This window comes from Amblyomma americanum, chromosome 9, assembly GCF_052857255.1.
Source record: "Amblyomma americanum isolate KBUSLIRL-KWMA chromosome 9, ASM5285725v1, whole genome shotgun sequence".
NCBI classification, from domain to species: Eukaryota; Metazoa; Arthropoda; class Arachnida; order Ixodida; family Ixodidae; genus Amblyomma; species Amblyomma americanum.
The window spans coordinates 137,250,842-137,393,152 of NC_135505.1; the positions used below are offsets into that span (position 1 = coordinate 137,250,842).

General features: G+C 45.7%; 8 protein-coding genes across 16 annotated transcripts in view; 3 read left to right on the plus strand and 5 right to left on the minus strand.

Moving 5' to 3' along the window:
• Positions 1-2,540: 2,540 nt before the first annotated feature.
• On the minus strand, positions 2,541-22,782 carry LOC144104527 (venom protease-like). Of its 2 annotated transcripts, none has more exons than XM_077637608.1 (9): positions 22,350-22,782; positions 13,163-13,248; positions 12,155-12,188; positions 9,973-10,046; positions 8,584-8,681; positions 7,091-7,232; positions 5,679-5,793; positions 4,585-4,724; positions 2,541-3,621 (listed from the first exon to the last, which is right to left on the minus strand). In XM_077637608.1, the coding sequence occupies exons 2-9, from the start codon at positions 13,211-13,213 to the stop codon at positions 3,421-3,423; spliced, it is 855 nt and encodes a 284-aa protein (XP_077493734.1). In that variant the 5' UTR covers positions 13,214-13,248; positions 22,350-22,782; the 3' UTR covers positions 2,541-3,420. The 2 variants fall into 2 exon arrangements, with proteins under 2 accessions (XP_077493734.1, XP_077493733.1); XM_077637607.1 differs by having other exon boundaries at positions 21,911-22,782.
• A 4,485-nt stretch (positions 22,783-27,267) lies between these two features.
• Positions 27,268-41,865, plus strand: LOC144103714 (uncharacterized). The gene is made up of 8 exons (XM_077636372.1): positions 27,268-27,281; positions 28,969-29,081; positions 35,324-35,356; positions 35,812-35,865; positions 37,504-37,572; positions 40,303-40,464; positions 41,647-41,739; positions 41,849-41,865. Exons 1-8 carry the CDS (start codon positions 27,268-27,270, stop codon positions 41,863-41,865), a joined length of 555 nt encoding a protein of 184 aa, XP_077492498.1.
• Positions 41,866-50,422: 8,557 nt separating this feature from the next.
• Positions 50,423-71,720, plus strand: LOC144105601 (uncharacterized). Its single transcript, XM_077638722.1, has 16 exons — positions 50,423-50,622; positions 52,246-52,404; positions 54,648-54,719; positions 55,313-55,443; positions 57,808-58,042; positions 59,860-59,958; positions 60,878-60,955; positions 61,586-61,692; positions 62,369-62,430; positions 63,177-63,228; positions 64,146-64,213; positions 65,215-65,345; positions 66,846-66,920; positions 68,730-68,837; positions 69,545-69,618; positions 71,312-71,720. The coding sequence occupies exons 1-16, from the start codon at positions 50,458-50,460 to the stop codon at positions 71,421-71,423; spliced, it is 1,728 nt and encodes a 575-aa protein (XP_077494848.1). The 5' UTR covers positions 50,423-50,457; the 3' UTR covers positions 71,424-71,720.
• A 3,638-nt stretch (positions 71,721-75,358) lies between these two features.
• On the minus strand, positions 75,359-84,261 carry LOC144105602 (uncharacterized). Of its 2 annotated transcripts, none has more exons than XM_077638724.1 (4): positions 84,147-84,261; positions 82,265-82,621; positions 79,634-79,910; positions 75,359-76,069 (listed from the first exon to the last, which is right to left on the minus strand). In XM_077638724.1, the coding sequence occupies exons 1-4, from the start codon at positions 84,177-84,179 to the stop codon at positions 75,576-75,578; spliced, it is 1,161 nt and encodes a 386-aa protein (XP_077494850.1). In that variant the 5' UTR covers positions 84,180-84,261; the 3' UTR covers positions 75,359-75,575. The 2 variants fall into 2 exon arrangements, with proteins under 2 accessions (XP_077494850.1, XP_077494849.1); XM_077638723.1 differs by having other exon boundaries at positions 79,628-79,910.
• A 1,685-nt stretch (positions 84,262-85,946) lies between these two features.
• On the minus strand, positions 85,947-88,807 carry LOC144105603 (uncharacterized). The gene is made up of 2 exons (XM_077638725.1): positions 87,417-88,807; positions 85,947-86,317 (listed from the first exon to the last, which is right to left on the minus strand). Exons 1-2 carry the CDS (start codon positions 88,689-88,691, stop codon positions 86,249-86,251), a joined length of 1,344 nt encoding a protein of 447 aa, XP_077494851.1. The 5' UTR covers positions 88,692-88,807; the 3' UTR covers positions 85,947-86,248.
• Positions 88,808-91,411: 2,604 nt separating this feature from the next.
• On the minus strand, positions 91,412-107,226 carry LOC144103715 (uncharacterized). The gene is made up of 9 exons (XM_077636373.1): positions 106,836-107,226; positions 104,748-105,049; positions 103,082-103,272; positions 101,687-101,939; positions 101,426-101,447; positions 99,212-99,733; positions 96,574-96,848; positions 93,322-93,500; positions 91,412-92,246 (listed from the first exon to the last, which is right to left on the minus strand). Exons 1-9 carry the CDS (start codon positions 107,133-107,135, stop codon positions 91,936-91,938), a joined length of 2,355 nt encoding a protein of 784 aa, XP_077492499.1. The 5' UTR covers positions 107,136-107,226; the 3' UTR covers positions 91,412-91,935.
• Positions 107,227-107,995: 769 nt separating this feature from the next.
• On the plus strand, positions 107,996-114,435 carry LOC144105604 (uncharacterized). Its single transcript, XM_077638726.1, has 4 exons — positions 107,996-108,403; positions 109,313-109,608; positions 111,118-111,290; positions 113,457-114,435. The coding sequence occupies exons 1-4, from the start codon at positions 108,092-108,094 to the stop codon at positions 113,780-113,782; spliced, it is 1,107 nt and encodes a 368-aa protein (XP_077494852.1). The 5' UTR covers positions 107,996-108,091; the 3' UTR covers positions 113,783-114,435.
• Positions 114,436-126,238: 11,803 nt separating this feature from the next.
• The window catches only part of LOC144104545 (uncharacterized), a 35,876-nt gene continuing 19,803 nt past the window's right edge, over positions 126,239-142,311 (minus strand). For 4 of the 7 annotated variants that reach the window (XM_077637630.1, XM_077637632.1, XM_077637629.1 and 1 more), the window contains exons 2-3: positions 132,939-133,225; positions 126,239-131,601 (exon numbers count right to left, since the gene is read on the minus strand). In XM_077637630.1, coding sequence (XP_077493756.1) covers positions 131,119-131,601; positions 132,939-133,184 — 729 coding nt within the window. In that variant the 5' untranslated portion in view covers positions 133,185-133,225 and the 3' untranslated portion in view covers positions 126,239-131,118. The remainder of the gene's footprint in view (positions 131,602-132,938; positions 133,226-142,311) is intronic. The other 3 variants (XR_013308568.1, XR_013308569.1, XR_013308567.1) reach the window with 1 other exon arrangement.

The window sequence follows — 142,311 nt, forward strand, 5'->3', positions numbered from 1 at the left end:
AGGGTAGAAGCTTACGCCAATGAAGTCCCGGACTAAGGACACCACGGTCTTCTTCCCCACCCTCTCTGTACTACAATACATATTTTCATCATCATCTTAACCGAGCTTACCCTAGTTACTCCGACTCTGCAACATGACTAGTGACGGCTTTTTCGCTAGAGGCCCATCTAGTGCTAGCCCAATAAAACTAATTTAGCCGAGGAGATCAGACTTAGGCAGTGTGTGGTAAATCTGTAGAAAGACACTTTCCCTGAAGCATAGGGCATAGAGAAAACAAATTCATCTCAAAGAATCCGCGTAGAAATTAGCAAGAAACGATTGAAAGATTGCTAGCTCAAAAGCAGGGTGGTGACGTAAGGTTACAAATTCAGGATAAAAAATTCAATTAAAAAAAAATGCCCTTCAAAGCGCACTTCTATGTGTAATGAACGTGATGATCACCATCAAGATCTTAACACTGGTAACGGTGGTGACTATGATCATGATGATGATTTTCGTGTACATGCGCTACAGTCAGTGTTCACTAGCCATTTCGTTTACTCAGCGTGTAACTGTTGACAATGGCAACGACATTGTAACCAGTTGTAGTGTTGAGCTAAAAACTTGTAGGTGAGCCATCTGAGCGGCAAGTGTGCCAACCCGCAGTCAGGAACAAACAAAAATCGGCTCCCAACAGAACTAGCTGCAACGTCTTTGTCGTCGTAAACAGTACTGCACCAGAACAGTGTCCTCCTAGTCTTACTACTTTGTACTTACATTGCTGACCAAAGGAACGGTAGAGTAGAGTCAACTTTTATTTACCAGACCTCTTACAGTAGCCTACTGCTTTCAAGTATGTTCTTGGGACTCAACACCTATGATACGTCAGATCATTTTGTTTGCGCAAAAACAAAACGTGGCACAGAGTTTAACGTATATAAACCGGATTGACTTGCGAAAGCAAATGTTCATACATAAATTGGAGGGGACACTTAAGCTCTGCCTTAAGGGTATGGCTTGATAGCTTGAATGGGTTAATGTACTTGACATTCACAGATGGTGTGAGTCCTCATCCCACTACCAGCGCAGTGGTGCAGCGGTTAAGCGATGCGCCACGGCACTGCCATGTGGCTGTTTCTATCACAGCCACCGGTAGGGACTGTGCGACCTATGTTGCTCTTCCCGAACAACATGTCGTGACAAGCCATTAATTTAACTACCACCTACCACCTGTCTCCCACTGGCGACAGTTGGCGGGACTCTCCTCCGAATTTACCCGAGCTTCGTCCCCTCAGTTGGCTGTAGCTGGCGCAACGCCTTCATCCCCTCAGTTTGCTTCAGCTGGCGCAACGCTTCTCTGAACTTAGCCGAGCTAACCCGAGCTACCTCGGGTAAGTTTGAAGCACAGGAGAATACAAGATGACAAGATTCTAGTTCGGGGTTGGTACGTCTCGAGTAGTTCTTTCGCCCTGACAGTTCCCCGCATCGTATGGTGCGGAACTGAACAGATGCTTGAGTAACGGAAGTAACCCTTTCTCACGACTTCCTTATAATAACAGGCTGGTTTGCTTTATTGCTTACTGCGATATTTTTATTCGTGCAAATGAGTTCTCTATGTGAAACATGGCATGCAGAGACATGACCCTAAATCAATCTTCTGGGACTCGATCCCCACCACCTTTAATTCTTCTTCAAGACAGACGGCGACACTCGGCGTAGCAGCAATTGTGGCGCTTATACAGCACCTCCAACCGAACAAAAATTGGTCGCCTGGTCGCAAGACAAAAAAAAAGGCCACTGTACGCGTGGTGGTGTAGATTATTGCGGCTAGCCATAGCGACACAATCAGGTTTCAATCCCATTTATTCATTGTTACAGCACTCATCCAGGCTGCTCTGCACTTCCTCCATGTTCCCCCTCTTCGGTGCATCCGAATTACTCGAAAGCCAGCTCCTAGGGACTGAAGATATCAGGGCGACAGATACTATTCAGGAGAGGTGTCAAACACCTTTTTCCGACGCACCCATCACCCCGCCCTAAAAAGCATCCGTTCAGTCTCCTGTCCACGTGCACTGTTACCCTTTCGGACAACGCAACGCGCTCGACAGAGGGGCCCACTCGTAGCTGCATTTGAAGTCTGGCCTTCGTTGCCGTTTCTTCGCCAACAGCGCCCAAGACTGTATTAGAGCTTTGGTTTGCATTTATTAGCACTTTCTTAGAGTTTTTTTTTTTCCTTCAATCTGTATGTGTGGAGCTTGCATGCAGTTTCTTTATATCTCTTTTTAATCAAACTGGCATGGCAACAAACTACAGGGTCTTTCCCGGATATCTTTTCCCTTGAAAGCTGGTGCTCTCAACATTGTAAATTGTGCGCGAATTACAACCCAAAATTTTCTGATAATGAGTTCATCCAGATACATTATTATTACTGCAAATTCTTACTCGTTCAAATTAGCCCACAAAGGTGTAGTATAAATATTACGTATAGTAGAAATCGCACACCGCTCATAATCGTATTTGCCCCGTCCCTATGAAATTATGCCTCTAGCCACCCCCCCCCCCCCCACACGCACACACACAACTCTACTAGCTAATCTCTTCCCCTGAAAGCTACTGCTAACTGCCGCTGCGACGAACAATAAATATCCATGTTAGAAAACACCTTTCGGTTTTGAACAGCGGCAGGATAAACAACTGCAGCCCGCAGTAAAAATGCGATGAACGCATAAGCAGCTTACCCTTGGCCGTCACAATTGCAAGATACTCCTTTAACCACAGTATGTTTTAGATCTCTAGGACTACGCAATAGACACATTAGTACATATTTCGCAGTGGTTTTGTCATAGCGACCTTGCATAAAAAGAAGTTTGAGGTGGTCACCACGACCACTTTTCAAAACAGATTCCAAGTTTACTCGACAACGCAGTTTTTTTACGCTGTTCGCTTTTGATAGGTTATTCTGTGCTGTGAAACGCTAAACGTTGGAAGCAAACCCCTGCATTGAATGACATCGTAAGAATCGCTGGGCACAAGAATACATTGAAGTTTTTTTAATGTCGGCTGGCTGAATTCAGCTTGTCTCCAAGTTGGTAGACTCAATATCGTTCAAATGTGCCCCATATTATACTACAAAATAGGCTTCCAGCTCCCAGGCACGAACGTTTTCATGTGCTGTCACCTAGCTGGCGTGCTTAACGGGCAGCGGTGTAAGTTGTCACCTAACGAGCTGACACTTCTCTGTTCTTTAGGAGCTCTCATAACAAGTAGTCAACAACACAGCCCCTGTAAAAGGGCTTTCGAAATAATACAAAACAAGAAAATTTCAGCTGTCAGGCGTTGCAGGTGAGATAACGCCCACAAAAGAGAAAAAAAGCCCTGACCAGTTCGTAGCATCCAAAAAGAAACAATTGTTCGTAGTCTGAGCATTCATTATCTTGTGGGTTATGTGGGCTCGCTCATTTTGAGGTCCTTGTAGCTCGCGTACTTGTCGATGTAGCTCATCATCCAGGGCACGAAGGTTTCTAGGCGAGCATACACCCCGGGCATGTCGTCCAGGGCGCATCCGATGCCGTACGAGACGATGCCGACCTGGACGTAGCGGCCGTCGTCCACACGGGTCATCAGAGGTCCTCCCGAATCGCCCTGTCATGTCGAGAAGAGGAGAGGAACAGAAAGTGGTTCACTTGAACGGCGCTCTTGAATTGAAGGAGAAGCGGAGAAAACAAGAACGTAGGTAAAAGAAGGGAAGTTAGCCAGGACGATTCCTACCAATAAGCGGTGAAAAAAAAAAAGCTATGCTGAAAACTGATCCTTCCCGTGTTCGAAGCCGCCGCGGTGGCTCAGTGGTTAGGGCGCTCGGATACTGATCCGGAGTTCCCGGCTTCGAACCCGACCGCGGCGGCTGCATTTTTATGGAGGCAAAACGCTAAGGCGCCCGTGTGCTGTGCGATGTCAGTGCACGTTAAAGATCCCCAGGTGGTCGAAATTATTCCGGAGCCCTCCACTACGGCACCATTTTCTTCCTTTCTTCTTTCACTCCCTCCTTTATCTCTTCCCCTACGGCGCGGTTCAGGTGTCCAACGATATACGGGACAGATACTGCGCCATTTCCTTCCCCAAAAACATATTATAGTATACGGGTAAAAGAAGGGAAGTTAGCCAGGACGATTTCTTCCAATAGGCGGTGAAAAAAAAAAGCTATGCTGAAAACTGATTCTTCCCGGGTTCGATCATTGGTTAGGGCGCTCGACTACTGATCCGGAGTTCCCGGGTTCGAACCCGACCGCGGCGGCTGCGTTTTTATGGTGGCAAAACGCTAAGGCGCCCGTGTGCTGTGCGATATCAGTGCACGTTAAAGATCCCCAGGTGGTCGAAATTATTCCGGAGCCCTCCACTACGGCACCTCTCTCTTCCTTTCTTCTTTCACTCCCTCCTTTATCCCTTCCCTTACGGCGCGGTTCAGGTGTCCAACGATATATGAGACAGATACTGCGCCATTTACTTCCCCCCAATACTAATTATTATTAATATTGCTAGCAGAGTCGATGGGTTAAAATAATAATTAATTGGTACTGCAGTGCGAGACGTAATTCAACGAACACACACCTGGCAGGCGTCGGTGTTGAGCCGATATGCGCAGTACATGAGTTCTGTCTTGTAGCCCGTGTGCTGGAACTTGTCCGCGCACCGAGCATTGGGCACAACTTTGACGACCGTGTACCGGAGGTAGTCCACTGCTTTGCCGTCTGCGAGGGAAAAGGAAACGGCACTCATTGCGACCACAGCGTTCATCTCCCAAAGCAAGAAATAGACAAGATTTCCTCGAAGAAACGGGACGCCTTAGCAGGCTCTTTGATGTACAGCCTGTTTCTAAAAGCAGCTCTGACGGCGGCAAGGCGGAACCTGCTGGCAGCGTAGTTTTAATCGAAAATGTATTTTAGGTTTATCTGCGTACTTGACAGGTTGTCATAGAAGTGTTTTTGAAATTTCTAAAAAAATAAATTTTAGGTTTATTTGCATACCTGACAGGTTGTCTTAGAAATGTTTTTGAAATTTCGGAAAAGGACTGTTCAGTCTATCTCCCGTGGCAGTAGCGAGCAGTTTCGTGATAAGAGCAGGAGTACGTTTTCATTTGTTGGAAATTGCAGTTTTCTTTCATTCTGTGGGAGTGAAGTGTTTGACAGTTTTGCCAAGTAAAATGCAGCAAGTGCATTGTCTAGCTGCTGCGCTAGTTGGTGCAGACGTCCACTGAATACACAATGCTGTAGGGATGGACGACTCAAACGATCGGCTCGGATATGCGTTTGATAATCTCCACGACTCCATGTCTTTAAGTTATCTATCGGACTCTACAAACCCTAATGAACCAATCTTTAATCGCAGTCATTGTCGTTACACTATAGTTGAAGATGGACACCAGCGCAAATGTTGAGATGCCATTCGTTCATGAGCATCCAGCCTTTGGGACGAAACTTTGAAGGGAGTGAATTCACGAATTAAGACTTCTTATTAACGAAATGGAATAAGACCGATGATTCTTCCAGTGGCCTTTCATGCACGTTTACTAAAATGAACTTCTCCACGCCACTACCACGTGGAGTCTGAAGACTATTTCGGCACTGCACTCTAATGCTTCTTTCCGCTCCCTTCGAAACCGAAGACACGTTCGCAAAACGCTGGCGTTAAGAACGGGCCGCTACCTTGCTCGAGAAATCCCCAGCCGGCGACCATGACGTCAGAGTTGAAGATGTTCACCGGTTGCGATGGAAGACATATCGGTCTTGCACTACTGCCGTACTCGAACGGTTTGTCGACCTGCGTAATGTACAGTACCTTGCTTCACACCAAAATGGAGATTGCTGGTTGACATCACACTCATCAAAACGATCGCAAAAGAGGCATGTGCCGCTCATGAAATTTCCACTTTTTTCACAAACTTTCACTCCTTGCCTTTCTGCAACGCAAATATCGCTCCCGATAGCAGCTATTTGTTTCTTTTTAAAATATAATAAATTGGCAGCACATTTATTCATGATAGCACAAGTGTTTGTAGCTGTAGGACCCGAGACATGAATAAACTGAAATATCTCATTTCTTGAACCTACGCGCCCCATATACCAGACGCAGTGCTAACTATTGAGCCTAAGATCCACCAGTTAAGCTAGGCTTGTCTAAATGTGCATCGTCTTAACCCTTTACGGCGCTTTGTGCAAAGCTGTTCATAACGCGAACGCGCAGCTTTGCTCAATATGTGCTCTAGCTATAGCTGAGTTCTTCGTTTAAGGCGAATTTAGCATCCTTTCCTTTGCAAATGAGATGCTTTTTATGCCAACCAGCAAATGCAACAAGAAATATTCAACAAAACAGTGAGTTGCGCAGCACGTCTTCCACTACTTTTTTGCTGACTAATATGCCACCAGTATTAATACCTTTTTTCCCTGAATTTGATGCGTCACGTGCATCTCCAAACAACAGAAAGATTCCACAATCGCTAAGGTGTTGGTTTGAAAAATTATAGGCTTGAAATACCACAGCTGCCTCTTACTTTGACAGTCTGCATGACATTTTCTCTATGCGTATTTCTATATTTTTTATAGGCTTGAAATAGTACAGCTGCCTCTTACTTTGACAGTCTGCATGAAATTTTCTCTATGCGTATTTATATATTTCCTTTCTTCTTTCACTCCCTCCTTCATCCCTTCCCTTACGGCGCGGTTTAGGTGTCCAACGATATATGAGACAGATACTGCGCCATTTCCTTTCCCCCAAAACCAATTATTATTATTATTATTATTATTATTATTATTATTATTATTATTATTATTATTATTATTATTATTATTATTATTATTATTATTATTATTTTCTATATGGGTTTTTGACCCCACCTTGAGCAAACGAGAACACCTTGTGTCATGGCGCTATCTGCCCACAGGTGCCCTTGCGCCATAAAAACCCACTATCATCACCATCTATGCTTGCCTCCGCATGGCATGCTGTAGTGGTGTCAAACAAAGAATGCTTAAAAGCGAAATCGGCTTCACGATGACCGCAGTGCGAATGACATCGAAAAACTGTGAATGTTTATGAGAGCACACATAAGGGCAAATACCAGTAAAAGGGCGATATCATTGTGGAACTTGGCCGGATCAAACTGGGGATGCCGCAGCATCTTCATGACCCTGAGCTTCGTCCCTTTGTTGATGTCATTACTGCCGTAGATGGCGTCTATTGTCACAGCTTCTTCGTCGTTTCTGCAGAGGAACGAAAGAAAGCGAACTATGAGCACGCTTAGATTAGGCTCCTTTGTTTATTTTCTTCACCCCGTACTGGCCTGGTTAAAATACTGCGAAGCACACCTTTACTTACGGACACTTCTTGCGCCTCACCTATTTGAAAATGCAAGTTTAGCCGTCCAAGGTGTGACATTTATTTATTAATGCGATCCACTAGAGGTCCCGCTCATCAAGAAAACTTGCGTTCGTCCGCCTATGTTACGAAAAAGCATATGGCCCAGCTGCCTACTGGGTTGAGGGCAACCCGCCCAACAGGGTCAGTGGCAATGAAATTTATTAACATGAATTCGCTATAATTGCTACCTGTCCACACTGGCACTACGCATCAGCTCATTGGTCGAGAGATAGATATATAACCGAAGGACTATATCTGTTCAAACTTAGAGGAGCTCGGGACGAGCAACCCAGGTCTTACAATCCCCACCGCTGGCTCAGAAGACCCACCGCCAACAGCCTTGGCAGTGGCGCATCGCTTAACGGCTGCGCCACTGCGCCGGGAGGGAAACGAGGACACCCAAAGATCTATGAATCTGTGACGCAAAATAAGTACATGCGCAGGAGGAATCTCTGATGCCACCGCGTTGTAATTTTTGGGGTGGGTTAAGCGTTGTCCAAGTTTGTTTTTTCATTACAATTACAAAGCTTTCATTACGATTCGGCAGCTGCGCTCTTCCTCAGTTAGTCGTCTTTGAACTAGCGATCACAATGTCAAGAAACATTGGCCACGAGGCGCGCATTTGTAGACTTTCCAGTAAGCAACCTGACACCGTATACAGTTGTACAAGCACTCTAAACACAAATACACCTATATGGGAGTAAAAAGAGCGTAAACTGTCCTCTAGCGCACACTCTTTTATAAAAGCGTGTGCGCTAGACGACAGTTTACACCCTTTTTTTACTCCTTTTGTTTGTAGTGAGGGCTGTTGTGCCGATTTGGCATCGATCACTTGACAAAAAAAAGTGGAAAAACAACAACCCAGGTTTAAGCTAAACGGTCGCCTGTTCGCAAAACCTAAAATTAGCTGCACCCATGCTAACATGAGTTTACCTCGTAACATGATGTGGCATCCCGTCTTAGAATGCAGTGCCTTACAATCGTGTTTTATTGCCTGCCTCTGGATTCCACTGTAGTTGCAAAAACTCAGCACAAATGTGCAGCTTTTGTGTAAGAGCTCTACCGTGTGAAAAAAAAAAAGATACACTATACGGCAACACGAACTACGATCCGCAGAGTTCTGATGTGTTTCTGACAGGAACCTTGCGCGTGAGTTTTAATTTCGAGAAAAATTTCGGAGGAAATAAAACTCACAGTAGCGTGCAGTGTCCGGCCGTAAGCACGTGTCGTTTTGTTATGATGCTTCCGCCGCACCGCGTTGCCTGTCCCGGAAAGTGCACCCTGAGGAAAACCTGTTGGTGAGACAGGACGCGGCTGAAAGACGTACAACTCAGGCAGGGGCGTTGTAGAATAAATGAAACAGGGACAAAGAAGGCTAAATGACAATACTCGACACGTTCGCATACCGAACTACTTCTCGAAAGTCTGTTTCTTTCATATTGTGCCGAGGGGCGTACTTAAAATTGGTCGCGGTGTACGGGTGGACATACCCGCTCAATAGTGAAATTTCGAATGGAGAAAGCATCCTGGGCAGCAACTGTTTTTTTTTCTTTTGACATACAAAGCTTTACAAATCCACCTCCCACGTACCACTCTTTCCAAAAGAACCTCATGAAACCACCACTGACTGTGCCTTACAATGTTGGCAATGTGGCAGTGATTGCAACGCCGCTACAATTACGGCCCCATTGAGATTTGAACTAAAGCTGTACGAATAGTTACCTTCGAATATTTGGTGTATGGTCGACGAATGTGGACTACACGTAATGAGTGATTCAATTTTTATGTCTACTCGCTAGAACAATGAGGTCTTTGAAAAATCAGTCCTTGTCTTTTCGCTAATCCCATGGTTCAGTTCAGTGAGATTACAAGTTTAAAGCTACCGAGTGTTACAAGAATACGAATATCTAGAAACAATTGCTAAAGGCCCAAAATGGAAAGCAGGAAAGAAAATAGAGCAATTTTGAGCGCCATAAATTGGTCTCCCGTTACAGAAAACTTTAAACTGCCCGGGGCTGTATGCGGAGTGGAGCTCCCCAAGCTTTGCCTTTATACACGACACTCGTTACCTGCGCGAAAGCGCTGCCGGCAGTCCATTTGTATTGAACATTCCTGCCCTTATGGAATATACAGAATTGAAAGCTCACAGACTCAGTTTTTGAATCAAATAACAATATAACGAGTAAAAACCGCGATTTCAATTCTGAATTAGTGAATAATCGCAAGCAACTTATTTTAACATCTGCTACCTGATTCACTCTGAAGGTGAATTAAAATTTAGAAACCAGTAAAGATAATTCAATATTTCATGCGAGCGCGTAATTTTGTTGAACTTTTTAGCGTTATTTCATTTTTAAAGCACTGTGAATGCACACTACGGTACTCTGTTCCTATGGAGCCTTTAAATTGCTTATATATGCAAATACCTACTGTCTTTTATGTTTGGCTCTCAGCCTGTCTGCAGTGTTAAGTAGGAATAATTATCACATTGAATCTGTATGTCAGTAACATTCTAAGAAAGCATGAAACACGGCATTCTGAAAGGGGACCCACATGAAAGCAAAAGGGACTCTACCATCTTACCATCCATGGAAACTGATCCTCTTGTGCCGCCTTTCCATTGACAATTCTCCTTGAGGGGTCCGATATCCCGCATTCTGTTCGAAAATTAAAAAGAAATAATAGTCGTTATGGAGAGACCTAAGTCTTCTCAAGCGGGCTTAAGTCGACGAAATCACTCGCTCAACTTTCGCGGCTTTCAGCTCACCAAGAATTTAGGGTCTTCGAAGCAGCTCCGAACATTAGGCGCCTTACAAACTCTCACTTTCACAACGTGCACAAAATGCGTTCCTGTTGGACACTTCAACATTCATCCAGAGCTGTTCCTTTTGTGGTCTCATTGGGAGAGAGATAGGGGGTGGGGGCCATTATAAATTTGTCCATGAAACTAGTTGTGCCCTGACCACTCCGGTAATGTGGTCATTAAAACATCATTAAAATATCAAATATTTCAACAAATAGAAGTGATTGTCAAATAGAATTCTGAATCTTAAAGCAAAACGAAAACTACGAAAAGAATGGGGGTAGAAAAAACTCCAACGTGTGTATGAAGAAGAAAGCTCACGCTACTAAAAGTATCCGGAAAGTTTGAAGTCCAGGTGCGCGGATGGCAAAATTGAGGCTGTGCTACCGTGCGTTGTACCTACCACTGTGCACCATCATTATTTTCTGCTTCGTTCCGGACATTATCCAGGACAGGTCGTGCAAAGTGCGCTTGTATTCCCTTGATCTGGAAAGCTACCGTTTCGGGGCATCCTTTTCAAGTAGTTGTAAGTGAAGTGTTTCGAACAGCATTGTGATGTCGCGCTAGAACATCAATGTATGTAATAGCCGGTGGGCGGCGCCACTTGTGTGCTAGCTGCCCTTTTACGGCAGCCTTTTCAAGTAGCAGTAGTAGCGCCAGACCATGGCGCCAGAACATCAGTGTATCAAACAGCCGCTGGGCAGCGCCACTTGTCTGTTGTGTCTCGCGATAGCATCTTTTATGGCGCCACTGTTTGAACACGCTAACGGCACGTGCCTATTCCCTACAAAAATCAGGCATCTATTAAGGGCTGCGAATTGCACTGGTGAAAAGCAAATTTTTCTGCTAGCTGTACTGGTTACCACTATTGCGTTTCAAAGAAATCATAAGTTCCTTTTGCAGCTATGATAGTCCTAAACGAACGCTTTCGTTAAGGAACCGCAGTTTAGGCGGGTTAACACTAAAGCCTGAGCATCCAGCAAAGCTTCTGCGCTCCAGTAGTCACATGATGCCATCATTTGACAAACGGTTAACGTCGCAGTCTTTGTCGTTGTTTATGGATCGCATAAAAAGTCACTAACAGCAACCAAGTATCAGTTCCTTATCGCCTAATGATTCAGTACTACGCTGCGTTTCTCCTTTCGTGCACCTCTTGTAGCTTATGGTGTTCGGCAGACTCGTGTAGCCTTCAAATCAGTTGATGATTTGGAACGTAAAACTTCCGGGGCATTTCTTATGAGCTCGGAAATGCGCGCGAGGCATATATAGTTGAGTATATCAACGCCCGTCGCTACTGGCATGCCCGATTCTGTTCTGAATGAATCAATAGAAATCCGTATGTCAAAATATCCGCTATTTCGTGTTATCGCATTCTACAAAAGCATCAAAATACTTCATCGCGAACGTCTGAATAAATACTGCATGTTTTGGAGAAATGCAGCTCTAATATGTGCGCTAGATGGCTTAGTGCATAATAAACTAAGGTGCGCAGCGTAGAAATACATATACGCAGTGAATTTTTCCTCAAAGGCCCTAACTGCCTTCATTGCATTCACGAAATGGTCGAATCTTAACTGTGCGGCCCGTTATAATTGCAAATAAATTTTTTAATGCTTGCTGGCTCCCGAATTCTCCATTTTCGACCATTTTATTTTGTCCTACACGAACATTTAAAGCAACTTTCGTCGTCACAAAATTGGGAATATGGTACAAGTTACCGAGCGCGTTATTGAAACAACTGGTCTGTGCTGCGTGTAACCACGGACCATACAGTTAAGAGCTAGCCATTTTCTTTTTTTTTCTTTTATTTTTATTATTCTCACTTAACAACCCTTTCTCTTATAGATTCGCTTTTCTTTGTCATTTCCACGGTTTCTCCTATAAGCTATCGTACATTATCCTTCTGCAATACGGCATAATAATCATTGTCAAATCCAATAAAATCTGTAAAGGAATACTTACCTGGGCCATTGAGAAATAAGTCCTCCGCGGACAGCTGAAAAATTCGGTTTCTTAGTTATTTTGCTCCTGTCGGTACTTAAGCGCACTCATGGCACCATGGCTAATGGAAAGGCCGCCTTGCCAGGCACCTAGTTCCGTTCCAGGCTAACTTTCAGTACAAGCAAAAAAGCAAAAGAGAAAAGTACGGTACAAAAAGAGGTGAGTGTAGTTCACGAAAGAAGGAATCAGTAAAGATAAAATGGTAGTGCATTCCCACAATACCATCCCAGTTGAAATAAAACAGGGACTACTGTAACCTGTTGTAGCTGTGCATATTGTTGTCTATAAACCTAAACTGATCCCGTCAGTGACACACTAGGAACCATCTGGGATATCACTCCTAATGCTGGTGGCTTTCGCAGTAGTCACATGTTAACTAGACATATCATATGAAAACTCGTATTTTATAGTCGTTTATAGTGTATTTATAGTAGTGTATAGTCATTTATAGTATGGTTCGTGGTATTTTATAGTCAGTCTCATAACGACGAAGTTTGTTGACAAAGGCATCGTCCCTGCCTTTCTGTTTTCTTATTGCATTTTGGCATTTAAATCCTGCTACATACCATGACATGTAGAATTTAACTAAGCGTACGACCACATAACTGCAATTTCACAGAAGCTACTCAGTGTGTTTAGCCAAAGCCCCTAAAAATGATAAAATTCATTTGCTGGGCTCTCTCTGTTCACAAATTTTTAATAAATACTCATTTGGATGCCATTGTAGGACTTTGTTAGCAACTTTTTTATTACTTTTGCATCATCATATTTGTGTATTACACCCTCACTATCCACACAGCCTTTTTCAAATATATAAGACGTCGAGCAAGGTGGTCACTAGGATGAGGCCATTTGATCAAGCAATCTCAGTCTTGCGTTGAAGCCGGAACAGATTAATAATAACTACAATTCTCGTGTACAACCTAGCATCACATTAAGTGGTTAAACCTATTAACTTTTTCAACTCACCGAATGGAAAGTCAAAAACAGCAGGCTGACTCCAAAGACGACATGAATCATGATGTACTGCGAGGATTCCTCGCCAGCCTGGACACCTGCAGAAGAGTGGACAGTCGACAATCATGAAAAGTCTGGAAATATTTTCGATACTACCGGAGACACTCCATGTCATCATGCCTCTCTCAGGAGACATTTAGTAGTGGCCGCAATGTTTCGAAGCTAGCTAATGCAGTTAGACAGCAGGGCTGAACGCAGTTGCATCGTAGCTTGTTCTCTTTAGGCTGAAAATCTTTTGCTCAGCAATGCTGACGACTGGGCAATGGGTACTATTCCATTTTGAACCAGCCAAAAGACACGACACAGAAAAAGGAAGAAAACTGTCCTATCTTCTTCTTTTCCCTACATTGTATCTTTTGGCTTGATCAAGATGAATCTTTTACTCGATGACTGTTCTTCCGTACACTCTCCGTTGTGGAATTAACATGGACAGGTATGCATCCTCACTTTGCCAACTTTTCGGTGCTAAATGAAAAATGCCCAGGCCCCGTAGAGGAAAAGTGTTTCGCACATGAACCATTATTTGCTTTTAACTTTGTGAGAAAAGCGTGTCAATAAGTGACACATGGACTTTCTTTTTTGTTTTTAAGCTTTTCACCATGCTGTTTGATTTCGCCGGTCAACCAATACGTGAATATTCAACGCAGTGACCGAAAATTTTGTTACGTCATATTACATGCAGTAATGCAAGGAATATGAATCACACTTTGCGAATGTCACTGACGAGCGCACTGTTGAAAGGAACGATGGTATCTGTAGTGCTAACAATCATCATATAATACAATGTGCATTTCAATGAAAGCAGTGGCGTATTCAAGATTGTTGAATGGCTTAAGTCATTAATCAATTCCAGGCCACTGCACAACACGATCGTTTCGTGATGGTCAAGACAATTACATCTTAAAGTCCTACGAATTCTCTCATTACATTTTCCCAAAGACGTATACCATCCTCCCCATCTTTGCAACCTAATATATATCTTATGCGGTTACACTGACCCTGTGCTCACTTCAACAGTCCCTTCTTGACCATTCGGGTTGTATTAACGCACAAAAATTCACTGGCAAAATTTGATAACGTTCAGGATCATTTCAGTGACGTCGTGTCCCGTTATCAGAAACGTCGTTATTGCTCATCCGTTTGTTCTCTATTCTGAACCGCTGCTTAGGAGCCGCGTAATTTTCTGGCAGTTAAAAGCGCCACTCGGCTGCAGCTATACTTTCGTAATGAGCGAGACGCATAGCTTTGTGTATGAGCAAAGGCGGATGTCACGCCGAGACGTTAAGAACAGATCTCAGAAGTTTACCGGGCGGTTAACCCTGTTGAAACACGAATCACGGCGAAAGGTGAAGTGGGGAAAAAGGCTGATGGCGGTCGTAGTGTTCAGCATTTCGGAGTAGGGTTGTAGATTGCAGGTGTGGAGTAGGGGTATACAAGCTGCTAGTGTCAGGTACGGCACTGCGTCTGCCTGCCGATGTGGGTAGCGCGCTGGCGCGCCCCAGCTAATTCATCTACATTAGGCGGACGTGCGGCGTGACAGGCGCAATGAGGTAAACGGGCGAGAACCAATCAGCGCGACGTAGCGCACCTCTTTTCTTTCTTTCTCTCTCCCCTTTCCTCCTCGGACTCCTTCGTCTTACGAGGACGCCGACGACAACGGCGCGTAAAGCTGGGAGACACGGCGCTAACAGCTGTCGCTGTAAAATATAAAGTATCCTGCTTAAATGCTCCCCAAATGATGTGGCTTATTTGGATCAGCTTTTGTGGGCGCAAGCGTAGCTTGTCAAGTATGAAATTCTGCGTCTGTTATTTACTGTACCACTCATTCCACCAAAAGTACGCCTAACATGCTAAAAAATCGCCAACTCCCTAATGTTTATGGTGACCGTCCATTTTCGCCAAGGTGTTTCAATAAAAGAAACGGTATATAGCGATCTAGTACGCTTGTTTCAAGGGCTCTTTCCGCGAAATGAATACTGAATATCATATGATCTCCCGCCAAGCCGTTGCTTGTTCCCATTCATTACGTTCGTAGTGCACGAGCAACCAAATCTTGCAAAATCAATCTTCTTCTACTACAAGAATGGTTGTTGCAAATATTACATACAACCGCGTGCGGAAGTCCCGTAGTCCCTTAGATGCGTGGACTTTCTTATTTAGTATATACTGCACCTTATATCGTCACAGTCCGTGTGCGAGTCAAAATCACCATTAACATAACAAAACTACCTCCTTCGCCTGTAAATCAGCCAGTCTGCTTGCCTCAATTCGGGTATCTAAGTGCCGTCTTTACTGGATTGTGCAAGCCTTTCTAATCACACATTGTGTTCTACTAGCAGCGAATACGTTTTTATTTTCGCTTCTCACTCGTCATATTTGAATTTCATAATAAGCATACGCTTTTCTACGATGTTATCTGCACGAATGCACTTGTGGCACTGCGGGAACTGGTACAAAAAAAATAAATAGCCAAGCTAATTCTCAATATTCAATATTAGCTGCCACTTGTTTTAGGAGTGGACCTACCTCTGCGTTACAAATAAGCCCAGAGGGCAGGTAAGAGCTTCTCTTCGAGCTTTGTGTTTGTACACATGCGTATGCTGTACAAAGAGTCAGGGACTGTTATGACAATGCAGAAAAATAAATTCAAACAAAAGACCGAAACTAAACAAAACTTTAAACAAAAGCGTTTCCGTGTAAGGTATGTCGATAAAGAAGAACAAACAATAAACTACCAATCAAGGATTATGCCTTTGCCGACTGTGTGCAAATTTTATTCCGGCATCTTCAGTTTCCCGGATTTTCTCATGTTTTCCATGCGTCTAGAAGGCTCAAAAAGTATACCAAACAAGCCCATTTCACGCAAAACAGTTTTGCGGACTAGCAACATGTATAAGAAATCCCGACTCTAGGAGCAACCGAAAGATGAAAATGTATCAGTTACCTGCTGTCCTTAAAAGGGCCGATGAATATCGAGCCTTGTGAGGGAAACGTCCGTCATCTGCTTGCTCTTTGCGCACACGACACATAACACTCAGTGGCCAAGGCACCCAGACGCTACACAGTCTCAGATTGTCACCAGCTGTGTGAGTCGGAGGACTCTGGGTTCTGGGCAAAGCTATAAAATATGTCAACAAGGTCAGCACGGGTGGTCTAAGTTCCCTCCGCTGCCTAGCATACTAACAATCATGCCCAGAGGGTCAAGCTTTTCTCCTTTCTCACTAGTATTTTCAGCGTCCTGCAGCTCACGACGTCTACTATTCAGCCAGAAGATGTGAAAGTGGTCTTGTCACCCTGATTGTCCCTGATGCATGCCGCATACACTACGTGGGCCGACAACCCTAGGCCTGTGTACCGCTTCCAAGCTGTACGTTCGAAGCCGGAATTTCGCCATGGTTCTGTTCTGGACTTTCATAGCACTGTTTAAACCTACCCTGTCTTCCCGACTGACCGCTGAGAACATCTAGGGACTTCTGTCTAATCATGTACCCAAGCTACCACGCACTGCTTCTGTGGCTTACAAAGATGAAACAAATGGTGTGATTAGTAGAGCTAAACGCTTCGCTTCTGGCACGTACTCATGTTCACTGCTATCAGCGCTGGATTTCAAACAAGTTCAGGGTTCGCAACAGCTGAAGCATAAAACGGGTGGTCGTGAAGCTCTCGCTAATAAGAAATAAACTATAATAGGAGTACTATTCACGAACTGATAAGTCCCCTTCGCTAATTATTCGTGCTTTATAACAAAGCAACGAACATCACACAAAAGCATTTCAACGTCCCCAGCTGCGTTTTTCTTTCAATGTCGTGCTTCCAGAGGTGCACTTACGACATCTTTTTCAGTATTCCTGCACTTTTAAACGTATATCTGTAAAGAGCGAGCTTTTTATTGCTTTCATCTTGAAAGATGAGCTTAACTGCTGCACACATGATCTTTTACGTTGCTCTTTATCTTACCTTCACGGCCTATTGGTTCAAGTGGCCCAAGGCATCCTGTTTTAGATAACACTGCATCGGCCCAATGCTGGTCTTTTTGTTTCGCCAGTGTACAACATCAATTAAGCCAAAAGTTCGCTGAAAACTTCCTCAACTTCACTGTTTCTTGATCACATTTCTCTTTCGTTGGTAAGACTCGAACGGCACTCGTACAATCTTATAGTCAGTACTTTGCCACAAGACGCTCGCATGAGCCGCCACACCAGACAGTGGATCGAAAGCACCCCTCAGGGCGCTCCCCGTGTCCACCCTTGTCTCTCCAAGAACCTATAATAGCTTTGTGTTAAGTCTGTCAAAAGGCGACATTTGTTCTAGACCATCTGCAAAAACATATTTCCGTGTATGCAATCCTCTGAGAGGTCAACAGCCGATAGAATTCGTGTGCCTAATTTTTGTAATAAATGAACGGCCTTAAGTAGACGTCCATTTACAGGTAATGCGACCTTAACGAGAGCTTCATCAGTGCGGCAGCCGCCCAGTAACTTAATCAAGCGACACTCTGTAGATTTGCCCTAATTTGGCACTTTGTTACGGCAGGAACAATTGAGGCCTGAGCACCGACCAAATTTGGGTTGCTAGCAATAATGTGAGTGCCCTGGATTTAATTCTAGCGGTACTAGACAAAGCAACGTATTTCTAGGAAGCGGAGTCAACCAACAATATCTCTATACGTATTACCAGCTTATGCGAAGCCGCATATCCCAATTCATTAAGGGTGATTGGTTCAGAGATCCACGTTCCTCTTCCCGCGTTGTTCCAAGCGGAAAGGGTAAAAGATGTGATTGTTCCTACAGGACCGAAACAGACTAGCATAAATTTTCTTTGCATGATTGTCGTGCGACGTCACAAAGCTCGTTAACGAAAATGCCAAGCCGGCAGCCTGGAGCTGTTTGTCGAGCAGAAAGATTGGGTATAGCATTACGGGTAGGCCCATCAACATATCAGAACCCTATCCGTTCTTGTCCACAACGGGGACTGCGCCGCAGAAATTGGGCGTAGATGAATGAAGTACGGGCCTCCGAAAGGATGGAGCTCGTTTTTCTGCGTTTTGTTATTCTAAAACGATTCATCCGCGTAAGGAGTTCAGTGTTTTGGAGGGACTTATAAATGGTCGCTCACTTGTCCTATTCAAAGGCAGAAATCAATGCAGGCCTCTCTGATAGAAGCGAAAATGCATTGAAGAAGAAAGGGCAGCTTTGTAAAACGCTCGTTAATAAAATTCAGGAACTTGTTGCTTGATGCCACAACTATATTGATCAGTTATTATTTGAAAATGAAGCCGAATGGTATTCCGCGCTATCAGGAAAGCTCCCATCTGAATTTCGCTGTTGTCCTTGCCTTTTTTTCACAACCCGTCAAGCGAGTTGACCACGGCGGCAGAATTTTGTAATGATTCTAATTTATTTACTCATTTATTCATATGGGTTCACTCTTCTGTTTAATATTGGTCGCTGTCTTTTCCACCGTCAGTGCTGACAACTTGTATACAATGTTATCAACTGCCTCTGGCATCACAGACGAGGCTGCCCAATGGAGGAGGAGGAGCAGAAAACATTTAAGCGTAATCTGCTTGTCTTCCTGAGTGGAGCCCTCAGTCCACGGCTCCATGGGCCACCGTGATCCTGCATGCCCACCAGAGCAGCTGTCGCTGGCATTGCGGGTGGAGTCTGGTCAAAGCGGTCTCAAGAAGGGCTCTGAGTCCATGCGTTGGCCACCGCTATCTTCTCGGTACGCTCGATGAGCCGGCGCTGGTCGGTCGGGCCCGTGCTTGACAGGGCATCTTCCCAAGAGGAAGGGGTCTGAAGGGTTGTGAGTAAGACGCCGTCGGGTGATTTTGTGCAGTCCCAAACGGAATGGTAGAGGGTAGGTCGGTGCTCTTGGCACCTCGTGCATTTGTTCGGGTTCAGGGTGGGGAGAAGAAGTGCTCTTAATATATATGTTTGGATACATGTGAGTCTCAAGGTGACGCCATGCCACACCTTCGGCATTGCTCAGTGTTGGCTGCAGTGGTGGCATTGTTCTTCTTTGTGCATGGTAATATTCTGTGATGTGAGTGCAAGTGTGCAGAGCCACGCAGGCGCTATCTGTGTCTGCTTCCTCCTCCTCTTCTTCCATCGACAGCACCCGAAAGGTTGCTGCTCTGGCGAGTGTATGCGTGCTCTCGTTGCCAGGAATGGAGGCGTGACCAGGGGTCTAAACATTGCGAACGGTGGGTAATGTGTCGGGATTGATTGTTTAGAGCGCGCGCAGCCCGCAAAGATAAAGTACCCTTGACGAAGGGGCGGCACGCAGCCTGTGAGTCCGTAAGTATTGCATATATCGAACTGGCGTGGCGTTCCTCATGTGTGGCCTTGTGATGTATGAAGCCGAGTGGTACCGCTATGGCGGTCTCCTCAGCCGTTGTGCTCGAGTTCATGCCCCAAACGGAGCCCATAATCTGAATTGAGCCAGTGGCGTTTGTTACTGCTGGTCCCATAGCGTGAGTGCCGGACGGGTACTTCGCCGCGTCGACATATATATAGACGTTTTGGTTAGAGCAGTATTGGTACAGGAGTGCCTTGCTCTGGCTGTCCTACGGCCGGCGTGGAGCTCGGGGTGCATATTCTTCGGGACTGGCGGTACTCTGATCTTAGCTGCGACTGGGGCGGGAGGGCGTGGTACCTCTGCTGCAACGCAGTGGTTGGCTCCAGGTAGCCTAGTTGGAGCAGAACGATCCGGCCTATTCTCGTGCCTCGAAGACGCGCGAGCTGGCCCCTCCTTTGTACTTCCACCAACTCTTCTGGCGTGTTGTGTAGGCCCAGCTGGAGCAGCCAGTGTCCCAACTTCATCAACCAACTTCAATCACTTTAAAACCTCCATTCAAGATCATCGGCATACATGTTGATACCTCCTTGTTTGGCCACCCCTCATGGAATGTCTCTTGTTGACCTTTGAGGAATAAATGAATAAATAAATAAACAAGGCAAGCACGGCACGGACCTGGATCTTGCCGGAATGATCGATCACTTCCTGTTTCAGTTAAAGGTGCACGTCTTTTGTCAACGGATGCGGCCGGAACCCCAACATGGTGTCTGTGTAGGAGATGGCAGTTTCTAAGTGTGGTTAGAGCCGATTGAGCACCACGCATTCGACCTGTCTTCCAATGCAAGATGTCAGTGATAAAAGTGTTGCATGGAAGGACATTCGCCGGTGTTTTTCACTTTGCATTAAACACACCAAACACAGAGGCAAATTGTAAACGATAGCAACTTTCTGTCTGAAAATGTCAAGGCCTACGAATAAACCAATTGGGAAAATGGAAAGATGACGATGATTTACCCTAAATTATCTCATAAAAAAAGTACTTCTGGATTCTTATGGCCAAAGCTTTTATGCGAACTACAATTCTCATTGGCAACATAGATACTGTTTGTTTGGTTCTGCCACCTTGCTTGTAAATAAGAATGTGAGTGGTGTTTCTTTAAGAAACACGCCATTTTCTCGCTGGTTATCCAAAAAAAGGGCCTCTTTCTGCCGCGAACATGTTTTCGAAGTAAATTTACCTGTAGGATCATTGTTTGTAAAGCGTCGAATGCAGTAGGAACATTTAAAACGTACATAACGGCCCACAAAACATATTTTTGCACAACATCGAGGTGATATATAACGAGTAACGAAAGTCGCCATAAAGTCTCAGTGACAATGGCTTACTAATCACTCGCCGCACTGGTACACGAAAAAAAAAATCGGTTCCTTGAGGAACTTTTAAATTTGAGTATCGTTATTCTTGCGATCAATACAATATCACCGTTTCCAGCTCGTATAACATTGTGACCGTGAATGGACGTCATTGGTGGCGTAAAGTACTTTGGAAACGCCTGGAATAGACATTTACATTATATATTTCTGTCTCCAATGTTAGAAATGAACTGTTGCATTCAGGTAGGAATCCATGCATAACTTAAAACTGTCGATGTCACATTCTACAACGTGTGAAATCGATATAAGTCCGGGTTTCAAACAGCACACAAGCTGACTCGTAACTCTTTATCTACTATTCGATATAGCGAAACTCGTTTTGTCATTAACTTAAGATTAAGACTTTTTTGTTAAATATAGGCTCCTTGCGCTTTTTGTGTCCTCTCAATCCTTCTAGACAACGCCCTATTTCCAATCTAACAGGGCTGATTTGTTTCATAGCATCTGAGCAGACTCCATTTGACACTTTCAGTCGTTAAATATTTTATTCATTCAACCGAAAATGTCATTACACGCTGAAGCTTTCAAAGCCGAATAACAGCTTTAAAGCATACCGCACGACGTTTTACGCACACGGAAACTTTTCTGGAAAAGTTTGCACGAAAATTTCAAGAATGATGCGCGCTTATCCCGAATAGCAGTTCGTAAACAATGTCGGTAGCTTGTGTTATCCACAACTTAAGCTACACCAAGCAACACATTGAACTACATATTGCCCTTATTGCCTTGATGTGGACATGAGGTGCAAGTTGTTTTCGACTGAAAACAACACTATATTTTTAAACACAGTTTGTTTATGTTCCGTTGATTTTAAGCACAATCTCTTTATCAGCGCAAAAATTTAAAGACGTTGGCCCTAATGTGCGTAGTGCGTCCAATCTGCCTACGATCTACATATGAAAAGTACGAGAAAGAGAAACACAAACGCACATTCCTTAGAATAGGTTGGACGCCAACGTTCCTCACCTGCGAAGAACAATCCGTCTCCTTTGCTTGAGTAGATCAGTCTTTCCTGAAGACGCAAGCACTCTGTGAATTCTTTTCAGCCGAATATTCCCAGAGGTCTCCGCAAACACTCCGACAAAAGGAAAACACCAGTGGAAGAAGACATAGATGTCACCAATGCAACCGTCTTCTTCGAAAGCCCGATGTCGCTGTCAGCCGAGCGACTGCTGCTCGGAAGATACTTCGCCAAGACGTGATCTCGTCCAAGAACCACTCGCGGCCTTCCTCAAGTTCCCGTAAACCCCGGGCAAGACGGCAGCGAATCCGTCGAGGGACTCTTTGTACGCTGCCGCAACACTTTGCGGCTACCTAAGACCCCCACACACAAATCACGGTATTGAAAAAGCCTTTCCCTAACTGCGGCGTGAAGGTTGTTGCGTAAACGACAAAAGTACGCCACCGTTTGCAGAGGGAGGGTGGGCAGGTTGTAGCACTACCCGAGACGCTTCTCCCACACAACAGCAGCGTGACGTCCCCCCGAGATCCGCAACGCAAGGAGACGATCGGCCGTAGAAAGAAAGACCCGTGCTTGAAATTTACGACGGCGTCGCGTCCCGCAGCAACAGGTGCCGAACGACTCGTGGTCTGCTCATGACTCGCCGCTCTACCAAGGCAAACTGCGTGTGGAGTTGAGGGGGCCGGTGTCGCTGTGGAGATCCAGGACTGTCTTGCCAGTCCTCCGCTACTAGAGGCTGAGGGTAAAGGAAGGGCAGAACACACGGTGCGGAGAGCCAGTCTCGCCAGACAATGGAAATAAAGCGTACAGAGATATTAAGACAAGGCACTCGACAAGGGATCTGGCCGAAGCTGTCTATCCTCCTTGCTACACACTTCCCCCCTTCCCCCACCCTGCGAGGCGATAAACAGAGACACACACTCTCAACGGATGCCGTGGGAATGAACAGAAAGCTCCAGGCGAAGCTGGAGAGAGCGCGATAGCTCTGAATGGGCCAATCAAGGTAGGTGCTCCCCCACACCCTCGCCCCCGCTCTTCAGTCGAAGCCGAGGACCATGATTTACGCGAAGGGGCGTTAGTGCGGTTGTTTTTCTGACTCACGCGTCGCTCTTCTATTGGCCCCCCCTTTCTTGCTCCTCTTCCCCCACCCGTGGCGCTTTTGAAACGACGCGCGCACGTGTCAATAGAAGCTGAGGTGACGTCGGCGGATCAATCGAGCGCGCTTAACCTGCTCACGCGGAACTGTGGCTGGGGGCGCGGAAAATCGAGCGGTCTACGGCACACGTCTCCCTAGAGAACGCGGGCCCGCAAAGCGAGAACCGTACCAGACCGAGTAGACGTGAACGAACCGCTCATTTAGCGCGAAGGAAATTGCTTTCGTCGGCCATCAGTAATGCGTGTGTGTGTGGAAGTGCAGCTGGAACTGAAAGACCCAGCACGCTGCTTCATTCGGCAGCCACAGTAAGGCAGACATGATGGAGATCAATGAAGGTTGTTTTTCTTCATTAAGGGAGTACTGTTTAACGCTGGAAGTTTGCACACATTTTGAACTTTTGTGGCTCGTGGTAGTTCGTGGTCAGATTGTCAACTGCACTGGACTGCGTCGGTTCAAGCGATTAAAGTTACGCGGATGTTGCTTCCGAAATTAAAGTATTCTCACGAACTGCTGCTACGCCATTTCTCAAAGACGACGATTACTTGTAGGTGCTTTTCGGCTTTATGAAACGCACGTTAAGTCTCTGCCGCCGAGGGATGGCAAAATGGCGCTTTCACGCTGTTTTGGTAACGGTTTAGACATGAATGGTTTGAGCTATATTTAGTTAAGATAAACTTTGTCTGCATAGCAACACTGTACTCTAGCTAAAACTATACTCAGGTCGAATTATAGCATTCACATCTGTGACAGCAACCCGACCCTCTGTATGTATGTGCAACTGTGTACGAATATTGCAAGCCCTGCGGAGGCTGAGCCAATGGGGTACCCACGACAGGTTGGAAAAGCCAGGGTACCGACTTGAGTGCACTCTTCGCTAACTGTCACTTCAAAAGACCTTTTGATTAGGCGTTCTGTGTAGGGCTTAATTTGCCGATCCACGAATGCGCTCAAAATGTGGTGAATATCCACATGCAGCTCTGTGGCAGTGGACAAAGAGACAACTAGTTCGATGCAAGCCGCACTTTTGTGCAGAATGTAAGTCTTAATTTCACGTAAAATGGTGAAAGCCGCAGCATATTCCGTCTAAATGACTTTGACGGTAACTAGTAAAACGTGGATCATAATAAGGTAAGAAATTAGTTTATACAGACCACATTTCCAAAGATTTGCAAGGAAGGTACGCTGCCGACGTTCCTGGACTGGCGTGAGAGGAATCCGAAAGAATTCATCAAAATATTCAGTGGAAGTGCCTCGTCTGAGGCAACGATACGTTGCTGATGGACACTTCTCCTAATGGACACTTCTGCTAATGGACTCAGTTCTATCCACTCGCGAGCCGACAGTGGGTGACGCCGGAAGCGAAAAGTGGGAGCGTAATGCACATCATCACGGCCGCGCCAAAACTAGCGCTCATCCTGACTCGCCTGGACTATGCACAGCTGAACACACTGACTGAATTTGTTGAACAGGAAAGTCAGCAAGGCTTCTAAAAAGAAAGTACGTTATGGCCGCCACAACCGTACTTAATGACGTCAGGGCGCAAACATAAAATATAACAGATTCCCCTTCCGTGGATATACCTTACAATGACTACATAAAAGACGTCTACCCTAAGTCGTAGAGAGAAGTCAACACCTCCAGGAGTGGTTGATACACAACACAGTGACAAAGCAAACAAGTTATCTTTAGTTTGTGCAGAAGCGCCGGTCATAGGCAAGAGCAGCAGAGCGGCCAGTATACTTGCCCAACGCTGAGTGAGTTAATAACACATCGGTAACACATCACAGACCATCCCGACCAGCCTGTGATGGACCTCTACGCTGTCCTTCACGCTTTGTAGCTATAAATATATTGGTTTCAGTAGGAAAAGCTCATAGCTAAGCAAACTCCTTGGAGGCCATTAAGCAACTCACTCAAGAAATCCATGCTCTCATTAAGAAAATAAAGAATCGCTTCCTGGTACCCTGGACACAGGGAGGTGCACAGAACGTCGACGTGAGGAAAAAGGCGCACATACACACCTAGCACCAACCACGAATGCCTGCCGCACCAGCATTCCTTTCTTTGCTCTTTCCATTTCGACATCTTCAAGGAGAAGTACCCGTGTCGTGATTCCCACGTGCTTATGCCTCCTCCCTCATAACTAAAGAAAGTGGAGGAGGTGCCGCCTAGGGGGATTGTGGCTAGGGCGGCCAAGCTATACGGATGTCAAGAAAAAACAGTACACAGCACATGCCCTAAATGTTTCAACCCACCACCGATTTGGATGATCGCCACCTGCTATGGACGTGTCCAAAAATAAAGCGTCAAAAACAATACGACTCAGTTGGATTGATGGCTGCTAGGGAGGAACACCTCGCCCTGCAGTTGCCCAACAACGCTAACAGCTGGAGCCGGCTCAAGTTTCTGGATGAAAATACCCTCCACAACATTCCACAGCATAGTGACAGGCCCACCTTAGGCCATTTCATAAGTCCTCGAAATAAAAGGAAATATTGATTTATTGGTTTATTGGGGTTTAACGTCCCAAAGCGATTCGGGCTATGAGGGACGCCGTAGTGGAGGGCTCCGGATAAATTTCGACCACCTGGGGTTCTTTAACGTGCACTGACATCGCACGATACACGGACCTCTAGCATTTCGCCTACATCGAAATTCGACCGCCGCGGCCGAATTTCGATTGACACGAATAAGAGGAAAGAAGTTCAGAGATTGCCGCGTCGCTTGAAGTTGAAGAAGTTGAAGAAACGATGGAGGTGCGAGTGCGGCAGAGGGCAGGCGCTCGGTAAGTCTCAATCTTAAAATTACTCCCACAAACGGCGAAAATACTTTCTGTAATTTGTAGCAGCGTTTCGTTTTGTCTATCACCAAGGTGAAGATGTCCTGCTAGTTACACTTTGCCTGTCGAAAAATCTTGGCATTAATGGGAAGGGTTTCGAGGCTGGCCTAAACTATAGGCGAAGAACAGTTGCAGGTAGCCGTTCTAGGCCCACGCACGAAGAATTTGCTATGCTTGTGCTTCAAGCACATTGTGTGTTTTCTCTATACATGGAACCTTGGTGCATCACTGTAATATGTAGGCTGCTATAGATACGCTTGCGCGTAGGTCTAGAGCTGGTGTATTCGCTGACTCCAAATCGAGTCAAAATAATCTTACGAGCCTGCAAGAGAATTCAAGAGGCTAATTGAGCATAAAATATTAAGGTGTCCAAGGCGGTACACAATTTATTTTTGGTAGCGCCTTTTGAATGACTGAAGTTTCACTCTACAAGGTTTAGCACCGCCGCTATCCTTTTCCTTGGTCTATCACTGCCGCTGAATCCGATGCTCAATTGAATTTCTACTTCCACATACTCCACCCACTCGTGTACAGTTAATATCATCTGCCTTCGGAATTTGTTTTGGCTGCGTCACTTCCGTTTCCTTTAGTCTATAAGTCATCCACGCATATACTACGCACAAAGCTCCTTGTAAGGCCAGTGTAGAAGCCGAAGACGTAAAACTTCATTATTCTGTAAAAATAAATTATAATGCTTTTATTTTTTATCGCGCAAGAGTACCTTGTGCAGCTTGGCCAAACGGTGCAGTTTCACCAAGAGTACTATGGCTAATGCGTTTTTGATGAACACGAGATGGGGTTATACGCATTATCCCAAGCGTGTCACCTCGGATACGCCGAGCCCCAGGCCTGAGAAAGCTAGTGCCGTTTGAAAACCAGGTTGTTGTTGGGATCTAATACTGCACCTCCCGCATACGAGGCAGAGGCTGGAAGCACTAGACCGCTATAGGAGCACCTAGCGCAAAAATACAAAGCACAAGGTGCACAAATATACTGGATTCAGTACGATTGTCTTCTGTAGGCGTACTTTTCTTTTGCCTCCTCCTGCTGCTTAAACTCGTTGTTTTAAGTTGTGAATACCTACGCATGGCTCAATATCGGTTCTAGTGATCAGTTCATTCCACTTGTACGAACAGTGCTACCGCGGCTTCTGCAGATGCAGCACCTGAGGAGTTCTTTGCCTTCCAGTGAACATAACTTGGTTGGTGGTGATGATGATATCTATGTTTATACTGACGCGGCTGAATGAGGGTCATTGTTTGTAAGGTATTGTGAATCTCCGCAAACACATTGAAATAATTTTATGGGAGCTGTGGATATATTTTATGCCACTAACGGATATCGTTTGTGCCACTAAATTCGCAGTCATGCGCATGTCCAGGTGAGTAGGCAGTCAGATCTATACAGTTGTCACTAGTTTTCGTCAACATTCTTTAAAACTATCGAAATCCTTCCTTGCAGGAATCATTACAAAATTATTTGCAAACCATTTATAGCGGATTGCAGTTTCTCCTCAAAGCCACTTTACCCTGACAAAAGTGAGTAGCCGTGGCGTGAAAATCTACAGGATTTTTTAACGGGTTCACGTGTTCAAGTGAACAATGCGGTTGTCACTAGAGTAGGCACTGTTGCAAAGCGCACAAATATTCTGCATTTAAAACGCCATATTAAGGCCATTCGATGCCGTGTGATCGATGTTACATGCCCGGGCGCGAGAGGCTCACATTTGCGGAGGGGACTCTTGGATGACATCATAATTTTAGTTTTATACTGCATGCCTATGCTCCTCCTGTGCACTGTTTACTCTTTTAAGCATACCCACAATGTCACGGGGAATCTGATCATGAAACATCAAATATCCGTCAGAGAGAAGCCCCAAATTCGGCATTCTTATTCTCTCGCTACCAGCGTCATCATCATTATCATCATAAGCCAGCACAGGTTCGCGACAGAACAAACTCTTCTCCAATAGATCTCTAATTCGCCCTGTACTGTACCAGCTACGGCCGTCCTCTGCTCACACATTCGCTAATCTTGCCTTCCCACCTGACTATCTGCCTCCCCTGCTTTGGTTCACTTAGCTTGGGATACATATTAACGCGATAGCGTTAAAGGTACCATTACGCAGAAAATCTGACGTCGGCATTGTAGGCGTCGCGAGCGAAAGATCACGGGCATAGCTCTGGCAGGTGGCCTCCAGAGAGCAACCTAGAAGTCAAGTGGGTACCTAGGTAACGGGACCTTCTGGCGCCATCACAACCTGCCCAACGTGGCAGGTGTCAGGTGAATTATTGACTGGTTGCTCGCAAACAGCAACCCGGGTCCCATAAGGCCAACTGCTGGGAGCACCAGCCATCGCAGGGCAGTGGCGCATCGCTTAACCGCTGCACCACTGCGCCATGAGTGGTATGAGGGCTCCCAAGTATCTATGAATGTAGAGGAGAGTATCATCATCATTAGCCCGACTACACCCGCTGCAGGGCAAAGGCCTTTCCCATGTCTCTCCAATTAACCTTGTCCTTATATGTCATATATGCAGAGTGTAACCCTTGGGAATTAACCCATTACGCTCTCGCGGCATACCCTTAAGCGGAGCTCGAATGTACCCTCCAAATTTTGTTTCCCTAGCAGATAGACGGTCTGTCATCCACGCTCTCCGATCCCAGTTCATCAGTTCATTTCTTCTTGCAGAATTCTGCTCCGATGTCGCTCGAGCTCATTTTTTGCTTTTGTGCACACTTAGTGTGTATTCCGCACAACTCCTTCATAATTGAAGCGGGCGTGTGGTAACGCGCCACGGATTATGGTGTTATTTTTTTTCCCCGAAGCTAAGATGAGTTTGCTTTTATTGTAGCGTTCTGTGACAGCAGTTCTGTGGCTCGTTCCGTTTTTTGTTTTAATATGTGAGCAAGGGACCCGTAATGGTCCCGAAACGTCATTTGTTTTTACCCAATTGTTCTTGCTTTTATCGGCGAATGTTAGGTTTTTCATAATGACACCATTTCCTCGCCAGACGAGTTTTCGTCGAACTCTGGGCTTACTAAGTCTGGCTCTGCATTGTGTTGCAGGGGAAGGCATGCCTGTGCTAAAGCATGCCTCTTTGCCTCTTCGGTGGTCATCGGAATCGTCGGCGTCTGCACTGTACTCCTGATGGCCTACAAGGATTCGAGATTCCTCCTGCGTAAGCTTTACTCCTCACTTTCATGATCTCTACAAATAACAAAGCGCCCTAAGCAGCACCGGTACTTGAACCAATATTGGAAATGCTGGCTTTACTCTGGTCCTTTGTAGGATCAGGATCGGTCTTTGCCAATGCATTTCCAATATTGGGCCTTTGTATGGCCGGCGTTTGCCAATACATTGCCAATATTGCGCTGCCGATTAGCGTGCTGCTGGGGCGGCGTATATCTCTCAAAAGAGCGCACTTTGGTTTAACGAAATTGAGCTACGGGGCTTTCAGAAAAGGTTGTGACAGTGTAACTAGCGCTATCATGAGAAAGGCGAGGCGGAAAGTTCCCTGTACCAAATCATCATTAATACGATATCATTAAAAGCCTCATCAGAAAAAAATGTATCGTGGGTCACAAAGTTTTCTCATTGGCTGGAGTTTTGACGTCACCATACCGAATGATTCCCATTGACTCCTAAGAAATAACATCGCCAAGCTGGATAATTCTCATTGGCTCGATTGAACTGACGTCACTTCTGGCAAGGAAATCAACAGCTTCTAACGCCATCGCATTGCTGACGCATAAGATAATCACCATCATCAGCCTGAGTAGTAATAAGATTTTCTTATCAATTTTCTTCGCCAGAAATAGGCGTTTGTAGTTGGCCAGCCTTGCCTTTTATACCTACAACTGGAAAATAGGATTTTCTGCAAGTTATACTAACAATGACGTTGCAAGTGACAGCCGCTGATGATAAACGCGTAAAACAATGAAGCGGGAATAGAATGTTTCCGAAACACAGCACTGGGATTCTTTTCCAATTGCTGTTCTTACTAGTGCTTTCTGGAGCAGCACTTTATTAGTGATTGCGTTAATTGCATAGCCTCTTATAAAAGATATCCCGAGGATTCTTTATTCTTGTTCGTCGCAAGGCAATAAAATGATTTACAATATCCGATTCCATTCTGCACCGAGAGGCCAATCCCAGTGAGCGCTGAAGCATTCCTTTGCAAGTGTCCATGACGCTGGACAAAAAGAATCTAGAATGCAACTAGAATAGAATCTTTGTCCTGGGTGTCTGCCCAACGTTCCCTTTGGCAAGCATGCCCCATTAACCCGGTCATCGAGGGCGTGTGAGAACGGCTGGTATTGCCTGCTTTTTTGTCGGAAGCATCGCGTAATTTTTTTACTGCTGTATCACAGGTACACCTCATTGCCCTTTCCTTCTCTGTTTAATAGGAAAAATAGAGTACACGATACTCGGTAACATGTACTTGGTATCGTGTACCTACAAAGTACAGCATTTCTGTCGCGCTTTCTGACAACGCAATCTTTTCCTTCGCTGTATAAGGCACCTTCGTTCCATTACCAGCAATATAATTACTCATGTACCTGATTATGAATGTGGCACGCGTGCTTCGGAAACCTCATTAATTTTTCTCTGCGTAATGCCGGCGTACACTCCGTAAAATATCGACAAGAGTACGACGGGAGAACGAATACGAAATTTTTAGCACTGGCAATGAACGAGGTTCTCGCATGCTTGCTTCCATGTCAAACAGTCTTGGGCAAAAATTTTGACTTGGAAAATTGGAAGGTGTTGTTATAGAAACATTTAATGTAATGGCCCATTCTCCCGATGTGTAGCTAAATGTTTCTTTTAAATTTTTTCCATCGTTAGCATCGAACAGTTAAGGCTGCCGTAGAAAACCAATGGGGAACGCTTTTGACCACAGCAAAAACGATAATATAAAAAATGCGAGGCTGTCGACTAGAGATGTGCGGAAATATTGATTATTTCCCGAAGAGACTATATGTATATTTGCCAGTGTCTTTGCTTTGCTGCCGTTGCCCCGTAAAGGGAGGCTGTGGGCCTTTGTCAAGCTGCCGTTTACGAGCAGCTTTTACCCACAACCTCCTCCATCATCCCGATGGAAACAAAGATTATTATTATTATTATTATTATTATTATTATTATTATTATTATTATTATTATTATTATTATTATTATTATTATTATTATTATTATTATTATATTATTATTATTATTATTATTATTATTATTATTATTATTATTATTATTATTATTATTATTATTATTATTATTATTATTATTACATGGAAATCTTACAACATATAAAAAATTGCGCTCATAAATTCTTTCCCGTTTAAAAATAGTCTTGTCCAGATTTTTTAGTATGCATATTTAACTGCGATTAAAGATTGTTTTAAAAAATTGGCAGTGGCTTAGCTTGGCTATGCCAGGATGTACGTAGCCAAAGCTAAGGCATAGCGAGGAGGTGGCTCCGTGGCTGGTCACGTGACCACTCACATGGTGCGCTGCGACCACGGTGGGACTGCGAGCCCCGCCAAACTACCAGTTCGTGGCCAGTGTAGCTTTCGCTACAAAATAAAACTTTACATTGTCCTAACATCTAAAACAAGGTATGCGGCCCCTTTACGCGAATGTTTTCTCCGCGTTATTTCTTGGGTTTTTTTTTTATTTGTTACTCTCCGGGCAGAATATTAAGCATGTCTTTACGTCGCAATCAATTCCTCTCAGCACAAAAGGTAGCGCCACTGCGCTTATGCAAGAGGGTCACGCACAGTCTGCCCTGTTATATTCGTAGTCTATTATAATTCTTTGTACTGCATTTTTCTGGTCCCACGCCTTTGTCGGGGCATGAATAAATAAATAAAAGAAGTACCATTTGGCACATTTTTCTAGCTCAATTTTCATGTGCTTTGTTGGTCGAGCCGTTTTTTTTTTCACACCGCACCTACCCGGCAGGCGCGCCTTCAACTCGCCATTCTACTAAACGATGGGCTATGTAGCGTCTAACAGAAAGGAACCTCCAGAAGAGAACTCAGTATTTGTGATGCAAAGGTAGGTTTATGAAGCCCGCTCACTTAAACACTCGGCAGCTGCCGGTGAGAAATAATTCAGTTCAGTTCAATTCAGATCAGTTTATTTCAACATCAATGCTGTTTAAGACCACTGAAAAAAAGCCTCAAAATGGGCTTGATTGTGTCCGCCACCCCATGTACATGACAAGATGGAGCAAGCATACATAAATTATAGAATATATGATTGCATAGAGTGTCAATACTCATGTTATAAGCTACGCCGTGCTAAGTTCATTAAAGTAAAAATCAAGGTGTGTAATTCAGCAATTGTTTCCCATCATTTCTTCGCATGTGTAGCATTACCCAATGTTCTAAAGGACGAACGTTACATGTGTATATTTGTGGAAAAATAAATTAGCGATATTGTAAAGTGGTTGGTAATGTCCTCGTTATACCGCTCGATTAAAACTTCTTTGGGACTTTCATGGATACGTATTACATTCCATTTTAAATCTAAAGCTTCTGTGTGGCTTTTAGAAGGAACAATCATTATACACGGACAAAAAACGTCTCAAGGAACAGTGTAGTTTTGCAATACCAGATGCCGCTGTATACCTCTTGTTAAGCGTTTGTCCGGTCGAGTACATCACAAAGACAAAAAAGGTGTTTTGCTGGGACTCACTATGAGAAGAAGGCGCTGTATTCCTTCGCAGTACAAACATGGCGGCGACTAAGAAGTCGGCGATGTTTATTTCATATTATTTCCTAGCTTTTAACGTAGTTGTAGACTAATTTTCAGCTATTATTTAACTTAATTCAATATCAACGCACCCGGGTTGGTTCTGCATGTGATTCCGACGCATAATAAGTCTCATACAGATGGCTTAAGCAGGCGCTTTGCATCAACGTGTTCTTTGTGTTAGTTTCGAGCAATCAATTGCATTGTGTGAACAAGATCACTGTCCTCACTCTTTATCCTGTAAGAAAATTCTTCTATTAGCTTTCTCATAGCGTTGAAAGTAGTGTGTATGATTGCATTTATATTTTACACAAATCAGTAATGAAATGTTACTGTTACGCGATTTTCAGCAAATGATTTCAGTTTCATTGGGATGACATGACCTCCAAAGCATGTATCAGCGCCAGTAAGAACATATATATTTATGATCGGAGAAACCAGATGCGATTCATATTAGAGCCCTGATGGCAAAGATAAATTATTTAATATAATCCAACACCACAGGCAAATGCTGCAAAAAGGGTCGTATTATGAGGCAGACTTGCAGCATATTTAATATTGGCACCAGCAATAATTTTGCGATGCCTGCAAACATAGCGCTTCGTATGCAACACGTGCGGGCTGTGAGCTTTTGTTGGGTCCGCGGTTGTCTGAACCAGGCATTCAGGTCATTTCCTATCTGTAGACTTATGATTTGTACGCTTGGTGTCACATAAAGTGCCACCCAATGCTGTTCCAATTTCGTGCTCCTGCTGTGGTGCATGCGGTCATATTAAGAGAAATAAAAAGATGACAAAAGCATCATAGAGTGCCATTAAGACAGGCATCCCCAAAATGCATTGCATATGGACAATATAGCATTTATAGAATTTCCTTGTGCAGTAATATTGCTATAGTGTTTGAAACGTTGCACGCGTCCTCAATAGTTCATCGTGAAATACGATGTAAAATCAATCTTTCAGACCGCCGCCTTGAATAACCGGCGTAGTTAACTACTTTTTTCCTTTTTAATAGTTTTATAACACTCTCCCTCGAGGGGATCTAGCTTTCGGTAATTAAAATTCTCGTTTAATGCCAAGCAGTAAGAATTGTGTACATATCATTGCAAATATATGCGCGAACAAAGAAACCAGTGTACACATTTTATTCGCGAATGCTTCCAGCACTTATTTAACTTGACACTTTTTTTAACATTTTATTAGCTCGCCTAGCAATACTGGCAATTAGGCTGGTGTCGTTATCACATCAAACAGCCGGTCAGACTTATTTTCTGCTTGGCAGCCAGTTTATATAAATGATTACTGTAGGCATCCAGCCATAGACAATGAAGTTTTTCGACGCTATATACAGCCTGACATTCACAGCATAGAGTTGGGGCATTGAAAACCATGAACGTCGCTTCATGGTGTGTCTCGAAGCGATTCGAGGTGAATGGGTTCGGTGTCAGAACATGCTGGAAACCAGCCAAGGCGAAATACCGGTCACAAGCGTTCGTGAAAAGGGAGGCCGCATATATTGAGGGCGAAAGCATCAGATCATGCTTCACTAGTTGCGAAGGGTTCCACGTTAATAGAGACCTTCTCGTACGGCTTGTTCCTTCAGGTTTTTAATTTCCTATTCCGAAGCCCGTGCCAAAATGGGCATACGTTTTCGAGCGTAGAGACAGTACATTAAAGTAGGCAGGTGGTTCCCATCATAGCAAATGCTTTGAAGCAATCATTATGTTTAAACGAACCAGAAACGCAGGACGCGAAGAGTACACAAGTTTATCGAACAATAAGGTTCCTGAGACAAATGTAAGCCCGTACATGAAATTTACGATACGAAGGTACGAAGAAATTCACGTTTAAGAGTTATCACATATACCCATCTAGAACATTCCGAACTCCTTTCTTTCAATGTTACTCGTTCACGCGTGCATATCTTCGTGCGAAGGCTAGGGTTCAGTTTCTTTGTTTTGTTCCTGTTAAAGACCTGGTTCTTAATTGGGTATACATGTGCTAACCAATCCTAATTAACGCATTCTTGAAAAGCTACGAAATAATGGGGCACCCTTTGACGTGGATTTGCCAGGCATTTTCTTTAATGAGGCTAAACAAGTGGTTTTCAGAGAAAATCAAATCAGGCCGTCGCCACTTGACGGGAATTTAGAGCTTTCCTCTTTGCTGCCCTGCTCATAGTGTCACTGCAGCGGTTCGCTAGAAACAGCGCTCGTTGATGTTGCTAGTTACTTGTAAGGGGTAAGAATGAGGTGGTTTTCGGGTTATCAGTCAATAGTTAAAGCCGTCAAAAACTAACGCGCATTTCTTTGTTACAGAACTTTATTTTTTCTACTTAGATATCCACTTAGATATCCACGCTGTCGCACGCTGTGTCCCACTGGGTTGTGCACCTTTTGCTCAAGCTCTTGATGGTCAAGCTCTAATTTATCGTCACAAGCCAATTTCAAATGAACTACAATAACGTAGTATCAGTGAACAGAATCATGCGATTCTGCCAAGCTGGGATTTTCTCACTAAGGGGCGTTATCGGTTTATAAACATTGTTATGGACGAAGGAGCTTCGTTGCGTAACATCGTTATTTCTAATGGTGATAGCGCTGCCGACCGGTCACCCAGCAGGACTTTGTGAACTTTATCTTGACGTCTATGTTGTTTTCTTGTGCAGGACGTCACCAAACGGATGTCCAGATGGAACGCGGTATGTGTTACGTTTGTAAAGTTTGGTGTCTTGTTTATGCAGCACCGTCGGCAGCCCATGCTCTATCAGTGTCCATGGAGAAGTACTTGGTACAGATACATTGTGATCAGCTAGGACTCTGCTGTGGGCCTAGGTATCTGTGGACTGGTATTGTAAGGTTTCATCTTAATTAAATCCGGCCGTAATGTCGGGGTCTACTGTAATGGCCACTCAGGTACCTTGACATGAGTGTTCCTTCATTACCCAAATGTTGAGTGACATGCGTTATAAATAAAGTGACTATCGCTCATTTCGCATAAGCAGGCTTGTTCTTATAGATATTGGTGAACCACACCTGCAAATGTATAGGAAAGCCTTCTGCCATTCGACGAGGCTCGGTGAAACAAAATGCTAACGATTAAAGACTCCTTGTTCCTTCGTGCGTTTTTATACGTGTGCTTGTGCCTGCGTTACAGCTGGAACTACCGTGTACATTCTCAACAATTCGACCGAGGAAAGCATTCTTCAAGGTGCAGTATAAGCTTCCTAACGAGTCACAACGCAATAATTCATGTTGCGTATTATATTTAGGGCCCTTAGTTTCCAGGTGAAACCAGGTTTACCAGATTCTTGCACCCATAACGCAACTTTTATAGGCCTTACGAAATATATTTTCCGCGCTTTCTAGAAAGATTACGCGTTCTCTGCTGTATGCTCAGTGCAGCTGCGTTTGTGTCTAATGTTTATCGGTGCAGGGCCTAACGATGGATTGCTTTTTTATACTATTTGCTCAAGAATGGCTTCAGTTAACCCTTATAGCACTTGACACGCATCTAAACTTCGTAATTTTCATATTTGCCCAAGAATGGCTTCAGGTAACCCTTACAGCACTTGACACGCATCTAATAATTGGTTTGGGGGGAAAGGAAATGGCACAGTATCTGTCTCATATATCGTTGGACACCTGAACTGCGCCGTAAGGGAAGGGATAAAGGAGGGAGCGTACGAAGAAAGGCAGAAAGAGGTGCCTTTGTGGAGGGCTCCGGAATAATTTCGACCTCTTGGAGGTCTTAAACGTGCACTGACATCGCACAGCACACGTACGCCTTAGCGTTTTGCCTCCATAAAAACGCAGCAGCCGCGGCCGGGTTCGAACCCGGGAACTCCGGATGAGTAGCCGAGCGCCCTAACCACTGAGCCACCGCGGCGGGTGACACGCATCTAAACTTCCTATTTTTCATATTTGCTCAAGAATGGCTTCAGTTAACCCTTACAGCACTTGGTACACATCTAATAACAATTGGTTTGGGGGGAAAGGAAATGGCACAGTATCTGTCTCATATATCGTTGGACCCCTGAACTGCGCCGTAAGGGAAGGGATAAAGGAGGGAGTGTACGAAGAAAGGCAGAAAGAGGTGCCGTTGTGGAGGGCTCCGGAATAATTTCGACCTCTTGGAGGTCTTTTACTGACAACGCAGAGCATACGTACGCCTTAGTGTTTTTCCTCCATAAAAACGCAGCAGCCGCGGTCGGGTTCGAACCCGGGAACTCCGGATGAGTAGTCAAGCGCTCTAACCACTGAGCCGCCGCGGCGGGTGACACGCATCTAAACTTCCTATTTTTCATATTTGCTCAAGAATGGCTTCAGTTAAGCCTTACAGCACTTGACACGCATATAAACTTCATCGCAAAAACGGACGCAGTGCTAGCGAGTTGCTAAAGGACTACACCAGGCCTTTTGTAGTTGTTTTTTTCTTGCTGTTGTTGTTGTTGTCGTGGTTGCTGTTGCTGTTGTTCCGAGGCAAGAGGTTTTTCCGGGTTCGTCCATTCTTTCATGAAGGGTCGAGTATTTGAACAGGCCGTCTCAGTGGCAGGGTACGTAGGAAAGATGGCATGCGAAAATTCATCCGTCAGAGCAAGGTTAGCCTTCTGAGTTCTGCCCGCAACTTTGCGTTACGCATGCTTCTCACGAACCACACCCGTCTCACCATGATCGCTTACTCTTTGGAGACTACGACACATCAATCGTTTGATTAGTGGCGCCTTTCATTGCTGTAAATGAATTTTGGCATCCTTTATTCTCTGGAAATACGGAAGAAAATAACCGCAGCAGGTGTGCACGTTGTGATTGCGCCTGCAAACTTCATACATACATTTGACCTTTTCAGAATCGAAAGGCGGCCACGGTGTTAGTATCAACGCGGATAACTGCACCGACCAGCTGTGCCTGCCGGAAGGTCAGTGTCTCATTTGTATTTTTATTTTTCAGCTCACACTTGCCACTGGCAGCCACACTCAGGCCCAAATAACCTAAGATGTGTGCCTTGTGTACCGTATACATTACCTGTTCCTGCGTCCTAGTTTCGAAAGATCTCAGTGCATACAAAAAAGATCACATTCAAAATCGTTCAAACCCCAATAACCGCCATATTTTCCCGTATGTCCGTGCGGCTTGTTCAGGCATGCCAGAATTGTTTTAGACGCGAAAGGCGCTCGTTCAAGCTAAACAAGGTTTCTAACAGGCACCTTGTTCGGAGTTTAGAGTGTAGTTATTCGCAGTCAGAGGGTATGCAAGAAACCTGAATGTCGTTGCCCATCACTCACAAATATTTGTGATCGAGGTGTACGGTCTTACCAACTAAAATTATGGCCAAAGCCATAATGCCATGCGTGGTAATACGATCCTGACGCTCACATAACCTTGTGAGCTATGCTGACCTAATAGGGTATCCTTGAGGTTTAATATTAATGTCACTGGATGGATTACCCTAAAATCAACGTTGTCGCGTCCAAACCCTGCTATAGGTACGCAGACTGCGAGATTCAGATAATTTATCTTCAATACATAGGCTCTATCAGTTTTACCATTGGGGTATCGTGACGTCCACTATAGCCTCGATAGAATATTGTGTCACCCAAGTTCGACTGCGCGACAGTGGCGCGGGATAGATCACTCGTGCTCTGTGACCACCGGCTGTCAAAATCATATCATCGTCATACCCGTGTATCAGAACATGAAATATGAAGGATATCTCCGTGCGATGATGAACATTGCTACCACCGAACGCTATAAAAAATGGACTGCTATGAAGAAAGAGGAGTCGGTAAAAAAAAGGGGAGGGGGGGGGGGGGAGCTCAAGGAATTCAGTCAAGAAAATCACTCTGCGTCCCTGCGTAATAGTAACGCACGGAAGATTCCAACCAGAGCAAGGGGGACCGGATAGATAACTGAAATAATATATATGCCCTTATCTCTGCTTAGAATAGTCGGAAACTTTTCTTTTCTTTATTTTTTTATTATTATTATTTATGAAATACTGCGGACACTAAGTCCAAGCAGGGTGGGCGTACAAGTGAGCGAAATAAGAAAGAAATAACACTGGAAAATAGACAGAAATAGCACTAATTGGTTAGACCGCATGGGGCAATGGTTGGTTTATTTGATTCCAATCTATTATAGTTCGTGGGAAAAATGAAAACTTGTAGGTGTCTGTTTTGGCGAATATAGGGGTTAGAAAACTAGGGTGGTAATGTCGAGTTTGTCTGGCAGATAACGGCTTTAAGTATAATGGGGGGTCCAGACCAAATTTGTTCTCTAATAAAAGCGCAAGAAACTCTAACCTGAACTTTTTTCTTCGGAGTTCAAGTCGTTAAATTTGGTAAATTTCCATCAAAGTGGTGGGGGAGTCAGTCTTTGCATATTTATTAAAGATGAATTTAATAGCCTTTCTCTGTATTCGTTATGGCGACTTCTATAGCGCCCACAATCACATGCCCGTCAATCCTCTGCAAAAGCATTCTTGAATGGGAAGCCATTTATGAACGCAATTTTTTTCATATTTATTTATTTATTTCATAAATACTGCCGACTGCCCTTTGGCGGTCAGGGCAGGAGTGCACAAAGGAAAAAAAATTACAAAGTGGTAACAACAAAATAACAGCGACAAAGGGCGATTACAGTACGAGGACAAAATTCAATAAGACCAACGGGAAGCAACAAAAAAAAGTACAGGCAAATCATCCGACGTCAAACAGTCTAAGTGAACAGAATAAAAACAAGGAAACCGAAATACACTGTGTACTAGACACGCTACTGCGATACATGAGCCGAAACAGCAGACAAGAAGGATTCTGAAGATACCAGGTTGGTGATATCGCTCGGCAGTCGGTTCCATTCGGAAATGGTGCGTGGAAAGAAGGAACAAGAATATGCTTTTGTTCGGCATCGTGGCATCAAGATAGTCCTTTCGTGTTTGTTACGGGTGGGGCGTGTTGTGTTGTATTGCATGTAACTCTGAAAATTCAGTTTTGTTTTATTATGTATGATATTGAACAACATTTTTAGTCGGTGCTGCTTGCGACGGGATTCAAGAGTGGGAAGCCCAGATCTGTTGAGCAAATCAGACACCGAGACCTGCCGACCATAAGCGTGGTAAATAAACCGGAGTGCTTTCCTCTGGACGCCTTCAAGATTTTTTATATCCGTTTTTGTGTGCGGATCCCATACAGTAAGTTTTCACTACAACAATCAATATATCCACAGATCACCCGACGGTAGTCTTGAATTTTTTTATTAACGTTTTTGCTATCGTCAAAAGCATCCCGCATTGGTTTTCTATGCGAGTCTTAACTGTTCGATGCGAGCGATGGAAACAATTTAAACGAAACATATTTCTATACATCACAAGAATGAGCCATTACCTTCAATATTACCGTAAAAGTACCTTACAATTTTCGAATTTTCAAAATTTTTGTGCGAAATTGCTGGGCATGCAAATGAGTGAACCCGATGTACTTGTCATGGTCATCAAGCAAAAACCAGCGAAGAATTATAAAGGGTTGAATGGACACACAGTCATCGCTGCTCTGCCTGCCAGTATCGCTTTTTTGTCCCGTACTGTCTTCGCATTGCGATGTCAATTGCTCTTGAGCGTCGGTCTCAAAGAGGCCCTGCGATGTCACCGCAGCCGCTTACCTCACCTCGAGGCTGAACCTGAGCGTGGGCCAGTGTGACGACTTCTACCGCTTCGTCTGCTCGGACCGCTGGTTCGCACACGAGACGCAGGAGCTGCCCTTCCGCTTCTCCAGCATGCAGTACGTCTACGACACGCTGCAGCGATACACCAAAGGTGACCAACTTTAATATATTATTGGCGAAGTATAATTGCTTTGATAAGCTGCCGTTCAAGCTCACTTTCTCATTAGGTTTTCTTTCCTTCCTTCCTTGTTTTTCACACCCTTCGTCTATTTCTTCACAGCATTATGAGTTGACTAGTTGGAGTCAGATAGTGCCACGCTGTTTCTCATAGCCCATGTGCAGCTTGTTTACTTCAAACCCATACGCCGTACCATAATGTGTCATGCCGCACCATACCTCACTACGGATTTCTATTGTCTATAATCTGTTCCACCCTCTATTAGCGATAATACAAGTTCTTAGACCTTCCGGTATGTTAGTTCAAAGAACTTCACGAATATCCGGTCCTAAATTCGGGTATTTGGTACAAGAAGCCTATAGCTTTAGATAAAACCTTCTGGGGAAATAATAGTGTCCTTTGAAGAAACAAAGACTTATCGGGATTTTTCTGTCAAAGCTAAAAAAAGAATACGTCTTCAGCCACGCAAACATTATATACAGCGGGCGCCATGTGATCAACGGCTTTTAATGGAAGTATTAATTTAGGCTTAGAACTAACCGCAACCAGTAAAGAAGAGCTTTCGCAGGTGAAAGGCGCCAATAAAAATGTAAATGAAAAGGTAAATTTAAGTTTGTGTGAAATAAAACAGGACGAAGCGAAACATGGAATGGTGCCGGAACAATACTCAAAAACTAGAAAATAAGCGAGGCCGGGTGTGGGCGAGTAAAACATGGAAAAGGTCATCTTTAGAGAAATTCGCCCCCCCCCCCCGCCCCCCCCCCCCCCCCTTTATGAAGCTGAGAAGTTGGAGACGGAGCAGCAAAAAACCTTCACAAGGCTTTACCTGAGTCTCTGAGTTTTAATAGCAATGTCCGTTACAAAAAAAAATGGTCCAATAGAATCCCCGCTCTTATTATTCTAGCAACCAGAAGGAACGCGCTAGTGGCCGCATTCACAGCCTGTGTGCTGTAGGTGTCCGTAGAATCAAGCCTCAGGTGTTTCTCACTGTCTGTGCTCTGCACCGCGAACTTTAAACATGTGACCTCATCCTTTTTTATTTCCATTTTGCTTAACTCACATCTTTTTTTTTCTGCTTTCATTGCAGTTTCTCGGTACGCAAGCTGGAAGCTGATAGAACTGGTGCCGCTATTTCCTTTTTGTTTCTCGTTGCAGACGCGCTGCTCAATCTTCTAAATAACGAGAACCTCAACGCCACATCTGCTTTGGCCAAAACACTGGTGTTCGTCGAGAACTGCACCTCGTCGAGTAAGTCCGCCCGGCGCTTAAAGCCGCAGAGAGGGAGAGGGTTGGAGGGAGAGGGCCCGGGTGGTCGTGTTTAAGCTCGATCTTTTTATTTTTTTATCTTTATTTATAGAATACTGCAGATCCTAAGATAGGTCCAAGCAGGAGGGGCAAAATATACATAAAAATAAACGCAGCAAATTACATCGCAGAAAACTAACATATGAGTAATAGGACGTAGTTAAGGACAAGGGAAAACAACGCAGCAGCTATCAATAAGCAATTTCGTCAAGGGCATCGATGCTGTTTACAACCTCAGGCGGGAGTTCATTCCATTGAGTTATTGTGTGAGGAAAAAATGTGTATCTGAAAGCATTGATTCTAGCGCTGTACGATGTTAGTGATTGCTTGTGACGATGTCCTGCTAGTCGCGTTGTGATCGGCTTAATAAATAAATCAGAGTTCATGGAGAGTTTGCGATTTTTGAGTAAAAAAAATAAATTTCAATCTTTCAATTTTTCTTCGTGTTTGCAATGTCTATATGTTGTGTTGTATATGAATGGTTGGAGAGACAGTAGAACGTTATTTGTAAAAAAATGAACAGTACAGATTTTCGCTGGATCATATACAGTGCCTCGATGTTATGTTTTGTGGAAGGGTCCCAGACGGTGCATGCGGACTCAAGTTTCGGTCTGATGATGTTGATTTGTAGGCTAAAAGCTTTACACTAAAAGGGGCACCTTTTAATGGCAGACAGGCTCGGTTTACTTTCTGTGATTCATAACCTCGAGGTTGGACGTCGTTTCTAGCTTTTCACGTGACCCTCTCGCGTGTGGTTAGGCTTTGAATACACGCAAGGCAGTTTCCCTTTTACAGGAACACGCTCACATTTGCATTTAAAATGAATTCAAATGCGTCTTGCAATAAAGTCTTGCCCGCCAGCCCCAAAAAGTATACAGCTTACTATATACCGCAATATACGGTATACATTCCGCATCCATTTTACAGTTCGCCGGGCTTTTTAAGTGAACAATTTTTTTTTTTACTCGACTGTGAGCGCACTATACATAGCCCGCAGGAGCCAGGACTGCAATCAGAACAAAATATGTATGTGCCATACAGCCCCGATATCACAAAACATGGTAAAAAGTTAGTGGAAGGAATTTCGTGCCATATTCGTCGATACCCAAAAAAAAATACTTATAAGTCCACGTCAATACAGTCCTCAAACCGAAAAATTTAAGCTTTCAAAAGCGTAGACCTTGCAGACTATATACCGAAAATTACAGCATTCAAACGCAGCTTACACAGCTTCTTTGTATGCGCAAATACAGCTCAGCGCCTCGCTCGCTGGAAAAGCTTTTTTGCCATAAAACCGCACATATATTTTCATACATTCGGCAGTAACTCGGGTATGTATACAATTCGCAATGTTACTTCTGGTTGAATGAAAAAAATGTCTTTTTTTTTCCTGCTGCGTTATCTGAGAGGAAAGAGTGCACCGAAGTATGGTCAGAAGACCAAATAGCGCCACATTTAACTCGTACAGCTTGCAAGACACAGCTCAGAATAGATTAGTGTATGTGAGGAATAACACCATGTGGGTCAATACCTAGGTACAGCATTTTTTTTCTTTTCTGAGCAAGCTCTGCTCTGTTATACAGTTTTAGTTAAAGTTTCTACCAGACATCGGATGAAAAGCTTCTTGAACGCAAGCACTTCATGTTCGGCTCGCGCTCACAAAAGGTATAGTATCTGCCAGCAGAAGCGCTCTGAGGGTTTTCATAGCAATGACGGCCATTTTAGCAATAAATATCTCTTAACTATGTCAAAAAACAAGCATTTGAAAGGTCAGTCCACCGCGTGATGTGGACCGTTTGCGTTCACATCTAACTTCTAGACTTATTCACCAGAAGTCACGGTTCAAACTTTTCGCGCGGGAATACTACTAAGACCTCCTTGTTCTGAGAACCTTCGCGTTTGTAGCCCTATGCTATGGTACAGTCTTGGTCAAAAGTCTTAAGACCAAAGGCTTTTAGCTTCAGCCGCATAACAGAGTTATTATGGCACTGTTAAAAACCGAATGACCTTGAAATGCTAGCAGAAGTCTTCTTGTAGTAGAGAAGCTTCCTGCTTGACTTCTGTTTTGAATGATCCGCTACACAGAGCATTCTGGGAACATTCATTTTGTTGCAGCTGAACTCTGTGGCCTTAAGACTTTTGAGCAAGACTGTACGTGTAGCGCGTAGCTGCCCTTGCGTGTCGTGAACTTACGTGCATATCAGGTCAGAAGACAGCGTTGCACCGAATTCCTTCACATCTTCCCTGGTAAAAACGCTTGGCTTGGCGCCAGAGTTCAGACTCCAGTGTTCGTCAGCGATACGTCTTGCACCTATTAATTAACCATTATGAACTTCTTGATGCTGCTTCCAACTTTCCTGGTGTCCTGTGGCGTCCTGTCTGTCCAAATATTCTTCCGCTTCAATGAAGCGCGCCGCACCCGCACGTAGTATAAGCAGCTGTGCAGTTCCAGAAGCTCCTTGGGCGTTGCCGGGGCGAAGCGAAAGTGTTGTGAATGCTCCGTGCTCTGCCAGCTCTTCACACGGCACGAAAAGCAAGTTTAGAGCAGCTGTAAAAAACAAAAAAAAACTTGCCTCAAGTGTTTCGCTGGAAAGCAGTTTTGGAGGCAGATGTACCGCCTGCGCGCTTTAACCGGCAAGTTGCCAGAAGGCCGTAGCAAAATTAGGTACAAGTATGGTGCGCAGCGGTGGGTCCTGACCGTTTTTTCTTTTTTGCAACTCAGTACTACGGTAGTAAACATACCACATGTGCTATTCATAAACTTGGGATAGCTTCGCTCCAGACCGCATGTTTTGTGAAGGAACGGTTGTTACAATGTGGCGACTGGAAGCTCCACACCACGGTGACTCATCGTGGATGCGCGCAGTTGATGCCGTATTTACTCGAATGTAAAGCGCTTTTTTTTTCTACCGACAATATAAACCAGTAGTTACCCCTTGCTTTAAATTCGAATAGTACGCAGAGACAATAGCACACACTGCCGCGTTTACTCGCATATTGGTTTTTGCGTCGTGCGGGTCTGCCCCCAACTACCGGACATGAAAAAAAAATTGAGGGTACACTTACGCTGTGCTTTAAGAGTATGACGCGATAGCGTAATGAAATAATTCCCACATATATGCTGAAGCTCATTGTCTACTTTACATTCAAATATTCCTAGCAGATCTCATATGGCGAAGTGGTGCAGCGGTTTAGCGATGCACCACTGCCCTGCGATGGCAGGTGCTCCCAGCGGTGGGCCTTGTGTGACTCAGGAGCGACCTATCATTAATTTAACTGCCACCTGTCATGGTGGCCATTTTGCTCACTATCCGATGGGCTGGTTGTGATGACGCCTCAAGGTCACGTGACCTAGGTGGTCCACCTGCCTCTCTGGGGACCACCTACCGTAGCCATGCTCGTCATTTTTCGCACTAACGGCGACGCCGTCAAAGCTGACACCGGATTTTGAGGACAACGGGGCCTTTGACGTTCTCGAGTTAAAACACACGCCACATTTGTCTACCAACGGAAACTCCTAGCCAAAAATGCCGATCATCTCATGTCAGAGTGGCGGCAAAGAGGCTATAAACTCATCGCTGGAAACGGCGCACTTGCGTAGGAGGCGCCGATTCGACGCTTTGTCCCGTGAAAATAGGATAGAATACGTGCGACTTGAAGGCTGTGCAAAAGACTTCGATTCGTTCTCTGAAAGTTCGACAGACTTGCTCAAAGTTCACGGCGGCGCCGACGACGCATGCTTACACCAAAATCCGCTTCTGGTGCACGAAACGTTTGGCGTTGCTATTGCACGCGGAAAGGATTTCTTGCTACTTTCCTGGGTATCGCTATCTGACGCCCCTTTTCGACGACATCGAACCGGTGCATTATTCCGATGGCTCCGCGCAAGACCCGTTTAAATGTTGCCGAGAACAGCCACTGTCGCTCTATAGGCATGACTCGCCGCTGAGGTGAGCGACTAGAAGTTTTGTTCTTATGAGTAGGCGCCTAAATGGCGAAGTCGACGCGGCGACTGATCGATGGGACTCCGTACCTATCTTCGTGTCAGCCGTGTCTGGTAATTTTTGGTGCTACTCGCTTGAAACACAAAGGGCGTCTGAAAGACAGTTAATAATAATAATAATTGGTTTTTTGGGAAAAGGAAATGGCGCAGTATCTGTCTCATATATCGTTGGACACATGAAAGGGAAGGGATAAAGAAGGGAGTGAAAGAAGAAAGGAAGAAGAGGTGCCATAGTGGAGGGCTCCGGAATAATTTCGGCCACCTGGGGATCTTTAACGTGCACTGACATCGCACAGTACACGGGCGCTTTAGCGTTTTTCCTCCATAAAAACGCAGCCACCGCGGTCGGGTTCGAACCCGGGAACTCCGGATCAGTAGTCGAGCGCCCTAACCACTGAGCCACCGCGGCGGGTCTGAAAGGGAGTTGTTGAGGTACTTTTGATGGTAAACGTCTACTCATCCTTCCCATTACGGCGGAATCGTTCCTCACGTTACATTCCTTTTCTTTCATTTTTTTTCCCCTTCACGTGCACACAAAGCCAACCCTCGCGTTAAAATCGTGATAATTTTTCTCCGTTTTGTGTCCGCAAAGCCGATCCTTGCGTTAAAATCGTGGTCGCGTTACATTCGAATAAAAACCGTTAATCAGAGCTTTTCATGGCGAGTGGGAAACAGTATGGGTGTAAACTTATCCGCCACGCTCTTTCTTATCTTGCCTTGTACCTATTCGTAGCATTCGGCTTTTTTCTTTAGCTTTGCTCTTACTACATCACTGATGCGGAACTCAGAGAAGGTTATCACGACACAAGCTTATCGCTTCCAGCAATTTTATGTTTATGCTGCCTTTGTAACTCAAGGATAAAGTTACCTTTCACCTTTTCTTGGTACTGGCATGTAGCTACTAAATAGTGGACTCTTTTAAATTTTCCTTCGTCGATATGTGAACGAGTGCAATATACAAACAATATTTTTGTTGCACTGGAAGCTGTATATCCGATAGATAAGCGTTTGTATCCTTTGTTCTTCACACGGGTAGTTTTGATGCAGCTCTTTAGAAGAGCCGTTGGTTTGCAGCCACAGGCCCATATGCAGTTCTCATCTTCAGAGGTGCATGGTCTTAACTTACTACCGTCGGCTGTGGCAACATTGTACAAGGAGCGTAGTGTGCGTTTGCAGCGGATGTTTTCTAAAAGAAAGACATTGTTCCCTGGCGACTCCAGACATCACTACCTGCCTTTAATAATAATAATAATAATAATAATAATAATAATAATAATAATAATAATAATAATAATAATAATAATAATAATAATAATTGGTTTTTTGGGGAAAGGAAATGGCGCAGTATCTGTCTCATATATCGTTGGACACCTGAACCGCGCCGTAAGGGAAGGGATAAAGGAGGGAGTGAAAGAAGAAAGGAAGAAGAGGTGCCGTAGTGGAGGGCTCCGGAATAATTTCGACCACCTGGGGATCTTTAACGTGCACTGACATCGCACAGCACACGAGCGCCTTAGCGTTTTTCCTCCATAAAAACGCAGCCGCCGCGGTCGGGTTCGAACCCGGGAACTCCGGATCAGTAGTCGAGCGCCCTAACCACTGAGCCACCGCGGCCTGCCTTTAGCGTTGCAGCATTAATTACATGATGAAAATACCAGTGTACTCATTGCATATACTAGCATGAAGATATTTTTAAAATCTGTTTCTTCCAAGAACCTGCCACTTTTTGGAACAAGAAGCAAAAAGACTCGTAGATTTTATTTTTTATTGAGACGATCAGCTTCCTCTAATACGCAATTCGTTCAAATGTAATCTCTTGTGAATACGACGGAAGACTACGAATTGAAATCGTCGGTTTTTAGGGACACTCACTTTATTTTGTATGCAGTACAACCTTTAACCCAGCGCTAGCATGAGCGCCTTTGTCGTTATTACAGCACGATACCGAGCAATCTATCACCACATGTCGCATTCCGATAACAACAAATGCCGAAACACTCTTATTCCCACCCATTGCAGCACATTACAGTATCCCAAGGAGGTGAACCAAATCTGAATCCCATTACTGTGGCGCACCTCCCTACCCGCAGTGCACATTTGTCAAGCAGAATCCAGTAATCATTTTTTTTAATTTTTTTTAACAAACTTCATTGCGCCTAGATAAAGATAAATTGAATAAGCTAACCGTTCATCAGAAATTACATTCAAAATGTCAAAAAGAACACGCTTTATTCGCTTCTCTGTCAGAACTTCTCGTTCGTTCTAATCAGCATCATTATATTACATCATGTTTAATTTAGAACCAGACATACATTTGGTTGCTCAATGCAAAGTGAACGTTCCCTTTCATACTGTCCAAGGATGTACATAAGCAGGCTTACCAGGTGAGGCAAGCAGAAAGCCGTTATACAGCTGCAGGTGTCTTCTTCTAAGCTTCGACGCATCTCCACCGAGCCTCTCAGTGTCAAGGATTCGCTAATATAATTTACGTCCTTTCTTTGTAAGAGCGCAAAAAGAAATATATATTTGTACTCATACAAGCAACGCGACGGTCGACGGAGTGTCTATGTAGAAGTCACTGTCGGGCCCCTTTTTCGAATGCCCCTTCGTTACACGGGTACGCCGCAGGGAGGAATCAAATGCAGCGAGGGTTAGATAGACGTGCATAATCGTACAGTCTATAGAGGCAGCCCCCTGCTCTGACAGCATCAAAGAAGCCAACAGACATCGACGATTGAGCCAATCAATCGGGAGTGACTGAGGTGCAGCAGTTAGGTACGATAGAAACAAGAAACATCGCAGACTAGCTGTTAAAAGGCGAAAAATACTGCGCGCTGCTGATGTGAACCGAAATTGAGAACACTTCCACATGTTGCAATCTCCATTAACATCTCACCACTTGTCAGAAAGAACTCATCATGGATCTCTATTGGGACACACGGTGCAACGTGGTGCTCCGCACATGTCTTAGATTTTATGGGTTAGTGTGTGTATGCACGCATGTGCTCGTGTTTGTCTTTGCCGTTTTATGGTTTTGTGTGTGCGTGCTAGCGCCAAGCTCAAACTGAGTACAGCAAGACTTGATGCCAGTCATAGAGTTTCTTACTATTAACTAGAGGGAAACCTGGTGCCGCTGCACCTCAACCGCCATGGGCGCTCAAAGCATCATGGGGCGATGAGCTACTTGGTGCGGGACAGTCGGTTCTTTTGTCAGGAGCACAAAGTGGCGTTACTGAGATGTCCCATTCCGTATCCACGGCGCGCCCAACGCGCAGACGACGTTGGCGCGAACGTAGTGCGCAAAAGCCATAGTAGCGAAAACACAACAGCACAGGGCGCCAATAAAAGGTTTTGTTTCCCGAAATACTGTTAAAAACTTCTTAATGTGTTAAAGCAACAACATTCTTTTGAAAACATATTTCTTTTCAAAATTGCGCCTGTTAAGCACAAAATGTTGGCTTTTGTGGTTTGCAATACTTGACCAACAGTAGAAAAAGCCATCGCTTATTTTGGCCAAACTTTACATTTACAGGCTTTTCTGCTTGTTTGTTGCAATTTATAGAGAGGATATTAAATATTAGGACATTCTTGATTATCGAACAACGTTTGTTTTTTCATTACTTTTTTGGGCAAAAGTTGTGGTTCCGCAGTCGGTAGCTCTCCGCCCCATGATGCTTTGAGCGCCCATGATGGTACAGGTGGTCTCGAGGAAGCTCCATGCCAACTCACATAGGCGGGGCGTTAGCTTTCCCTTTAGTTAATAGTAAGAAACTCTGTGATGATAGTATCTCAAAGAACGTCCTTCACACACTCGCTTCGCATGCTGCATCTAAACGTTGACAAGACCGGACACAATCTCATAATCTAGGCCGGCTTCCGTGGCAGCTTTCACCTCCTGTGGAACAGTCCGGGAAACCGAACTCTATGTGGAAATACTTCAGCACTTTTTCTGCTAAACAAGTTCCTGGTGGAGAGGCACTCTTAACCCACTCGTTGCGTTAGCCACGGGGTTCGGCCTTGTCGACCACTAGCAAACGGAAAGCGGATCTGGACAAGCCTTCTATTAATAACTATTACCTTTTTTTTCTCTCCGTTACTGTACTGTAGGTAGACGTGCTCTATATCATAACTACTGAAAGACGCGGCTTCGATCCTGGCCGCGGCGGTCGAATTTCGATGTAGGCGAAATTCTAGAGGCCCGTGTACTGTGCGATGTCAGTTCATCTTAAAGAACCCCAGGTGCTCGGAATTTCCGGAGCCCTCCACTACGGCGACCCTCATAGCCTTTGGGACGTTAAACCCAATCAACCATAAACCAGTCTATATTACAACTGGTTACACCTCCCATGCAGTCAACCACCCCACTGCTTGACGCTCCCCTTGTCCAAGAACCAGCTTCTAATGCCCGCCGCTCATGGGACAAGGCATCTAGCGCCAGCCTTCTTAATTCAGATGCCATCCTTCAACAGCTAAGTAGAAAAACCTTCCCTCTTTCTTTCCCTATCTCGCTCATTTTCTCAGACGCCTTTGAGCACATTGATTCCGGATTTCAGGCTGGATGTTTGGTAGATAACGTCCTGTCACTGGAAACTTACAAACGTTCCCCTTACTGTGCAGCAACCAGACTTCAAAGTGAACCGGAACACTTCGAGGCAGTCATGCGGCGCTTCGGTCTGGGCCTCTTTCCGTTCACCTCGCGACCTCTGTGGCCTTCCAGCCTGCACTTCGTGCTGGCCACCATGGCCAGAGAACTGGGACTCTTCCCCATGTTCGCCGTTACAGTGCTGCCCTCTAAGAAGAAAAAGAAACACCACACCATCCTGGTACGGGTTCATACTTCTACAGTTTAACGGCACTGTTTTGTAATGATTTATTAATTTGCTTCTTATAATGGCCTCACCAATTAAGTCAAGGCTTAATGACAGTGACCATTGGGGACCACTCTGGTACGACGGGCTGGAAGCAAAAAGAACGATTCCGGAAAGCGGCGTCCCGGTACGGCTATGGATCGAGAGGCCGTACATTGAACCTACTCTTTTTTTCCATTGCGATCGATAGTTGCTATCGTTGACGTAACTGTACTTGGTCTGTAAGCGCTCATTTGCGAATCTCGAATATGCAGGAACGGTCGTTTTGCATCAGCAAAACAAAAGACTATTCGGAAAAGACGCTACAAAATACGAGCCCACGACCACATGGCCATCTACGGGCTACATTGTTTGCACACAGATAAGGCAGCCGCATTTCTTGAGGCCATCAAATTGTTCTGGAAATAGTTGTGCCTCCTTAAAACGACCCCCGTTAGTGTGGACATCTCGAATTATGAAAAGTTTGCCCAGGGACCAAAGGTTTGCAGTCCATTTACGCCTCGTTAAAACGTCAACTCACCGTCCGCATAATGCACGAGAGGGAAAATACACAGAGCCCATTGGGGCCCGCCTATTTTTGTTTGCATGAATGGTGATAAGAGCATTTTGAGTAGACACTATAGAAATCTGTTAAATAACTGAGCGATGGCCCTTTCCTTATGTCGTTTCGCGCTTTCCATTGCAATTTTTTCCAGTCTATGCGGCTAACCATTTTCCAAATTGCACGAATGTCTGTGAATGAAACTCTTTCCGCGTCTCGTACAACGTATAAAACCGCTTTCAGCAGCTGTCTGCCGACTGAGTGCTGATACGCAGTAGCAGCTCGTGTGCGAACAAGCGTAGTAGTGGTTAGGTTGCCTTGAGACGCCATCAAGCGTATCATAGACAACTAGGCGCGTCAAGCTGTAGTACAGTATTTGGAACAAAATAATAGCCAGGATAATGGGCTTCTAGGTCATTATCCTACCCACCACTATGCACACAAGCTGACCTTAACCGTAGCGTGTTTTTTTTTTCTTAACTTTCATTTTCCTTCGCGATCCGTTATTACGGACGACTCGCTTTATGGACACTGTTGCCTCAGAACAAAAGTGTTTGTATTAACAAGGCACGACTCTATCCTAAACTTTTCGGCCTTTCGGGGAAAGGATAACGCGGAAGCTAAAGACGTTAGTAAATGAGCCATCATGTTCCTTCACAATGCCAGGTATGGGCAGTAGATACGGTAGGCGCTTATTGGTCTCTGTTACTTCACTGAATTAGAAGTTTTGTTTCTTTGTAGTCGATACAGTTGTATCACCGGCGTGGCTCTATGCGTCTTAAAGCGCTCTTCAAGAAACGGACCTTTTAGCGTACATCTTTCGGACGGGTTTAACTTAAAAAAGCTCTGCTTTCAGTGAATCTGGAGTCTTTGTCATTGAAATCGGGTAGCCTATCGATAGCCACCAACTCCACTTAGTTCTCGCAGTCTCTTTAAGAGCCACACAACACTTGTCGTCCCATCGAGGCGCATTTAATCACAGCCTAACTGACCACCAGCATCCTCCCATACAAACATCTGTTATACACTCGTTGCAGTTAAAGCAGAGGTTCCGGAAGTGGCATGAGGCTGACCTGCTGAGCGCAGAAACGTACCACTGGGTGCTGAAAAGGTCGGCCTCCCTCCTTCCTTCCATCCAGCACTTCAGCATGCAGCAATTCCAGGACGTGCTCAAGTTCTCCAAGGAACTGCTCATGGTAAGTCGTCAACCGAGGAGCCTGGAAATCTTCTCTACACCAAGAAATCTTGGACAAGCCTAGTTTTTCAAAGCAATGTTGTCTATGAACGGAGTTTTTTGCATATTGTTACATTGTACCATAACAATTTATATACCCTCTAATACCTCCTCGGAGGGCTTCAATTTTTCTTCTATTTACTGTCAGAAAGCACCCCACTGATATTTTATGGCACTACTAACTTGCAGTGCGAGCTCGAGACCAACTTTGAAATTCAAGATGTTGCTGCGTATTGTAAACTGCGACCATTCCCATTAATATGTTTATAACAGTACCCTACAATGTTCCACAATTCCCTCGAAATTAAAACTAATTTCCAAGCAAACGGGACATTTTTTAATGCGATTTCCACATATGGCGCAAAGAGTACTGCAAACTACGTAATTTTTGTGAAGGCATTATATCTATTTTTTTTTTCAAGGATGTTTGCCAATGGAAGCTGCAATAACAGACGGTACTTTTGTGAAACAGTTTACGCATTTGCGGCATCCAAGGATTTGACTTAAGCAGAATATTTGCACTGGGAATGAAATAGCTCGAGTCGCGTAGTTAACCAGGCAAGTCCGTGGCAGCATGGTTAACATCGTAACCCTCTAACACTCAGTGTCGCGGATTCGCGACATACCCGTTTCAACCCGTGTATTCATTCCTAAATGGAGCTTGCATGCAAGATATGGCGTAAGTTTGTTTCCAGTAGGCAGTGCTTTCTGGCCAAAGCTTGTGGCCACTGTGACGAAGCTGCGGGGAGTCAAACTAGCCGCGAATGTGTCACTTCCAGCCAGCGTTCAATGACTCTTTTTCTTTTATTTTGAGAGTATTGTTGCGAGAGGAATCGGAAGAACATTGCTTCATGAACTTGTTTACGTTACTCTGGCCCTTCGATATTGCTTTTGGCGAAACATGTTCGAAACGCTTCTTTTTATTTATTCATTTGCTGAAATGTGGTTTGCGTCTAATTTGCGACCTTCAACATTTGCACCACTTGCTATCTGCTACGGAAAATATATGGAACTAAGTCGTCAGGAGAAAAATGAAAATTGAAAATTGTTTTTTGGGGGAAGGAAATGGCGCAGTATCTGCCTCACATATCGGCGGACACCTGAACCGCGCCGTAAGGGAAGGGATTAAGGAGGGAGTGAAAGAAGAAAGGAAGAAAAAGGTGCAGTAGCGGAGGGCTCCGGAATAATTTCGACCACCTGGGGATCTTTAACGTGCACTGACATCGCACAGCACACGGGCGCCTTAGTTTTTTTCCTCCATAAAAACGCAGCCGCCGCGGTCGGGTTCGAACCCGGGTACTCCGGATCAGTAGTCGAGCGCCCTAACCGCTGAGCCACCGCGGCGGATCAGGAGTAATGCCACGTTTTTCTTGGCGCGTTTTTTGTGTCACGAGCCCTTACAAGTTCAGTAAGAGGAATTACGCGTGCTTTGTTAAAAAAAAAATTACGGGGCAACTTCTGCACGTTACAAAAGCTTGGTCTTCAATTACAAAATCTTCGGGACAACATCTGTTGTTACAAAAGCTTCGGTAAGTGACTTGAGGTGGAAGACACCTCAAACCACTTACCAATGGGCGCCCTCCTTACAACATACGCCACCTTCCCCCCTGCACTGTTTTCCATCATCCCACTTTTGCCGTTCATTATCGCACGAATCAGTCTATGTAATCACCCCAAAGGATGACCACGATTTTCCTGGTGAATAAAACTTGTTTCTTGTATACCGTGGTCACTAGGGAGACGTTCCCCCTCTCTTGCAGTGTTAAAGTCGGTGCTTTAAGGTTCATCTTTCTCGCTTTATGATTTAACGTCTACTGCACGACTGTTACGACAATGATGACACAACGTTCGGGTAATTCTTAAAAGGAAGATTGCTTGAACACGATGAGCAGCAGTGGTGACGGGGAGGCCAGTGGCCAAAAGCCAGTGATTGTTGGGGCTTGTTCTTTGACAGCGCAAAACAACACACGAAATCGACAAAAACAAACTGTCACGAGAACGTCACGTTGCCATCTTAGAGCTAGAAAGAGACCGCACTGCCAATGTGCGATATATTCTAGTTGCTACCAAGACCATCTGCAACCCTGTCTAAGCAAGAAAATTCGCATATTTGCCTTCAAAAATCCATTATCAAAGATCGAACAACCCTTCAAAGTGGGAAGGTTGTTAATGGCTTTTCGGTTTATTGCCTGTTCTTTCTTCCAGATGGCCGCGTACAGACCTCCAGTTCCCGAACACACGCTCATCAGCCTCTCCGAATTCGCTATGTACGAAAAGGTACGCGGTGCTTGTCAGTCCACTTAAAAGACACAATTGCATGGAATCTGAATTCCTAATCTTACCTTTACCACCACCACCTTTTTTGGGGAAAGGAAATGGCGCAGTATCTGTCTCATATATCGGCGGACACATGAACCGTGCCGTAAGGGAAGGTTGATGAAGGAGGGAGTGAAAGAATAAAGGAAGAAAGAGGTGCCGTAGTGAAGGGTTCCGGAATAATTCCGACCATCTGGGATCTTTAACGTGCACTGACATCGCACAGCGCACGGGCGCCTTAGCGTTTTTCCTCCACAAAAACGCACCCGACCGCGGCAGCTGCGTTTTTATGGGGGAAAAACGCTAAGGCGCCCGTGTGCTGTGCGACGTCAGTGCACGTTAAAGATTCCAGATGGTCGAAATTATTCCGGAGCCCTCCACTACGGCACCTCTTTCTTCCTTTCTTCTTTCACTCCCTCCTTCATCAACCTTCCCTTACGGCACGGTTCAGGTGTACAAAGATATGTGAGACAGATACTCCTCCATTTACTTTCCCCAAAAACCCCTAATTATTATTATTAATAATAATCTTACCTTTATCTCTTGCATCGCAGATTAACCTCACATCCTTTCTGGCCACCCTATTCGAGCAGTCGCATGTCTACACAAAGGAGTCTTCGATCGCCGTCAACTCGAAGGTTTACTTCCACCGACTCTTCACCTTCGTGGACACCGGCGTCGATGAGTAAGTTGCCTTTTTCTCATCCTCACGAACTTGCAAGGCATTTTGACGGTTCTTGGTTAAGTACAACATTGATTGTCTCTAAATCAGGGTTGGTATGGGGACGCGTTTAATCTTGTCAGTCCCAAATTTGCTATTGAGCGTAGAATTGGAGTCGTCGCAGGAATTTTGAAGTAACTCTATGGTCGAGGTGGTTCTTGCAGTGGAGATTCGTGGCCAGTTTGTCACACGGTGTACACAGAAGCATTTGTTCTACGACAGTACATCTTTGGGTGTTCTTTGAGCATCGTTGCATTACCTCTTGATTCTTCATTGTCGTCGCAGTCATCGTTGGCGTTGTCATGGATGAGTGGTCATGCAGATTCATAGCTATTTAGTTTCCTTCTCTTGCTGGTTGCTCCTGCTAAATCTGTATCTACGTCTACTTCGTCGAATTAATGGATGTCTGAGTCTGACGCCCCAACACGTGGAGCGAACTACCGCTGGCACTTCTTTCGTTTGTACCCTTAACGGTCACATGTACCGAATGCATCTAGTTTTTTGTCGTACAGAAACTTCAAAACATTGGTAACAAAGGGACACTGAGACCCGACTAATGTTGGCCTTTGTCAACAGATTGTGGCATTCCCACAATAACTAGACTATTCTCGCTTAAAACTAAACTTTTACAAGCTACAAAAGATAAAAAACGGCTCACATATATCGCCGTCGCGAGCCGACTTCACAAATAAACTTCATGCATGGACTTGGAATTTTTGGTGCTGATGACCAAAGCAATAAATGCTACGCCGCAGTTTCCTTGAAAACGGTGCCAGCCAGTGCATAACGGTGTACAAGTCATGCATTTGAATCGAGGGACTGGATTTTTGTAGAATTCAATTTTACCAGCAATAAATCAGTCTTTGCTGCCAGACAAACGTTCACGTTCCCAGAAAGAGCCGTATCATCAATTTTTATTAACAGGAATGATTGGATAGATTTGTCCTCAATCTCCTTTTAATACGTTGCAAGCAGCCACAGGTACATCCAAGGGACCGCGGTACGTATTCTGAGACAGGACATCCAACTTCCTCTGGTTCAGTTTGTAATCATGCGCATATGCGGTATCCTCTAGGGCTATAAAATACTTTCCTAAAGAGCGTTTCCTTTCCGGGAGTAACATGAAGCACACAACTGCCCTTCCACTCGACTAGTGAAGAATAAAAATAATTTTCTTTTGTACACAATGAAAACAAGACATTGACAACCGACAATGGCATCGGCAGAGCGTATGAAATTTTCGTGCCCCTTTTTGGAATAATGTGATTTTAGGCAACATTAGCTAGGTGGCCAAATGTTCGATCCCTTCCGCGGCGGTCGCATTTCGATGGAGCCGAAATTCTAGAGGCCCGTGTACTGTGCGATGTCAGTGCACGTTAAAGAACCCCATGTGGGAAAAATTACCGGAGCCCTTCCCTACGGCGTCCCTCATAGCCTGAGTCGACCTAGGGTTTTAAAGCCACATAAACCATAAACCAAACGAGGCGAGATTAGCTGGTGCACGTAAATAAGCTTAACGTTGCATTTCCTCTTAAAATAGTAGTATTTTTTTTCTCTGCTGAAACCCAATAGCTTACAAATCTAGCGATTACATTAGAAATCGCTAGCGTTTTTATAAAGATTTAAGTGGGTAGAGAGCCTTTTATTTCAAACATGCTTACAGTATGGCTCAGTGATCCCAGAACTAATTTCTCTGGTTTCATGTAGATAGTTTATTGATACTAGTGCAATTTACTATGTCTCAAACCCTTTCCTTCCTCCCTATCGCTCCCCTCCTTAGTTAATCTCCGTTTCCCTATTTACTCCGGCCGCAGCTCAGGTGCTTCAGTATCTGATTGCAGAGGTCCCGGCCGGCAAAAATCTTTTTCCTCTTTATTGTTCTGTTCAACAAATAACCACATATTACTACCACTACTAATACTAATATTATTACTTCTACTTCTTCTACTGGTCATGTATACAGGTATGTTAATTATAGGCAGTGTGCATGTTTTTTTTTTCACTAGTTTTGGCACGCGCTTTATGGGCCGTTTATGTAAGATGCCGTCAACTGCATTTTTTTTCATCAGGCATATCGCTAAGCGTCACGTTTCGGGGGTATCAGGCTAATATGGGTTACAAGGTGGTACCTCGTTTGGGACGCTCGTCAATAACGCATCCTTTTGCTACACAAGCGTGCGGCCTCAAATGGTTCTTCTCTCCGAATTTCGCGTTATAGTGCCGTAATTGTGGCGCAATTTTTTTCTGTTCCAAATGGTCGCATTACGAAATACCGCGCACGACAAGACCCTGACTGCTCACTGCCAGTGGTTCGGGAACATTTCCCAGATCGACGGTGCTGAACTTTCTGGGCGTGTACCTGTGGGTGCACCTGTCGCCGTTGTTCCCAGACAACCACAGCAGCGCGCCGCACCTCCCTGGAGCCCCGTACGGAAGGCCGGGCGGCTCCAAACGGTTCCCGCTATGTCTCCGCTACGCCGAGACCCTCTGCCCGCAGGGAATGTACGCGCTGCTGACGGTGGCACTGGGCCAGACAAACTCCTCCGTCGAATTTGTGAGGCCGGTAAGACGACACGCTTTCCCAGTGTGTGTGTGTGTGTGTGTGTGTGTGTGTGTGTGTGTGTGTGTGTGTGTGTGTGTGTGTGTGTGTGTGTGTGTGTGTGTGTGTGTGTGTGTGTGTGTGTGTGTGTGTGTGTGTGTGTGTGTGTGTGTGTGTGTGTGTGTGTGTGTGTGTGTGTGTGTGTGTGTGTGTGTGTGTGTGTGTGTGTGTGTGTGTGTGTGTGTGTGTGTGTGTGTGTGTGTGTGTGTGTGCGTGCGTGCGTGCGTGCGTGCGTGCGTGCGTGCGTGCGCGCGCGTGCGTGTGTGTGTGTGTGGGGGGGGGGGCGCGCTTGTGCTTGTTTAATTGCTTGTTTAATTGTGCTTGTTTTAACTTTCTAATCCTGCTGCGGCAGGTGCTTTGGGAGGAGTGGTAGTGTTATTGACCAAATAATAAAGTGTCACGGTGGCTGAGAAATTTCCTTGTACGGGCCACTTCGGAGTAGTAGCAAATAGATGTCCTGGGTGGGCGCTCCGACTAAAGTCAATTTAGCTGCGGCAACCTTAGGGTGCGGAGCATCTAACGCGCGGACTGCCATCAGATCCGTGAGGAATGTGTAAAGTGCGGGTGGTCGAGTGAACCAATGGCATCTCGTGAAACAAACTTGAAGAGAAAGGAGATTAAAGGGGAAGTAGTGCGGTCGTTGTCAAACAGTAGGAAAAGACCCGTACATTCTTTTTTGTCATGCCAACCACACCACACCCGGTAACGGTGGCTGCCGGCTACTTCAAGACATTGAAGCTGGAACTATTTGCCGTTTAATCTCTGGAGATTGCTCCCCCAAACAATTCAGCTATCACGAGTATAAGGGGCTAATTAGCCGTTCGTTTACCACAAAATAATGTTCCTGCAATGCACCGCTGCAATTCCAAAAAACCCCTTACGCTAATTTCTCCGGTTGAAACTTGACAAAAACATTCCGAGAGTACTCGCGAACTTACGGGCGTGCAGGGAACAGTGTTCCATTCGAGATTCCATCATCTGCTGAGAAGTTCTCCGAGCGTATGTGGCTTGTGGGCGGTTTTGCGTGCTGCCCTCTGACGTCACAGCCCGTGACGTCACAGCCGTGACGAAAAATTGCGTTAATAAACATTGTATCCCTATTATCTAAGGCTTATTTTGGAAAATAACGGGTGTCAAAATGTGAACTGTTTTTGTATGTGCTGGGAACAGTGCTTCGCACAAACACAGCATTCTCCCATCTTATTGATTGAACGCAAGAGCAAGTGTTAGGTGCTGGACACTAAAGCGGCATGATGAATGTTATGTTAATTCAATGAGAAGTCAATCTCCACGTGAAAAGAACTCATGACTTCAGCGGGTATGCTGCTGTTTTGGCAGGTACTTGAGTGACTTTGAATTTCGCCGTTTATTGTATGCACCTCGTGCGTGCGCAGTTTCATGGCTATTACGCATTAAAAATTAGTTGTAAGTTACTTATTTTCATTAGGAGGGATTCTAATGTTTGTATTTAAGCTACTCCGTTTGTTTTTTAACACTTCTGAACAGCACGTGCAAATAACGACGAAATACTTTTGATTCCTGAACTTTACGAGACATCGCCTTCACTACTGTGGTAAGGACGCTCAGAAAGCCGCTATATGCAGAAGACAAAACCTGATAATTTGACATCCCGCCTCCTTCAAATGGCTAAAATGATTGTATAAACGCCTGAATGTTTTGGCCCATGTAAAGTACAGCGCTAGAGCCAAGTTGCGATGCCCAAATTGAACTTTACGGCTTCGGTTTATGTCTACAAAAGAGATTGTCGAATGTCGTTCCAGCTTGAATGGTGGATCAGCGACCTGAAAGACATCCTCTTCAACTTCACAAGGCGCCTGACGTGGCAGGACGAGGAAGCAGTCGAAAAAGTGTTGGCTAAGGTAGGTCGCTCTCAAAATGCTTTTACATGAAGCCTACACAAATGTTCGATACTCACATATCTTTATGAATAGCCATCAGCACTTGTTTTACATCAGTTTCTGGTATTCTACTGCCACCTAAATTTTTCAGATGCCTATTTAATCAATACGCAATGCATCGTCAATTCATTTCTCTCCGAATGAACTCGAAGCGAACGCCAGTAACTTGAGTTTCTGTAGCCCACTGCCAGCAGAGTTTATATCATTTATTCCAAAAATCGTAGTTCAGGAACACCAAATCTCAATCTTACTGTAATATCACCGGTACTCACAGCTCTGTGGTGAACCATTACGGATTGTGTGAACCGACAGCAATGATTGCTGTTTCCCAATGATCCCTTCTAGTTGCATTCTCCTTCCCTTGCCTTGAAGAGCAAAACCTCTCAAGCTAAACTTTTAAAATACGTTTTCGTACGTGACTCTGCCCCCCCCCCCCCCCCCCCCCCATTACAGAGCTGTTCATTCGGGGATTATTCCAAGCAGGGACAGGGAGAGATGTATGCCCCTATTTCGCATTTGTAGCATTGCCTTTGGATTGCAGTGTGCCGACACTAGTGTTCCTACTGCTGGGGCGATTAGTCATATTACTTAGTACCAACGCTCTACTTCAAGTAATGTTAAAATTGCTACTACTACTATTTCGATTGCTATTGCCGCTGCAGCTGCTACTATTAATGTTACTTTTTCTACTGCCTCTACTACTACCATTATGACCACAGCTGTGATTATGGCTGCTATTACTGCTACTTCTGTTAGTTTTATTATCCCATAGACAGAGTGAAATTACAGGGCTTGGGTCTAGCATGCAACACAGCTCCTCTTCATCCCGAATAATTTTTTTAATGCAAACTTTGCATTCTTTTTGCTCCCTCCTTTCAAGATCGAAAAGATGCACGTCTCCCTCGTCATCCCAGCTTCGCTGCTTAACGAACCCAACGTGTTCAAGTGGACATGCGAGGTACGGCACTCATTAGTCCTGTAAATTTTTTCTTGTTTTGCGCTCGGCCCGTCTGAGGTTACTCTGCTGCCATGCTTTCGAATATTATCTCGGATGTTTTCGACCAATATTCCTCGTCTCCGCTTATTTCGGTATTTCCAATAGTAGAAATGTTATGGCATGCTGTCTGATAGCCGTCCATTTGGTTCTACCTTATTCTCATCAAGAAACAAGGCATGCATGCTGCGTAGTGTGGTCAAAGAATCGCATAATTCCCGTCTCTATGAATTCAATCCTCGGGAAGGACATCATCAGTACACTTTAGAAAAGGTGACGCTGAGATACTTTCTAAGGCTGGAATTGAAACAAACTGGTGGACAACTTAATGAAGTTGCCGCTGTTTTGATGGCTTCACTTTTAGGTCACAAAATTATAACGGATATCTCTAGCTTCATCGCATGATTACTTTAAGAAGTTAAAAGAAGTCGTAAACTAGTAGCATAACATGAAGACTACTACCAGGTGAGAATAATCCTATATTTTCTTTCCAGCTTATTTTTTTTGACGCTCAGTAATATCTGATATGCTCTCATACTTTATTATTTCGTAATCAGAATGTCTTCGTGTTTCTGTTCAATCTATTTCTGGCAGAACTACGACGTAAAGTTGGCTGCACTGCCGCCCATCTTACACTTCGTTGAGGCCAAGACGACAGTTCTTCGCGGTTACTGGAACCACATGCACACGGGCATCTCTCTGTAAGCAATGCATGACTAATGCAGGCCCTTTTAACATTCGCAAAGCACGCAACGCTACAAAACTTCATGGCGCACATCGCGAACTGTTGGAATTAATAAAAGTATTAATGGGAGCGGTTGTTCACAAACGAAGCAGTGTTAAAAATGCATGCGCTTCAAAGCTGCCAGCTTTAATATGTCATGCAGACCCAGGAGAAGTCACGGGTATACTTCGTCCCGAAATAACTGCGAGACGTCGCAACATTTTGTGACCAGAATATTTTTCCAGTGTGGTTGACTCTAGAAATCTCGGATGTGTTCGTGAGTGAGTGACGAACGAACAAATTGCATTGTATTGGAACTGTCGCGCAATAATTACTCGTCTACGTTTTTGTCATTCAAATTCATTGCGGCACAGTATTTTTATGCGTTGTAACATCTCATGTCGTTGTGTTACCGCAACGTTATTTCAACCAAATGTCGCTTCGAAAATAGCTCATTATTTATTTATTTTTAAGTCCTGCGTAATCCACTTCTATTCAGCCGATTTCACAGCAGATAGAGAACAGCTCGACATAATATGAATTGCAAATATATAGATCATCCCTGCAAATATTGTGAAAGAGGGATAGGAGCTGCAACTAGAACGCGCTTTCCCGGGTTTGGTCTTAAAATGGTTCTGTATTTCCTTTTGCAGACTGCGTCATATGCAGAGTTTCGAATACAAAGTTCGTTACTCGCATGACGCCAACACTCTCAGTAAGCACATTTTCATTGACCCCTCAATTTCCGCATATCTCCTGTACGATATAGTCTTTATCTCAAATTAGCCTTCTCTATCGAAACGCTTACACCCTACATCTCAAAAGTTTGAAATTGTGTGTGGATAACCATATGTTACCGAAAGCACGCTCAAGAGACCTCAAACGACTCTGCATATTCTGCGCTGCCCTAAAGCAGAAATGAAGTTGGTTGAATATTTTACTAGCGCAAGCGACGATCTTCACAAAATGTCACGAAATTGATATTGTCGCCGCGTGCTCTGTTCACTGTTGACCATTATAAGATTACTCGCTTTCACGAATTTGTTGTGCTTTCTTTTATTTATTGCACGGAGTCCCGACGACCAAATCAAGAAGCTTACATTTAGCTTTCGCTTTAATGTCACTATTGAAGAGTTCGTGCTAAGTTCAGAGCTCGATGTCGCCTTAAAATTCAGTGTATTGCGAAGTAAAGCTTGGGAATTCGTAGTCGCTTTCAGAAATCAGAAACTCAAATGTAACAATAATAGTTGACCATAAATACCTCAAGCTGCCAGCCGCAGGAATGTTGCATATTTCTTAATACCCGTAATATAAATGTGGTTACGACCTGAAACGCATTAAAACAAAGCCCTCCTAGGTAAGAGTCAGTTGAGCAGTTTTGCCTGTAAGTCTTAAGCACTTTCTTTTGTAATCCCAAAGTAGATCATTAAAATTATGTGTACTACTTCCCCTTTGTTCCAGGTGTGCCGGTATCATATTTTGGAGATGTGTTCAAGGCGCCAGCTGTTCTGAGGTGAGAAAACATTGACAAGAAATTTTCGCGTTATAGTCTGCAGTGTGAGGTAAGTTAGCACTGCAGATGAGCCGAGATCTGGGCGACTTGTTGCATGCTTGAAGAGAAAACCAGTCGAAAAAGCGGAAGGTTAGCTCGGTTTCGGTTGTTGTGGGATTTACACTCTCAAAGCGACTCTGGCTATGAAGAAAGCCGTAGTGGAAGGCTCAGGGTAATTTCGACCACCCGGGGTAGTTTAACATGTAGTGACATCGCACAGTACACGGGCCTTTAGAATCTAAAACAGCACAGGCGTGACAGGTGAACTACGTCAATAGAATCCAACAAAGCACGGTCTTCCCTGATACTATCACTGATACATGTGCTTCTATCTCACCCCTATCATTGTCAATTTTTCTCTCTTGTTTTCTTGTTTTCTTTTTGTTGCTTGCCGCACTATTAGGTGTTCCTGTGAATTGACTAGTTTCCTTTTCAGTCAAGCCAGTCAACAAAGTACCAGAGGGGAAGTGTACTACGCTGGCATGCGTCTAAAGGCACTGCTCTTTTACTGCGTTAGTACTGCACCACCAAACACCCTCCCATGTGTGGTCATATGGCCACTTGTACGTTGCTGTGAATGAAAATTTCCGCGTATAACGTGCACAGAGTAATAATATACAGATACAGAGGTTTTCAACAAAAAGCACACCAAAACGCCATTGGTTTTTCTCCTGTCACGGAATCGGCTCAAAGTTACGATAGGCAAACAGGCCCCTTAGGGGATTAGTGGAAGGGAACAATCTAATACTGAATATCAAGAAACCTGGTTGAAGGTTCCGTTATGAATGCAGGCTTTGTTCAGCATAAATCTGGGACCCCTGTTGGTCACGTGTCGTTTACATTCAATGGCTGGTAAATCAGTGTTTTTTAACTTTCAGACGTTTCTACGCTGTGAAGACTCTCCCAGATGTATTAGAGGAAGTTCTCAAGCTTCTACTTAAGCAAGGTATGCTACCAATATTTTGATACAATAGATTCCTTCCTTAGTGATTCTGGTTTGGCTTCTGTACGTACTTGACCTGGAAACGAATAACGGCGTCGTGATCAATACAGGAATTATTTATTTCTGACTGCCGGAAACATCCCGAATGTGTCGTTAACAGCGTGGCGGTTTGTCTTCCTCCCTTTTTCGGGTTTTGTTTCTGCTGTAAATGCGTACAAACGCCAAGCAGTTGGCTTCATATCAGAGTTCTCCAGTGTTGGTTCAGAGGTATTGCATTTTATTGTATAGTACCACACTTGCACTTTAAAAACTGGTGGAAGTTGAAGAAAAAAGTTGCTATGCAGAGCATAATTTTCCTTAATTCCTGTTCCAATGATAGCAGAGCAGCGCATATGTTACAGTTTCACATATACCGTACAGGTAAATAAATGCACGAAATAATAATTGCACTCGCTAAGATATTTTGGGCAAAAATCGCTCTGACTACAGACATAGTTGAACATATGCATTGTCCCCAGAACTGCTGAAGCTGTACATGTAAAGGAAACGTATGTATTGTCGGGACAGAAATACCCCCCCCCCCCCCCCCCCCCTGAGTTCCGAACTATCCGCACTGCATAGGGGTGCCACGTTCGCAATGTGACAACGCACCCCTGGTGTCGAGACCGGTGCACTGCGCCGCCCTCGACACTAGGAGTACATCGTCATGCATAAAGGCAACATGATTGACAGGCAGGATAAGACTTATGCGCATTATTTAATAAATTTCGCACTTTGGCTAAAAGTAACATTTATTCATTGTACGCAGTATCTGTTATGCATTTTCCATCGTTTCATACTGCCGTGCAGTTTTGACAGGAAATTTTCGCGGTTAGCACTGACTGAAAAACGACCATTTATAGGCAGAGAAACCACTCCGCCGTCACCTCTCCAGAAAGCTACCCTTTACTGCTATTATTTTCGACGTCCCAATTAGTTCTTTTGATGCGTGCCTTTCCATCCAGGGTCCTACACGCTTCACAACTTCACCGTCTCTTCCACGTGGACGGAGAACGCCACAGAACGCTTCAACTCCGTGGCAGAATGCCTATTGAAGACGTACATGGATAAGCTGCTCGCACCTATTAACTACACGGTAATGTAACACTTTTGTTCACTCATGCAAGGCTGCGATACTAACCGAACTTCAGCTTACTCCTTTCAATAACCGAATGCCTTGGAATGCGGCGCCCTCTTACCCGCCACGGCCAGTGGTACGGCTACTCAGATGCCTATCTTCCGTTCTATTTTCGCCGTCGTCGTCATCGGTAGACAGCCCTTCTTAGTGCGGCACAACGCCCATAGATGGCGCGACGGGTAGATTACTACGCTAGCATTTCACATTACAAGCAGTCGAACCACTAACATAATGAGCCTAGCGACAGGGTAGGTGCAATTTTCTGAGCCGAGAATAGTATATATGGGGCTCCATGTCATTTCGGTTACGGAATAAAAGTGACGCGAATGATTATGAAGTCCAAAATCCCGCGCTTTCCGCGTTGTATATTATCAAACATTTTATTCCGGTTTTCTTTACAAAACCGAGGACGGCGAGAAAATGCAATCATCACGTCCGCTTGACCAACATCGCTTTGTTGCGACTAAAATGCACACATAATTGCGCACAATAGCAATTCATGACGCACAGGAAGACAAGTCACAATATACAAAAGCTAGATTTTTTCATGCTCACAAGTAATCTTAAGGCACAAAAGCGCATATGGTTGTAAACATCATTTACAGTTCTCTGCACATTTTCCTATACTGTAGAAGTTGTCCACAGGCGCATTCTGAATAGCAGATAGAGGCAGATAGTGTAGCGTTTCGTAAAATGGCGTGCCCAAGAATTTTGGCAGCGTATATATTAGAGTAGCAGTGCCGTAATTATTTGTGCACCGCAATCAAGATTAGTTAATTCGTTTTCGTGCCGTGTACAGCGTCTAATGACGTGAGAGTGTCACAGTGCTAGAAATAAGGTCTCGTTTTCGGATTTTATTCTCTTACAGAAGGACGCAAACCTCTAGACCAACATTGTTTATGGCTATTATTTTTATGGCAGATATTTAACATGTGTTGGGTGCGTCATGGCACTTTAGCCATTACGCGAAGTACTCTTTTGTGTAAAATTACAAGCTTCTGAACTTTGGTTGTTCTACTTTCTTCATGAAACAAGGAAGTAATACGATAATGAGGAATAAAAGAAACAATAATATAGATTCAGCTTCGTTTTGGCGGACAGAATGCACTTATTCCGCCAGATTATCCTGGCAGATCTGGAAAAAGCTACACATGCTTTTCTGCTCTGGGCATCCCATGACATAGTAATGGTAACCGCCACACCAAATGATACATATGTTTCCACATACTAAATGGGATCGTTGGTTATATATAAGAGTGGCGCACTAGATTTGTGTTGCCCCTTCGGATGGAATATCTACTCCTTAGTTTTTTGTTCGATTACTTAATTGTTAACAATTTTCAAAAAATCCTGCCCATGCTTTAACAAAACCAATAGATCTGGTGATTTCCTAGCGTACTAAGTCGTAATAGTTGTTGATCTAACCAACCTTTTCATAAACTTTGTTTCTTTCTGCAGGTTGTGAAAGTCAATTTTCCTTGGGTCCTCTCGGAGTTTGTGGGAGCACGCTTGGCACTTGATATATACGTCGAGGTAATTGCGCATCCACAACACCACAATTCCGTTCCCTTTTTACATTTGGACGTTCTGTAACTAGACCTACGCTACGCAACATCAGAGTATGGTAGACAGCACGAAACGCTATCCAAGAAAACTCATTTATTCAACCCCAAAGCACATCTTTTCTTATTACGAAATCTCGCACAAATATGGTGCTCTATGAGAGCCGGTAATTTGAAGTATGGCACACTAAAGGTGACGCATGCTTTGCTTGCCTCCGAAAATTCGTAGTGTATTTCCTAAGTCATAGCTTCTCACTGTCAGCTACGCAGTAACCTTGAATGTCGGAAATACGCGAACAATTTTATTAATTCGTGATGTGATCAGAATAAGCGCAAAGTAATAAGGTCATCGTGCTATCCGGAAAATACAAACGCTGTCGAAACACTCCCGCAGAGCGGACTAGGAATTTTGATATGATATTTTTCGTTTGTCATGGTGCTGTTATGGGACCGCAGCGGTGGCTGAGTAGTTGAGCACCCGCCTGGCATGCGGGAGGTGCGGGGTTCGATCCCCAGTGCCGCCGGGTACCCACCGGTGATACAATGGGTACAAGCTTTCCCCTGGTCTGGTACTCGGCTTGTTTAGGGTGAAACGCTTGGCAAATGGGTCTTTGACCCCACCTTGAGAAATCGAAAATATCTCGTGTCATGGCGCTCTTTGGCCATAGATGCCCTTGCGCCATACAAATTCAACATCATCATCATGATGCTCCTATGCTGGCATACACTTGAAACTTTTTGCAAACGCCCTGCTGCCTTGCTTAAAACAAATACACGTACTAGGCACTCTAAGCCACAATGGTTAAAAAGCTACAACCGCTTCACACGAGGTTTCGTGTGATGCTGCGGCGAATGAGTTGGCAAATACCGGAACAACAAAATGTCACTGCACAAGACGCTTGATTGTCGTTGACGGGGTTTCCTCTCATCGTACGATTAGCTATTTAAAGTGTACGTACATCGCCCGTCTATTGTAACATGTAAGTGCAAGCTAAAAAACCCAATTCGGCCAACTAAAACATCAGGCGCATAATAGTCAATATAATGAAAAACAGCTCTGTAACTAGAATATATTTTGCTGGAGGCATTTTGTTTTTTATTCATGTTTTCTGATCACTTATCGTTTTCCTTCACTCACGGCATGTGCAGTCCTTATCAAAGATAACAGACGCCACTGTGTTCTCTTTTTTGCGCTGTGGTATTTAACTCGGTTCACATCTGCAGTGCTCCATATCTATGGAAGTTCAGTGCAACTGTACTATTAACCTCAGCAGTGTTCGGAGATCTAAAGACGGTTAAAGGGTTCCACCTTAAGCCCTGCATTCCGCCGAGATTTGCCTGCTGTACAAACCTTGTATCCAGGAAGTTATTGCAACCGTTGGACATTTGAAAGCACACTGCGGCAAAGATAAGCTGCGTTGCATGTAACCTTCACTTGCAATTGCATAAACATTACGCATTCTTTCCTCTCATTGCTCACAGTTATACACCTTCGGAGCAGTTTCTTACTTGCAAACATCCCAAACATGTCCCAGATTTGGATTTAACTATTTCAAAACTAATTTTTAGCCGAAACATAAAATTTTTCATTAATTCGAATGGTTCACTTCGCTCATTGTCAATGTTACGCAGTTGACTAACCACAAGACCAGTTGATCTGTTCGAATGTTTTCTAATTATTTGTATGTTGTGTCTCGCATTCGAGACGGCACTATTTGTAAGTGAATGAATAATAAGCACAGTCCTAACGTAAACATTCCATGCTCGCCTTCATTTTCAGCTTTACAAGAGGATTTCCGCCAAGTCCAGCCCTAACGATTCCGGAATATTTGTACGCGGCTTCAGTCCGTACCGAGCGGACCAGATGGCATTCATATTTTATGCAGAGGTATGGATTGATTATGATAGTTTGTGTGTTAATATACTGCGAATAGTACCGGGCTTTAGTTAATGCTTTCATTCTTAGCTCCGAACATATCCCCTACCCCAATGCAAAGCTTCCGCTTGAAAGTAGCTTCCCATTCACGCTTCTGTTGTACCAATGAGACCAAAGACACTGAAGCTTTGAGTTTGCCGAGAGAACGTGTTTTTCGTAAAGGGAAACAAAATAAAAATTCAATTTGGCCCAGATTGATTGGTTACCAATTTGGAACAAGAACGAGGCTACCTTTTCAGAAAACGTGCTTTTTAAAATCTAAAAAAAGGACGAAAAGTAACCGCTAGGGGTCCCCACCACCAAGCATTTGTCGGGGGTGATGACACCGAGGTGACGTCGAGAAATATTTCTGGTGCACAAAGCAGGAGAGCGAAGAGGATTATGCGTACGAATTTTAAAGCAACATTTCTATCACTGCCCTCAGTGCACTTTTACACTCTAAGCCTGAATACGCCTATTTGGGATTAAAGAGGGAGTAAGCTGTCTTCTAGCACACTACCTTTTAGCGACAGGATATCCTGCCCAAGTCACGGGATAGCCCTCTGTCGAGATTCACCGCTGGTGCTGCGACTTTCTCTGAGTTAAAAACAGTAGCGCGACAGAAACTACGCTCAAGTCTGCGCTGAATTATGTGCTTATGTATTCCATCTTCTCCGCAGAACATGTGCGAGCCACTGCCCACTCTAAACGTAACCCATCGCTTCCTGACGCATGGAGTGTCACCCCGAGACAAGTAAGGATTTTTACCTGAAGAAAAGAATGGCACTTGCCGCTACCGCCTTCTTAAAGCGCTGTATTGATGGTTTAATAGGTTTCGTTTTGGTTGGCCTTTTTCTTTGAGGGGGGGGGGGGGGGGGGAGGAAATGGCGCAATATCTGTCTCACATATCGGCCGACACCTGAACCACGCCGTAAGAGAAAAAAGGAAGAAAGAGGTGCCGCAGTGGAGGGCTCCGGAATAATTTCGATCACCTGGACCAAAGGACGAACGGCGAATAATAATAATAATAATAATAATAATAATAATAATAATAATAATAATTGGTTTTGGGGGAAAAGAAATGGCGCAGTATCTGTCTCATATCATATCGGCCGTAAGGGAAGGGATAAAGGAGGGAGTGAAAGAAGAAAGAGAAAGAAAGAAAGAAAGAAAGAAAGAAAGAAAGAAAGAAAGAAAGAAAGAAAGAAAGAAAGAAAGAAAGAAAGAAAGAAAGAAAGAAAGAAAGAAAGAAAGAAAGAAAGAAAGAAAGAAAGAAAGAAAGAAAGAAAGAAAGAAAGAAAGAAAGAAAGAAAGAAAGAAAGAGGTGCCGTAGTGGAGGGCTCCGGAAAAAGTTTGACCACCTGGGGATCTTTAACGTGCTCTGACATCGCGCAGCACTCGGGCACCTTAGCGTTACGCCTCCATCCTTGTTTAATTTCTCTAACGGCATTTTGAAAGAACAGTTGTCAATTAGCTACTGTGGTGAAAGCCTGCTCCAAAAACGAGGGCTTGGACTTCTATGTGATAGCTAAAGGACTCTGGAAACCACACTACCATAAATGACAGGCCTATGCGAAATTCTGGTGCAATTCATGCATTGCGACCTCGTTGCTAACAAACACATATGTTATCATGTTATCACTTTTTTTTCTGCAATACTTCTCAATGTGCTAGTGGAAGTCGTGGCTGCCTACTGCAGAATTTATGTAATATAATTGCTCAGGCTACGCAGTGCATTGACCGCTTTTTGGAAGACATGCAGATCAAACTGCGGGGTACCCGGGATTGCATCTTGTGACGATACACGAGGTCTCCTGGACACCTGCGGTGTCGGTGTCTGTTAAGTATACTATGCCAATACACCATTCTGCAGTTATTCTATCGATGCACCATTCTCGTTAAATTGAGCTAGCAGCTGACTTAAAATTTGAAAATTTAAGTAAAACATGCATGATCGGGCTCGCATTAAACGTGCGTCATGTTGACAAGACCAAAACGTCAGTTCCAGTTAACTGCAAGTTTGAATTAGGCACGTACGAATTTATGAAATTCTATGCTGTAATGTACGAATACTTCTTCATTCTTCTTAAGTGACACTGTACAGTGCACCATCGACGATTTTTTATATTCCTAAACATTGTACAGAAAACGATTTCTATACCTTAAGCTTGGTGCATGATGGCCTTAGCTGCCTATGTGCCATGAAACCCAACACAATAAAACACAATACAACTTCTTAAATGACACTATACAGTGCACCATCGACGATTTTTCATATTCCTAAGCATTCTACAGAAAACCATTTCTATACCTTGAGCTTGGCGCATGATGGCCTTTGCTGCCTATGTACCATGAAACCCAACACAACACAACATAACTTCTTCTTAAGTGACACTATACAGTGCGCCGAACGATGAAGACTTCACGATCTCGTCTTCTCGATGCAGGACTCGGGTGTCACTGGCGAGTCTGCCCGATTTCACGGTCAGCTTCCGCTGCCTGTCGGGCATGGCGATGCGATCTTCGGGGCCCGCCTGCCGCCAGTGGCATAAAAGCTAGGCGTTGCCGTCACTGCGGCGCTCTCCGAGACGATTGCGAACGCCCACATTACCAGCACCCCCGACATTTCATCAGACTCGACCTCTGTCCCTTAGCGTCATGATCGTGAACGGCGCCGATCCTGGCAAACAATGTCGCCATATCGCCGTCACTGACGTCGCCTGGACGTCTTTACGCCTTTGCACTCTGCCGTTATGTTCGCTGCATTGTTTATTCAGTTTCACTTTCGCAACGTTCGTTAGTCGATGGACCAACGATGTTCAGTGACCTGCGTGTCCCGTGGACCATCGACAGTAGTTCTGCCACGCGCTCGATGCCACATATTCTTTTTTCTTTTTTTTTTCACGTGGCACGCGTGTTGCATAAGTAAACAAGCCTTCACAAATCGATACTGAGATGCGTCGCACAACGGGCCGTAAAACAAAACCACGTTGCTACCAGCTAATTAAGAATGATGTTTGAACATTCTGGGCTAATTCGGACATGTTAATGACCTGCGCTAACGGAATAAAAGGTGCTTTTTGATCTGCAAGCATTTAATCCACGACGCCGTCTAGGCATAAGTAAACACCCTAATAGTAAACAAGCTTGAAGGACAGCTTTATTTGCTCAAGGAGGTAAGGCCGGGTGATGTTGGACCAAACTTGGAGCGTCAACAGTAACAGCGCTCATTGACCTGAACTTTTCCGAGAACCTTACACGAAGCACTTGTATTGTTAAGCTTCGTTTATCAGATCGTTTTCTTTTTGATCCCTTAATGTCACGAATTATGATTTTACAGGAGGGAAACTTCCAGAGTTTTACATGGCGTAAAGAACGTGACTAAAAAGCGCATTAAGAATTCACTTCTTTCGAAAGTATACTTTTGCGATTTCCGCCGGGTTCTGATATTTATAGGTCATGACTCTGCATTGTTTCGAGGATGTCAGTCATACTTCTTTCGATTCTGTTCTGTGAGAAGTCTTTATGTAAACAAATTAACTATTTTAGGACCAATGAAACAAGCGAACTGAAACACACAAGTTCCAGAGCCACACCAGCGCTTGCATGAAACGTGGAAGCGTCATCATCAAGAGCAGATTTGTGCGTTCATTTCCGACGTCTGGCTTAAAATGGATCTGCCCGAGTTATCGCAAGGAGTTCAAAATATAATCTCACGCTATTTGCAACTCGTTATATTGAGCAGGAGCGGAAGCGGTTACAAAACAAACTGCGTACACAATCGTACTCCGTGACCGCAGCTGTGTTTTAGCATACAACCAGGGTAAGTTGACTGCATTTTGAAGTTCATGTGATCGTCATGTTCGAAGTGATGATGGCCATCGCGATTTTCGTGAAGCTGGCAGTGACTGAACGAACAAATGCCGTAAAAGGTCACTAAATAGCTTCTCTGCGTGAAACTGGCTGTGAGAAAATATGAAGACCCCTGGCACTGAAAGCGTTGTGATGGTTCAAATCATCGGCTTTTATGTTGCTCATTTCGTTTCCTGACAAACCGGGAAAAGCAGTGAAGGAGCCATCTATGGTGCACTAACATATCTGAGAGTGTAATATTCTTTTTTTTGCTAGTTTCCGGATGTTCATTCACAGATTAGGAATTTGAAAAACTGGCTTTAATGGTGTCTATAGAATTTCACGGATATTTTTACACACATGCAGAGGGGGTAATTTTACACACGTGCAGAATGGAAACAATGGCCATGCTTAGAGAAAATTAATTATTGCAAGCTAAAGCTCAGTATTTACTAACTTCGAACGCTTCACAAAGCACGCGACTGAGTCATTACTAATCCCGCGTCCCGAGTAAATTGAGACCTGGACACCCACAATCTGTCGCTCATGACCTTCCGAAATAAGTATTGTTTGATTAGGCAAGCAGGAAATTCTGTAATTCATACATGGCAACATTCTCATGGCTCTAAAATACAAGAATTCCTGATGTGTTCTCATACACAGTCGATAAGGCAAGTTTACTTGTTTGATATATAGTTCTCATGGTCGAATGCAATAATGTACGACAAAAAATTCTATAACCTATAACCAACAATTCCTGGCAGCCACAGACCAGCACTTAATTGCCCAAAATTAACGGGAAGCTGGCGCATAAAATTGTGGCCGAAATTTAGGGTCGTTAAATATGGGAGTTTTTGTCATAAATCTATAAATAATTTATGGAAACGATCATTTATTTACTCTTGCAGCCAATGTAATAAAGGGACCATGAAATGGCATTTACTGAGGTCAAGAACAGGGCACGACTGACTGGTATTCCATCACTGGCCACTGCTTCGCCAAATTTCTTAAGCTAGCTTCATTAACACGGAAGATATCAGCGATTAAAAAATGATGATCCTATTTCTCCCGGTCCACTAATATAGAACAATGTGCCATAAGAAAAAAATAAACAGGTCGGAACTACACCCTGCTTCATCATCATCATCATCATCATCATTATGATGAATGAGAAGACTCGCCCAGATTGACCATTCAAACCATTGAATAGTGGGGGGGGGGGGGGGGCGGAGGGGGCTAATAACGCGGTCGCCCAAAATCGGTTGCGACCAGTAACTTCGTGAAATTATTTCTAAATTTTACCTCCACGCACACCCTTCCAATTCGACTTGAATACTCAAAAAGATCACCTGTAAGCATTTGTTGCACTAGAATATGACTACCAAAATCATTTCACGCTCCCTTTGAGAAGTGGCTTATTCTGGACACTGATGTATGACGTTGCAGGCCGACAACAGTATTAGCGATGCAGGACATTATAGAGTATTAGAGGTAGTAGTTTTGAAGGCTCTGGCATCAGGAACAGAAGCTACATTCCATAGCGTTCGGCTCTAGATTTAGTACGCAGTATGGTCCGTGCTTACTGAACGCCTTAGACCACTCAGCCATTGCCCAAAGTTTAATCACTACATATAGTTTCCATTTAAACGTATAAACCACATGTCGGGCACAACAAGTGTACTACTTTTTGAGGACTACAGCGCGGTTGCAACACGGGCAAGAAAGATTGGCACAAACACAGGGCCTGTGTTTTTGTCAATCTTGTCCGTGTTGCGTCCGCGCTGTAGCCCTCAAAAACGTTGAACCAACAACAACATATTAGGTGTACTACCACGCGAGCCTCTCCCAGAAGATATGGCATGCATCAGCGGCTGCAGGATACTCGGCGCTCTCCAAAGCATTGTGTTACCGACGGCGATTGTCACCATAAATGAGTAGACCGTTCGGCACTTCGAGTAGAGCGCACCCTATTTCCACCCTCGGTAAGAGACGCCGCGGGAATGTTCTCAATCCTAGAACCACATATGACTTGGATCCGATGTACAGGAGAAGGCGGCCATCGGAGGGCTTTGGCTGGTAGGGGTGGTACTATTCCGCGTAAGAAGTGTCGATATGCTCCTCGAGAGTCTGTACGAAATGTGTGGTTTGTGTTCAGAGCGGTGATGTGTGCCACGACAAGAGCTACGGCGAGGGTCTCAGCCTCTAGAGGGGTTACTTTCGTGTTGAAGCGGCGCCTGTGATTGTGCCCGGAAGGTCGATTACGCTGATGTGGCAGGGTGTTCTTGGGTTGGGGTCATTGGAAGGGTCATATACAATGTCTACGTTCTGTTTCCGAAAACCTTAGAGGTATTTAGTTCGGGTTGCCCGTCTGCCCAGGTGTGTGTGGGACTCCATACTTCGCAGTACTGGTTCGAAGTCAAAGCTGGCTGTGTGGGTACTAAGGGAGCGTAGCTAAGGTATGCGCAGGGCGGGGGTGTAGTTTCGTATCCTAGTGATTGTAACACTCAGCAGTCATGTCGGGAGTTGTTGCCCCGTCACGTATGTATTCCATATGTAGGTCCTACCCTGGAGGCAGGAAGGGCCTCCAGGCCACACCTGCCCTAATGAGGAGGAGGGAGTGGGAGTCGTAAACAACACAAAAATAGCACACAAAAAGAAAAAGTTTAATGTAGCCAGCATAGCCCCGCTGTTCAGTCATTGCGTTTCCTTCCTCTTTGTCGTAGCCTACTGTGAGCTTCAAGACAATCGAGAGGACGGCGCCGACTGTTCTCACCAGCCAAGAGCTTGCTCTGAGAAAAAGGAGGAGAGAGAAAAATGGGCAGTGCCCTGCACGCAAGTGTGCCGATAGCAGGCGGCTCCTCAGTCGAGCGGCAGAGGCTCGTAGTCGAGCGGCGGTTGGTTGCTCAGCGTGAACAAGCGCCTTCCTGGACGGTTGGCTGCAGCACCCGAAGCCGTGCCTCGGCCGCGGCCCATCCGGGACGGGACTTGGGGTTCGGGATGGCTGCCGTGTTCTACCCCTCCGCACATGCAGCAGTGGTGATGAGCGGGTGGTGGCTCGCGACGTTGGCGCTGCGGACGTTGTGGCTGCTGCTGTGGCTGCTGTTGACGCTGCGGCTGCTGTTGACGCTGCGGCTGCTGCTGTGGCTGCGGTTGGCGTGGTTGCTGCTGCTGCTGTTGGGCCTGCTGCTCGTGCTGCACAATGTTCTGACGCCGTGCCTGGATCAGTCCCAAGATTCGTGGTGGACGACTTGGTCCGCTAGTTCCCTGAGGTCCCGAGTTGCGGCCCGCGTACAGCAGGGACGACGATAAGGCGTTGTACCTCTGGAAGAAGTTGTCCACGGGATTGATGTAATCTGCAAGCGAAGTACGATGTAGGAGTTTGCACTTAATTTCAAAATTTACAACAATCTTTTTAATGACGATGGGAGGACGGATAAACGCAGTTGCACTAAAAACATGATGAACGTATGATTAAGTAGCGAGGTGGTGATGATGTAGTTAGGGTAAGGAGCGGTACAGGCAATACGGACCAGTGGTGCAGCCTCAGGTATCGCATACGTTGGATTACAACAGCTAGACGTATCATATACGTTTGACCTGGCAGCGTGGCGTAGTTCGGTTACAGGGTGTTCTATTTTATCCAATGCAGTTCTTTTAGAGAATTCTGTAACAGATACAATAAACCGCTTTTTAAGTTAGTTATCCAACCATAAGAACTTGATTCACGCATAATTTTAACCTTCAGTAATTGCTTAATATGTTGTAAACTGTAAAAGAAAGCGTGTATAGAAGCTTCCCATCGCTTCAAGAAGAGCTCATGCGGTCGTCCGCTATTTCCTGGTATTGGTCGTATATACCTTGGGAATAACTATTTTTAGTGCGGTAGCATTACCAGACGCATTTTCCGATTTTGGGCATACGTATTTACGTACATACATCCCTGAAGCATGCTTTGCGGCAGGCTTTAGGTTTACCAAAAAGACCTAAACGGTCGTCCGCTATTTCCTGGTATTCGTCGTATATACCTTCGGAATAACTATTTTTAGTGCGGTAGCATTACCAGACGCATTTTCCGATTTTGGGCATACGTATTTACGTACATACATCCCTGAAGCATGCTTTGCGGCAGGCTTTAGGTTTACCAAAAAGACCTAAACGGTCGTCCGCTATTTCCTGGTATTCGTCGTATATACCTTCGGAATAACTATTTTTAGTGCGGTAGCATTACCAGACGCATTTTCCGATTTTGGGCATACGTATTTACGTACATACATCCCTGAAGCATGCTTTGCGGCAGGCTTTAGGTTTACCAAAAAGACCTAAACGGTCGTCCGCTATTTCCTGGTATTCGTCGTATATACCTTCGGAATAACTATTTTTAGTGCGGTAGCATTACCAGACGCATTTTCCGATTTTGGGCATACGTATTTACGTACATACATCCCTGAAGCATGCTTTGCGGCAGGCTTTAGGTTTACCAAAAAGACCTAAACGTCTTTTTGGTAGAGGCGTTTAGGTCAATAGCAATTACCCTGAATGCACTGAGCTTGAAAGCCTTGATAAAAGGCCTCTGCGGTAAAAGCCTTACTGCAAAGCCATTTAGGGTGAAGGCTCTCATGGTAAATTCCTTCCAGGTAAAGCTCTCTAGGTCAAAGGCCTTTATAGTAAAGGCCTTCCGATCAAATACCTTTAGCACGTAACGACCTTAAATGCCCACCGTAACTTGTGCTACTGCACGACATTCCGCCCTTATCAATGCCAAACCGTCGAATGTTTTTTTTATGCTTGCTTATGCAAATTTTTCACGATTAACTGACTCGCAGACACTTCAGGCTGTTCAGCTCTTGTACATTAGCCTCAGTCTGCCAACATAAGAAATCGTGTGCCTACAGATTCCAAAGGCCATTACCTCTCAAAACGCAGCCATACGTAGAACTGCATTTGTTGCAACGTCACTCGTGCCCTACACTACTCTGCACAGATCTCTTCTGTTTGCTTTGACCCTCTGCGTTCTGAATAGTATGAAGGAACCTCTGTGCAGTCGTTGGAAGCGAGATGCTGTCATCAGACGATTTGACTGGTCAAGAGTTCAAGAGGGCGCATCAGAAAAAGTAAACAAAAACAAGGCTCCAACCAGTGCCCTACTACTTTCGGAAGTCTGCTACCAATAAATACCAAGGACACCAAGCGCGTCCTGTCTCTTTCGATGCTACCAAGGCTATTAAATGAGATGCAGATTCAGACAAGCTTTCATAAACCCTTGCAGAAAGGTACTGCTCTGTGTCGATCACCGCTGAATTGCTCAGCTGCACTGGTACGCGTCAGTCGCACCAAGTCACGGCTCATATATCGATTGCGGAATCTCCATGTTTATCTTGACCATTACGGTGATGAAACTATGGAATTTTGTTTCACAGCCTTAATTTCGCTGCGCAGCAGTGTTGTCCAGGAAAACCACATTTTCCAATGTCTGGGCACAGAAGTCTGATTTCTGGAAATATCGATTAAGTTCGTTGTTATATTAGACCTATTTGCTATCCGTGCAATGAGCGTCTCCCGATAGAACAATGGTTGCCACCACCCTAAAACAGCGTGCTGAAAAACACACACCTCAGCTGGACCGACCACTTTCTCGTGTTCTTATCAATCCTAAAATCGAAAGCTTGGGTTAGGTGGCTGGTCAGAGACGTTCTCTTTGCCAAACTAGTTGGTCATCCAAATAAATGCTTAAGGGTCCCGAAGCTTCGTCACAAGAGGTTTTTTCTTTTAAATACTGCGTAAAACATCTTTGAGAAAACAGCTGAAAATGTAACAGAAGCAAGAACTTTTCTGCGCCACTAAAGACAATGATGCTCCGTGAAGAGTTGTGGCTTATCATTGGCGTTACAGAGAATAATGGCAAGCCTCAGGTACACACATTCAAAGGACTCTTATTTATAAAATGTATCAAATGACATAATGCCACCCTCATCAGCTAGCGGAAGCGCGACAGTATTGGGGTAGTATTTGCGACGTCACAAACGCAGTGTTAACTGTACAAACAGACCATACGTTACAAAAACAGCAAAGATCTTAAGAAACAGAAATCTAGAAGGATCAGAGAACAGAAAAAGTGAACTGAAAAATTCCTTACAACAAATTAATCTCACCTAATCTCACATGAGCACTGGAATCGCGTTTAATAATGGAAATTTGGTCTACCTAAAAGCCCTCCCTGTGCGTCGTAATGTTCCTCGCAGAACTGAGGCATTCCCAACTGGATTCCAATTATTCCTGTCCTGTGCTAGCTGCGACCACCTTATTCCCGCACACTCTTTGATCTTAAATATTTAGACTGCACAGGAAGGAAGAGTACAAGAAGCAAAGATACGAATACTACATCACAGGTGTGCAGTAGTCGTGTCTGCGCCAATCCTCTCTTACTGTCTTACTGTGTACTCTTAACCTTGCTCGAACAAGAACAAACTAGCCATCAAGAACATTTTTCTCAAACTCGTCCATTCACCTGACGTTCTGTAGCCCCCTGTTATGCTTGGCGACTCTTGCAATCCGAAGACACAATCAGTTATCTTTACTTCGCATTACATACCCTACCCATGCCCATTTCCTCGTCATTTCGACTAGGGCCGCCGCGGTGGCTCAGTGGTTATGGCGCTCGGCTTCTGAACCGAAACACGCGGGTTCGACCCCAGCCGCCGCGGTCTAATTTCGATGGAGGCTAAATTCTAGAGGCCCGTGTACTTTGCGATGTCAGGTGGTCGAAATTTCCGGAGCCCTTCACCACAGCGTCCCTGGCGGCCTGGGTCGCATTGGGACGTTAAACGCCAATAAACCTTGACCCACTAGGCGGTTTTCCATAATCCTTGCGCGGAATAAGGGCCGATGAAAAAAAAGCTATTCGGGTGACTCACGCTGACCAAGGTAGGGCGACAGCTCGTCGTCAATCATGTCCTCAAAGTCGAGGATGTCGTTCTCGTTCACGTTCCACGGCATGAGGCACGGGCACAGCCCGCAGCTGCGGAGCGCCGGAAGCTCTCCGAATCGGAACGACGCCAGGGGCGGCGGCGGCGGCGGTGGCGGCGGGGGATTCTGGGCGCGGCCACGGTTCTGTAGGTAGCTCCTCGGCGGGGGCCGGGGCGGACTCATGTTCCGGGGTCGTGCGCTTTCGTCCAGCTGGTTCCAGGCTCTCTCGACCTGAGCGCGCTCAGCAACACATAGTCTTGTTTGATGGTAACCTTACTAGACGTGGCATGGTATCGGTGAGGTAGAATATGATAAAATAGTTCATGGTATGCTCCTGTGGTACGTATGGCTCGGTATGGTATTCTTTTTACGGTACAGTAAGGTATACAGTACGGTGCGGTCCGGTAAGGTAAAGTACGATACGGCACTTTACGGTATGGTACGGTAAGGTAAGGTAAGGTATGGCGTGGTGCGGTAAGCTAAGGTAAGGTACGATACGGTAAGATAAGCAGTAGTGAGGTATCATATGATTCGGAGCGGAAATTGTACGGAATAAAGCAGATACAGCAGGAGGCAAGAGAGAGCGAAGTGGTAGAGGAAAGGCAGGGAGGTTAACCAGTAAAATGTTCCGGTTGGCTACCCTGCACTGGTGTAAAGGGATGAGGGAGGCGTAAAAGAATAAGTAGAGAAATGCGGTCCGTAGCAAGCACGACAGGCAATGACACAAGCACTGTAAGTCACATGCCGCCGCAGCTGTAGCCGGCACACCTTGAGGGCTGCCGGCTGCTGCGACCTGAGTGGAACAGATCGAGGGCCCTCCATCAGAAGGCAGCGCAGACGTTTCAGTGTCAAGAAAGGCAAGAAGCCGGGCTCTGCTCATCAGAGCACCGAAGCGTTCCGTGTACCGCCCACGCTTACGAATACCGCGTAAAGCAACCTGCCAGTGCGCATGTGCAGGTGGCTCCGAGGCACAAGATGCAGGCCAGCTGAGGGCCCACGCGCCGCATCCGAGCCATTTCGTGCGCATGTGCATTGGAGGCTCGCGGTAAGCGCTAGCGTCTGAGGTACATACTATACTTAAACTGCCCTCAGTCAGAAGGGTACCGTCCAATAAAAAACACATGCGTTCGTCAAGAAACACTTTGATTAGGGTGATCTGTTCATGGTTCCTATTGAAGGTCTTCGATAGCCCCGGTGGGCGACGCCATGCGCTGTATCTTATTACACGTGGTGAACAAGATTTGCACCACTCAGCATAATCATTGAGAGGCCGCTCTAGAGCAAAGAAAAACGACATAGCAGCCCTTCGACCTCAGAAGCAGTAATTGCCCTGGCGTCTACAAACTCGCTCTTGAGCTTTCGCACGTAGTTTCAGTTCCTATCTGCAGTGTTGTTGGCGATATCCCTAGCTGCTAGACTAATCGGCGCCTCCTCTTGTTCGCTACTGCGATTCGGCAACTCACTGGCCCAATCAAGATGTGCACACCTTATTGGCTCTAACGATTAGCCCCTTTATACGCGGCGCGCACTCCATTCTATCTGAGGAATGATGTAAGAACAGTTAGTATGGGCATTAGCCCCGAACTTCAATTACGCAGACATGCAGATGAGGCAGGCAGGAGTTGCCATCTAAAATCCCAACAGCCACTGTGAGGTCAAGTTAAATATAATTGCATTTTATTAAAAGGACTCTGAAGACATTTGAAATTTGTCCCTATGGGTAGATTACGCCGTTATAGTAACGAGGAGGTTACTTTCACTGACAACGCGGCCTTTATAAGCTAGAAATGCGGGCATCGGCAACCGCTGTGAATCGTGTTGGCAGCCAACTGCACTGTAAAGAAGGCAGTTTTTTGTGCACGTCTCCTTGAGTCTAGGCCACACCTTTATTCACTTCCAAACCCTTTTTGTTCTGACGTCCCAAGCAATAAACAAGTGGAGGTATCAAAAATTTTTCGTTTCCTAAATTTGTCGCAAAAAATTCGGTCTTCTGCTATCGAACAGGCATCAACATAGCCGAAAAAATCCATTTGATTTTACTCAGTTAGCATTAAGGGCTCTTTCTCCCAAAAAGTCTCTACTTCGCGTGCGTGCTTGTAGCTTTCACACTCCGGAGGAAGCCCCCTCCGGTGAGTGCACATATGGGCCCCCAACGAAAAAAAAAGCAATCTCTTATCTACACTCGTTCCCCACCACACACATGCGCACACATCCGTCGTCAACCTACATAAGTTCCACCCGTCCACCTTCCAGCATCCACCTACCACTATCCAACCTCCAGAAGCCTTCACCCACAATCCAAGCACCCACCACGCCCAGAAGAAATCCGATTCAAGGACGCAATAGGAAGCGGTTAACTGTAAAAAATACTACCTATAGGACTGCTAACGCAGATGTATCACATCGTATCATATGACATATGACCGCCTGTGCACTTTTTGCTAATGACAGAAAACGTATAGAATTTCCCCCATGTTCTTTCCATGACCCGTGCGTGTCTCTTTACGCAGATTTAATTAGCGCAACACAAGTTGCCTCAAGTTGCCGAATAGCAAGCATTTCTTAACTGCCGGGCCAGCGCGTACCTTCTTACGCTCCCTGTTGAGGGCGAGCTGAAGCTGCAGGTTCTCGTCCTGGAGCGTGAGGACCTGGTTCTTCAGGTTCCGGCGCTCGACCAACAAGTCAGAGAGGCTGCCCTCCAGTTCGTACAGTCGCTCGGTGAACGCCAGGATGTTGTTGGCGGTCGCAGCGTTCCCGGCATTATTGCCGCCAGACCTCATGCGCAGAATCTCGTCTGGGTCGGCGCCTGAGACCTCCGCGAGGATCCTCCGGAACGTCGGGGATTGGCAGCGCCCCGGCTTAAGCACCACTGTTTTCTCGCTGCTCTTCGGTGCGTAGCCGCCAGAGTCTCCACTCATGGAAGGGCCTGGCTCCACCTTCGGCTGAGAGGCAAGGGACAGCACAAATGACGTTGTGGAAGTTTACACTCCGAGACAGAAAAGAGTAAAAATGGAGTAAAATGTGCTCTTGCACACACACACACACACACACACACACACACACACACACACACACACACACACACACACACACACACACACACACACACACACACACACACACACACACACACACACACACACACACACACACACACACACACACACACACACACACACACACACACACACACACACACACACACACACACACACACACACACACACACACACCCTCTCATGAAAAGGGTGTGTGCTAGAGGACAGCTTACTAAACTTCTTACTCCCATATAGGTGTATTCGTGTTTCGGGTGTACCGCATTTACCCGCCTTCTGTCAGCATCCGTGCGGTTTTCCGCTCTCGTGACCCGTGTGTGGAAAGATCACCATACGGTTAAAACTAAATTGACTACAAATTAAAACGAATAAAAGTGCAACCTCTAGCCGCATCATAGCCAATGCGTACGTCGAAGCGGCGACCACAATGTTTAAGACAGCCTATCTTGCTTTCAAACTCGAACGCATGCAGCCTACAATTACTTTGTCTACTATCTACAGAACGACGAATATCGCACGCGACAGGTAGCAGATTGCACTCAGATTTTCATGCAATCTGAGCGCAACATTACAATTCATGCCGTGATTCAAGCATTGGCCACTAAGTACAACTTTTAGCTTCTGGATTGAAGATGTAATATCCCACAGATTACACCCGATAAGTACAGAATATTCTTGGGCAACCAGGCATCCGAGACAATAAAGGTTAACAGCTGCCAGTCCTCCAGCCTTCCCTCGTCGTGATGCAGCGACCGCGAAGAAAAGTCTGCATTTAACTATGCCCTCTTCGACCAGCGCTGCCAAAGACGCAGTATGAGGCGTCATCGATTTCTCAAGACGCCAGTCAACAGCTTTTACTCCCATGCTTAAATCATGCTCGGCTTCATGCTCGCAGAAAGCTTACTATTGTGAGAAAGCTGTATCCCCCTTCATGCCTCACCGCTGACCCACCTCAGCTCAGGCATTGGAAATATTGCCAAGTAGTGCAGACTGTTCGACAAATGGGTGTCATCAAACGGGAACTCAGCGCAAAGGAGAGGGAAGCCAGAGAAGTACACAGACGAAGCGCTACGTGTCAGCAAGTGTCAGCAAGAACCGATAGCCGTCAGCAGTGTCACAGTGCCAAGTGTCAGCAAGAACCGGTGGCCAGAGAGATGACTAAGAACATTTTGATTAAAATGAGAGGCTTGGGATTCTGCACTTGGTCTCTTTTAAAGCGGACGTTATCTTGTGCCTGACCGCACAGGCTACACTGTTCACACACATCTGGAAGCTGAAGCATTCCAACCTGTTCCGTAGAAGCCTCTACAAGCCATCAGCGCTGGCGCAGTCATCGTCATACTGCTGCTAGACTGCGCTAGGCGTAACCTACCGCTTTAAAGTAGAGCAGAAAATAATAAGATCAGCTTACCTTCGCAGAGGTGGTTTTCTTACGTCGCTGCATTGTGCGCTACCTCAACCCTAAGACAAAGCGCTATTCGAACGCCGATGGCGCGAGCGAGCGCAGAACGTGCCTCTCTGCTTTCGTCGTCTTCCGTCCTAATGGCCCTTCTATTGTTGTTGTTCTTGTCCTCAAGAAATAAACGGCGCGAGCCTAGTCTTGGAGATCTCCGTAAAAGAGAATCACGACATGTAGAACTCCAACGAATGGGCTCAATGAGCGCCTTCAAAGACTTCCCCGAAGTGGGAAGAAGGAGGAATGGGGATTGTGCGCTGAATAAAACCTGGCGATGTCTTTTCCGTGCTCACAGGTATGATGCGCATTCATTGGGAACTTGGAAAGAATGGAAAGCATTGAAATTAATTAGAAATTTTTTTTCAAGAAGGGGAAAATTTCTAGAAAATGTTTGCACATCAAGGGTCTCAGATTCTGCTCTAGCTTCCTAGAGTGTTAGAATCCTGTTTTGAGGAACTCGCATGGTGAGGGGGGCAAGAATATGCACTTCCTGATTAAAGGAAGAAGAAGATAGCCGTGAAAGAAGAAAAAAAGGAAAGTGTTCCAAAATTTTATTTTCTATCAATTATTACATTTTGACTTAATCATTATTATTTAATCCCTCTCTTTATTATTATTCATATAATTTTGAAATCAAAACTCTCATCCCTTTACTGTTAATGAGGAAGAATTCACCGGTGTTTCGCTCCCACGTGCTTTTCCTTTTTATTAACTGCGTTCAGGTGAACAGCCACCCGATTCTTGGCCGATACCCCAGTGTGGGTATGTGCCATCATTTGATAGGCTAACAACAACAACAACAGAAAAGGCGTTTAATGATAAAAGGTTTTAGATCCCTCATGAGGGTACATGTCCGGTTTTAAGAGGAAGAAGAAGAAGGGTTTTAGGGTTTGCTTTTAGGGGGCTTCAACGTCCCAAGGCGGCTCAGGCTATGAGCGACGCCGTAGTGGAGGGCTCCGGCAATTTCGACCCTTCGAGTTCTTTAACGTGCACTGACATCGCAGAGTACACGGGTCTCTAGAATGTTTTAATGAAAAAAGTTAGTGAGTGAGTGAGTGCGTTAGTGAGTGAGTGAATAAACGTTTATTGAAGAGCATGGTGGCTGGAGCTCTGTGGGTGGCTCCGGAGGGTTCTGTCGACCTTCTGGAGATGAGAAGCGCTGCCTAGCAGTTGAAGCGTGCGCTGGTTAGCTTACTATTTGAGTGATGTTTGAGCGTACAACAAAAATCGACAGCTTATAGAATACGGCCATAGATTTTTTATATGCTCCTTCGGTGCCTCCGTGTTCGTATTACACGTTTCATCTTCAATCAACGCGCTTTTTTATTTGCCTTTAGTTACTGAAATGTATCTCTAATGTTTTAAAGCATGAAGTAAGTTCACATCACTGCCTTTTCTTTATATTATTATATGTAATACCTCCCTCTTTTCATTCCACCTCTAATGCCTGGTGCGCTCGAGTGAACATTTCTTGGAGCAACTGCTCCATGGTCTTGGCGTGAAAACTCAAGCACAATACGCACGCAATACATTATTCATTAACTCGAAACTGAGGTTACAACCGGGTGATGCTTAAATTGAAAACATTGATGTGAAATTGTAAACTCTTATTTTCTCGTCGAATTTCAAAATTGCGAGTCCTCATCGCTTCATTTGAATCTTGCGTTTTGCAACGGGCACAGGAAACAGGCTTCAGCCTTCACACAGCTTTCAGTTATTCTTTATTCACGACCATACAGATATCCATTTTGTTATTGTTTGCAAGATAAAAGAATAAATTCTCTTTCATGGCTACAAGCGCAAGTTAAGATTTCAAACGCTTTCTGATTTTTAAATCTAAAAGCCTCAAATGCATCAGGGCACGAATTTGCTGCACCTCATGTTCCGTCGCTTCCGGACAGCTGGGGCGAGAAAAAAAATGCGGCACAAGTTTCCTGTGTCTAACAAGAGAATTTCGCGATAAATTTCTACAGAAACCTATACCAGTTCCGTAGCCATACAAATCCTGCACAGTTCCAGGAGCCGAGCTTAACTTTACACAGCATGCACTGATTTTGCTACTGTTGCGGTGGTGGACTTCGGCAGCGCCTGTAGGGTTCAGTCTGGGTTTCCAACGCCCGCTCCAACTGAAAAACAAGCAGTACACTTTCATTTCCTGAGATACAAAATAGACTGACGTCCATTTACACCTACATGGAACTTACATGGCACTTCATATGTTTAATTATACGTTTCTCTCCTGAGCCCAAGGGAGCGATCTCGAATCCCGTCGCATTTTAATGGAAGCCGAATACAAACACACCTGCCGGCTTCACGATGTTAGTGCCCGTTAACGTGCCGTACATGGCTGAAATTCATGTGGAACTCGTGCTACGGTGTCTCTCATTGCCCACGTGCATACCTAAGAAGATAGCTCAGACCTCTACTGAGCATAAAAGGCATTCATTCATTCATTCATTCATTCATTGATTCATTCATTCATTCATTCATTCAACTATTCATTCTTTGGGATGCTTTTGGAGGCATTACAAATGCCTCAAATTACATGCTCCAATAATCAACCATTCTGGGACATGCGGTATGTGAGTGTTGAACCAGAGTCCTCAGAAAATGACCTCTTGGTAAATGTTAGTCTTGACGTAGTGGACGGGACAACTCACTTATAAGTGTTATGTAACTGCATTAAAGCGCCAGCGTTAATTGTATACACGGTCAATCTGGCCACACGCCAAGTGCGCAAGTTTACGCGTGTATATCTTTCCTCCGTGCAGCACTGTTTTTGGACTTTAAGCAGCAATATGTTTGAGCGAATAGTTTTGTGGGCATATCCGATCGGTCATAAAAGCAGAAAAGATCGATTGCTAGCGCCCCCTACCAGAGCGTGCGGGGCTTGTGTAGTCATTGTCAAGCCTGTGCGGGAGATAAGGGGTGTAAGAGTGAATTTAGAACCCACATGACGTGCTTCAAGTGCCTGCACGGCAAATTAGCCAACGTTTTGCGAGACGTCATCATCAAAGCATTTTTCTTTTTTTATCACTGCTAGCTGAGATCATGAAGCTAACACAATGACGATATTTTGTGCTGCTAGCTGCAAACCTAACAGCTTTTTGATTGTCTGCAGTGGTCTTTGCTTTCCCTGTGCACTGTTGGAGGATTAGGGACACCGTACAAGCACCACAGGGTGATCTGTTTGCCAGCAGAACACCGCTGCTTGCCGAAGCCTACCTGAAAGACAGCAGCCTTGAATCGCTCGAGGTCGTGAGGCCGCAGCTTCTGCCGGATGTCGTCCCTGTTGTCTATCTCCCGCCTCACAGTTGAGAGCATATCATGAGCCTCCGAAAGAGCTTCCCTTGCCATGACCTGCTCTCGATGACTGGGTCTCACTGCTGGCGACACACCACGGCCACGAGCTGCAACTACGCTGCGCCGAGGAGCAGGCGAGGGACTTCGTCCATTCATGCGCATCATGCCACCACCGTCAGGCACCGGCGACGGGCTTCGACCCGGAGGAGGGGAAGGGCCTCTACGGACGATTGAGGCTTGCATTACACGGTCAGTAGCAGTGGGCACCATGAAGCTGCGACGGGTAACACCTCCTACCGTGGGGCCTCGAGGCACGGGTGAGGTCACGGGTGAAATGCTACGTCGAGACCTCGCGTCTTGTCTTGGCCAACCAGCCATGCCGGCGTCGGCCGGGTGAGGTCGCCCACCGTACTGCGTATGGTAAGATCTGGCTCCTCCGGCCATAACAGGGGTCATGCCGGGGCCGTAGCTGGGGTATGTACGGTAATCAGTCGGTCCAACTTGGGGTGCGCGCGTTGCTGCGGGCAAACTGTAACGTCCGAAATTTCGCGGTGCCGTGTTGTAGGCTCCGCCAAAAGACACAGGGGACATATCACGTCGAGAAGGGGATGCTGCGCCAGAGTCGTGAAGATTGGAGACGCCATAACTGTTAGGCATAGTATTCGCACCGCCTCGATACTGAGACATCCCGCCACTCCCGAATCGCATGGTACCGTGAGCTCCAAACGAGGACACACCATCACGTGCCTGCTGAGGCATCATGCCGCCACCGCACATACCGGCCATATTCCCGTAACCTCCAGATGTAACGGGGACATCGCGAGCAGACATTGACCTTCTACCAGGGTTGACTGTCAGTGGAAGGAAGTTTTGACCGGGTGGCCGTGTCATGTCCAACACCGTGACAGGCACCGGGTGGTTGGTGGAAGGTTTCACGAAGCCACAGTCCCGAAGCAGATTTTCGAGGTCTATACCATGCAGGGTCAGTGGCTCGCTCTCGTTCCGGGAGATCGGAGGGAGGTTGTAGCCAGTTCCCGGTGGGGGAAGAGAGGTGCTGGGCGCAGCCATCGTCGGCGCGGCCGTAGCGGGCCCCGGTGAAGCGCCGTATGCAGGACCCATTCCCGGCCGCAAAGAAGCATGCGCTACAATTTTGGCACTGCCCGACGCGTAAGGTTCCATTGCTTGACTCTGGTACATGTCGACCACCGCGGCCAGAGGAAAAGAGCCAGCGGAGCTTCGGCGTGCAGCGCAGAGTGCTAAGTGTTGTCGGTCACATTTTGAGAGACTAGAGGATATAGAGAACTGTGATGACGATGATGATTCGGTGGTCGTTGGTTTCGGATGATGATGTGTAGGGGAGATTGGTCCTCATGAAAATGGGACAAAAAGAAAAGTTAATCAAGAAAGAGAAACATCGTACTCTGTTGAACTTCTGGGTTCTTTCTTTTAATCACGTATTTGATTAAACCGGATTTCTGTTTGCATCTGTAGTTTCCTATTCGTTAATCTGGTGCTGACGATGATGATGATGAGGCTATACTCGAGTTGGCTAGGTGGTGCCGGAAATAAAACAAAAATAAAGAAGAAATCGCTTCGGGGACAAACAAAGCGTGATGGCGATGCCAGCTATACCCTTTCAGTTGGTTTAGCGGCAAAAAGTGGCTAGATGGCACCGACTGTGCTCATAAGGTGGTGAAGCAGGTTGTGTCAGGTGGGCAAACCAGCTCTAACGTTCCTCCAAAAAATTTCTCTAGGCAACAGTACCAAAGTGACGAATTAAAAACGTAAAAGACATCGCACGTGGAAAGAAAGAAGAAATGGTTATTGTGTCCCTCCCCCTCTCCCCAGCACGTACGTTGTGCTTCCCTTCGGGATGCGCGCCGGAATGGCATAGCTTGTTCACACAGTTTTCCAACTCCTTAAAAGAGCGAATCTAAGATGGGCCTGTTCCGGCGAAGATACGGACCAGGTATCGCGCCCCTGCACCCAAGTGAGATTTGTTTTTGCTCGAAAATTGAACTTACCTTAACTATTTCAAACACAGACTCACTTCTAGTAACCTGCCTATATAGAGCCGTCCTTACTAGCTCCAGCCTTTGGGTCCAACGGGTGCACTGGTACACAACTTCTCGTGCACACGTTGTCTGCCTGTATGCGCAAGGTTTCATCCAACTGGACTCGCCTTAAACCGCACACTACCTTTAAGAGGCTTACTGCACTCAGTGTCATGTGTACGGCCTCCCTCCCAGAAACCAAATCGCACGGAGGTATATACGGAATAGGATTTATTCATTGGTTCTCAAAACCATGCAACCGTAAGTCTATGAAGCCTGTAAACCAGGTGCGAAAGTGGACGCGCGCTGCTATTTACCCATATTTCGCGCTACAGTCATTCATGGCTCACAACCAGCAAAACCTCCTGCTTCATTTTTTTTAAATCGAGTAAGGTGATAGTGTCTGTCTTTTTTTTTGCGTGCAAGGTAAGTTCACTCTGCACACAGAGCGCCAGAAACATAAAGAACTGGAAAAAAATTTATGGGGAGAGTATGTCCTGTAAATCTTTCTCTTTGTACATAGCTTGCTTGTGTAGAGCCGTATTTAGGATAATAACTCCAGTTTTCTCTCCTTTGTCAATTGTTGTCATAGATGTGCATGTCAGAGTAAAGTGAGCTCACGGCAGATTTTTTTGCGTGGTGTCCGGGACACGACTGGTGTCTTGGTATATGGTTTACTGTTGCTGCAGTGACGTGCGATAAGCTCCACGTAAAACTTTATGAACCCACCGTATCAGTGATTGTCCTTAGTTCAAGAGGCAACTCGAGCATTTATTGACATTAGTGAAAGAAGCAAAGCCAGACTTTCTAACTAGTGAAACCACGAGCTCTGATAGGCCAAGTAAAATACCTGGAAGGTGCTCTTACCCCTCCGAGAGAGGATTTACTGCCCACTTTTCTAAGGTGCCGCAGTTGACCCAACAATAGCGTTGTCTCATAAAAAAAAAAGCGTTTTCGCCTTAGCGTTTTTATGGAGGAAAAACGCTAAGGCGCCCGTGTGCTGTGCGATGTCAGTGCCCGTTAAAGATCTCCAGGTGGTCGAAATTATTCCGGAGCCCTCTACTACGGCACCTCTTTCTTCCTTTCTTCTTTCACTTCCTCATTTATCCCTTCCCTTACGGCGCGGTTCAGGTATCCAACGATATATGAGACAGATACTGCGCCATTTCCTTTCCCTAAAACCAATTATTATTATTATTATTATTAACAGTTTATAAGCTTTTCCCGAAAACACTGTTCCGAACGCTGTTCCCGAAATGCTTGTATCGTACGTATAGCGATGATACACTCATTGACGCTCACCTTATTGATACAAGCGACCGATGGTTAATAGCATACGTGTAGCAAGTGCAAGCTTGTGCAGATGTGTGATCGAGATAACTTTTTTTCTCAGATAGTGGCATGGCGATGAATACTCTGATGTAAGATACTTGAAGCTACAATTTAGTCTCTGTAAAGTGTATCACGTTACAGCTACACCATCCGCCAATTTCTTTGTGGCCTATCAAAACAGCTTCAGTAATAAGCCTTTTTACAGAAAAGCACTTCATGCTTTATTGAGCTTTTAAATAAAATTTTGTGGTCGCGCCGGACTTCGGTACTAAGCATGACCACGGGCTTCTATTATACGGTAGCATTATAACTCATCGAGCTTGATCAGGAAAAATGGTCCGATAATTCAGCCTCCACAAACTAACAACTCATGGGCAACTCACTGTCTTGTGTCACCTTCTTGAGAATACTTATTTGCGGTCACTGCCCGCTGAGAAGTTAATTTCTCACAGATTTGTGCAGAGCGCATAGAGGGTATGTGCTCTTACTATGGTGGACCGTGAAGTCCACTTGAAATCTATATTTCGGTACTGCCGGCAAATGCTTTAATCAACTCGGCGGCAGATCTTCAGCAGGATGCATGTCATCACATAATGCGTCTGCTGGTACAACACCACGGAATTTAATTACTTAGGCCTAACATCACCGCCGGTGTCTAATGAGAACACGGCTCAGCGACTTTCGTTTCAATGTTTCAGTGAAGCACGTGGTTTAAATTTGGGGACCGGACACCTGCACCTCCTGAGGGTATGACTTGTCTTTGAGGATTGCGAGCATCCTATTATCGGCGTCACGTATTGTCTATTTCTTCTCTCCTCCTCCCCACGGAACTTTTCCTACGCCTAATATATTTCTTGATCATTTTTTGTCCACGCAAAAAACACTTGTCGTCCAACCATGATAGGCATTTCCTACGCCATTTCCTCTTTTGGTGCCAGTGTGTCCTCCAGGCCTCTTCCGTCGGGGACCATGTCTCAGTTAGAAGAGGTGCCTGTTTTTCTCCATCTTGCACCAAAATTTATCGTCAGTCCATCCGCCCAGCGCCATTGACGTTTTCAGTTGAGGTACGTAACCGAGTCGAAGATTGAGAACATCCTCTTGCCCGCCAACTTGTTGTTCCGGTTGTTCAGCCTGTTGTTCAGATCGTTGATGTCATTCTGGCCTGTGGGGAAGGGTGGCTCCGGAGTGAGTGGCACCGGCGGTGTTATGGGCGGTCCTCCGAGCTGCAGGATTCCGGGAGAAGTGGGCGCCGGCGAGATGGAGCTACCGTTGCTCTCCGTGCCCGTGAGCGTCCTCAAGGAAGGTCTTGGCCTCGACCTCGTCGTCGAGCCACGGCCCCTCTTCGCGCATGGAGGACGCTTTGTACCTGCGTCAACGTGAAGCGCGAACGTTCAACTTGGAGCCAAACTTAGGCAATGAGAAATCAGGGTGCATTTATAGACATATGTTTTTTGTAGCTTGTTTAGAGCACACTCCCAGTACACCAAGTCGCAAGACCTCTACAGGGGCGGCCAAAGAGAGTTTCAGCGTTTGAAAGTTTCCCGCGATTTCCACAGAGAAGATATTTGCCCTTCTCGGGTTCATACTTAAGCGCATCAGCCGCATGTGGCAATTCACATCTATAAGCTGTTTATTAACTTTGGCTAGGTAAGCCATGACAAGAGGTTCATCACCGAAGCGGGCTTTGAAATATAACGGTCGGGATTGTATATCTGCCCAAGCGAAATCGCCCACTCCTAGCTGTTCCCCGTGAAGCACTTGAGCATAGGTAAAGCTTTCTTTGCCAAGATAAATCAGCGAGCCTTACTACTTCTCATGCCCCCAGGAAATTTATCATCACCAAGAGGAGGATAACAATAGGGCAGGTTAGTGTCACTCAGATTATCTCCACAGCCTTAGAAAGCTGTCGGCTGCAGCGCCACCGCTCCGCCTCCAGACAAATTTCACGGGGTACACAAACTGGTTACTTTTGGCAAAGGCGACAAATCCTAAATATAAAGAGCGCCTGAAATCCTACGCACATTCCTCTTGCTAAGAGGTGAACGCTAGAGCTTTACATGCAACATACAACAAAAACGCCAAAGCTTTCGGAAAGGAAGAAGTCCCGGTCTCCAAGTTTTATATGTAGAATATTCATGCTGTACAGGTTCTCTTCCAGAGGAGACATTAGGAAATAATTTTTCTCAACTTAGTTTTGTTCACGCAGTTTGTTTTTTAGAATAACAAATTACTCTTATGCTGCGAGCGAACATTCTGAGCATCGGAGGACGTCTCACCTGGCAAATTGTGGATTGGTGTTACTCATGGAGTCACTTCAAAACGCACTGTGTAAGGTCCTCGAAGCTTCATTTGACTACGACTGAAGGGAGACGCGGCCGCGACTAAACGCTGCATCCAGGTTGGCGATAATAACACTTCAAGAGGATCGAGTATTTTCTTGCCTGCGACGTGACTGGCACTGCGGCCGGCTCGTGAAATTCCTCGGCCCCTTCTCCCGCTTCCAGAGGGTCCAGGATTGATGCTGGGACCAGAAGTGACCCTAGACGTGGAGGCGCTTCCCCCCGTGCCTTCGAACGTCAGGTCTATCAAAAAGGAGTCATTGTCTTCAAATGGCCGGTACCTGTGACGAGAAAAAAAACAACTAAGCACACATAGGTAGGCATTAGACGCTTTTAGCATACCGGAGACGTACTGCCGGAAACGTATACCGGTTTACCTGACTCATCTCGCGCATGCGCAGTGGTATTGTTGGGATGAGGAGGAGCCACTGCGCGTGCGCAGACGGCGTCCGGTAAACCGGTATACGTCTTAGGTAGTACGTCTCCGGTATGCTAAAAACGTCTATTGTGTTGTATAGCATGGTATGCTACGGTATGGTATGGCATGGTAAAGCGACTCTGAGGGACGCCGTAGTGGAGGGCTCCGGATAATTTCGATGGTATGGTATGGTATGGCATGGTAAAGTGACTCTGAGGGACGCCTTAGTGGAGGGCTCTGGATAATTTCGATGGTATGGTATGGCATGGTAAAGCGACTCTGAGGGACGCCGTAGTGGAGGGCTCCGGATAATTTCGATGGTATGGTATGGCATGCTAAAGAGACTCTGAGGGATGCCGTAGTGGAGGGCTCCGGATAATTTCGATGGTAGTGCATGGTATGGTATGGTATGGTATAGTATGGGAGGTATAAAGTCCCGAAGCGACACATGGTATGGTATGGTATGGTATGGGAGGTATAAAGTCCCGAAGCGACACATGGGCTATGAGGGACGTAGTAGGGGAGGGCTCAGGAATAATTTCTACCGCCGAGAGCACCTCAGCGGGTGCCGACATCCATAGAACACGGCGGTCTTTTTATGATTCGCCTCTACAAAAATGTGGCCGTTGCGGCTGGGACTCGATCCCACGACCTTCGGCTGAGCAGCGTAACCCATAGCCATTAAGGCAAACCAGCACCTTGTAAAGAGAGACAAAGAAAGAGGGAAAGAAAGAAAGCAAGAAGGAAAAAAAATAAAATGACTGAGCAACAAAACAAGACAGAGAATAGTGCCATTACCACAAGAATTCTCGTCTAAGCAACAAAACGGGGGCCAAAGATGTCAGGAATTTTTATTATCGTAAAAGTGGCTGCCTTGAAAAACACTTCCTGAGGACACGCTTTCGTTGTTTGCAAACACAAATTGGTGCTGTCGCAAGAATTTATAGATTTACGCGAACGCTACACCATTCACTTTCAAGCCGTGAGACAAACTTCTGTTGCCCTTAAGGTAGCTGTCGCAACCATTTTCGGCATATTTGCACAAGCTCTGGTCCTTACAATTTACAACTTCACCTATCTTACGCGTTCTGTCCGAAAATACGAGAGCATTTTCTGCTGGAACAACTCGAGGAACTGTTCGCCCCGTTTTTCGCCTGAGTAAGCGTTTTTTAACGAAGTCTCTTCACTTTATAGTGCACGAGATGTGGAGCACTCTATATATGCAGCTCAGTAATAAACATGTTTGGAAGGTCCAATTCAAGATTCGTGTTATACTCAATACATATCACTAAGCCCCATACAAATAAATTTAAAGATGTATTCACCATGCCATGAGTCCGTGTTCAAGACAGTATTGCGGGCTTTCTTCCTTACCCTCTTTCTTTCGCAGACCAATAGAAGGAAAAAGGAGCCTTGCAAACATCCTGGTTTAAACGAGTACGGCATTAACGCACGGAGCTCCGAATGGCGTGCGGTATGGTGACCAATGTGACCTAAGTTACGCAAACGCACAAGCCATAAACGCACCAACGGAAACAGCAGTAGGGCACAGTGCTCTCGCATTCATAACACGTAAGCCGATTTATGTGCCCCCAGTAGTTTTTTTTTTCCCCCGAAGAAGTTGCTCCCAGCGTTTTGAGGGCGCATCTCCAAGGATTATACCTCACCACTTATATACTTTCATACATTCGCCGCTTATAACCCCACCCAGGGTGTCCTGTCTACAACTCGCAATGTACTGAGGCTGATATTTACCACTAGTTGTGGGTTTGCCCGGCGCTGAAGCCAACGAGAATTCGCCACCTGGTAGCAGCGGGTCTCTCGCCGGACAACCCATCCTCATAAATTGCTTGGACGCAGGGGCCACATCACCGCTCCCTCCTAGCCTTCATTAGATCGGTCTACCTTTTCTCCTTCGCTTTACGCCCACCCACTCTTTTCTTTGCCTTCTACGTTACTAACTCGCCTAGTGCCCTGAGGTAATAAAAAAAATTATCGATCACATCGGCTACCCGCATTGGAAGAATACGCAAGCGTTGACGCCTCCTCGACACTGGTCGCCTTTCAAATTTGGCGTCATGGTTGTTTTCTCGTTCACTTGATTGATTGGTTATCGATTAACTCTGATTATACCCTCGTTTCATCCCGACAACGATTTCAAGCTTTCAAATTTTCCGCCACGCTTCGTTCCGCCGACTCACTATATACCCGTCCAGTCTATTTACCCGTCCATTACCTTTTGCTTCTCATTAATTACCTAATTGCATCTAATTTATCATTCTTCTTTTCTATCCCCTGGTTATGTATCGATCACTTATCACTGGTCACGTGATTGCCCATTTCGAGTTTTCAAACTTGGCGCCATGCTTTGGCTCCGTCTACACTTCCGGTTTTTAAATTTGGCGCTGCGCTGTAGCTCCGCCTACTTCCGGCGTTTTCTAAATTCGCGGCACTTTTGTCTCTTACCCCGCCCACTTTTTAGACACTTTTGGCTTATATTATTTTATTATTCATCCGATTTGGAAATTTTTTTTCGGGCAGCATCATCACATCACCCTCTTTCGATTACAGCCACTCATTTGACGCTGCCTCTTCTGAGTTGCCCAGAACTGCTGCCGACACACTTTGCGGACAGTATCCCCGCCGACATAGCCTAGTAAAGCTTTCGCTTTAATAACGTTATCAAAAAAAGTTGGCAGTGGCATAGCTCGGCTCTGCCAGGATATGCGTAGCGAAAGCTAAGGCATAGCTTGGTTAGCCTTGGTTAATCTTGATTGCAAGTCCAGGTTAGTCTGGTTGTCTGGCTAGTTGTCACGTGGTTCGTCACGCGGTTGGTCACGTGACCAGTCACGTGGTTGGTCACGTGGTGCGGTGCGAGCACGGCGAAACTGCGAGTTCGTGGCCAATGTATAGATTTCGCTACACAAAAAAAATACCTCGGAGGACTAGCAGGGAAGATGAAGGGCCGTATCGGGTTGTAGATGAGGCTGCTGTCACGCCTCGGCAGGAGAGTCGGCAGCTTCCGACCCCCGCGCGCCGCAGTAGCAGAGCCCCTGCGGTCCCTGCCGTGGAACTTTCGCCTCTCGCGGACCAGCGCCCCGTGCAAGTGAACGTTCTCGTCCTGTAGAGTTCTCAGTTCGTTCCTCAGACTGAGCCTCTTGTCGCTGAGCGCGTCGGCCACCGACTCCATCTGCGAGATCATCTTGCTCACCTGCGGCAGGGTCGCCAGGTTCGGTTTATGAATGAAGTCAGTTAATCAAGCGTTTGAATTTCAATTTCGGTTTATTTCTGTGCGCACTACATGAGTAGATGGAAGAAAAAGGTGTTTTTATACAGTTTGGCCAGCTCCGATCCTCTTCACAGATACCGGCCACGGGGGGCGGATTTCGATGGAGGCGAAATTCTAGACGCCTGTGTTCTCTGCGATGTCTGTGCATGTTAGAGAACCCCAAGTGGTCCAAATTTCCGGAGCCCTCCGCTACAACGCCCCCATAGCTTGAGTCGCTTTGGGTCGTTAAACCCCCATAAAACCAAAACCAATCCATCCCCTTTACAAGAGCATGGCATCGGCACATATTTTATACAAGGAATAAGCCCTCTTGCACTATAATTAAAGAAAAACAAAAAGGTCACAACCAATCAGACGTGCATTCAGTAACACGCACATCAGTATATTATCGACAGAGCACGAACAAATAAAAAATAGGTTTACAAAACTAACTGCTTTATTTACCTTATGATAAATTTTCAATGTTAATTCCACCTTCCCCGAAAAAATTTAGCCTTTGAGGCACTGTTGTAGAAAACAGTTTCGTATCATTATTAGCCTGTAAACAGAGCGTAAACCAGAAATCAGGATTCCGCGTTTGATAAAAATGACTATTTGCTCTAGAATATGCAAAGTTTTATAGTTAGTTTCTTGCTGCAGAATGACCTACAGATATGGAGAAAACATTTTCTTTTCAGGAGCTTTTTTTCTTTTCATAAGAATGTTGTCCTAGCTGTTCAGAGACTGGGTTATACGATCAGATGATACGCTTCAAATGTATCTGTGAAATAAAAGTAATTTTCTGTGTTCACTTAATCTTCTTAATTAATGTTTTTATTTGGTATGGAAATCAAATAACCTGCATACGATTCAAAAATTGACCGAAATCTTACTTTACAGTACGTGGCGTCAGTAAGAAAATAAATCAAATATAAGAGACGTGTCAAGTAAGCCTCGCTCAAAGAACAAGAGCAAAACTTGGGAGGAGGCTGGAGAGCTCAAACGGTAGCCATTAGAAGGAATATACTGTGGGCACCTCAGCACAAGTACAGGTGAGGACAGAAATTAAACAAGCACAGTATGGCTATGTATCTACGCATAGGCGTTGCTGAATGGAAAATCGGGAGGTGCGGATTGTGCAGGCTTCTTCTGAATACTGTTTCGGATTCTCTTGGGCAAAAAATTACGTGATGATTTCAACTAAGGCAAGAATGACTGCACCTATGACAGAATATCGTGCTCCGTTTAATTATGTCTGCCCAGGCAATATGCACTTTGCTCTGCCTTGTGCGCAATCCTTTCGGCTTTCGTCGTCGAACAACTCGCTCAAGCTAATTGCAGAGTACGATTTGTAGGGTGAAAAAAAAGAAGAAAGAAGCTACTTACCGTTGACTACGACATAGCCCATCAACGCAGCATGTACACCAAAGTACCACATATAACTAATATTAAATTTTTTAGGGCAAATAGTTGGATTACATATCCGTCACCAGCGCCCGGAAAAACTGTGTCGAAAACACATTCCCTCGCGTGGAAATAATTATCAGCCTCGCTTGAGCCCAGTTGTAGTCTCGCATGTAGCCGCTTCCGTTATCACACTCTGCACTGTTGAGAATGACCGCAGCTCTTAGTGGACCCAGATGTCCCATAGGAAGCACACATACCCAACAATTCTGGACAAAAGCATTTTTGAGCCGAAAACCGTTTATGAACAATTTTTTTTTCACAACATGTAAGATTTCACGATAACAATTAATATATCTACAGATCATCCGACGGCAGTCTTGCCTTTTGTTGTCTATAAACGTTTTTGCTATATACAAAAGCGTTGCCCATTAGTTTTTTTTATGGCAGGCTTAACTGTTCGCTGCGGTCGATGGAAACACTTTAAAAGAAAGATTTTGCTGCATATGAGAAGAATGGACCATTACCTTCAGTATTTTCATAACAGTATCTTACAATTTTCTAATTTTTTTATTTTTTGTCCGAGAATGCTGGACATGCCTAATCGCAGTGAACGTTCTTGCATACGCTTTGGTACCAACGAGGTGTCACGTTGATGAGCCGCCTTGACAATGAGCAATAACATCTGGAACAAGCACTTACCTGCAGTAGCAGAATGGACCATTACCTTCAATATTTCCATAAGGGTATCTTACAAGTTTCTAATTTTCTTATTTTTTGTCCGAGAATGCTGGACGTGCCTAATCGCGGTGAACGTTCTTGCATACACTTTGGTACCAACGAGGTGTCACGTTGATGAGCCGCCTTGACAATGAGCAATAACATCTGGGACAAGAACTTACCTGCAGTAGCGCTTTCTTTAGCTGCGGATAATCCTCGGGCGGCACTGTGTCCAGCGTGTCCTCGACGGCCACAAGGTGATCCCTGAGCACGGACGCATGCTCCTGGAAAGCTGCCAACGAACTGCTAGTCCCAGCCACCATCGGGGGCTGGCGGCTGGTGCTGGGACCGGCCTTCGTGGCACTCGCTATCGAGCTCAGCGCCGGAGTCCGAAGAAGGACAGGCGTCTTAGGCGGCGGCGGTGATTTTGTAGGCGCTGGCGGCTCAGCCGCACTTGGCGACAGCGCACAGGCGCTCATTGTCCCTGGGGTGGAGTTCAAGTCATCGCAGGCAGAATTTTCTTTCACAGCCCCAATGCGACCCTTCTTCTTCTTCTCCGCATCCTTGCGGCGCCTGTTCCAATAAGCACGTTGTTGCACTTGAGGGAAGAAGTGACAAGGCTCTGTGGTATCCATGCTAGCAGCGCACAAAGGACGAGGCACAAGAACAAGAAGTACGACACGACGAGGCGCTGAACTATCAACTTATCAACGGACCATCAGCTATCAAGGGACAAGTATCAAATACTGATCCGCTTCGTCTTTGAAAGTAATAGTTGATAGTTCAGCGCCTTGTCCCGTCGTGCTTCTTGTTCTTGTGCCTCGTCCTTTGTGCGTTGCTAGCATGGATCCTAACTAACTAGCCCAACAACAAGTATTGCTCTGTTGTAGATGTGGTTTTGGTTCTTGTTTCAGTTCAGTGGATTGTCTTGTCTTGTCTTTGTGCTTGTGTGATTTGTAATCAGCTTATATAAGTGACATGTGACTAAAAAGTCGGTGTCCTTCTCAAATAACGAGGCCTTTGGTCTATCTCTCAACCAGTGAGCCTCGTCTATGTTTCTTCGGGGCCTTCCCCCCGGCCACAAGCTTGACTCAGTATAGGTAGAGTCACTAAATAAAGTCTTTATTTAGTGACTTTAAGTATAGGGACGGGCCAGGAATGCGCAGGTGAAAAAAAGCACGTTCAAAAAAGGTAGCTGAGGATAGAGGAAGCAAACTAAATGTTGTCAATGAGATTGGCGACTCACTGATGCTAGATGTTCTTGCTGTTGTGGCCTTTCTCCTAGTATTCAAGTTGTATTTTCTTTCTTGAGAGCGCACTCAGTACGACACAAAATACCAAATGGTTATTGTTTTATGGGCGTGAAAACTTTTTGTGCTCAGTGTCAAAGTATAATCCAGGGTTCGACACAACACCGCCTGGTGAGAGACGAAGGTTGAAGAAGTTGTAAACGGACAATAAGAAAACATTTAAAGACTGATGGAAAGAACAACGTTTCACCAATGGGCAGACTCTATCCAACGCCGTTCGAACTATATGGGCGCGGATTGTGTACATAATCATTCGGTCTGCACTAAACAATTGCCAATCCACCGCCATATGTACCATTTCAACTGCGGTAACAACATGAATGGCCGCTAGATGGACGCCAATAGTTTATGCACAGGTATAATTGCGCAGTGGGCAGGTGTAGATTTTCGGAATGGTCTCACGCGTCCAGTTAACAGCATGGTTCATGTTTCGTATGTGGAGGGATACTTGAGTGTACTGAGTACGTGCACTGAAAATCGTTGCATGTAATGGAAGGTAGATTCACTCCCTAGACCAAACAAAAAGCATGCTCTTTAGAGCAGGGCACGTGGTACCCTTATATTCACTGCATCTAATTCAATTTACAACGCACAAGCTCGCTTAACTCTTTTTTTGACGAGCTAGTTTGTTCATGTTCATGAAAAATAACTGTATTCGTTCCCTTGCGGCATTCAAATTTATTTTCATTGGTCGTTCCACCGATTATTGAAAAAAAGTATTACAAGCGTCTGACTGCACTATTTTCCGCCCCAATTTTCCGCGCTTGGTAATAGCAATTCGGAATAGTGCACAACAGTGTCGCTTCTGTTGAACGAAACGGGATACCAGACACGCGGTTCCAAATTGCCACAGCGCGGCATCAAGATATATCTAAAACCGTTAAGCATTCGTATTTTTATAATCGCAGTCCCTTATAAGGGCATTGTTTCTAATTAATTTCATAAACAAACGAAGGAAATTAATTCTATAACAGAGGCACGGGTGTACAAAAAGCACGGCATGGAAAACATTGTCGGTGCGGTCCAAGGCCATTCTTCCGGTCAGACTTCAGGTCAGTCCATGCAGGCAGGATATCAGCTTCTCACAGTACAAAGCGTGGCTTCAACACTGATGACACAGTATAAGCTCCACAGCAGCCTTGCTGACAACCGTACGAGTCTCCCTTGCCGTAGGGAAGTTGACGTCAGAGCTTATGGCACAACAAATTTCTTGAAGCGCGTTAAATATTACACTGTTAAGGTATTTAGGGGCAAAAATCGTCCTCCAGAATCACGGCGACGCTGGGCTCAGGCTCCGGTTTAGTATCCCGGGCACCTTTTGTTTCCCAGCAGACCTGTTTCGGTCGCTAAGCCTGCTCATCGGTTTGACGTTCACGCGTTTGGTCGTTCGGCTCCGTTGAGGACCTCGGCTCGAGCGGTGCAGACGTCACAGGAGACGTCGTGACCTGTGGGGAGCTCGACAGTGCGGTCCCCGATGCCACGTCGACTACGGACCTCAAGCTGAAGTTGCTGGCGTTACCGACGGACATTCTCGCAGGTCTTGGCCTGCATCTTCCACTGGGACCACGGCCTCTTCTCAAAGCGATAGACCGCCTGAGTCCTGCAAGGAGTACAATCCAAGGAAGCATATCAGGAGGGTGGTATACACCGATATTGTCGAGAAGCGGTGAAAGCAGACAGGAAGGCATTGAAAGGCTTACAAGAGAAACTTTATTTTGGGGCTGGCTGGAGCCCACGAACAACTGAACAGCTCAGCGTTGGCGATAGCAACAAGTGTGGGCGTGATGGTCATCAAAGAACGGTTTACCGCCGCTCTCGGCTGCTGCTCAGTTTAAAGCTGATGAAGTATCGCAATAAGGCGCGTTAAGCACCTGCTATGAAATCGAGCAACGAAGAACCACTTTTTGCGTGGTTACAAATATTCCAGATAAATCTCGTAGCATCTCTTGTCATAAATAAATTCACGTGTCGCTGGTTTTGAGCATAAACAAACAAGCAATACAAAGTTTGCGGTAACTCTCTTTGACTATACTGCCTAAGCGCTTTGCATGACTGGCCTTTAGAGCGACCACTGCAAATATTGAAAGCCGACGCTCATTCAAGGTGGGACATCTCAATTCCCAAATATATTTTTATATATCGCTCCTGAACAGTTTAGTTGAATTTGGGCATTAAGTGCATAACCCTTGCATAATTGCTACAGGACACACGAGGGCACATAGGACAACACTTCGCTGGATTCCCATATATTCATATATTCTGTTCCATTTACAATATTCGCTAGAATTCCAAATATCCCAAAATTCTCACATACGGATTCGGTCACTCCCATTCTCACCAAATGTTTTCAACTTCTCTAAGCAACACTTGCAAGCATTTCACTATGGTTAGGGTATAAAGAACAGCAAAGGCAACTTTACAGCGACCTTCATAACTCACCATTTTAGCTTTGCCTCGCCCTTTACTGCTACCATGCCCTCCTTGATAACACGACTACAGATGACATAGCATCAACGACGCCACTCTTTCCCACAGGACACTTGTGGGACAATGCTTGATAACAGTACAGGATAACAGCTCCAATGCCGTTTTATAACTGGATGACAATATCAGTGTCCAGAACGGGACTAAGGAAGTTTTTGTTTGCGGTTCACAACGACGATTAAATTTCATATAAATACTTGGCATATCTCATGTATATGTAACGCTGAGCAAAGAATTAAATGAACTTATGATGGTTACCCATTGTCGTAGTCGCCATATTGCTGCCACATCGTCGGCCGCGCGAAGTCCCGCGACCCCTCCTCGGACACCCGGAGAGACCAGAGCCACTGCCCGCTGTGGCGACCCCTCGGGACGTAGACGTGCCGGTGGTGACATTATCCGAAGTCAAGTCTACTAAAGAGGGGTCAGTATCACTCAATGGCTGGTACCTGTGAAGTGTGGAATAGAAAGAAAACACAGGCTACATCATCGGTATGTCCTGACAAAGATGGCCCCAACACAGTCACTAAACCCTTACACAAAATTTCTTTAGACAATCTACGGACTGTCCATAGGCTTCTGTCTATAAAGTCTATAGACTCTCTATCGACAAACACTAGAGAACAGTCTGTAGGGAATACAAATCCTATAGAAAGTCTATAGACAATGTATAGGTTTAAGGCCATACACATTAAGTAGAATTTTGTTTAAAGAAAGTCTATAGACTATGAATAGACAAAAAGAAATATCTATAGGAAGGCAACAGTGTCTATAAGAAGTCTATAGAAAGTCTATAGACCATTTTTGTAAGGGAAGACGACTTTTAACTGTCCAAAACTTATTTCCAGCCGACAGAAGCCAATTAGAACTACTAACCTATTCCTATCTGTTCCAGTTGTGTTTGGCCAGCTCTTATTGGTACTTTTTTTTACTTAACACTAATGTGGCTCATGGAAACTATGCATGTAACTAAGAATTTAGGATGGGTATTAAGAGACCAAAGAGGACCAATATACCCGCTGAGCAAAACATTATGCTACCCAGATAGGCCGAAGTCGTAAAAGACACGTGGACTTGGACTTGGGGACTCTGTCGTCATGCTGGAACGGAGTCGCAGTAATGCACCACCCATGGAAGCAGTGGTGAATTCCGATGCAACCATCTCATTTCGTTCATTTAACCATCGCAGAAAATTTCAAATGTCGGACACCTTACTCCTTTTAACGTCGACTTTCATTCGGGCCCGGCCCTTTAGTTTTAGATTAAAGATTCCCTGAATGCTAAATGACCTGCCTTTTGTTTTAATCGGGTTGGGTAGTGCAAGTTTGATCCTTCAATCTGTCGAGCATCGTGAACGAGATAATGCATTTTTTGACCTTCAAACCTTTTTTTCTTACTCTCAATTCAATCTAAGTGGTAGTATAGTTCGAATTTTGCCTGCATGTATAGCAGGCGTGTAATACTTTTACAGCGTGTCAACTCTTTTCCGCTTCACGTGTGTCACACTCTGCCACTGTAGAGAAATACAAAGACATCCGTTGCCGATACTGGCTGGAAAGGGTGTGCAGTTAACCCAAAGCTGCACTGGGTATTCCAGCTGTTGCTCCTCAAAATTCTACTGCTGATGAAAATTTATGCAAAAAGAACACACAACAACTCACATGAAAGTTACCACTCTGTAATGCAAGGTTTGCCGACAATTGTTTCCGGTACTAAATGCATTATTCTTTATTTTCTTATCTTCCGTCTCTGGTAGTGTGCGCGGGACGTCACTCTGCTTTCATTCGCGACGGCACTCTGTGACGTGACGTCAGAGCATTCTATCCAATAAGTGGCTGCGGTGATACGCCAACGCCGCGAAGCTGGGAAACGCGCCGTTAACAGCTGTCGCTGTAAAAACCTATCCGTGACCACAAACTCCTACCTGGTAAGAACCGGTGTCATCAAGAGTGGACGCGTCGGACCGAAGACGGCGCTGCTGTCGCGTCTAGGGGGAGGCGGGGGAGGAGGGGGAGGCAGTGGCAGCGGTGCTGCCTGTATTGCTTTTTCTCCTCGCAAGATGGGGCCGCCTTGGGTCTTGGCCTGAGCTTTGCGACGCTCTAGGACCAGCGCCCCCTGGAGATGCACGTTCTCGTCTTGCAGCGTGCGCAGTTCGTTCTTGAGGTTGAGCCGCCTTTCGCTGAGGGCGTCGACCACCGACTCCATCTGAGATATCATACCGCTGACCTGCGCAGTGAGCGGCGGGAACGGGTGAGAAAAGTATGTGAGCTTTACACGCGAATGCTGGCGCACTAACACCTGAAATAAGCGTCCAACTGCAAATTCTGGGTCATGGTGGCAAAGGCGAATGCCGCCGTATTCGGAATAAGTCCTAGTACTATTTCACGTATATGCAGCGGTTGAGAAAGTATGTAAGCTTTACACGGGAATGCTGGCGCACTAACACTGAAAATAAGCTTCCAACTGCAAATTCTGGGGTCTGGTGGCGAAGTCGAATGCCGCAGTATTCGGAATAAGTCTTAGTACTATTCCACGTATATCCAGCGGTTTAACATTGCGTCTGTCTCTTCCCTTGTCCTTCATGAGAGCTAAAAAAATGCCTTTCGAGACCAGTTACCAGCTAGCCCAATTATATGCGTTAACGGTTCAACGCAACGAGTTCTGACAGCGCCGAAGAAATGTCAGTCAGAGTAATTATTACGCATACCCCCCCCCCCCCCCCCCACCACCACCACCACCAAAAGAAAAAAAGTAACTAGGAGAGGTAAAATGAAATCCCTAATGCCACTTTTGAAGACAAGTGATTACAAATTAAAAACGATGATTAGACACACTGTAACATACTTTTTTCTATTAAAATTTGGTTTGTTCGCATTTAAATTGTTACTTCCGCGCTTCATTTGACGCCTAATAAAAAAAACCAACTTAAGGACGTGACGGATAGCGTCTGTATGTTTGCCTGCTAATTGTCATGCTCAGGACGAGTTAGCTTATTATCAACGCAATGGGTACTTGTAATTCGGCTTATTTGCTATCAACTTGTGTTTTCTATTTATGGCCACACTGGAGTGGAATATCTTGAAATTTAAGTAGATGACCTCTTTCGCTTTTTCGAAATTACGTACATAGCGCTGAGGTACGTCTTCAAGAACCAGCTGTTTCATTTTTTTTTAACTCTCTTCCCAACCATAATAACAGCGTTTCATTATCTAAAGCCGGTTGGAGGCGTTACGCGGACCTCTGCAATGTCTTATCACATGGTGTGTGATGGTCAGCGGAACACTGAATATTGAACCGTAAGGGGAAAGAAAAAATCTCCAGCTGCTTCGCGCTAACTTGATCCGAGAATGTGGCAGTGACAGATCTACGGCAGCGCCCACCTCCAATTTCCAAGGAAGTCCACTGCCTGGTGCACATGGCCCTAGAATTCGCCAACGTATCTTAACTGGCCAGCATGCGAACTTGGCATGGCTTTCATCTCATTGGCCGGAGGAGGAGGAGGAGGAAAAACTTTATTTATATTTGATATTAAAATGTGTTATTAGCGGTCGCGGGCTGTCTTCTTCATCTTTCGATGAGTTATTGCAGCCCGTCTTAACAGGGTTGGGGCCTCTGGTCCAGGGCTCCACTGAGGTATGCCGGCAGGTAGGCTCTCCGCACCAATCCGCGCTGGACGGCCGGAAGATTAGTGACGCAAATGAGGTTTCTGGTACACCATACTAGTACCACAACAGATGAAAGGCTACGATAACGACTGCACTTTAAACTCAGGAAAGCCTACCCAGCCAACAAACCCTACTTAATCCGAGATCGTAGCTATTCCCCTTTAAATTCAGATCACCAGCAACACCTCTCATAAACGTATTACATGCTATTCCTGACCCCCTCCAGAATTCTACCGTTGATTGCTCTCTACTGGGTGTGGCAAGCGCTGTTCTCATAGTTCCACGTTAACAACGAAATGTGCAACATACGCGAACAGTCCCGCAGTGTATCCGCAACGTGCACTCGCCTGGAGGAGTGCATTTTTGAGCTGCAGAAACTCCTCGGGTGGCACGGTGTCCAAGGAATCCTCCGTAGCCACGATCCCATCTCTCAGCAGCGATAAATGTTCCTGGAACTCCGCCAGCGAACTGTTTGACTTAGCCGCCGACTGGGGCCTCTGGGTGGAGCATGACGCTGGGGTTGTAGTAGCGTCCACAGCGATGCTTGTCGTCGAAGTCTCTGGAGGCGCTGACGACTGCGGCGCCTCCGGTGACGTGTCTGTCACCGTCACGACTGGTATGTCTCTAGCCTGCTCCGCGCCGCTCATATTCGTCAGAATTCGGCCCGCAGAGACAAATTTTGACGTCTTTGCTGTTGACCACGTGGTCTCACGAATTCTGCCCTGAACCGTCTTCTTCCCCTTCTTCTTTGTTCAATCATTCATCAGCCGTTCGAGTTCCTCGGGCTAACCACGATCGTTATTAGTTATCGTTATTCTTATTAGATCATGCGGGAAAACATTTAAAGCAGCTGTCCTTCGAGTTCTCCTGCGCTGTTCCACATGACTTCGAGCAACACGCGACACGCTTGGCGAACTTCACGTGAAGAAATACAGTCAGCAAAGAAGTTTCTAGTTCATGTACGTCTTAAACTTTTTTTGTTCAGTACGCCGAATTCAGGCGTATGGAAACGTGAAGACGTGCTTACAGTAAGGGGCTTCGTCACTGTATGCATTACGGACTTAAACGTGCTCTCTCAATACAATGAGTTTTGCAGCACGAAATACAGGCGCAATAAAATTGAAAAAGAGCCATGCGAAAACTCAATGCACGGGACAATTGTAGTCAATCGGTACTCGTACTTGCAGTGGACACGGTGGCATCGCAAAGCCTCACGGCCTGAAAGCTTCTCTCTCGGTAGCATCGAGAGGGAAGCTTTGAAGACATTCAAGCCGAACTGCCATCGCCATCATCATGGCGCTAGGTTTCGACTCAGGTCAGCCGACAGAGGGCGGAGCGACCGACAGCGAGGTGAATGAGCAAGAAGCCTTTTCCAAGGACAGGCCGGTCGAAACAACTAAAGGCCGCCTTGAAAATTGGGATAGGCTCAAGTGATGGGTGGTGGTGACGACACGGCGGCACAGACTCCGTCGTAGCGTCCCAAAAAGTTGGCTAGGATTTCAGTGTAAGGTCCGCCCGTTATAAAGGAATAAGCCCCAAGATCCAATCCAATCCAATCACGAGGATTTGAGGCAGAAGAGGTGCTGTTTGTAAGCTCGGCGCCATGAGCGGCTTAAAGCTGTCGCCAAGTGCATCTTGCTTGGCACCAATGGGAGCGTCGCCATTGCCGCTGCGTTCGCTGGCGCGTCTTCAGACCTTAGCGCCCAGCACCGCAGCAGACGCTTCCACGGCAGCAGACAAGCCCGTAGCGAGCGAGCAGCCGCAGATGAAGCCTGTAGCGAGAGCTCCCTTGGCTGCACTGGCTGCGTTCCAGGAACACATATCGGTGCTGAGGCAGAATCTCGTGGGCGCCGAGCAGACCCTGGACACAGTGCAGCCCGAAGGCTTCCAAGAGCTCAAGAAGGCTCTGCTTCAGGTGGGTGAACTTTGTTGAGGCACAGATTCGAGAGGGCGAGTCAGCTGGCTGTTTTATGACAGTGCCGCGTATTTGCTTTCAATGCCCGTCACATCGCTCACTTTGCCATGTGGCCTCTTTGTGCGCTTCTGTACGTTTACTACTCGCGGTGAGGCCCTACTTTGGGGAAGCATTTTTTCTTTGTTATTTCACGGTTCTTGTTTCACGTTATTCTGAACATCACGGCTCAGGCGATCCTTTCGTGCCCACTCCTACTAAAAGTCTAGCCAGAGAGCCGTCGTCAGTCATCATCATCAGCCTGACCACGCCCACTGCAGGGCGATAGTGGTACGTCATAACTCTAACAGAAGTTCCGCCTCAAGAGCAAGGGAAGAGAGGTGCCTCTCCTCACTCGCATAAAAATAGCGGAGGTGTTGGTCATACCAAACGTACAGCAAAATTATCATTTCTCTTTCTATGGCACCATGTCTCGATTGTCCCCTGAGCTTGTGCCATCTACTTTGCACAACGGCAACCACAAGCTTCGAAACACTCTGGTGAACGATGAAGGGAAAAGCCTCGGGGTGGGTGCTTGCCAGTGTTTCAACAAGAGGACTTGTCTCTCTTCGGCAAGCACCCTGAGGCATCTACCTGTCCTCTCTTGCCATGGACTTAAACCTCGAAAAACGGTTTTGCTTCCACTCCAGAGTGGTCTAGTCCTGGCACGAGTTCTGGCAACAACACTAAATTAACACTCTCGCGACTGCCACAGCCACGGTCGTCCCAGCGGCCCAGCAACCTTTAACAAAGATTCCACATCGCGTACTTCAGCATTATGGTTTGGTAGAGGCGCTTATGGTCACGGCTTATGTGTCGTATCTCATGGCCAAAGAGTTTTCTTCCCGTCATTCGTCGCTGGTGTCCTCGCAGGTGAGCAAGATGATCTCCCAGATGGAGTCTGTGGCCGATGCCCTCAAGGACAAGCGGCGAGACCTGAAGAATGAGCTTCGCACGCTGGAAGAGGAGAACGCGCTTCTACACGAGGCGGTGTTCCGCGAGCGCTGCAAGGCACTGACCAGGACCCGCAGCGGCGCTATTTTGCGTTTTGACCGCAAAGTAACTCCGCCCCCAGCGTCACGACCAGCTCCGCCACCGCCTAACTTGCGAGACAGCGGGGTTGCCTTCGGTTCTGTGCGCCAGCTTTTGTTCACACCAGCGATTACGAGGTAAACATAAGTTTAACTACTGTGGAGCCGAATGTTGGATAGCACTCGTAAGGCAAAGGCTGCAAACTTCATTGCACGCAAGCAAAAGCGAGCCTTGCTTTGCACGCTGTGTACGGTGCCCGGTCCGCGTTCATCTCGAGTTCTCGTCTGCGGTAAATTGCATCGTCGGCTTCAGATTCGTAATGGGCATGAGAGTAGGCACGCATTGACGTTGGTGTCGCCGCATGTTTGACGCGTCGTGGTGTGTTGAAGGCATATGTAAACCAGAGGTTCTCACTGAGCTCGTGAAGGACATCATCAACATTATAATCAGCCTACCTAGGTCCACTGCTCGACCAAGGCATCTGCAATATACCTCCAGTTAACCTTTTATTGTGCCAGCTGCGGCCGCCTTACCACCGCATGCTTCCTGATCTCATCTGCCCGCCTAATTCCTGAAGCGCCCTTATGCGCTTTCCTTCGCTTGTTATGCACTCATTTACCCTTAACGAACATCAGTTTTCTTTCTTTCCACTCACACATTCCGCCCTTGCCCATTTTTCCTGCTTGATTTTGGCTATATGAAATCAAAAAAGTGGTAGGGGGTTAATGTAGTTAAACCGAGTAGACGTACCAAAGCAGGTGGTTATTCTTCAATTGGAGGGGAAACTTAAGCTCCTCCTTTAGGGTATGACGCGATAGCTTTAGTGCGTTAATGGCCATATGTCCAGAATTGATCATTCTCTACTTAACATTTATAGATCTCGACCAGTCCTCATACCACTATACCAGCGCAGTGGCGCAGCGGTTAAGTGATGCGCCACGGCACTGGCATGTGGCTGTTTCTATCACAGCCACTGGTAGGGATAGTGCGACACATGTTGCTCTACCCGAGCAACCTCTCTCTCGAACAATCATTAATTTAACTGCCACCTGCCTACCTTTGGCTACAGCTGTCGCGACGCTCCTCCGAACTTATCCGAGCTTCCTACCACTGGCTGCAGCTTGCACGACGCTCCTCCAAACTTAACCGATCTTCCTCCCACCATTGGCTGCAGCTGACGCGACGCTCCACCGAACTTACCCGAGCTTACATAAGCTAACTCGCGCAAGCTCAGGTTAGTCAGGAGCACAAGAAAATACACGATGACAAGGTTCTTGCTCGGGGCTGGTACGTCTGGAGTAGTGCTTTCGCATTAATAACTCACGTTTGTTCCCTTAATCGCTATGCTTTCTTGCTGCCTTGATATTGACGCTACACGTATAATTTTCACTTGCATAGTTCGCAGTAGCGGATAACGTTTGTTTCTTGCAGCGTGAAGAGCACACAGTCGTTTATGGGTGACATCTTCACAGTAGAACACAATGCTCCTCAGATTCATGTATTGAGATGCTTTTACGAATATGTCTAACAGGAGGTACTGCTACTTGTACGTTAGTGCAACAATAAATCGCCGTTGTTTTCCTTACTGCCCATCCGTTCATGGACTGGCCACAAATGCGCGTAACATCCTGTTAAACGTGTTGCAGATATTGGGCAGCCAATGACAACAACCCTGGGATGGACATCGTCTTCGACGATGCTCCAAGAAGTTCCTCCGCATCTACGATTTCTCCGAACGTTGGCGCCAGTCCTGGGCCGCCCGCAAGCGCCAAGAGAGGCCGTGCAATCTGTATTCCCCTCGGCTCATGCAACGGCACAGGTCAGTTCACCTCTGATGTCCCGTGCAAACCTACGGCTGGACTCGGTATTGTTTTACAACCCCACGGCGGAGACTGAGTGGTTAGGGCGCTCGACTTCAGAGCCCCAAAACGCGAACTCGATCTCGATAGCGATGGCCGCGTTTCGATGAAAGCTGAGCGCAAGGCGCCCGTGTATTGCACGACGTCAATGCGCGTTAAAACATCCTTGGTGGTAGTTATTCTGAAGCCACCCGCTACGGCGTCCCTCACAGCCCTAGTCTCTTTGGGACCACAGTAAACCCCATATGTCATTACAGTCTGATTTTAAGACTGTAAGACACAGAACATGTTCATGTGGTCGGAGCGAGTCCACAGATGCCAATTACTGTAACCAAGGTTATAGAGTCCACTGCACAAGGCCTTCTGCCGTACCCAACATCAAACATATTTGAGTAACCCTCACTTCGCTAGTCTCTCCGTTATGCAGTCTACCTTCACACGCAGTTTTTCATTAAAGTGGGTATGTGGATGGGCTAAGCGGGAGGAAGAACACTCACGGAGTAAACTATCCGCATCGAGAGGTAACGGGTACGAGAAATAAGAAGAGCTTCAAATGGGCCTTGTTGGTTTGTAATCTTCGACATTGTTATTGCGCTACTCATGGTTTACAGAAACAAGAACGACATATACAGACAGGGCGCAAACTATCAACTGACTTTATTGCGTGGGAAATTCGTTTTATATGAACAGTTAAGATGAAAAAAGAAAGAACACAAAAACAAGTTGCTTCATGGAGATGAGTTGTCTAATCTTCTTCTGCTGACAGGCATATGCGTGGAGGATGCAGTCTTTTCACTTCCTTAAAACGATAATCTCTCGCTTCGTCAGCGCTACCGAAGGGTTGCTTACGCAACTGCCTTCCTTCTCAGACGTCATGCAAAATGCATGCCTGTCAGCAGAAGATCAGACAACTCATCTCCGTGAAGCTACTTGTTTTGGTGTCCCTTCTTTTTTCATCTTAACAGTTCATATAAAACGAATTTCCCACGCAATAAAGTCAGTTGCTAGTGAACCATGAGTAGCGCAATTACAATGTCGAAGACGAGAAATAAGTCTGAAAGATTGTTTTAATGCGAAAGCGCTATAGGCCTCGTATAACCTGGATAATGCCGATGTGTGCTGAAACCTTTGAAGTTAGTCACGTGATGCGGGAAATGGCGAGAAATAAACGAGACTTTGAATTGCGGTGGTCTTGGCCACGACCTCGAGAAATAAAACAAATACTGCCGCGACTGGGTTCCGTACAGGCGACGACGCTGATAGATCGGATTTACAGGCCACTGCACGAGAGCACCATGCTATCGCTGCAGCCAGTAACGCCTCGTGTTAAACTGCTACACACTCTCGCACTGTGCATCGAACGTCGTCGCCTTCGTCAACTTCCATCTGTGCGCAGGTCACGAAAGAAAAAGAATCTCCTTTTCAGGTACTTAGCATTCGTGTCCACCTGCAAAAACCTGCTTTGGCACAATATTTCTGCCTAGCAATGCTAAGCCGGCCGAAATTTTTTGCATTGTTCCGGTGACATATGATTTTGCATTCTACTACTTTCTAGTCAGATATCTTTCGCATAAAAATTGATTACGCTTTTTCCTGATTGATAAGAAACCAAAAATATTTCCCTCGTTATTCCTTATAAGGAGTAATGAGGTAAATATTTGAATATTATTCCTTATAAGGAATAATTAGGGAAATATTTGACAGTCATTGAAAATATAGTTTCAGTGAATGTCGGCTCAACTTTAATTGGTCTCGTTTTTTCTTGTATTTCATTGGTTACACTATGACCACTTTTTTCTGTAATGCTTGGGACATAACAGATATGCAGCTTAAATATGCAATTAAGCTCCACCCACATTCATGACCACCCCACGTTGTCGTCATTAAGAAATCCTCCGTTGCTAAAGCTCTTCTCGCGTCCCCTAAAAAAAAAACAGCTGGTAACAATACGAAATATAATCTCGAGAATGCTTATGCAGCTAACTTATTCGTAAGCGAAACACTGCATTCTTGATATCGATACAGCTAGGATTGGTTAGCGGAGTGGTAGATACAGCACCCTCTTAGAGACGAACCACATGAAATATACCGAAGTAATGGGTACTGTGTACGTAATACCGGCGCAGGTGTGAACCGGTTCTCGACCGCCAAGCGAGGGCGTGGCCTCGTTGTGAGGCCCCGACCCCGACCCGTCGTTCGCCCCCTCACCGCCAACGACAGCATTGCCAGCCTGACCTTCGGCCCTCCGCCTGCGCGGCCTGGATACCATCTGCTGCTGGGAGGCGCCGTTCCCGCACCTGCACCTGCACCTGCACCCTTCACACCAGAGTCGCTGGTCAACGCCGGTCAGAACGAGATAGAAGACCTCGCCAACAAGATGAGCAACCGCAACAACAGACTCGCTGGCCAGAAGGCGTTCTCCGTGGTGGAGTGGTTCCCGCCCCTGGACTAGCGGAGAAGAAACGGAGTTCTGGCTGGATTAGCGTAGCTGGATTGGCAGAACAGTATCCGGGATTAACGATAGGCCAAAACAGACTTTGTTGGCCGACGAATAATTCCATGGGAACGGAAGCAGGAGTTATGGGTGACTCTTATGCAAAACAAAAAGCCAAGAGGTCAATATTTATATCAGCATGTTCAACAACGAAGAAAAATGGAAAGCGCTATTTGGTCAACATGTCTGACAGAAATACTGAACATGGGATTCATCCGTCGACCGAGCAGACAGTGGTTGCTTGGGTATGCAGGTGGACTAGCCTGTCGGGAAAGAAATGGCACTTCGAGCCGACAAAGGCTGACTGCAATTTTAATCTGGACGCAAGTAATCATACCTGCTTCAGGCTGGATCGGGTGTCTATTCTTCGGCTGAGAAAGCTTTCGTAATTCAGGGGGCCGGCTCAAAACATTACCGACAATTCCTTGGCTCTCTCGCTAGCCCTACGTGTCTGAAATCAGGGACGAAAGACTGAGAGTCTTAAATTTGGTCAGCCATACAACGGAACTGCAAAAAAAGCAAGGAACCATAGGACGGTGTCAGTTTCCGGCAACACGTCCTAAAGTGTTGTGATGCATTTCCTTGCAAGTAATAAATTGTTTCATTTCTAACGCTCGAGAGAGAAAAGTAAACCATCAGTATGATGCTGCGTTATTGGTACCTTGTTCTTTCCACATCATCGTTTAACGTACACCTCAACTTCTTCGTCACTAAACTTTCTAACAAGGTCTTCATTGCATTTCCTCCAATGTCCCGGATGACCTCCTTGCATCACCTCGTCCTCTCTATCTTCGTCCATATATATGTCCATATATATATGTCCATATATATGTTCATATATATACCCAATGAGCTTTGTCCATTGCGTTCCACTCTCCAGTTTGCATATCGCGAGACAAGCGAAATCGATTTATGTTTCAGGCATCACTTACAGGGAAGTTTCGCTGATCAAAATAAGCTAATAGAAACCAGCCCCCTTCTTCCACAAACAGCTGAAAGTTTTGTGTACAATAGGAAATGGTAAGTTGAGAGTAGCAAGCTTTAAAGATTAAGCAAGAATTTCAACAAGGGACGCACACGATTTCCTCCCTTGTATCCTTTGTTTCGTCTGTGTGAACTTCTTTGTGACAAGGTGGGTTTTTTTTTCCAAGCTTCAAAAAATGCTAAACCAACTAGCCCAGCAACATGCCTTACTGAGCTGTATTTCTAGTACTGCGGGCCCTTCTTTCTGTGTGTCTACTCCCAGTGATATTCGACAGCTTTTGGTTGGCGCCTGTCCGTTGTCTCCTTGTCTATTTTGTTTTGTCTGTGTGAACTTATTTGTGCCAAGGTGGTTTTTTTTTTCAAGCTTCAAAAAATGCACACGATTTGCTTCATGTTTTTTTTCCGCTGTGCGATTTAAAGTAATTGTCAAAATATATGCAGCGCTTCTATAAACACCACCTAAATGTTGGCGGAGGCAGCTTTCACTCATCCAACACTTTTGCGCACTGCGGGTTGAGTTCTAGCCTAACAGCATGACGAATAGGCAGGAAACACCATGCGACTACACTTTGATAAAGCCGAGACGCAAAAACTCGCGAATGTTGCGCGATGTGACGTACGTTAAAGAACAGCATGAGATTCTGGGATTAAATTTAATACGTGTTTTCCCTCACTGTAATGCGACTGCATTGGACAGCCCTGTGTAGCACGAACAATGAAAAATTTCCCTAACGACGGTGCAAAAGCCGGTACGCAGTTAATTTACGGCCTACCGACAAAGTAGTGCTTCTAGACATAATAAGGTGCAATCTAAGTTGTCGGTCTGCTGTTCGAAGTCTACCTCAGAGGATAGCGGAAAAAGAATATGGGAAATACTGCACGTCACGTTAAAGCGAAAGTACCAAAAGTAACATGAAGACGTTACCTTAAGCATCAAAAGGAAGAAACGAATATCGTCACTCAAAAGCTGTCAGGCTGGTTGCGTTCGGGCGTCCTAAATCGAGTAACGTATCGTAACCGCCGTCGTCAATTTTTTATTCATGCACTCTTACTTTTCACAAACTTGCCGCGTCCTGTACTCGCCCCGTCCTCCTGGTTTTCCGGCAGTGTTAGATAGCAGGCGACGGCATGGCGTTACGAACGAGGCGCATCAGCATACATGTTTTAAGATTACTCCACCCGTGCTATTTGCGTTACTCGTAGCACGGAAGTCCTCTTCTAAAATCCCCTGTCGATGAAAGGGATTACAACAAGGGGAAAAGATATCCGTGAAAATGGTGATGTCTTCGTTGTTTGTGGCGACGTTGTTATACTAAGAAGGCTCTGGCGAGCTCTTCTTACGGCGAAGCTTTGGTTTCGTCGATAATGCTTTGAGTTTTGTACATTCACCGCCAGTCAGTGGTTTCTTCAAGTCTCTCATCGCCACGCGCTCGTGTATTGCATCTACAACTGGAAGCCCCGTCGTTGCCTAGTGCCCTACAAAGGATAACTCCGACGGCGGACCCCCACAAAGCCCGAAGGAAACATTATTTTTGGCCGATGCGAAGGCGGGACCCCACCCCGTTTGTTGCTGCAGCAGTTGCCTCAGTGGCCAACGGCTCCCGGAACGCGTATATAGAGAGCGGCGTGCGGGAAGTTCCTCCGAAGAAGGAACGGACGGACATTCTATTTCAAACTCGCCCGAGACGGCGTCCCCGGACGGTGAGACCGGACACTCGTAAGCAGCTAGCGGCAGTAATGGGATTCCGCCTGGCGTCGTCCACTTCCCAAGCGATTCCCGCTGTCCGTAGCCTTCGTTTCCGCCCGAGATTGTCTCGGGCCACTTGGCGCGAGGGGTGGACGGCGTGAAACACCCAACTTCCCACGACTTTTCTCGAGCGCTAAAATTGGGAAGAGCGGAGCGAGGCCTGGGCGCGAAGTCCACTTTCACTCGCGTCTTTGCAATTGTTCGCCAGTGCGAAACTCGCCGGGAAAGCCCGGCCGCCTTCTATTCGGGTCCCGCACGAAAGAACCGCGCTCGCTTGACACTCGGCCATCTCCTTCCTTCTCCAGGTGCACGAACCGCACGCAGTTGCATTAAAGCGAAAAGAGCAAAACGTCGTAAAAGAGCAGAAGGCAGCTAAAGTAAAAAAGAAATTCTTCCAACCTAGACCACGCACAGATTTGCATACGCGGAAATGGCGGCGCTTGAAGGAAGCCACATTGCCCTCAACCTCCCACCCCCCGTCTACCCTGAGAACCACTTCATACCAGCTGACTGGGTCCACCAAGCAATCCTGGCAACCGCAGTGGTCGGGTGCCACTCTCGCACACACACACACACACTCACAACCCTCCGGGGCACAGTGAGATCGGCTCTTTATTTTTTTGTCAACCGAACACGCGCGCGTCCCAATGAACGGCCGCTCTTCGTCTCCGTAGTAGCGGGTTTTTCCTCCATGACGAAATCTACTCGCCCTGGCCTGTGCCGTCGTTTTCACCTTATCCCCCGCGCCACATCCCCGTCTCGGGCCAGCCGGCAAGCCAGAGCGGGCGCGCGTCGTCTGGGAATCTTTTTTGCCTTGCAGAAAGGGAGAGGACTGGTTCCTTGTCTGCGCTCGTACGCGCCCGCACGGCTTCAAATGGGTCATTGCCTCCTCCGACAATCGGCGCCTTCTCCGGCGACCGCCTAACCTTGGCTCCTTCTTGCCACAGCGAAACGCACCCCGTCGTGGTTGCCGGCGCAAGCGGGCTGAGCTCTGGCGGCATTCCCGTTCTCCACTTTGTCCCTCTCCCCCTTTTTTTTTCTCGCTTTCGGCGCTTCCTCGTTCCGACGTTTATATAAAGAAATGGTCCAGCTCCTCCCCTCCATAAACAACGACGCCTCTCTTGAGTAGCGGTTCATCGTCGTCGATCCCCCGCGAAAAGAGACAAGGAGCAGTGGAGAATAACCATGAGGACCTCTAGCGTGGCCTTCGCCGCAACCGCGGCCCTTCTAGTCATCCTAGCTCTGACGCAACCGTCAACGGCGCAGAACGGCATAGGGACCGTGGCCATGGGACTGATTCAATCACTCTTCTCGGGACAGCTGGGCATTGCCGGCATGCTTCTGCGGCTGCTGACGTCGGGAGCGTCGACGGCTTTCGGCTGGATCGGACGTCGTGAGGCCGTGAACCCGACGTCCCCGGAGCAGCACCCCGAAGACGCCTACTTCAACGCCATTCGTGCCCTGGACGACAAGGACTGCATCTCGTCGCTCCTGTGCCACACGGCTAAGGCGCCGACCAAGTTCAAGAACTTCGGCCGCGACGTGGCAGCCTACTTCAAGAGGCACGAGTTCGACGGTTCGCCAAACGTCGTCCACTACCGCAAGGCCTTCGAGAGGGGGCTCAACGGCGATGACTGCACGGTGCCCACATGCAAGGCCGACGTCCTCCTACTCGGAAGCCTTTTGGCTGGGATGGTGTCCAATCCGTAAGGCTGCCGGCGTAAGAGTACGGGAGTTGAACAGGTCATGAGAGAAAGATCCTAAAGCCCACAGTCTCGAAAGGAAAGATGTGTACGCACTGAAGCAGCTAAGACCTTTCTGCAGTTATCTCCTGTCTTCCGAAGACTGAGGAATGCTGAAGGCGTGTCAGTCGCGAAGACTCATGAGGCAGGTCATTTTTTAGATAGGTTGGGCAACTCATCATGCAACAATGCGCACGTGATAGCAAATAGAACAAGGCTATCCTAGCCTTATGAACAAGGACTTCAACTTCACGCTGTGCCAACGACGAAAGAAGGTGGCTGATGAAAACATCGACCAAAGAATGAAGACGTCTACTGTGCAAGCATTGACTGCAGAAAATCCCTGCTGCGGATGGGTCCAGACTTCAGTGAAACGTGCCAGGAACTGCCGCAGGAGAGCATACAACTCCATCCCATAATTTTGCCGTCAGCAGTGAATGCGCAGCTGCATTCGATGCCATGTCCAATTACTTTTAAGGCTGTCTAAAACGCGTATATGTCCCCATTTATTGAATTACCCGGACTTGCGGCGCTGAGTTTCTTTTCAGAAGTTAACTCCTTGCCAGGTCATCTCAGTTCTGTAAATACCGAAAGCCCGCTGTTTTGAGGATGAACCTTTGATCTTATGCCGGTCGTGCTACTGAGGTAAAGGAGTCGTGGAGACCAGATGTTTTTTTCGTGCTCAATGGCTGTACCGTACGTGGAAAACTTTGGTAATCTGATCGTTGTCCCTGGAAAACAGCACGCCAAAGATGTTGACTCAGGACATGTCAGTTCAAACTCTTAAAGTAGGAGTCATTTTAATTCTGTCTGTAATGCGATCATCGCTTTGATGTGCCTAGGCGTGCTCAGCCTCCCAGCAAGGATACAAACTTTTTCATCCTGTTTTCAGTTGGTGCTTTGGATTGACCACGTCTAATGTGCGCTGGTGTTCGGTAGTCTTTTGCACCGACTTTCATCTATAGACGAGTCATGGAAGTGAGGATTGCTCTCCGCAGATATATTTATGAGATACCGCGAAAGCATTAAGAACAACCTGATGCCTCGCAGAGCTTCATTAGGGCGGTATTTTCATCTTCATACTCGAGTAAGACTCAAGGGCTTTTGTAAAAAAACATTTCTTAGAGGAGAGAACAACACCCACCTAACACCAAAAATTTGATATTGGGGCCCTATATACTGTAATCATGATTTGTCTTCATTTAGGCCACTGTTACTGTAGTCAGCATGTTTACGTGTATAGTAGAACTAATCGCAAGTAGAGTGCTGCCACCACTGTTCAGCGCGCAAGAGTAGCTGTCATCGTCATTATGCTTAGCTGTATATTAAGCTTTTGCTGATGCAAATACATATACGCCGAAAAAAGCACATCGTCCTACATCTGTTTCTGTAAAATAGAATAAATTGCCTTTTTTTTCACCTTTAAGTGTTCATCTTTCATTTACTCTTGTGCCTCAAAGAAGACTCCTGGCCAACCTCTCAACATTCTCATTTGTTTCGTTTTCAGCTCCACGGTAGCTGCACACTTCGTCATCCACGCAATTTGCGGTCCGGAGCTCTGCCTCAAAGCGCGTTTTGAACACAGGAATCGCGCCGCCGACCCAGAAGGGTTATCCCGCGAAGTCCACACGGGGCCTTTTTTACTTCATGAGGCTGAGCTTTTACCCCTGTATCACAGTGGGGGACGGCCTGCAACTACAAACACCTTGTTGGCACCTAATTAAGTATCCACACTATTTTCTTCCAGAGCTTGTCTCCAGAGCTCATTCTGCACACATCTGGTGTTCAAGTGAAGCAAACAAACTATTGGTTACGTGGCCGGTTACCAAGCGTCAAGGCGTCAAGGGGGAGATTAGAGGTTAAATGATTAAACGGTGAGCATGACACGCCGCGGTAGCACAGTGGCTAGGAGCTTGGCTGTTGATACGAAGCTGGCGACCCTCGGTAGACTTTAGGCGTTGTTCGTCGGTAGACCTGAGACGTATTTCGATGAAGACGGAATACCAAAACGACTTTGCAAAAGTAGCAGAATGCACGACAAAAGCAGATTTTAATTCATGAACGAACCACAAACGTACGTTTGTATCCTCTTGAAACAGGCCTTTTACTCCCTGAAATGCTCTTTATATTACAAGATGAACCCGAAAAACTGAAAGCTCCTGGCTTTTGTGTGTGTGTGCGTGCGTGTGTGTGTGTGTGTGTGTGTGTGTGTGTGTGTGTGTGTGTGTGTGTGTGTGTGTGTGTGTGTGTGTGTGTGTGTGTGTGTGTGTGTGTGTGTGTGTGTGTGTGTGTGTGTGTGTGTGTGTGTGTGTGTGTGTGTGTGTGTGTGTGTGTGTGTGTGTGTGTGTGTGTGTGTGTGTGTGTGTGTGTGTGTGTGTGTGTGTGTGTGTGTGTGTGTGTGTGTGTGTGTGTGTGTGTGTGTGTGTGTGTGTGTGTGTGTGTGTGTGTGTGTGTGTGTGTGTGTGTGTGTGTGTGTGTGTGTGTGTGTGTGTGTGTGTGTGTGTGTGTGTGTGTGTGTGTGTGTGTGTGTGCGCGCGCGCGCGCGCGTGCGTGCGTGCGTGCGTGCGTGGGTGTGTGCCGGAGCTGCATGTAACTCATTATTTTATTTAGTAGTGATTGATTGATTGATTGATTTGATTGATTGATTGATTGATTGATTGATTGATTGATTGATTGATTGATTGATTGATTGATTGATTGATTGATTGATTGATTGATTGATTGATTGAAATTACTCCCAGCTATCATTTATACGTGCCGAACAATGCTGGACAAAAGCATTTTCGAAACGGAAAAGTTTATGAGCGCAAATTTTTATATATTGTAAGATTTCACTATAACAATCAATATATCTGCAGATCCCCCGCCGTCAAGTTTGCATTCTTTTGCTATTAACGTTTTTGCTATCGTCAAAAGCGCTGCCAATTGGTTTTCTATGGCGGTATTAACTACCCGGTGCGAGCGATGGAAACGCCATAAAATAAAGATTTTGCTACATATCGAAAGAATAGAATTTCAATATTTCTATACCAGTACCTTAGGGCTTCTCAATATTCAAAATTTTTGTCCAAGGATGTCGGACATGACAGAATTCTCGAAAGCGCCGACTACAAAAACATTCGTCGAATCGAATGGGAATTATTAGACCGGAGTTATTCTCGTTTGAAACCTTCCGCACCTTTAGCGAATACATTTCACGCCTCGGTCCCGGATGAAGAGACGCTATCGAAAGCGGGACGAAGAAAGGATCAATTCACGTCGGGTGTAACGAAACCAAGTGCACTCACAGCACATAAATAAGCAGGAACAGCAAACGTCGAGGCTTAACTACGGGGAAAATGCAATAAATCAAGCAGAGACGGAAGAAGGAGCTATGGCTTTCTCGGAGACACCCGAATGGCCGCATCCGAAGAGACGGCGGACAAAAGACCGCTGAGAACACGGCGCTCTTAATTGACAGCGACACAGCGGAGAACCGCGCGGTTGACACCGAACAGAGCCTCTGCTCCACACTTCACGCCTGCGAGCGGTCCCTCTCCCGAACCCCAGGTGCCGGTCACGTGTGGGGGTGGAGACGCTGCCACCAAGCCATGCGCACGTGCGGTGGTGGTGGCGAGGGGGGGGGGGGGGAGAGCCTCTTGTGGACATTAGAGAGACTTAGCATACCGGAAACGTACTAGCGTAGATGTGTACCCGTTTTACGTAAGGGAACTACATGTCCTTAACGTAAGGAAACTGTGTGTACATAAGGGAACTGCGTGTTTAACCTTAACGTAAGGGAACTGCTCGTACGTAAGGGAACTACGTAAGGGCATATGCGTGTCCGCGTAGGAGTGCTGCGCGTGAGCAACAGGCGTATGTAAAACTGGTATACGTCTCCGGTATGCTAAATCTCTCTATTGAGGGTGAAAAAGTGGCGTCTACGGAGCCAATGCTAAAAGAGGCTTCGTCAGAAGAACACATGTATAACCCTTCTTGAATATCGCCAATGTTTTTTTTGTTATCGCTATTCATTTTTGACCCCGTGTGAATTACTGTGAAGTAACACGGTGGTTTGGGCTAGTTGGTTGCAATTCATAATGGAGACAAGTTTCGCAGCATGCATAAAACGCACACAGAAGACAAGGAACCAACAATTCATTCATTATTCATGCTGCGAAACTTGTCTTCATTATGAACTGCAACCAACTAGCCCAAACCGCCGTGTTACTTCAACGTATTTCTTCTACACTGGGCTCTTTTTTTATCTGTCCAAGCCAGCAGCACAGTCCTGTCTTGTTTGTTCCTTGTCTTCTGTGTGCGTTTTATTCATGCTGCGAAACTTGTCTCCGTGTGAATTATCCGCTATTATTCCAAGCCTAAAGTTTAAAGTTGTAATATTATCTTTAAATTTGGAAACAATTAAGTTGGGTTTTTTGTAGAGGTCGTACGGTATCTGAGAAACATATCTCGGGGAAAGAAAACTGTCTTATTTCGTCGTATCACCTCTTTTTGCCCGTCCATCGATTAGGAAGCGGGGGGAAGGGGCCTCAAATCTTCTCTGTGGCGGAATATTTCCGGGCTTCAACCACATCACACATGGAGACACACCCTGCCTATACTGCGCCAAGGCTTACGACAGAGAAGTGCTGTGTCGCGAGCCTTGACATTTTAAAGAGACCAACCGCACGCCCACATTGGGGCGTAGACGTCTTTCGCGCTTCCTGACAAAGAAAAGAGGAAAAAATAAAAAAAATAAAGGTCAGCCTACTGTCACCTGCCGTCTTCACGTCATCAGAAATGCAAAGAGGTCTTCGCGCGCCTATTTCGAGGAACTCGCTTCCGTCATTACCGCGCCTTGTGCGGCTCGACGCACCGCTTATATCAGTGCAGACTAACGTGGGACCCCCCCGTTATAAGCGTACGTGCCGCGGTGAAATTTTAACCGAGGCCTTCCTTACCCGGGAGAGTAGTCGATGAAAATGCCCCGGGATTTACGGATCATATAGAAAGTAACGCTCTAGTGTCAGCTGGTGGATGTCTGCGCGTGTTAAAGAACGAAACACACTGACCAAAAGCGGCTTAGCATCGTCACTAATCTATAAGTGTCGCTCTATTATTACCTTGATGTCCATTGTAATTTAAATCGAGACTTTGCAATTGCATTTTTTTTAAAAGAGGATAACGCTCCTTACCTGATATCAGTCATGCTAAATCAATAAGAACGCTTTTAGGTTACTGAGATAAGGTCCTGTTTGTGTTTATTTATGGTTAGCTCGGCATTTTCCAGAGAAAATCCTTCAGAACTCTTTGAATTGTATAGATACTGCTCGATTTATGCTTGCTAATGGCTAACTTTTCAATATGAAGATAAAATTTCAACGAGGGCGTTTAGGTGATTGAGAAAACGATCCGTTTATCCATTAGAGTATAATAAATATATTTGAAATAGCGATCAACCCGATATTTTTTTTGACACGTTAAGGTGTGGTGAAAGTACGCATGCAGTAAACGAAAAATATTCTGTAGCAATGACATAGTGAAAGCTATGTTCCTGAACATCGGTACATACGTCGCACAGAAGATGTAGTCACAAGAAAATTTAAACTTTTCTGAACCAGTTTTTATAATCTAAATAAATTCCTGCTTTTTCTCTTTACATTTTTCTGCCTTTTTTCTCAGAAAAGGCCTGAGGGAAAACTTGCTCCGTGAAAAGAAAGAAAAAGTTCTAGAAAATGTAGTTTTTATTCTAGGCCTGCAATTCCGAAAGCAGTTCTTTAACACATACGTGCCTTCCCGCACTGCAAATTTTAACGCTGTGTTTTTGCCATTTCTGATAAAAGTTACGAATGTATGAAACTAAATTTGTTTCAATTGTTGAAACTTTTTTGTAAAGGCTGAACATTTTTTTTTTGCACGAAAAGCTTCTGTACATTACTCCTGTTAAAGCTTTTCCGCGTAACCTAGACCATACCATTGCTATGGAATATTTTCTTAAACTACTTGTAAAGTCTAACCACACCTTAGCTCTAAAAGTGGCCCTTTTCGGGCTACGCGATGGCCTTTGGTGTACGATGCCATGACAGAAAACTCCCGCATTGTTATGCTTGCCAAGGATGGCGTTATTTTTGGGTGGAGCAGATGCCACGGAAGACATGCGAGTTTGCAGCTGGAACGGCCATGCAGTCCCTTTATTGAGGCCGAGGAGAAGTCGTGTGACGACTAAGGAACTACATAGCATAACGTTGAACACTAAGGAGCCGGCTTTCGCTTATTATAGCCCTGTATACATAGGCAGGGAACCGCCATTACCACTGAGAAGCTAGTCTCCCGAGCAACCTATAAAGACCTCAAAGTCGGCCTTCATCAGCTGCCAGGGTGGATGCATTTTAATGAAAGATGAATGAAAACAGTAACGAACGGACGGACCACATTAAAGACGAGCGCACTTCAAAGTCTTTCCCTTGTTTTGCTACTTTTTCTTCTCTTGCCGTTCGCTTGCTCCGAGCCGCACAATTAAAGGTCGATTAAGGCTGCCTCATTATTCATCAATGCTGCCTGCACTGCGCGACTTTCAGAACCTTAATTTTACTGTGATGACAGATGTATAGGGTCAGACTCAAAATAAGTAAATAGCTGTAGCTACTCGCTTTATCGGTGAACTCGCGTTTTTAAATGTGTCCTCTCCGCATATAAAACGCTTTACGTGCCATTGTCACAGTAGAGCAGTTAAAAATTCCTGTTTATCTGACTCGCGTGTTCGTGTCAGAGCTAATTACTTTAACGGGTGTCTCTGCATAATCAGTAGTTTTCGCAATTATAAACGCCACGCATTTTCTTAGAGACCCTTAATTATCTGACTCTGGGTAACGTTATGTTTCTCGAGCGCTTCAACGCATTCGTTACAAAGGAAAACCACGTTTCTCTAGCTCATTTATGTTTTATTCACCCTCATCCGTGATGTCAGCGTAGAAACCGCGATGAGTGAGTTTCGGGTTGCTTTCGTTACAATGCAAACCTTCCGCTTAGGTTGGATGCACCCTGTTGGCGTGCTGTTACCATCAGCGCACGATGTTGCTAAAGTCTACTCAACCCAACGTGAGTACAATGAAATGTGATTTATTACAAATATCAGAGACGTAATTTACCTGCTTCGTTTTATATATACACCAGATATATATCGATATGTATATATAAAGGTCGATGTATTGTTCGTCATACCCTGTTCTCCACCTGAGAGCTGTTGCACTACCCAAGCCCTTCTTTTGCATATTTCTTGTAGGAACAAGTGAGACCTGTGTAGCGCGGCCTAGAGCTTACTGGTCATAGCGGTTAATGCGGAGTTCTAAATCGTCCCTAAAATTCGCATTACCTTATCGCTGCACCACCCCGCCCCCTTTCTCCTCGAATAGAAATATAACTTATATTGGCTGCACACATGAAAGTAACATGAAGGACAGATTAAAGCTGGCTTTTGTCGATTGATTAGCGCGTCGCAATGGCAACTATAAGGGCTATTTTCACTGGAGATTCGATAGCCTGTAAAGACAAAAAAAGTAAAATAAAAGTATTGCCGCTGTAGGTAGTTTTCACAATAATTTGCAGTGACGTAAAGTGATTTTTCTTTATGAATATCCGAAGCTATACTACACTGTTACGCACTTCCAGACGGTAATCACGGAGCCCATTCTTCTCTCCATGTCATCATACGCCGTCTGTTTGAATCGGACGCCAGAAAAAAAAAGGGTGCCTTTTTCGACTGCAAGTCTGTCAGCCGTAAACACGCCTTTTTTTGCCAGACGGACGCCGACGCAGTAACCAAAAGCCAAGCTGTTGAATTCTGCAAAACAAGTATTGGATGGAGTCTTCCATCAAGTTTTGAGAAAATCAGGAAACCAAGGCAGCCTTAGAGGCAATGGGGTTTGCCCAGCGCGTTATTTACGAATTAAATGAAGTCACTGAAAAAGTTTTCGAAAAATTGTTTATTTGGCATTCAGATTGCACGTGTTATGGAACAACAATGCTATAAATACAGAGTGCTTTGAAAACAAGCTGCATTCACAATAAGCTTCAGATGATTTCAAGCTGATATAGCAATATATACCAGAGAGATACCCCAAAGACGTGCCATGTTTTTGCAGTTGCATTAAAAAACGTCGCTCCTGCTTTGATTTACTAAATTCTGCGAAAGTGTGTTCAGAAGTATAAGATTGCTAAAAATCCTGTGCGAAACAGGATGACGCGTGATTTAACAGCGACTAGCAGTTTTAGTACAGCCACCTTGTTCAGACATCATCCTCGACCACTTAACAGGCCTACAGTACATACAGGCTTACGTGCAGGAAACAGTCAGGTTTTGGCATTCTGCCTACGTGCGCCAACGCATGTACAACAGGATAACAAACAGGAAGCGTACAGTGTATGCAGTGGAGCAATGCACTGCCATAGCAGGACAAAGTTCACTGCATGACGCAAAACAGACAGCGAATGCCTGCTGCAACAAAATGCAAGCAGCCAGGCCACATCACAGCATAGGATCTTATTTGGACGGTGCAAAAAGCAACAGCTTAGGTAGTTTTGAGATCTCGCATAAGTATATCGCGTGCTTAACCATGCACAGAATGGATCTCTTACGTGAACAAATGCAGCACAAATAAAATTCCACCGACGCTAGCACAAGAATTATGCTTTGTTCGACGGACTCTAAACATCCCCGCTATGATCACCTAGCTGCGACTTATTGTGACCACTATTCGTCGCCAAATTCGCCGCGCTATTCAAATATCATGCCAGATTATAAATTTTCTGCCTTGGTGGTTATGCAGTCCTATTTGTGCTGGATTTTTCCACGATTGTATTTTCTCTTCCTATGCCGAGATACCTGACATAAGGCACGCAAAAGCTTCCCAATGTTGTGGATCGAGCTTTGTAATAAAAGTGCGGCTGACCACCTTTAAGGTCAGCAATAAGCAGGTGCCCGATGGCGATGCAATAAAGCAGTTAGGACGGTACGCCACTTAATAACGATGACTCCTACGCGTCTGCCGGCACGAAGTGTTCAACCTTCGCTTTGTAGCGATATCTCACCGCAGCATAACATACTGTGCATGTATTATGAAATCATGTCTTAAACAGAGCATTAAAGCGTAAATTGGTGCACTAGCACAACATGTTCACTAAGGAATGCATGGGTGCAATAAATAATGCCCTTTAAAACACTGTCGGTTGGTAGTCTTGTTAAAATTGTCATTGGGGTCCTCAGGACTAAATACACACAGTGTGTCCCGTATGGTTAAGTATAAATAAAAGGCTACGTATTTGCCCTTGAGAATGTTTTTTACGATAGAAATCTTCTGACACTATTATGCGATAACTGTATTACTGATGTGCGAACTCCTTATTCTAGGATGCACTATAATGCCCATTCGGTAGGTGGCACCTGTAGAAAGTGTACAAGTGACATCTGTGAGAATAGCAGCCCCCATTCATTCAACTCATGACTTAAATACATACAGATTACATTTTATGGTAACGTTGCATGCGGCCTACAGCTGTCATTCGAGAAGCCTATATTTTATGGCATATACTAATCTCTTTAGCCTTCAGGAATGCTAGCTAGCACGATGATGCAATTTCGCGCGAAGAGATGATTTGCTGCTTTCGAAAATTCTCACACCTAATTACGCCTCCACAGCGTTCGCACATGATGCTTGAACACTTAGCGAACGCTCAGTAAGTATGACAGAAACTAGATTACCTCCGTAAGATTGTGTAAAGATACGTTTGGAAATAAAATCGCTTGTGTGCAGCAATATTGCTTCATTAAATAACCAGGTGGGTGTGACAAACAACAACGTGAAGTGCTTCGCCAAAACAAAGGCACTTGGACAAACATGCTGCAACAATAAAATGTGCTCTTGCTCACAGACGGACTTAGCACAGCAAAGGTTAACACGGATAAATATCAGGCAACAGCGACAGAGACTCTATCCCATTAGATCAATAGCACTCAGAGAACAATGACCGGATGAAAACAATCCAAGGTAAATTTCCACCAACGCTTCTTTCAGCTCTATGGCAGTGAGCTGTGAAGCGGCCATGTAATGCCTTTAGAATATTTCTCTCCAGGGTAGTTAAAAAGATATTAGAAATGTGCACAGACCACTTAACTGTGTATATAATTGCAACGCTCAATAACAGCACTTATAACTTCAATAAATACACTGATCCTCAATCTTCGGTCTTAAAAACATGGGCAACGTTTACATCATGCGGTACAGAACAAACCGTGTCAGTGTAGGTAATTTTCCATGCTTCATGTTTGACGGCGTCATATAAGGAAGCTCAGTGTGACTGGTGGACCAAGATGTGAGACTCTTCGTCTTCTTATTGTTCTTTACTAATTATAGATAGTATGCTTATTCGGCAATCATTTATATCAACTGAAGAGATGAATTATTTTCTGATGCAATATATTTTGTCTGTTATTGATTTCTTTTCTTTCTTCGCGGTTTGCTAATGGCTTTGAAGACGCACGTTACAGAAAACCCCATTATGCAGACGGCAACTTCTTTTTGTGTAAAACATGACACAGTTGTACAGTTAGCGAACGCATCCGTAAAAGCCCCTGGCCAGCCTGATTCGATCGTTTGTTGTGCACACAATGCTCATTTTAGTCACACAATGATGACAGTATAAGAATTTTACAAGCTGAAATTGTTAACTTCTTTTAAGTACCGCTGCTTTTGATAGTGGTAGCCGCTTCATAATTAAGTGCCCGAAGACTGTTGTACTCATATATAAACATTCCACATTTATCTTAGGTCTTCGGACCTTCCAATTTATCTCAGTAGATACAGGTGCCGCTCTCCAACGTTTCAAATATATTCACTTCTTCAATCAGGTTAGATAACTTGCGCACTACACTCCCTTCCAGCACAATCTGCACGTCTTCCATTTTGAGCGCCAACATGTTAGTAAATCACATAATCAGTATAGTTTGAAGACACATACTGTTATGACGTCAAATTTAAACTTTCGAGGAGGGAAGCTCAACCTAGAGATGATGAAAAAAGCAAATGACGTCAGTGGATGCTGCACATGCCAAATCTCTTTCCAGTCAGTCACACTAAAGCCCCAATTACGAAACCACATTTTTAGCACTCGGCTTTTCTAGGCGTCACGTCATGCAAGAGGTCTGCCCTATTTGTCTACATATTACGCTTGCGCGTGCTACGCTCGCGGTTTTAAAAGCACTTTTGCACCAGAGAGAGCCAGGCGTGTTTGTAATCTCGCAATTGCATGCAATACACTTCCACTCGTCACGTCGCCTTGCATGTTCCTGCAATAGTAATCCCACTTTTCATAGAGAGCCTCATTCGAACACGACAAACTTAGTCCAGTAAGCTTTGGTTCGCGACCTCAAAATGCAGCAGTACATCAGGTAACAAGTTAAACGTACATTTTACGTACATTTTGTTTTGGCTGCTAACGTTCAGCTATGGCAAAACTATGTACGATAAGGTACAGCCATTATCCACAGAACTCGCTATTTAGCTTTGTACTGGAGCACTTAAAGCATCCTTACAGCTTAAAGCTCTCGGTACCTCGAGAGTGAACAGACCCCTCATTTACACGCCTGAAAAACATTGAAACCCAAACACAATCATCGCCAATCTACATCCTCACTGTACCATGATCTTGATACACTTCGCATTGAGGATCTAGTCAAATTCAACATTGCAGCATTTGGATATCACGTCATCATTTCTCGCAACCTCCTGCAGTTTATTCATATCAAAGGCATTACTAAAACCAATTTTACACGCTTTTTGCTTCATGAAAACTTTTACTTCCCAACATTCGCACTAACTTTGGCATTCAAACAGTTGGCTTTTCTTTCATGAAACCTTATAATTCTTTACCGCGTGATATCAAACTAGCATCGCATATCATGGCATTTAAACTCCAACAAGCATATTGTGCACTCCCTCTAGCACAGTTACGTTAACGTTACGTTACGTTACTGTTACGTTACGTTACGTTAGCACTGTTAGCATTACGTTGTGTTAATAGTCCAAATATTTTTGGTTGTTTCACTTGGTGCTACATTGCTTATTGTTTTTGCTAACAAGTGTTATAAGAGGTTCCCTTATCAACAGTAGCAACACCCTGGGATGTCTTTCTGTAGTAGAATATGTATTTATATTGTTCCGCGTATTTTTAAAATAACTTCAAAATTAAAAGGCTTCCTTAAGTGCCCTATCCCAAAACTCGACGGTGGACCCTATGGTCCGGACTCTTCACAAAAGACTGTACTTCTTGAGTGACTGCTCTCAAGCCCACCGTGGCCGCCATTTTCGAGTGTCAGTTGCTATAACAAAACTCCCCGCCCACCACCCCATCTTAAGGTCGTCTCCCTCGCATGTAACGACGTCAGCACATATAACAACGCCATATTAATTGACGCAGGTCCTATTACATATTTATCAAATTCCTTAAACAGGGCCATGACCTTTAAACATGCACGACCTCGGTGACCATCCTCAATGACACAGGCGTCCTTCACAGCTGACGCTAAAACTCGTCTCACAAAACAAGAACGCACATTGAACCTTTTCATATTTCTCACTCAATGACACCTTTGGGACAACTAGCACAGCGCTTGCAATCTTTTGCCCTAAGTAGCCGCGCACTTAGACCTTTCTTGGTGCAGCCGGTTAACAAGGAAAACAGCGCGAAACCAAAGCAGAGGTGAAGCCTAGAAAAGCCGTTTCGGTCCAATCCACCGCCAATCTCCGTCCTCACTGCAGACCACTCTATCCACGAGGTCCAGCAGCTCTTCATTTGACCTTGCTGATGGCGCCCGTGCTGACGCCAGGTCCCATGCCGTTCTTCAAGAAGGAGGACTTCGAAGACGTGGTGGTCACCGTGTGCATGCTCGAAGACGTCCGGCTCTCGGTACCGCCGCCTCCCGACGTCACGGTCGTGGCGGACGTCGTCACGGTCTTCTTGCCCGTGCTGCCCGGTCCACCGGCGGTCTGGTGGCTGGGACCGGCCCCACCTCCGAGGTTGGTGGTCGTGGTGGTGGAGTTCTCGACCACCGTGATGGGCACCACGCGCTCGTGGCCCTGCGGCTTGTCGCTGCGTTTGGGCGCCTCGATGATGAGGAACCCGTCCGAGGTGATGGAGCACTTGACCGTCTCAGGCTGGACGTCCTTGGGCAGCGTGCACTTGCGCGTGAACTCGCGCGAGATGACGCCCAGCTCGTCGGTGCGGTCGCCGTGTTTGCCGTGGATGATGACCTGGTTGTCGACAGTCTTGACCTGCGACGGGACATTGGCATTTTGAGACGCTAGAATATTACAGGCCCAGTGTCTGAATTGGGGTAAGGAAACTGAACTGGTAAGCAGACCTTGCTAATTGTCCTCAGTGCCACTTTAATGCCAATTTGGGTCCAGCTCAGCTTAGAAGACATCGCGAGATCCTTATATATATATATATATATATATATATATATATATATATATATATATATATATATATATATATATATATATATATATATATATATATATATATATATATATATATATATATATATATTGGAAGAAGTCCGGGTTGCTCAACGGGCCAGTGAAAACTTGCACAGAGAAAAGGTCACAACTGCACGATTATCTTGGTTTATTTCACATCAGGGTTTCAAGTCCTATATATATATATATATATATATATATATATATATATATATATATATATATATATATATATATATATATACATAAGAACCTTGTTATAACGAAACGGTTTGTAACGAAATAATGGATATAACGAAGGAATGACGATTTCGCTAGGAAGCTCGATCAACACGGGCTACGACGGAGCTACGGACATAAAGAAGTAAGTGCGCGGCCTTTCAACTTCGTTATAACAAGGTTCAACTGCATTTCCTTATTGACATAAAGTTAAGCAGCAACAAATATCCATTCAAACAGATTCCCGGATGCTCCACATGGTCGTTCATGTCAGTAATTAAAAAATCAAGCGTTTTCCTTTTGCACAGGAAGATACGAAACAACTTTTTTTTCGCGAAACGCATGCGAATGAGATTAATTCAAGGTGAGATCGTTAGAGGCGCTGCTTGTTTAACCATTGCAAAGACTAGTGTGCGAAAACCCTCCAAAGTATTACGAACATCGTCACTTATATGTCTCTCTTATTAACTTTACTACACGAAGTTTCGGTACGAAATGTTGCTCTGTATAATGCGTAAAGTGCAGTAACATTTATCTTTCCTCTCCTTTCAACAAAATTGCTAACGCTTATTCCAATCCCGATTAAAGCTTTGCCACAAAATCACCATACTCAATGTCCGGGGGAATCCCTCAAAGTGATGTATACTTGTAATGAGGATGTAATTACTCATCAGCATATCATCCAAGCGCAGTCATATGGCTACAAAAGAAAGCTATACAGGTTTCATCCTGGTCCAGGGCAAATTTTTCCTCAATTACGAAGTTTCTGTGGAAGGTGTATACCTTTTCTCTGGAGCCGTATGGCTGGGCTTGGGTATATGTAATGAGTAATTACTCTACATAACCAGGATACTTCCATGTAAGCAAAAAATATGTGAAATCCTGTCCAGGTACAATAGTGTGCGTACCTCGAGGTCGTCGCAGTCAAAGTGGCCGACGTCCAGGCGGAGGCAGAAGCGCTCCGAGTCGTTGGTGAGCGAGGTCCACACGGACGGCTTGAGGGGACTGCCGTCGAACAGCCTGCGCCGGATGTCGTGGTAGCGGTTCTCGTAGCACCGGTACTCGCGGTCCAGCCGTGAGTACTGGTCATTCAGTCGACTACGAAGGTCGTCCAGATCGTCCGACAGGCGGCTGCTGGTGAACAGCGACGACATGGCGTCCCTTATGGTCTTCTCAGCGCGCTCTATTCCACAGTCTGGGTAGAGAGAGAGAGAGGAGGAAAACCCTAAACAACAAGCCTATCTGGGCATATCCTCCTGAAGTACTGCAGGAGTAAAACTGTACCACAGAAACCCCAAAGAGCAAGTCTATATGAGCATGTCCTCCTGAAGTACTCCAGGAGTTAACCTCCACGACTCCTGATGACTTCTCAAGAGTCTCCTCCCGCGGTTTCATTCCTGACGTACACGCTTTAAATCCCTGGATCCCAGTCCGAGCGGTGACAGAATTCGAGATGCCACAAGAACCATTACGGGTCGACGGTTTTTGATGTGGTAGAAACGGTATGCTGGACTCATCGTGGCCATGCTAGGATTACCAGATCATGGGCCACTAGTTAACCCTGCATATTCGAATAGAACATGATATAAATGACCTGCGATAAATAGTCACGTAAAGGCAGCTTGAAGCATAGGTCGATGCTCCGAGTCAATACTGGCCAGAGGTAGAGAGAGAAACATCTTATTAGGCGACAAAAAGGCGCCATTTATGTCTTCCTCGGCCACCAGTTGAAAGAAAGAAAATTGACGAATAAAAACAAACATTATTTGTTTTTCTTCACCTAAAACAGTAAAGGCACATTGGCGACGTACTTCCATAAACAACTTTCCTGCGGTTATCGTAATATTTTTTTCCGTTGAATTGAAAAATATCGCGAATAACAATCGACTCTTCGGTCTGCAATCGAAGCGCTTTGGTGTAGTGCCAAACTCAACATGCACTCACTGCGGCTTCTCTTCCGTGCTTAGTTACCTGCCTAGTCTCTAGCACTTGGTGCGCCGGATGAACAAAAGGGGCATTGTAGTTGGGTAATTAGAGGAAGATGAGTAATGAGCTAGCTAAGGAATTGCCAGCCCCGCGCCACATACTGAACAGCGTACCTCCGATCACGCTGATGAGCCTCCTGAGTTATAGTGCCTCCTCGGAAGTAGCATATGTAAAACATTCACTCACAGCCGATAGTGAAGGTAACAGATTCCGATCCCTCGATTTACACACCATGAACTTCTAGCCGCTGACTTACGAGAAATGGTCAGCAACCAAGTAGGGTACACAACCATGAACATCAATTGAGAGACACTGTACACATGGAAAAGAAACAGATGTACTACTGGTAGGGAAATGCAAGTGCCTCGGTGCCGGCCGTCTTTTTTAGGGCCAGGGCGCCGTGTGCTTTATTTATCAGAATTATAAAGACAAAGCACACGGATTTAAACAGGTGGGGACTTTGACCCCAGCTTGAGTATACGAAAAGTACCTAGTGCCGTGGCGCTGCTTGGCCACAGATGCCCTTGCACCATAAAAGCCCATAATCATAGTCATACGGACAAAGGAAACGTGCAAATTAATACGAACTCCGCATGACGTCATTAACACAATAGGAAACCATGCGGAAACCATGCGGAAAACGTATGCAAATCATACAGATCTCTATATATTTTTCTCCGGCTTATCAGCTGCATATTCGCACAATTAAATTTGCATCTTTCACTTGGAACATTTCAGTAGGCATTAGTATTGCTACCGCTGGGACACAGCTACCTCCTTCATACAATTCGACTCACCAGCCTGCAAGGCATATGCACTCGTAGCGTGAATATAAGAAGGCACAGTTTAGTTCTGCCCTTCAAGAAAAGCAATTCTTTCCGGGCATGGTACGCTCAATGCGCCTGAAACGGATACTAAAGAATGCCTTTGTTCCGCGGCGCATGCGAGTCGAAAGACCTCTCTTTCGTTCAGGCCTATAGCCTTGAACGAATGAATGACACGTGCGCCCTGCCTCCCGCATCCAGCACTTCAGCGAACTTCCCGAAATTCTCTAGAAAACAACGACGCGATCTTGTTTTTCCAACGGTAGACACGAAAACACAGACCCGGACAAGGGTGTGCAGGCACGCATTGTTGGCGATGCGAACGAACCAACGAAGGAAGGAAGGAAGGAAAGAAAGGTAGGATGCCATAAGAACAAGAGCTGAGCGTTGTACTTACACGGCTGAGTGACTGGCGAAGCGAATAAAGCACCCCACCGGGCTTCAGCGTAAACAGACAAGCCGAGCCGTACTACGCGCCAACGGAAGCTGAGATTTCGAAGCACCCACGCTTTTTTAGCCTCCGAACGAGAAGCGATGGAGGCAAGAAAGAAAAAAAGAAGAAAGTAAAAGGAACGACAGACAACGCGGCGAAGCGGGTTCGCCTCTAAAGAAAGAGGTATGAGGAAACGACGGTGGCAGACGTCTTGGAAAAACGAGGAAGACAGGCTGCAGCGGCAGAAGCAGCAGCGCTCGCAAACACGGAACAGAACCGAGACGGTAGACGACGCCCAGGGGGGGAAGGGGGGGGGGGGGGTGGAGGGGAGGGGGAGGGGGAAGCGGCACGTGCACCAATAGGAAAAAGAAGAAGACAAAAAGGAATAACGCATGCTGCCCGGCAGTGTCGTGTCGTGCTCGATCGCACCTGGCGGTGGAGGCGCCGGTTGTAAGTGGGTTTGGTGCATAGGACGTCAGGGGATGCAGCGATTCTCGTTCCAGAAACGAATGAGAGGGACGTTCAAATAAAGATGGCGTAGGAGCGACGTACACGGAGGCAGAGTTTCGGTGTACTCCGATGTTGTGGGAGACATACAATCTGAAGTAGGTTACTGATTACGGGATAGTTAGTTAGTTATTCTTTCTAGGCCCAGATGGCTCGACTGCGCCGTGGAGACTGTTCGCTATAATTATGGATCGCTGGAAGTAGGCTGCAAACTTCTGTTTTTGGCCGTCTGTGAGGGGTGGCGTACGGTACACCCTTTACCACCACTGGCGCAAGACGTGGGTTGTGTGCGTCCGTCGTAACAATTATTAGCTAATTTTGAATTAACCAAGGTGGAGGTGCGGGCTAGTTGGTTGTTAGTGCTTCTCAAAAGAGCGCAAAAGACGCAGACGAAGACAGATGTGGACACATGTGGGGCTGATCTTTAACTACGTTTATTGCAGAAACTTACGTGTATGTATACAGGGCTTAATATTCGACAAATAAAAACAGGTACAATCCGCAAGCAAGAAAACTGATGCTAATCGTCTTTTGCACGCCTTGCCAAGCACGCAGTTTCCTTCCCTGATAATGCAAGGGAAGGTTGTGCTGCGGTACAGGTCCCCCAGAGAGCTACGGTACTTTGCGCTTCAGTGATTGACATATGAAAAGAACACGAAAATAATGTGACTAAATCTAAGGACCGTAGCCTGCCGCTTCACTGGTCACAATGCACAAAAAGACGCAAAAAATAGTACGACCCTAAGTTCAATACGTACCGAAACTACAAAAGAAGCAAGGACCTAACTACTAGGGAAATCACTGAAGCACAAAAGGTCATACCTCTGGGTGACCTCTGCGTCAGCATTCCTTCCCGTAAGTTACCAGGCAAGGAACTTGCATACTTGGTAAGGCGTGCAAAAGGAATTCAGCAAAGTGAGTTTTCTTGTTTGCGCATTGTTCCTCTTTTCCACTCGTCTGGGGTAAACCTAGTTAAAAGTCAACGCCACGTGTGTCCTCATCTGTCTTCGTATGCGTCTTTTTCGCTGTTCTAAGGAGAATTTTAAACTGCCTCATGTCCCTGTTCCACCATTCGAAGCAATGCCTGAACCCGCCGCGGTGGCTCAGTGGTTAGGGCGCTCGACTACTGATCCGGAGTTCCCGGGTTCGAACCCGACCGCGGCGGCTGCGTTTTTATGGAGGAAAAACGCTAAGGCGCCCGTGTGCTGTGAGATGTCAGTGCACGTTAAAGATCCCCAGGTGGTCGAAATTATTCCGGAGCCCTCCACTACGGCACCTAATTCTTCCTTTCTTCTTTCACTCCCTCTCTTATCCCTTCCCTTACGGCGCGGTTCAGGTGTCCAACGATATATGAGACAGATACTGCGCCATTTCCTTTCCCCAAAAAACCAATTATTATTATTAAGCAATGCCTGCGAAAAATTGGACATTTGCGGATTGTTTCGTTGCCTATTGCCGCAATTTAAAGATATTCAGCGCCAGTCAAGTGTTGCGCCTAACAGGTAAAAGTAACCGGTGGGTAAGTGAAACAAGCAATAATAATTAAACAGTAACTGCAGACGGACAACAATATGAGTAACGTATAACGCAAGGAGTAACGAGTAATGGCGGAGGGCGGGTTGGCATGAGAAACGGGCAATAGTGACGTGCAAGTGACGAGTGAAACATTCAAGAGTTATGGTGCAGAACGGATAACGTAATACATAGTCAACGTGAATTTTTTTTCTTTAAAGAAATAAACTCATTTATCCAGGCCTCAGAACAATTCCACAACCACGTAGCAGGAGTGACAGCTAGATATAACCAAGATATTTCGACCACATGGGGATCTTTAACGTGCACTGACATCGCGCAGCACACGGGCGCCTTGGACGCAAAACGCTAAGGCGCCCGTGTGCTGTGCGATGTCAGTGCACGTTAAAGATCCCCAGGTGGTCGAAATTATTCCGGAGACCTCCACTACGGCACCTCTTCTTCCTTCCTTCTTCCACTCCCTCCTTTATCCCTTCCCTTACAGCGCGGTTCAGGTGTCCAACGATATATGAGACAGATACTGCGCCATTTTCTTCCCCCAAAAACCTATTATTATTATTATTATTATTATTATTATTATTATTATTATTATTATTATTATTATTATTATTATTATTATTATTATTATTATTATTATTATTATTATTATTATTATTATTATTATTATTATTATTATTAGAAATAACAGTCTTCTAGGTGAGTTAAACCAACTTAGTGCTGTTGGGAGTCGTGTGGCCTAGTCTGCAGCATTATTTTTCCTTCTGCAAGGTTAGTTAATTATTAGAGAGTAAATAGTCAACTTCCCAAATTCAAAATTTAGGTGAGTAGCCATTAATTATGAACGGAAGTTGCAGATCGAAAAAAATACTGCAGACTTAAGCCACGCGTCTACTAATCGCACTCAAATCGGTGCTGTTAGGGGCGCTCAGATGGGTACCTATATAAAAGCCGTCTTTTTTTTTAAACACTTGGTAAAGTTTAGCTGAGACACCCGGCATATAACTGTGCATAAACATGTAACACTGGATGGAAATGAAATGCTTCATTTAAACTTTAGCATCCACACGTACGCATGTTCATGTGCCTGCGTAAGTTTCCGACAAGCACGTGTCTGCCCTGTTTGACGTTCCAAAAGAATAGCCTAAGGCACCGATCCAGAAGTATGTCAGCTTGCCATGCAGTGCATTGAACATTACGTCACTATACTCACTGTTTCGTAAGAATGACATCATGACGCAGCCCGCGGTGATAGCAGTGTTGCAAGCAGAATTGACTAAGTATTATCACGAATTCCAGTTTGCAATTATATGCAGTAAGGAAGCGCTTGGCAGGTGCGTCTGTAATCGTGAAAATGCTCCTTGAATGCCAACAGGTTTTCAGCGGAGCTGTTTTGGCATACAGGGCACAGCCGGCAAACACGTCGGCGAAATAATGCAGCGGACAGCAGAAAGCAAACATGTCAAACCGCGAGGCCAGAACCAGTCCTGAAGATGGAAAAGCTTTTTTTCGAGTGCGCGCAAGCATGCGTGAATAAAAAGAATTATAATCAAAGCAGCAAAACACGGAAGCAGGAAGCACTCGGCAGCCGACCTTTAGCGAGTTAAAAAAAAAGAGAGAGAATTGAGCGGAACTAAAATGCGAGCGCAACTTCGTCGTAACCGAACGCCGCGTGGAAGGGCGGATGCGATCAGCACCGTAGGATACGCACGACCAGGGCTCGTTTTATTGTTCCTTTTGGCGCCAACTTTCTTTTTGGATGAGTCTGGTCGTCCCCGACTCGATTCACGGTCAGGCGTGAATCTGGGGAAGGGCTGCCGCTGCTGCTGCCCTTTGCGTAAGACACCGTGCACGATTTTCCGGGCCGCGGCTACGCCCAGCACACCCGACGGGCTCACGTTCTTCGAACCAAAAGTGCCTCTCCCGGAAGAGAAGGATGTGGGAGGGGCAGCCGAACCAACCTCACGTATTTCTGAAGCGAGCAAGTGAAAAGATAAGCAGCAAATAGCCGAGGCAAAAAGACCGGTACACGCAAGGAATGCTGGGTGAACAGCTGCTGCATCGAATGCCCAGACAAGACCAATGAATTCTGCTGTTTTGTTGTTGTTGTTGTTGTTGTTGTTGTTGTTGTTGTTGTAGCCTCCGCCAATTCGCTTCCAACATTGAAAGGAATGTGCAGTCGGGCGAAACGCTTGCATATTGCGTTGGTGAAATCGAGGGTGTTGCGTTGCGTCTCCTCCGATAGCGGAATCAACGGGTAGCGAAGAGCCGAGTCAGAAGTCGGGCTGCAGGCACTCGGGCATCGCGTTTGACGCCGACGCAGAGACGAGTCGAGTCGAGGAATAGAGAGACTTAACAGAGGTTTAGTTACATGGTGATCAAAGAGATTTCGGTCTCGACAATGAGCACTGCGGCGCGTTTTAAAAGGGTCCCCTGTCCTCAGGTCCCTAGTTGGGGAATTTAGTTTAATGGAAAGCGTCCAGTCACTGTCGTATGGGTCACGTGCACTTTCTTCGGGAACCGTCCACCAGGAGGTCCCCGACACACTGTCGCCACTTCCGGCGTCCAGGCTGCTCCTGCAGACGAGCACGGAAGGCGACCCAAGTGGGGGCGAAAGTAATGGTGTCTTCACTGGTCGCTTTAGATCGCTCTAGAACGCTTTGAGGCGACCGCACATTCGGCTGGTCGAATCCGGCCGCTCTGACTACATTCGTCTGGTTCTTTCTGAGCGCTCGCCTCCAGCTCAGAGCGCTCTGAGGCGCTCCGACAAAAAAGTCGGAGCGGCTCCGAGATGAGTTCACGTGACAGAGCCACTTCCGCCATTTCGCGAAAGCGGTGCGAGGCCTCGGCGTCCCTTAGGCAGAAGCAAGTGTAGGCGTTTGACGCAGTAGTAGCGTCCTTGCTGTGTTGTGTTTTGCGGGTGCCGCGCTGTGTGAGGCAAAATGTCCAAGAGACGCCGGATAACTACGCTAGGAACGCGGTCTGTGTTGCTGTCGCATGACAACCGCGATTCCAGCAGCAGCTCAGACGAGGACGACAGTGCTATCCACAAGACGATGTTCGAAAAAATGAGCGTCCCGTGGGACGGAAACCAAGGGTAGCGATCGATATAGGCTAAGCGGCGACCGCGATGGAAACTGTGTGCGACCACGTGCGGCTAAAGCTAATCAAGGGACCTCACATGAGGCTACTGTTGACATCAGCAGCGGTGCCGCGTCATGGTTCCGGAAGTTGCGTCCCCCTTCTGCCTCCTGCGCTTCCGCTCTAAAAACTCGCTGACCATTCGGCTTGACCAGTCTCGCTATGCGCTCGGAGCGAGAGCGGCTCCCACTCTGCCAGATCCTAACCGGATCGCGGGAGAGACCAATCGAAGACACCATAAGACGCCGGCAGTACAGCTCTCCGCGAGAACGGAATGTCGAAGCGGCACTCGCGCATAGAGTTCCGCACAGGGGAAGAGGAGACGTCTCTTCAGAAAGGCGCCGCGGCTCGCTGTAAACAACTTCGGCCGCGTCCGCCATGAATCGCACAGAACACCGGCGCCCGATACCATGCCGCTGTGGCTGAAGTGGATGGCCGGGATGAACTCTGCTACGCAGCGGACGAGCCTCGCTCTCTCCATGCACAAAAGAACTGGAAACGTAAGAGCACCTCGAACCCGTGGGAGCAGCCGGGAGGAATTTTCCCAGACCACCGGATGTCCATCCGAAACCCATTGTCTCGAAGCTCGGAATATTTCGAAACGTAACAGGGGTTTGACGGAAACCGCCTTGTCGGGGATGAGCAAGAAACAACCAAGTTTCGTTTAATGCGCTCGCCGAACACGCTGAAATCGAGGAACATGCCATAGATTGCAGCAGCGCGGGTATTTTAAAAAGAAAACGGAAAAAGTCTTCGAAGCCGTTTGTATCTGGAATCCCTGATCATACAGACAGCCGAGAACACACTTAATCAAAGTGGTGCTACCCTTCCTAACGCGTATGCCCGTTGTCTAGGGCATATATTGAAAGAGAAATATCCAGCCCACCCCCATCTGTACCTCGTTGTCAACTATGCTCCCGTGCGGCGGCCGAAACCTCAAGAACCTTTCTTCAGTGGTCACTACATCGCATTTTTCATTGTGTTGGACAGTATAGAAGACGCTACGTCAACTTTTTACTTCGATAGTGTGGGCGAAACATCTGGAAGTTTATTTCCTTCATCATACCCACTCTGCATATGGCGTCCGAAATCAAAGTTAACTCCAGCTCAGCAACGACTTGCGAAGTCGCCTTGCAATCAAATCAGGATTGTTTCTCTTTTCTCTGTTGACTATATGCGGAAGTCTCCTAATGGTAAACTTCCAAAAGCATTATTCTGGCTATTCCGAAGTACCATGCACTCTGCTGCTGTGACTGAGTTCACAGTGGGAAAAAAATGCACAAAACACGAAGTAGCACGGAAAGGTTAGTGCACTCGAAACAGCGGTCGGGTATTTACAATGGGACGACATTACCATCACAACTTTCCCCCGTCACTTTCAGTCGAATGCTGATTCAAGCACTGGGGATTTTAAACACACAGTTACTGTATGAATCCAAACATATTCCTGTTGGACTAAGCAAAACGTCTAGCAGCCAGCGAAAGAGTGCATACTGTTTTCATTCATTGTTTTTCGCTGTACATGGCCCAGCTGTAGCTGCCTTCGCATCAATGAACGGGACTACAAACACAACTGATCATCATTAAATCTGCCATGTTGTCTTCTGGCAGCGTGCGGCCCTTACAAAAATTTCTTTAGACAGTCTATAGGCTGTACATAGATTTATGTCTATAAAGTCTATAGACAAACCCTAGGGAATAGTCTATAGGCAATACAAATTCTATAGACAGTCTATAGACAATCTATAGATTTATGGCTATACACTTTTGTTAGACTTTTCTCTATAGACAATCTGTAGTCTATCGATAGACAGAAAGAAATATCTATAGGAAAGCAACAGAGTCTATAAGAAGCCTGTC

Excerpts from the sequence above, each read along its gene's own strand:
- LOC144104527 (XM_077637608.1), bottom strand. The coding sequence starts at position 13,213 with ATGATTCATGTCGTCTTTGGAGTCAGCCTGCTGTTTTTGACTTTCCAT. Across the intron at positions 8,682-9,972 it reads AGGATCAGTTTCCATGGATG|GTTTTCCTCAGGGTGCACTT; the intron begins GTAAGATGGTAG and ends TCTCACCAACAG. Across the intron at positions 7,233-8,583 it reads GCCGGACACTGCACGCTACT|AAACGACGAAGAAGCTGTGA; the intron begins GTGAGTTTTATT and ends GTTCCTCTGCAG.
- LOC144103714 (XM_077636372.1), top strand. Across the intron at positions 29,082-35,323 it reads GGATTCGAGATTCCTCCTGC|GACGTCACCAAACGGATGTC; the intron begins GTAAGCTTTACT and ends TTTCTTGTGCAG. Across the intron at positions 35,866-37,503 it reads CGAGGAAAGCATTCTTCAAG|AATCGAAAGGCGGCCACGGT; the intron begins GTGCAGTATAAG and ends TGACCTTTTCAG.
- LOC144105601 (XM_077638722.1), top strand. The coding sequence starts at position 50,458 with ATGCGGCGCTTCGGTCTGGGCCTCTTTCCGTTCACCTCGCGACCTCTG. Across the intron at positions 55,444-57,807 it reads GTGGACACCGGCGTCGATGA|ATCGACGGTGCTGAACTTTC; the intron begins GTAAGTTGCCTT and ends AACATTTCCCAG. Across the intron at positions 68,838-69,544 it reads CATTCATATTTTATGCAGAG|AACATGTGCGAGCCACTGCC; the intron begins GTATGGATTGAT and ends TCTTCTCCGCAG.
- LOC144105602 (XM_077638723.1), bottom strand. The coding sequence starts at position 84,179 with ATGCAGCGACGTAAGAAAACCACCTCTGCGAAG. Across the intron at positions 82,622-84,146 it reads AGAAAACCACCTCTGCGAAG|CCGAAGGTGGAGCCAGGCCC; the intron begins GTAAGCTGATCT and ends CTTGCCTCTCAG. Across the intron at positions 76,070-79,627 it reads GTCGCCCTACCTTGGTCAGC|ATTACATCAATCCCGTGGAC; the intron begins GTGAGTCACCCG and ends CTTCGCTTGCAG.
- LOC144105603 (XM_077638725.1), bottom strand. The coding sequence starts at position 88,691 with ATGTACCAGAGTCAAGCAATGGAACCTTACGCGTCGGGCAGTGCCAAA. Across the intron at positions 86,318-87,416 it reads TCAAGGCTGCTGTCTTTCAG|TTGGAGCGGGCGTTGGAAAC; the intron begins GTAGGCTTCGGC and ends CTTGTTTTTCAG.
- LOC144103715 (XM_077636373.1), bottom strand. The coding sequence starts at position 107,135 with ATGAGCGGCGCGGAGCAGGCTAGAGACATACCAGTCGTGACGGTGACA. Across the intron at positions 93,501-96,573 it reads TTCCCTGCTAGTCCTCCGAG|GTACCGGCCATTTGAAGACA; the intron begins GTATTTTTTTTG and ends TTCTCGTCACAG. Across the intron at positions 92,247-93,321 it reads CAGTGCCAGTCACGTCGCAG|GTACAAAGCGTCCTCCATGC; the intron begins GCAAGAAAATAC and ends ACGTTGACGCAG.
- LOC144105604 (XM_077638726.1), top strand. The coding sequence starts at position 108,092 with ATGAGCGGCTTAAAGCTGTCGCCAAGTGCATCTTGCTTGGCACCAATG. Across the intron at positions 108,404-109,312 it reads TCAAGAAGGCTCTGCTTCAG|GTGAGCAAGATGATCTCCCA; the intron begins GTGGGTGAACTT and ends GTGTCCTCGCAG. Across the intron at positions 109,609-111,117 it reads TTCACACCAGCGATTACGAG|ATATTGGGCAGCCAATGACA; the intron begins GTAAACATAAGT and ends AACGTGTTGCAG.